The sequence below is a fragment of the Sarcophilus harrisii genome, chromosome 3 (assembly GCF_902635505.1).
Source record: "Sarcophilus harrisii chromosome 3, mSarHar1.11, whole genome shotgun sequence".
Taxonomy (NCBI): domain Eukaryota; kingdom Metazoa; phylum Chordata; class Mammalia; order Dasyuromorphia; family Dasyuridae; genus Sarcophilus; species Sarcophilus harrisii.
The window spans coordinates 78,921,375-79,065,553 of NC_045428.1; positions in this window are offsets into that span (position 1 = coordinate 78,921,375).

A 144,179-nucleotide genomic window follows, 5' to 3' on the forward strand; every position below is an offset into this window, starting at 1 on the left:
TAAAAAACCATACGTGTACCTTAGGAAGCTAAAGCTGCTATCAACAAGCAGTCTTGAACAGTATTCTTTAGCTTGCTAATAAATCTTCTTTCTTTTTCAACTTGACTACTGAAGAGATTTGACACCAGTCAGTGGATCCAGCAGATCTGTAAAAATTTCCCTTATTTCTCTAAGAATCCATGCTGAGAACTTCCTCAACACTATAAAATTGCCAGTTTTATTATTATTGTTATTATTATTCCTACAGTGTGGTCAAAGAGAGTCTGATTTCCCTTCTTTGAAAATAAATTCTCTGAAGGGTCCATTTGGTTCAGATTGACACATTGTATTTCCATTTTGTATTTCCTGAGAAAAGTGGCCTGTGAAGTGGTTCTATATTGTTTATTTGGGCTCTCTTGAGGAGGAGCCAATAATAAGACAAGTTGCTCTTAGATTCAGCCACTAGCAATATCCAAATATCTACTAAAGCTAACCTTCATTCCCTAAAGGTGCTGTTTATTGCAAAGACGTGACAAAAGAGAATTCCTCAAACCAGAAAACTTTATTATTTATATTGTTATCAAATCACAAAACTCAAAATCCACAATGTATACTGAAAAGTCTATGGTGATTAAAGATCAAAGATGATGGGCACTCATACTTAAATATGCAAATATATGGATAAAATCCAGAAAATAATAAGCAATGTTTTCAAGAACAAAGCACAGCAAATTTTAAACCATATCTACTTTGTGACCAAAACTAGGGTATTGTGTCCCTGGAAAGTAAATGGAGTAGAAGGATAAATGCTTTCATTCAAACAATGTGTGTCAACCACAAATTAGCAATATCCACATCTATTTTCTTCAGCTCCACAGATATTCACAGGATCATAGAATCTCAAAGATTGGTAGTAACCCCAAAGGGCATCCAGTCCTACAAGAATCAAATATGAAATTCCTCTATATTCTTATGAGTTATTCCTCCACACGGAGTTAGTGCTTTTCAAAAAGTCTCCTTGATCAAGGTCCTTCACCTAACAAAACTAAACAAAATATAGAAAAATAAACATATCTGTTACGTAACTTACAAACCTATCAATTGTTTTCTATCCCAACGTTTCCACCCTTCATTCTTTCCTCTTCAGAATTCATACTTACCTTTAAAAAAAAATAATAACTACAGCCGCTAGTAAAATTGTCCAATCATGAGTGGTATCTCATAGATAACAAAAAAGAAATTTGCAAGCTTTTCTATTTAATAAAAACCAGCAATTGATAGGTAAAAATGATATTTCACCACCAGAGTGGTTAAAGATAAGAGAGATTAATTATCTGCTTCATATCAGGAAAGTGAGGTTGCTCAAGTCACAATGTGGATGGTCACAACTCTCATTTCTTTGATTCTGATAAGTCACTGTAGCTTGACTTCCTGACATGACACTGAGCAAAAAAAAAATCAATAGTTGTTCGCAGGACATTTTAACTGAAAAAGTCAGATTCTTATTCTAGTTCCCAAAGTAAAAGTTTCAGTAAAATAACTAGTCTGTTTTAAATAATAATGATTGCTAACATTTATACAGCACCTACTATGTGCCAGGCATTATGCTAAGCACTTTACAAATATTATTTGCTTCCCACAAGAACTCTGGGAGGAAGATATAATTATTAACACCATTTTACAGATAAATATGACCCACCTAGTGAGTAAACAATTTCAGATAGGAAAACAGTTCTTCCTCACTCCAGGTTCCAGTCTTCCTACTCACTGTGCCACCTTGCATCCACTTTGCTATCCTCTTAGGAGGATCAATTTCTAGGCTCCCATTAAATATCCAGTCTGAATCCTGACATCCTGCCCTTACACTATTCTATGAAACGCTTTAGCAGATTGTCCTAGTGTCTTCTGGGAAATTCATTGACATGCCTCATCCTGTGACAATGTCACCTGTGATATACAAGATGTAGAACAAAAGCTTTATGAGAAACATCAGTAAACCAAAAAGAGAAAGAGGGAGGCAGAGGAAAGATAGTCTTTGAAGGGAGGAAGAAACAGATCACATATGAACAATATGACTAAAGCATAAAGGCAGCAGGTGTAAATGGACAGAGACCCAATCTTAAAGAGTCAGGAGAACTTGAGATCAAATAGAAAATAGCTACAGAGCCTGGATAAGTCCCTTAAACTCGTGCCTCCAGACAATTCCCTAAGACAGAAGTCATTTAAAAAGCTGCCCATCTGCATAAGTAGAAGAAATTCCTTCACCATAGTTCTATTCCCCCCTCTGCCCTCCTAAAAAAAAAAATCAAAGGACTGATTTTTTTTAATGATTGAAACTACAAAGTGGTTGATACATAGAAAAAGGAACTAATGAAACTTATAGAAAAGTGAAATATCTTAAAGAAAAGGTACAGTATAACTGCTGCCAACGGGACAAAAGCCTCGATATCTATGACATATGACATTTATCTTCCTGATTAATTTCTCTGCAGAATTGCTATTTATTACAGATACCATTTCACATTTATTGGGCACCTTATTTTTAAAATCAATCAAAACACATTTATTCAGTACCTATTAGATGACAGGAATTGTGCTAAACATTGGTGTTACAAAGACAGACATGAAGAAGTCATTGCCTTGTACCTAACATTGTCACAAGGGAGAGACCATGTGAGAGGAGCAGAATTAAACTGGCACATATTTCTCCCATCTGCAGCAAAAGGAGGTTTTCATTAAAAGAAGACAAGATTGGGGCAACTAGATGGTACAGTAGATAGAGCACCAGCCCTGAACTCAAGAGGACCTGAGTTCAAATCTAACCTCAGACACTTAACACTTCCTAGCTGTGTGACCCTGAGCAAGTCACTTAACCCCAATTGCCTCAGGGGGAAAAATGAAGAGAAGGTCCCCCCACACCTGGGATCTCTTTGGTTTCCCTAATTCAGCTTCCTTCCCCACTTCCCATCCCAATTAACATGATTTAGGCCTCAGCTTCTTACAATAGTAGTTTGAAATTCTATGTGGGGTCCCATAATTGAATTGGGGGGGGTCATGAAATTATGATTTATTTTCAGTAAATATTTGATTTGTATATCTATTTAATATAACTATATACCCAGGATCACATATAAATATCTTGGAAGAAAACAAGGTTATAAATGGCAAAAGTTTATAGATAGATTCAACATTACCTCTGGGACCTGTCCAGTTTCTTGGGCTTAAAAAGTCTATGCCTCTCAAACTTATACCCCTTTACAAGTTATGATACTCATGACCTACTGACAAGATGCAAACAAGATAGCCTGGGTTTAGAGAAACTTATTGGTACCACATCCTTAATTTAATTCAAAGTAAATTTGGAGTAAAGAAACTCCCTTGGGTTAAGGGATTTGGGTTAAAAGTTCAATTAATGATGCACAAGCTTACCCTAATATCAAATCTGAACTACATGCCGAGGAATAGAAGAACTGATGATAAGGCTTCACTTTTAGTAGGACTGAGGCCAAATAAAATTTAGAATGATTAGATTATGAACAGAGAATTTTGGGATTCTCAAACACTCTTTTCACAATTACCTTATGAGTTAAGTAAAGCAAGTATAATTAGTCCAATTTTACAGAAGAGAAAATAGGTTTGGGGAAATTTTATCACTTGCTCAAACATAAGCATTGTAAGAAAGGTCCTCAGATGCTAAGTGAAGTAAGTAGAACCAGGAAAACATTGCACACAGCAACAAGATCTGATTTTATTTTGTTCAGCATGACAATTGTGGAAATATGTATAGAAGAATTATTAGGTTACTTGCCATCTAGGGCAGGGTAAGGGAGGGAAAAGATTTGGAACACAAGGTTTTGCAAGGGTGAATGTTGAAAATTATCTATGCATATATTTTGAAAATAAAAAGTTTTAATTAAGAAAAAGAAGGGTCCTCAGAAGCATCAGCAATTTGATTGCACTTACTGAAGTTTTAGTGTCCATTAAATGGGCATTATGATATTTTTGTTTTAAAAATGGATTTTCTGTATAGAACAGATATTGTCTCTTTTTAAATAGCCTTTTATTTACAGGTTATATGTATGGGTAACTTTACAGCATTGACAATTGCCAAACCTCTTGTTCCAATTTTTCCCTTCCTTCCCCCCACCCCCTTCCCCAGATGGCAGGATGACCAGTAGATGTTAAATATATTAAAATATAAATTAGATACACAATAAGTATACATGACCAAACCATTACTTTGCTGTACAAAAAGAATGGGACTCTGAAATGTTGTACAATTAGCCTGTGAAGGAAATCAAAAAATGCAGGTGGGCAAAAATATAGGGATTGGGAATTCAATGTAATGGTTTTTAGTCATCTCCCAGAGTTCTTTCGCTGGGCGTAGATGGTTCAGTTCCTTATTGCTCCATTGGAACTGATTTGGTTCATCTCATTGTTGAGGATCCCAGGTGCATCAGAATTGGTCATCATATAGTATTGTTGTTAAAGTATATAATGATCTCCTGGCCCTGCTCGTTTCACTCAGCATCAAGAACAGATATTGTCTTAAAGAGAACATCCCATTATACATTCCAGATAATGGCAATTTGTCATAGAAGCTGCTTTTTACATATAATAATTTATATCTTCTCATATTAACATTGTCATTGCCCATCACAATTATAACATGAAGTCACAAAGTATCAGCAATCATCTCACCACACTTGCCAGGTTCCATCTTAGTCTAAATCCAAATTGCAAATTTCTTTAATTCCATAGAATGGTTAGACTTTTTGGTTGGTTTGGGGCCTGCTGGATTCCATCTTTTAGGTGCTTGGTCCTCCAAGTGTTCTACAACTCTTGCTACATGATAGATCCATTGATTTTCTACATGATACTTTGCCCCCATGTACATGCCACCCTTGACCTTTTGCATATTTGCTTATACATCATGCAATCTATAAAAAAAGATTCATACAGTCTTTCCCTTCCCTACTACACAAACATATTTCATGGCACATGAGCATTCTGATGTGCTGATCATTATAACACAACAGTATTCAGCCAAAAATTTTATGGGTGCCTCCTCATGAAGCAGCTCAATTGAATGCAGGCAGCTCTGTATTATGATTCATTCTACTGATCTTTGCCAGAGTTAAGTAAGTGAGGTAGGTCTAGGTCAAAAGTTTTTCAGTCATCCTGCCACTTACATATTCACCATGCCTTGCAGGCAGACTTCATCTTACATCCGTTTTATTTTTAAATCAAAATTCACTTTTCAGCCAGAAATACCCTTCTACATTTGATGCACCTTTACTTGGAGTGGGAAACAACACTTGTTAATAAGATATAACAAGAGCAAATGTGAGATATTGACCAATTGTAACTCTGTTCCAAACAAGCCAGCCACACACTGTCTCCCAGGTAGCTGTAAATAATTTTAGGATTCTCACACCTGTCAGATTGGCTAAGATGAGGAAAAATATCATGTTGATTCTGGAGGATGCGAGAAACTGGGACATTGATTCATTGTTGGTGGAGTTGTGACTAATCTCAACCATTTTGGAAGTAGTTTAGAATTTCTTCAAAAGTTATCAAACTTCACCATTTGATCCACAGTGTTACATACTGGGATTATATCCAAAAGATTATAAAGAGGAAAGGGACCTGTATATACAATGAATGTTTGTCGAAGCCCTTTTAGTAGCTAGAAATGTGAAACTGAATGGATGTCCATCAGTTGGAGAATTGACTTGAATAAATTGTGGTATTGAAAATTATGGGAATATTACTGTTCTGAAGAAATGACCAATCAGTGTGTAGTTTCAGAAGGCCTGAGAGACTTACACATGAACGATCTATTGAAATAGCAGGACCAGGAGATCATTATATCTTCAACAACAATACTAGATGATGACTAGTCCTGATGGATCAGATCCATCCTCACCATACAAGATCAACCAAATCATTTCTAATGGAGCAGTAATGAACTGAACTAACTATACCAGAAAAGACTCTAGGAAATTATAAAAACCATTCACATTGAATTCAGTCCCTATATTTATGCACACCTGATCTTTGATTTCCTTCCATAGCTAATTGTAAATAATTCAGAGTCTGATCTTTTGTACAGCAAATAACTGCTTTTGTCATGTATACTTATTGTGTATCTAGCTTATATTTTAATATATTTAAATCTACTAGTCATCTCCATTTAGGGAGGGTAGAGGGTAAGAGGTGAATAGATGAACAAGAGGTTTGAGCAATTGTTAATCGTAAAAAGTTACCCATGTATATATCCTGTAAATTAAAGGCTATTAAATAAAAAAAAAATAATAATAATAATTTTAGGATTCTTACTGCCTTGTCAATACTCTTTGAGCAGTTAGATAGAGTAGTGGATAGAGCACTGAGATAATTTCAGGAAGATCAGAGTGCAAATATATTTTCAGACACATGTTAGCTGTGAGATCCTGGGCAAGTCACTTAATGTCTGGCTGCCTCAGTTTCCTCACAGGATTCTTGTAAGCATCCCAAATGAGATAATATTTGTAAAGGGCCTATGACAGTGCCTGGCACTGAGAAGGCAACAAATTAAAAAGCTTGTTTCCTTCTAGATCACAAGTCTGGAGCCAGAAGGAACCTTAGTAGCTACCTATTCCAAACCTCATCTATAAGATGATGAAACTGAGTTCCAGATATTGTAGGAATATAACTCAAGGTCTTCCAATAGTTAGAATGTTTGCAGAATCGGAATTTGAATTTCTGTCTTTCACTCCAATATCAATAATAGCAACATATATCAAAAATAGTCTTATCTCATAAAATACATTCAATATTCCTTTTATTTTCAGTGAATCACATTCTTTCTTGGATAACAAATGTGATATTCTTTGCATTTCCCCATGTCATTCCCAGAGAAATAATAAAAAGCAAGTCTTTGCTAATAAGCTAACCCAAAAAATATGAAACATGTAACATATAACATATATAAAAAACATATAACAAGTGCATTCATAAGAAATGTAAAATGACATGGGAAACATTTTTTCCCTCTGATTTTTTCTGGAAGAGTTAAAATAGGAAAGTAAGCAAGGCAGTGTGATGTATGGAGCAAAGATTAACTTGGAGTCAAAGGACTCATATTTTAATCTTGATTCTGTTTACCCTGAACAACTCATTGGACCTTATTGTGCCTCAGTTTCTTCATCTATAAAATGAGGACAATAAATTTCATGATCTTATAAGGTCCTTTTCAACTCAAAATCCTTTGATCCATTAAAATGTGTTTGATATTTTGTTTTTTTATATTTTTGCAGATTTATAAGTCACTTAGTTTTTTGACCAAAAAAAAAAAAAAAACTTCTATCTGTAACTTGGTTTGCTCATAAAATTATCAGAAAAAGATCAAGGGAGATAATAGTACCACTGAACATTTGCTACTCAGAATACATCTAAAGCAATTTTGTCCAATTAGGGCACCAGACTTTAAGAGGTACATTAGCAATTTAGATAATGCTCAGAGAAAGACAAACAGGAAGGGTGACAGGTTCAGGAATTATGTCACCTGAAGAATTGTTGAAACATCTAAAGATGATTAGTCTGAGAAATAAGAATCAGCAGAAACAAACTGTCTTCAAATATATGAAAAATTTTCATATAAGAAATAAGTTAGGCTACACTACAAAAGCACAACTGAGAGAAATGCTAAAAATCACAAGGACACATCATAAGAAAACAAGTTTCAATTTTAAAAAATCTAAAGATTAAGTCATCGAATGATAGAAAATCTCTCAAAAACCAGCAAACTTCCCATCACTAGAAGTGTTGGAGCACAGGTCAGATGACCATCTGTTCAGACTGCTATAGGTCTCTAAGGTCCCTTCCAATTCTATGAATGCAAAAGAATTACAATAGATTTTTGTTATTCACATATGTCAAACAAAAAAAATTAATAACTCTTCTTCTGCAAGAAAGAATTTGGGGTCCGGCTTAATGCTAGCATCTTCCCTCAGATATTTTTTTCCAATTTATCTTGTATATTTCATTTATACATAGTCATCTGAATCTTATATGCGATGCCACCCCATAATTTAATAGAAGAATATGATGATAAATCCCATAAGGAGTATGACTTTCTTCATAACCCAACCATTTAGCACAATGCCTGGTACATAACAAGCACTTCATAAATGCAAGTAACCTGACTTACTATCCTCCAAGACATACTTTTTCAGAAAAAAGGGAAGATGAGACCAGTGGCCCAAATGACCAAATGACCATATAAGAAAAAAAAACAGGTTTCATTCTTGGACCAGCAACTAGGGTATCCCATACTGTTATGCTGGGAACCACTTGTTTTTAATCTTATGAAATTCAATAAGTGTGTTCTTTACTTAAGTTCCTGCCTTTGAACCTCTCTGACTTAAAATTCCAGCTCACCTCAATTCTCACTTTCTGGATTTCTATGCCAGTCCTTGGCCCGCATATCAGGATCATTCTTCATTTCTTCATCCCCCACTTACAGAAAAATTACTTTGGAGTAGGGACTATTCCATTATGCTCAGCACCTACCACAATGTCTTTGCTCGCTCATTGTCAACACTAAGTAAACATTTGCCAGTGTTTGAATTGAATATTTTGAATTGAACTGAATTGGATTGGATCCAAGCAATCTGTAACAATATGAGTGAGCTGACAACTTCCACAAAAATGTAGTATCCTCTTCTCCTTTAACAACAAACTCTTTCACTTTCTAACCTTTTGTATTTGTTAATGTAAATATACACTTTCACCCAAAAGATGGTTTTACTGGGCCACTTGGTTAAAGATGCTGCATTTCTTTTACACACTTGATTCAGATTATTTTTGAAGAACTGACTTTAATATCTTCAGGGATTTCCACAATGAAACCAGAAATCCTGTTCACCAAATAACAAGTACCTTAACAGTCTGGGCATTCTGAAATCATCTACTGTTGCTATTTCTTAAAAAGATTCTTTGTATTTTTTGAAGTCTCTCAAAGAACATCACCACCACACACAGAGTTTTACTATGATGTTATAATGTTAATCTTTACTTCGATTCACTTTAACAAGCATTTATGTGGAGATTTTGGGGGGGGAGGGTTGTTCATTTTTTTTTACAATATTCAAAGGCATGCTGGGAATGGAAAATAAAATCATAAATGTTACCTGCCCTAGAGCAATTTACAATCTAATGGCAAGGTTAAGACAGACATACAAATATCATGAAATTAGCAGTAGGGACAAAGGAAATGTCTAGAACAAAATGTAGTGAGAAAGTGATTATTTTCATCTAAGGAAATGAGGCTTCCTGAAGAAGGTAACAGTACTTCAGTGTTAATATCTAAAGGGCCAAAAGAATGAGAATAAAAGAAGAATAATACATTTACAATGACCCATAGTACGCACAATGTAAATATTAGTTATCATCATTATCAAAGTCTTCAGAGGGGTTGAAAAGAATCAAGATTGAAAAAAAAAGACATTGGATTTTGCAACTAAGAGATCACTGGTAACTTTAGAAAGAACCATATGAGTGATATAATACCCTCACATAATTCTGTATAATAAGAGGCAACATTCTTATCTGAGAGCACAGGAGGAGGTTGAGTCATAGGAGGATTATGGAGATATGAAAAGGTTGGAACATCTGCTTGGAGAGTAGGTTAGTGAACCTACAGCAAAGGCATAGCAGGATTGCCTACCAAGGGTGATGGCTAACTTGACAGGTAACAAGAATGTTAATGGACCTAGTCAAAATGGTTGCATATCTTTTTCCATTTCATTCAGCAGCAAGCATAGGCAGGAAGACTACAGATGAGAGCAAGCTAAAGCTAAGGTTTGACAGGTCATAATTAGAAAATTGGAAAAATAACAAAGGAATTAAGGATTACAGAGAGAAGGATTGACTAAAGTTGAATTGGTTCACCAAGGATTTAAGATGGGAAGAGAGTCACTAGTACAGGAGAGAAAGCCTAGGAGAGAAGCAAGAGGTCAAGGGGTTGGAAAACATGATGTAGGCAAATAGTAGGCTAGACAAAGGAAAGCAAAGGCAGAAGTGAAAATTCAATAAATTATAACTTAATTGAGGGGAATTCAGAATTCTTGAATGGAGATGTGGTGTATTTATGGGTGATAAGATTAAAAAGTAAAACAATCTCTGTATGTGGTAGAAGTAGAATGGAGAAATAAGCTATGGAAATTGAGGAACTTAATGTTTAGAGTGTTTCAGAAAGAGTCATTAGTTATATTGAAGTTCCCTAGCATGAAAACAGTTTTTGGGAAGGAAAGAACAATTGCAAGCTATGCACAAAACTTATTGAGAAAAGAAAGGGAGTGATCTGCAGGTTTATAGATAAGAGGTACCAGGATTTGTACTGGGATTTTATTGAGCATGAATCTCAGAGAAAGAGAGATTAGAGAATGATGGAGGAGAGAAGACCTGAAAAGGAAGAAAGGGAGCAAGGAGTATTCAACTTTTCCACCTTGACCAGTAAGCCAAGAGAAATGAATTGAGGATGTAGAGATAATAGAAAGGTGGACAGGGAGTCTATGTCTAAAGGGGGTGCCAGGTTTCATTGAAAGCTAGCAGACAAAAAAGAGAGGGAGAGGGAAATTTTTTTATAAAGGAAAGTTTGTTTCTTATGAAATAGGCATTCCACAGGGCAGTTGATAAGCAACTTAAAGGACATTTTCAAAGATTGTTTGGAAAAAGAAGCAAGTTCATCTTATGAGAAGAGACAAGAGAGTAGGTTTATAAGCACAAGATTCTGAAAGAACACATAGGAGAGCTTCAGAATAATGATGATAATAATAATAATAATAATTGTTGTTGTAATTTAGTGCTAGTCACTGTTCTAATGTTTTACAATTATTACCTCATCTGATCCTCACAATAACTTATGGAGATTATGTGCTATTGTTATCTCTATTTTATTGATGAGGAAATTGAGAGAAAACAAGGTAAAATGACTTACCCAGAGACACATAACTAGTAAATGTCTGAAGTCTGGGTTGAACTCAGGTGGTGTTAAGAAAATTCCCTACACATGAATAAGACTGCATTGGATCAGAAAGTGTGTAGCACGTACCTATCACTAATGACATTATGAAGCCACTTAAGTATCAAATTAAGTAATATTTTATAAAGGGAAAACAACAATACATGTGCAACAAGTAACAGTTACCAAATTATTTGACTCTGTCTTTTGACAGAGGTAATATAGGTATCCCTATATTACCCACATTCAAACAACACTGGCCACTCACAGACCCAAACCCATTGCTGAACAACTCAGATGCTCTTTCACATGGATTCTAAACTGAGCCACTTCACTCCTCTTCAGCTTGATATTCATTCCCTGAATGCAAGCTTCCATCATATTAATGTTGGACTTGGTAGCTATCGAAGGTGAAATCCTCCACCAACTTCTGCCTACCAAGCAGAAGAAACTACAAGCATGTAATACAAAATACATGTAAGGCACGCTCATGTTCTTTTCAGAGAAGGAAAAATAAATTGTTTACAGATTTTTTTGGAGGGGAAGGTTGTTTGTTTGTTTGGTGCAGCACACTGAGGTGAGAAAGCCCTATGAAGCTAGATTATAAGATTTACTTTTAAAAAGTAATATATATGACAAGCTACTTAAAAACTGGGCTTTAGTCAATCCTCCATGAAAATGTCAAGAAGTATGTCCATAAGTACATTTAAAGCTAAGAACCATGTACAGCTTTAATTAGACAGAAGAATTTAATTGCTTGAAATCAACAATGTAGACAAGGAAGTAACTAAATGCAACTAATATTATTTACATCACTTTTCTATGATTAAAGATCACTTGGGGCATGCTGTTAAGCACATCAACTCTTGCCACAATTCTGTCACATTTGTCTAGTAACAGGAAAGTCCTGTACTTAAATATAAAACTTGTCAAAGCATATTTAAAATCTCATTTTGAGTCAACTCAACAAGCATTTGCCTACTTATATGCATAGCTTTTAACCCTTAGAAATATAAAGTCAGAGAAGAAAAGGAAGGGAGGGAGAGAGGGAGGAAGAAGAGTAGAGGAAGGAAGAAAGAAAGGAATGGAAGGAGGGAATTGAGGGAAGGAAGAAGAAAACAAAAGAGGAGAGAAAGAAGAAGGAAGAAGAGAAGGAATAGAGGGAGGAAGGAAGGAAAGATAGAATGAGAGATGGAGGAAAGGAAGGAAAGAAGGAAGAAAGGATAGAGAGAAGGTGAAAAGGAAGGGAAGAAAGGAAAGAAAGAAGGAAAAGAGAGGAAAGGAAGGAAGGAGAGAGGAAATCAATTTAACAAATAAGCATTTGCCTACTTATATATGCGAAAGCATTTTAAGCCTTGGAAATACAAAGACAAAGAAAAAAGGAAGAAGTGGACAGAGGGAAGGAGAGAAGGAAAGAGGGAGGAAAGGAAGAAGAGAAGGAAGGAAGGAGGGAAGAAGAGAGGAGCAAAGGAACAATTACAATTTCTAGTCTCAGGAAGCTTAAAATCAATCTCATGGAGACAATAGGCAAAGAATTAAAAATTGTATACCAGATAAATTGGAGTTAATCTCAAAAGGAAGGTACTAAGTTGAGGAGGATTAAAAAAAGAATTTTTTTTGAATAAGTTGGGATATTAGTTGAAACTTGAAAAAAGTTAGGGCGCCTAGGTGGCAAAGTGACCCAACTGCAGGAAGACCTGAATTTAAATCTGATCTCATACACTTACTAGCTTTGTGATCCTAGAAAAGCCATTTAATCTTTCTGCCTCAGTTTCCTCATCTATAAAATGAGCTTTAGGGAAAAAATAACAACAAACCACTCTAATAATTTTGCCATGAAAACTCCAAATGGGGTCATGAAGAATCAGACACAACTGCAACAAAGGAAGAAGAGCAAAGTCAGAAGGCAAAAATGAGAAAGGAAAAAATTGCCAAATGTGGAGGACAATCAGTAAAAATGCTCAGAGTCAGAAGATAGAATATTTTATTCAAGGAATAGCACTGCAGAGTACTGGAAAGGAAGTTAAAGTATAAGAAGACTGGAAAACAGCAAGGTTTCAAGTTATGAGAAACTTTAAAAGTCAGAGATCCTGTAGCTAATAAAAGTCTTTGGAGTTGATTGTTTTACAGTAAAAACCAAAAATTTTAGGAAATAATATTTTCTTCCTATGTCCTTTCCAAACTCCAGAGAAAACATTCTTGAAAAGTTGGGTAATAAGTCAGTACAAAAATAAAAATGATTCAGAATTAGATACTAAACAAATTTAACTCCAGTTTTGTAGTCATTGACTTCTCATTCACTAGAAATTAGTAGTCTAGCACCAACCCTTTGACAGGGAGAAAGAATTAAAATATCAACATAAGACTGGAGGTTCTTTTGTTCAATTCCAGAAATTAGGGGAATGTTCCAGGGGTCCTTCCTAGTGACTTAGTAAAGCAATTTTAGAATGTTATCACAAGTTTTACTTTTAAGACTATCTTTTTTCCTTAAATTATGGTAGATGAATGTAGAACTAAGAAAACATTGTACATAGCAACAAGATTATCCGATGATCAATTGTGATGGACTTGGCTCTTTTCAACAATAAGATTCTAGTCAATTCCAACATAATTGTGATGGAGAGAGCCATCTGCATCCAGAAAGTAAACCATGGGGACTGAATGTTGATCACAGCACAGTATTTTCACCTTTTTTGCTGTTGTTTGCTTGCACTTTTTTCCTCTCATTTTTTTTCCATTTTGATCTGATTTTTCTTGTGCAGCATGATAAATATGGAAATATGTTTAGAAGAATATATTTAACTTATATTGGATTACCTGCTCTTGGCAGGAGAGAAAGGAAGGGAGAAAAATTAGGAACACAAAATTTTGCAAGGGTGAATGCTAAAAAACTACTTTGAATGTATTTTAAAAATAAAAAGCTATAAAAAAGGTATCTTTTTGACTAAAAATCATTACATTGAATTCCCAATCCCTATATTTATGCACACCTGCATTTTTGATTTCCTTCACAAGCTAATTGTACAATATTTCAGAGTCTGATTCTTTTTGTACAGCAAAATAACGTTTTGGTCATGTATACTTATTGTGTATCTAATTTATATTTTAATATATTTAACATCTACTGGTCATCCTGCCATCTAGGGGAGGGGGTGGGGGGGTAAGAGGTGAAAAATTGGAACAAGAGGTTTGGCAATTGTTAATGCTGTAAAGTTACCCATGCATATATCCTGTAAATAAAAGGCTATTAAATAAAAATAAATAAATAAATATGCCATAATATTAAAAAAAAAATAAAAATAAATAAAAAAGGTATCTTTTACTTGCTGTAGATTCCCATGAAAGTCATCTGAAACCTTCATGAAGTGGAAAGTCATATGGGAGGGCACTTGGAGGCTATGACAGTTTTATCTTCTCCCTGTTCATTCTTGAAATGGCTTGTATGTAAATGTCAATGAAAAATTAAATAAAACTTTTTTGTGATAGAGCCAAATCTAAAGATACAGAATATATTATCAGGATTATTTTCTCCCCTGGAAAGAATAATAGTTATCATTCTTCAACTTGAACTTTACTTTTCCTATTCTTTATTCCTTAACCACTTTCCACTGCCACCACCCTCCAGTTATACTAATGATCTACAGAACCAAGAATATTAGCTATTATCTTTAGACAAGACTTTAAAAGGTCACCTGGGCCAGCCTCCTCACTTTAGCAAAAAGGAAGCTAAATGGATAAATGCCCTGATGGAAATTAAATAACTAGAAACCAGAACTCCTAAATCTCAAATTCAGTGATATTTCTCTTAAACTAGAAATAAAAAATTGCATAATTTTCTTTGAGCTAATTTCAAAGAAAGTCTTAGGCATTAGCTTCAAAGAAATGGCAGAAGTAAACTTTAAATTATTTATTTTTTTAAATCCAATGACGATTTTTTTTGAAGAATAAAAACAAAAATTCAAATCCCTTTAAAAATTATAAATTACCAAAAGTCTCTAGGAAACATAACATAGTATCCACTGATAATAATCCACCTTATAATAGGACAAAACTAATCTTCATCCTATAATTCAGAATTTACACACCTGCAAGAAAATTGAGCTACAATTTGTTGGATTTTTTTGAAGTCAACATAGTAAATTTACATGAAAGCAAACTATACATAACAAAATTACGCGTTGTCACATATCATCTTTCTGTTCTACTTTGAATATAGAAATGTTGTTTTATCTATTAATTGCAACAGGGAGCTAGGAAGTTCAGCAGATAAGAGTGCAAGACCTAGAATCAGGAGGACCACTCCAAGAAAACATGAACTGGGGTTACAAATCAAACATGACTAATCAACTAAACAACATTTATTGGGGGGAGGTAGGAAAAGGAGTTAACTAAGCAACTACTAATGTAAGCATACATAAACATGTATATGGGGAGGAATAGTGAAAATGTGAAATATATCATTAGAAAAACAATTGACTTAAGAAATAATTTAAGAATTATTGAACTATCTGTAAGCCATGATCAAAGAATCTAATAATCATAGGTTGATAAGTTATCCAGGAAAACTGTTTCCATACCTTAGATTCAGAGGGTAAAATGGAAATTGAAAGAAGCTACCTATCACCTCCAGAAAGAGATCCCAAAAGGAAAACTCTCAAGAGATCCCAAAAAGAAAACTCTTAAGGATCATTATAGACAAATTCCAGAGCTCCCATGTAAGAAGCTAAAAAGAAAAAAATTCAAATATTGTGGAACTACAGACAGGATTACATAAGATTTAGAAGCTTCCATATTAAAAACCAGAAATTTTAGAATATGGTATTCCAGAAGGCAAAGGAGCTAGAATTACAACCAAGAATAAACTATTAAGGAAAACAGTTAATTTTTCAGGAGTAAAAATGTCTTTTAATGAAATGCAAGACTTCCAAGGATTCTTGATAAAAAAAATCAGAGATGAATAGAAAGTTTTGACATTCAATCACAAGAATTAAAAAAAGCTTAAAAAGGTAAAACACAAACGATTCATAAGGGATTCAATAAAATCAAACTGTTTACTTTCTTATGTAGAAAGATGATACATATAACTCCTAAGAACTTTAACATTATCAGTGCAGATAGAAGGAGTCTACACAGACAGAGGATATGGGGGTGAATCAATGGTGTTGGGAATGACCTCAAAAGACAAAAAATAAAGAATGAGAAACAGGGAGACATTGCAAAAAGGGAGCAGTAGAATAGAGAAAGGATCTCACATAAAAGATGCAAGTAAGGAAAAGCTTTTACAGTGGAGGAGAAATTAAAGGGTATGGTTTGCAGACAATGCTTGAATCTTACTCTCAATGGAATTGGTTCAAAGAAGAAAGAGCACATAGATACACACTCAGATGGATACAAAAAATATATCTTATCCAATTGGGAAATAAGAGGGGAAGAAGATAAGAGAAAAGGGAAAGATGACAAAAGGGAGGGCGGAGATCGGAAGCAAAACAGACTTTAGAGAAGGAACAGGATTGAAAAAAGACAGAAATATAAACAGAAAAAAAATAGGATGGAAGGAAATACGAAATTAGTAATCATAAGAGTGAATGTGAATGAGACGAGCTGACACATAAAATAGAAACAGGTAGCATAACAGATCAAAAACTAGAATCCAACAATATGTTGTTTATAAGAGACATACTTGAAACAGAAAGCCATATACACAGAGCTAAAATAAAGGGCTGGAACAGAATCTATTATGCTTTAGCTGAAGTTAAAATGGCAGAAGAAGTAATCTTGATCTCAAACAAAAGCAAAAACAGACCTATTTAAAAGAGAGAATCAGGGAAACTGCATTTTACTAAAAGGTACATAGGTAATGAAATGACACTAATTTTTTTTAACAATGAGTTTCTCAATAAAAGCTTCATTTCTGAAATATTTAGGGAACTAAATAAAATTCATATGAATAATAACCATTCCCCAACTAATAGTCAAAAGATATGAAGCAGAGGTTTTCAGAAGGAAAAAATCAAAACTATCTAAGCACATGTAAAAATGTTCTAAATCATGATTAGAGGAAGGCCAATCAAAACTACTCTGAGGCACTACCTCACACCTATAAGAAATGATAAAGGATAGAGGATTTCAGAGGAAATTGGTATATTAATAAACTGATGGTAGAACTATGAAGTGGGTCAACCATTATGGTTAACAATTTGAACTATCAAACTATGCACATCCTTTGACCCAATAATGCCACTATTAGGTGTGAATCCCAAAGAGATCAAAGAAAAGGAAAAAAGACATATATGTACAGAAATATTCATAGCAGCTCTTTTGTAACGGCAAAGAACTAGAAATGGATGGGATGCTTATCCACTGAGTAATCACTAAAGAAGTAGAATTGTGATGGAATAGTATTGTTATAAGATACATCAAAGAATTTCTATATGTTACCCACAAAGCCTAGCTGCAAGAGATAGAAAAAGAAATCTCATTTAAAATGACCATAGACAGTATAAAGTACTTGGGAGTCTACCTGCCAAGACAAAGGCAGGAACCATATAAACATTTTTACCCAATATTGTTAGCTCTAAACAACTGGAAAAATACCAATTGCTCATGTGTAGGCCGAGCTACTATAATAAAAATGGCAATTCTATCTGAATTAATATGCTTATTCAATGCCATACTAATCCAAGCTGCAAAAAATTATAGATATAGAAAAATAATAATAAAATTCATCTGGAAGAACAAAAGATCAAGAATATCATGGGAATTAATGGAAAAAATGAAAAGGAAGGTGGCCTAGTTGTACCAGACCTAAACTATATTATAAAGTAGCAGTCATCAAAAACCATTTAATATTGGCTAAGAAATAGAATAGTAGATTAGTAAAATAGGTTAAAAAAATAGAGTCATGGATCAGTGGAATAGGTTATATTCACAAGACATATATTCAATGACTATAGTAATCCAGTGTTTGATAAACCCAAAGACTCCAGCTTCTGCAATAAGAACTCACTATTTGACAAAAATTGCTGGGAAGATTGGAAAATATTATGGCAAAAATAAGGCATAGATCAATATCTCACACACTATACCAAGATAAGGTAAAAATGTATTCATAATTTAGACATAAAAGGGGATACTATAAGCAAATAAAAGCAAGGGATAGTCTACCTGCTGTTCTTTGAAGAAGTGAGGAATTTATGGGCAAAAAAAAAGAACTAGAAAATATTATGAAATAAAAAATGTATATTTTAATTACATTAAATTAAAAAGGTTTTGCATGAACAAAACCAATGCTACCAAGATTAGAAATGAAGCAGAAAGTTGGAAAACTTTTTACAGCTTGTGCTTCTGATAAAAGTCTCATTTCTAAATATATAGACAACTGAATCAAATTCATAAGAATATAAGTCATTCCCAATTGATAAATGATTAAGGATATAAAGTCACTTTTCAGATAAAGAAATTAAAGTCATTTCTAATTATATGAAAAAATGCTCTAAAACATTTTTAATTAGAGAAATGAAAATTAAGACAATTCTTAGGTACCACTTAATATTTCTCATATTGGCTAAGATGACAGGAAAAGATAATGATCAGTGTTGGAGGGGATGTAGGAAAACTGGGACACTAATGTACTGTTGGTAGAGTTGTGAAAGTATCTAACCATTCTTGAGAGCTATTAGAAACTATGCTCAAAGGGCTAGAAAACTGTGCATACCCTTTGAGCAGTCTCACTACAGAGTCTGTATTCCAAAGAGATCATAAAAAAGGAAAAAGGTCTCATATGTGCAAAACTTTTTTTTAATAGCTTTTTATTTACAAGTTATATGCATGGATAATTTTACAGCACTGGCAATTGCCAAACCTTTTGTTCCAATTTTTCCCCTCCTTCCCCCCATTGCCTCCCCCAAATAGCAGGCTGACCAATACATGTTAAATATGTTAAAGTATAAATTAAATACAATAAAAGTATACATGTCCAAATAGTTATTTTGCTGTACAAAAAGAATCAGACTTTGAAATAGTATACAATTAGCCTGTGAAGGAAATCAAAATTGCAGGCAGACAAAAATAGAGGGATTGGGCATTCTATGTAGCGGTTCATAGTCATCTCCCAGAGTTCTTTCACTGGCTGTAGCTGGTTAAATTCATTATTGCTCTATTGGAACTGATTCGGTTCATCTCATTGCTGATAATGGCCACGTCCATTAGAATTGATCATCATATAGTATTGTTGTTGAAGTACATAATGATCTTCTGGTCCTGCTCATTTCATTCAGCATCAGTTCATGTAAGTCTCTCCAGGCCTTTCTGAAATCATCCTGTTGGTCATTTTTAAAGAACAATAATATTCCATAATATTCATATACCACAATTTATTCAGCCATTCTCCAATTGATGGACATCCACTCAGCTTACAGTTTCTGGCCACTACAAAGAGGGATGCCACAAACATTCTATATGCAAAACTTTTTGTAGTAGCCCTTTTTGAATTGACAAGGAACTGAAAATTGAAAGAATGCCTATCAGTTTGGGAATAAATGAATAATTATTGATATGTGAATGTAATGAAATATTATTGTTCTATAAAAAATGATGAGCAGGCTAATTTCAGAAAAGCCTGGACGTATATGAATTGATGCTGAGTGAAGGAAGCATAATCAAGAGAACACTGCACAAAATAACACAAGATTATGTGATGACCAACTGTGATAGAGTTGGCTCTTCTCAATAATGTGGCAATTCAAATAGACTTGTGATGGAAAATATCCATATCCAGAGAGAGAACTTTGGAGACTGAATGTGGATCGGAGGTTAGTATTTTCACCTCTTTTGGGGTTTCATTTTTTTTTTTGCAGTTTTTCTCCTTTAGATAAGATTTTTCTTGAACAATATAACCAATATGGAAATATGTTTCAAAGAATTGCACATATTCAACCTATATCAAATTATTTGTTATCTTAGGGAGGGGAAGGTAAGGAAAGGAGGGACAAAATTTTGTAATACAAAGTCTTACAAAAATGAATGTTGAAAACCATCTTTAAATATGCTTAGAAAAGTAAAATATTACTGAAAATTTAAAAAACAAAATGAAATGAAATTTCAAAAAAAGAATGCCAAAGGAGATTATGTCAAGAAAACATGAGAGGATCTATATGAACTGATGCAAAGAGATGTGAACAGAACAAGGAGATCATTGTGCATAGTAACAGTAATATTGTAAGGATGATTAACTATGATTGACTTAACTATTTTCAGCAACAAAAAGATCCAGAATATTTCCAAGAGACTCATGATAAAAAATGTAATTCACCTCCAAAGAGAGCAGTGATAATCTCCAAGTGCAAAATGAATTATAATGTTCTCACTTAAAAAAGATAAGAAAAATTGCATTTCATGTCCACCTTAATCATTAAAATGTGAATTCTGGCAAGTCACCATCTCTCTGAGTCCAGTTAGTCCATTTCTAAAATGGGCAACATATCTGCATTACATGTATGTTTTTAGGATCTAATGAGATAACATATTTAAAGTGTTTTTAAAAGTCTAAGAGAATGAAATATTTGAGCTATTATTTTTATTGCCAAAAAATTAGACAAGTATAAAGACATTTAATAATCCTCTAAGTAAGTGAAAAATATAGCCAACAAAAAAGAAATAGACCAAAAGTTATCGTTTAAGAGTGCACTAGAAGATATTTGTTTGGATTACTATGATAAATTATCTGTATTAGATCTTGATGAATTAAAACTCTATTATTTCATGTAGAGAGTATCATGGAATAATGAGCAATAATACCAAACAATGCCTATTTTGGAATATGATCATTGAAGTCATACAGGTGGTATGGCAAATGGTCAATGCCAAATGTTTTAATTGGAGTCAGAGAGATTTCTGATTATAAGAGACTTTTCAGATATCATTCCAAAATTTCAGTATTCCCTCCATTAACAAACTGAGATCGAAATCTATTTATGCCTATTCATCCTGTACAGTATTCATCCCTATCCAATCTATTTTTTTTTTTTATCTTCTACTCTTCACCATTCACTGTTAACATCCCAGTCAGGGGCTGCTTCTTTGCCATCAAATGCTTTTTTTGTATGGGTTAGTTTTAGGATTAAAGTCATTCCAGAAGCCTGAGGGTGCTGGAAAATTGGATGCCAGAGAACTGAGGTGTTATTTTAAAGAAACATTTTAAGCTTTTCAAATTGATAAAAGTTTAACCAGCCTTGAAGATAAACATTTTGCCATGTGCCTGAGGCTTAAATGAAATCAGGAAGTGAGGCTAAAAGAAATTTAAGATACTTTCTGTTTTCACAGTATCTATCCTTTTCAATTGTCACAGAAGTCCATGTTTGGAGGTAATTTCCAAATATATTTGCTCCCCAAAAATACTTAGTAGTCTCTTAATCTGATATATAGAGAAAGAAAAGTTAATACAGATCCAAATTATTTTCAAAGAACATAACTAAAAAAAACTTAAGAGAACTTCTATATAAAGATATTCAGATTTTTTTAAAAAGGGGAAATAGTCTTAGGATTTTCCAGGTGAAAAGCTGTGAATTCAAGAGGGGGTGGAGAATCAAGGAGAGGGAAGTACCAGGGAGCTCAAAGTTGGGAGAATCAAGGAATCAGATTGAATGCATCTGGCAGACCAGGTCCCAGACATGTCTAAACATAAGATAATCAATATCTCAAATGTCGTTTAAAGATACACAGAGGTTTGAGGGACAGACAAAAGAGTTCCATCTTCACAGTTATTCTATACCAACAGGATAGTCTAGGAACTGGTTATATCTGATAACTGCTAGATGAACTTCTTCCTGACAGGGGAAGATAGTTCACATCATACGTATATATAATAAAACAATTTTTCAAAGACTGTTAAATTTTTAAATTCCATTTGAAATATTGTATTAAACACTACAAAATTCTTTAAGAATCAGGGTCCTAACCTAAACTTTCATATTTGTCTTCTGATAATTTCTATTAAGACAAAGAGAAAACTAATGTTTTCTAATATAGGAAGTGTAGGAATATTTTGGTGAAAATGCAAAAAGATTGCATGAGATAACATAATGTGATTTTAGCCTGAAAGAGGGAAATGCATGTATTGCATGAATTCTGTTGGAGTGGTGAAGACTATGGACCTATCTCAGAATATTTTTTAATGCATAAAATAAAACACACAAGATTATAAAGTAAATCAATAATATCAAAATAGTTATAAAATATTTTCAAAAACATATTCATAAAACCTAGTTTAAGAATCCCTTGATTGGGGATTTTTGTCAAAAAAATTTTTTTGACAAAATTTTTTATGCTTTTAGTGATATGAGTCAGTGGACCATTTACTATGTAAATCAACTGTTAGTACAATGCAATCTAAATCTCTATGCATTAGATGAGAATATGAAAAATTGTTGTGGATTTATCAAATTGCTTGCCACTACTAACTTGGTGGTTCTTCTATGAAAAAAAATGGTTCTAACACATAATTAAAACCACATCTAAGAAGCCTAACATTTCAAAAACATTCTGTACTTCTGAGTGATGTCAAAGTATGCTCTATTTGCATTTAGTACTTCCATTCCTCCTAAAATGTTAACCAAATTGGTTATCTATCCATATGATCTCTGCAGATCATCTAGTAGTTCATTGTATATAAAAATGTTGCCACATTTATTGTTCATTTCATTAGAAATTCTTATCTATTTCCATGGGTGCTTAATAAGGATAATATGCCAAATGTGGTAAAGGAACTATTTTCAGTAACAAATGATAAGTTTTAAAAATAGTACCAATTTAGAAGAACATTTATGGTCCTTCCTGAGTTGGCAGTGGAGATACATTCACTACACTAGCTGGGATAAAGCCTTCATAGCTGTGGCTTGTAAGTCTGTCATATGTGCTAGGTGAGAATGACATCATTAAGATGAGTGAAGAACTTCAGTAGGTATATTAACCCTTGAAGACCCCTACTACAGCAATCATATATAATTCCATTTGGAATTCCTATGTTCCAATTAGAACACAGATCAATAACGAATAATTTGTATAATCTCAAAAATGGATAAACCTTCAAACTTGACTAGTCCAAACCCCTCAATTTACAGAAGAGAAAACTAATTTTGGTGAGAACAATATCCTAACCCCATGATTTCATACTAATTAAACTAGTTTCACTATAAAGAGTACTGAAACAACTAGACCTGAATGGCACCAGGGTCTAATGGATCAGGCTGTTAAACTTTACTTCCCAGTTACTTAGGTGAAAAAATAGGGGGGGAAACTCCAGCCTTGCCCTTATGCTTAGCTGATAGACCACAATGGGTAATTCTGAAAAATCAACTGAGATATTTTCAATATCAGGCTCTATTTAAATGTCCTTCTGTTATGGTCAAAGAAATCCCCTGTTGAATGACTCTTGGTGTCTGATTTTGATGAGATTCTGGGTAGGTGGGATACTGATAATTTTTATGCTTATAATTCTCCCTGAGGCAAGCAGGGAAAGGCACAGATGGAACTCAGCTCAGCCTTATAATCCTAACCCTATAGAGATCTTGGAAAACCCCACAAACCCCACCTTACTGTATCCTATCAGAAAAAAAATTATGATGTCAAATCTCCAATGTTAAATCTCCCCTATAAACCACTTCATGCCTTTTTTTTTCTTTTTTTTTGCTGAATTCCTTTTGGGTTAGCCTGCTACAGAGTTCTGCCTCATGGTGTCTTTCTCCTTGTTATAGATAACTAAGTCTTTTAGAGTGCTAAACTTCTGTATGGATTTAGCCTGCCAATTAATGGCATCCTCCCACTCATGGTGTATTCCTTTTCTCCTTATTAATTGTGAGTTCCACTAGGGAACTTGTCTTTTCCATTGTTAATTGTTAAAAACCACTTTCCTTCCCAACTATATGTTCTCCCAATACTATTTTATCTTTACTATTCCTGGTATATATTTTACCTCTTCATTTTGTCAATAACCTCTTTTCAAAAATAAAAGTACCTTTTAGCAAGGAGAAAGCAATTCTTCCCATAAGAATTGCTACCAAATCCCATCATTTGGTGCCAAACCTCATCATTTGGTGGTAGACTTCAACCTCATCAATTCCATTTCAATATCAAATGCGAACTGCCTAGGGGACTACAGAGACATAGATAGGTGAAAAGACTTTCCAACTGATGACTGATGACAGAAATAAAGCAACAAGATTGCAGACTTCATTTATCCAGTCTTCACCACTATTGAAAAGTATAAATTAGTCTAAAGTAGACAGGAACTCCTCTGTGAATCTTCTATAGCCCCTATTATCCTGACACATACACTACAGGTACACAAATATAAATGTTTATTATGATTATAACAATAACTATTATATTTGTGATATGCTCAAAACATTTCATAGTTTTGCAAAAACAACAAGAAATATAAGGGTCAATCAGAAATTGATGGTTCCCTAATCAGTCATCAACAACCAATTCAGAAATGTCTGCCACTTACTTTTATTGCCCTTATTCTTAAAGATGTTAAGTTCAATAGTAGTCATGCAGAAAGGCTGTGGAAGTAACATATTTAGAAATCAGAAGAATGTTAATGTTTCTCTGTTTCTGAATCTCAAGCAAAGGAACTGAAAAACTGCCTCACACTCAAGCATTTGATAACATACATTGGTACTATTTACACAAAGTACAGGAGCAAGCGCACAGTAGGCATTATATGAATGCTTGTTTTTTTTTTCCTTCCTATCTATTCAAGTGTTCATTAAATTGTGTTTAAAGCAGTTATATGTAATAAAACTCCCCACCCCAAAAAAAACATTCCTACCCCAGGACTACCCCAGGATCTCAACATCCAAAGCATTTAGGACTTACCCACTTTTATAATGAAGAGGGTAAAAGAGCTGAATGTTTTTTTCAAGCACATACTCCTTTAACAATAAACAGACTCCAGAGACGTTTTGGATGCTCACAGGAGTAATTAAAATTCCTTTGGTGTCAAGGGCAACACACTTTGGGGACTCAAATGTTCTAGCTGTCTATATTTATCCTTTCCTCCTTCTAGAGGAAGAAACATGTCTGGACAGATTACATCAAATATTCTGTCCAGGAATTCACCTTCTCTCAGGGTAGCTCTATTAGAAAAGTACTATCTAACAGCACCAAAAATAAACTATAAAGTCACTGCATGCTTTGCTCCACAGCTTAAGAATGTCAATATGATATGGACACTAAAATAAATGATTATTCTCAATTATTTTTAAATCAAATATCACGTATCCAGTTAGAAATAAATCAATATTAACAAATTATTATACTGTACTGTGAGGATTTAGGCCTCTGTCTAATAGAAAAGAACATATGGATGTGAAATCATGACAAGCCATAAGGAGAATATCTCATTAGGAAAAAGCTAAAGAAAACCAATTTTAGAGAGAGGTGGAACAGAGAAGAGAAGGAGGAAATTTAGGGAAGAAAAACTAAAAGAAAGAAAACAGGAAAAAGATAAAGGAGCTTTCTAAAAAGCTTTGAGTCACAAATGTTTGATTCACAAGGAAACAGCCACAATCTTACTCCCTAAATATACTCTTCAAACAAGACATTTCATAGCTCTTTTCCCTGACTATCCTCATGACTGGAATGCACTCCCTACTGAGAATTACCTACTAACTTTCCAGGTTTCAGGTGGGCACAATAGATAGAATTGTGGACCTACAGTCAAGATGACTCATCTCTTCCTCAGTTCAAATATAGTTGATGACATTTAACAGCTTTGTGACCCTGGGCAAGTCACTTAATCCTATTTGCCTCAGGTTCTTCATCTGTAAAATAAATTGTAGAAGGAAATAACAAAGGACTCCAGTATCTTTGACTGACACACACACACAAATGAAATAAATGGAGTCAAAAATCAGACATGACTGAAAAACAACTGAACAGCAGCAACAAAATCCCACTTTCTATGGGGAAGCCTTTTCCAAACCCTCTTGATTCTAGTGCCTTGCCTCTACTTATTATTTCCTGCTTATCCTGTATGGAGCTTACATATATAAATATATTTGTTCTCTTGTTAACACCTCTATTTTTTTTTTTGATCGCTAAAACATTCCAAGACATCTTAAGGTTTTCTGGGCTATATTTCTTCCGTAAGGACTGTACTTTCAACCCAAATCACTCTGGCTCCCATGAACTGGCCAACAATAAGTCCAAGGTCGAGCCCAATCCTCAATTGGTCATTGGTTCTCCTGGATCTGGATCTGGTCATTGGACCTAATGGCTCTGGATGAGGAAAAAGTGAGGTTGGTGATTGCATAGCCTTCCCTCACTTAAAACCAATTCGCTTGCATGGCATGTCATCATCTCCTAGATGTCATGGTACTCTTCCAGAAGTAAAGACAAAACAACAACAATAATCTCCCTCATTAGACTGTAAGCTCCTAGAGAACAGGGACTGTCATTTGATTCCTTTTGTATTCACCAGCATGTAGCACAATATCTGGTACATAATAAGCGCTTTATAAAAGTTTAATGGATTTAAAAAGCAGAATCAGAGGCATGGTTTTTAGACATAGCCAATGTGGGTATTTCTTCTATGTTCTTTAGGCTTTATCTCTCTTTTTCAAATTTTTCATATAGAGGTATAGTGTGAAAGATTAAAACATACTTGTAGAAATTATTTTTTTAAACCTTGAGTCAAGCCTCTAAGAAATTAATCCTACTTTGCTAATAAGAGGTACTTCTGAATTTGAAGAATGCCATAAAGAGCCCTAACCATAACAAAACTGTGAAGTAAGCAAAAATGCCTTCTTTTTTTGCATTTTTTATCACTTTCCAAACTAGCCAGATTTTTTGGAAAATGCACATGAAGAATTTTTCTTTCTTCCATAGTATTTCAGCAGAATAATTTCTCTAGGCTGTAAGAGGAAGAAGATTATCTTTAACACTTCCCTATAAATTTCTGACATATCTAACAATAATATATTCTCTAAAATATTCAAAATCTAGTCAGTAAATTTTACTCATTCTAAAGTTTTTTGATGTTTTTTTTAAGGTACAAAGATACCCTGAATTGGAGACTGGTAATGGTAAGAGATTTATAATAGCAATTAAGTCCACTATTCACAATCTCCTTAAGGAATTACAGGGTGATTAAGGAATCATTTAATTGATAGGAAATCATTTTATCAAAAATAAAACAACAAAAACAACTTGGATAAAACTGCAATATAAACAGATTATAAGTAATGCTAATCATTATAGGCTTCTATACTCACTTGTATCTTCTTAAGGATAAATAGTAGTTTAAAAGTAAAAATGAAGCTTTCTTAAAACACATAATGACTTGAACATCAGTAAGAGAAACAAGACTACCTCCTTGTTGTAAACATGCTCAAATGAAGAAGAGGAGAAAATGCTTCCTTTATAAACATTCATGTTTTCTCTCCTCCATCCTTTACCCTGGACTTCCAGGAAAAACAAAAGTATATATATATATATGATTTCCCTGATGACAGAGACTTTCACTTTTGTCTTTGCATGTTACTAACTCATTTCCTTGCACATTGCAGGTTCACATTAAATGTTGATGGCAAATATAGAACCCTAAACATTCCTTTTCCCCTCCCCTCTTTATCCCTCACTGAAATTAGAAGCAGTAGATTTTTAATGGTAACAAAAGACTTTGGGGCAACCTACCTTATTATACTTGATCTAATAAGATTCCCCTTTAAATGTATGCCTTTTTACTAGTGAACAGTTTTATATGCCCGAGAATAAAATGAAAAGTGGTTTACAATCACTTTGATCAGTTATTCTACAGAACAACCCTGTAAAGTAGGTTATAATGTGTCTAAGCTATATTAAAAGTATCTTGGGAGCAAGAACTATGTTAACAGACCACCCAACAAATTACCATTGTTAATATTTATTAGACTAACCTCAAATTCAATTTATTACCTTAATAGTATTGCAACTTTTCAGGCTTTTATGGATGCTGTATTTCAGGTATTAAACTTTTAATACTAAAAGGCAGTATTGAAAGTATCTTTAATTCTATGACGCTATGATCATTAGATTTCAACTCAAAAGACCAGGGTTCAATTCCTGACATTCCCACCTAATAATTGTGTTTTGCTAAATAATTTAACCTGACCTTTGGTGTTTTCTCATCTACAAAATGGACATAGTACAAGATAATAAATATACTTTATAAACCATAAAATAGCCTATAGAGCTATCATTTACAAAGCAAGAAAAAAATAGATGTTGGAAACATTAAATGTTGCTTTACTTCTCTTGAAAAAAATATAGAAATGTGGCTTATGTGAAAAAATATACCTTAAAAATTATGGTATTTTTCATCTTTAAATTAATTAAATGCCATCATAAGATAAATTTGAAACAAACATGACAATTTAAAATATTCATTAAGTTAAATTTTAAATATACCCTTTGATATCTTTAGACATAAGTAGAACTGCAATCCTTTAAAATAAATTTTTAACTAGAATCATATTTTACAAATATTAATTATTTGCCAATCATTAATAATTTCCAAATCTATTGGTAAACAAATCTACTATCTTCATTGTAAGCCAATATAGGCAATATATTGACTAACTTGAATTTCACTTCCTTTTCCCTTTTCTCAGTCTGATTATTTTAACTTAAGATGAACATTGAAATAGACCCCCACTCCCCCCAAAAAAAATAAGAAAGAAAAAAAATGTAGTAAAAACAACATGTCGGGAAATATACTATTAATCATCAGGCATTATTCAACCACAGATCCATCTAACCAAGTGACCAGAACTTCCAAAATCCCTAAAAGTCCAGGTGGTTTTTAAAAGTTAATAAGAAGCTTAAATTATTATTCTTGAGAACCTAATACATTCAATATCAATAAAAATCCTGTCTAAATAGCATTAAACAGACTGAGTCAAAGTAATTATATTATTACTCTCAGCAATAGGAGACAAAGATTTTCTAGAGTAAAAATATTCCCCATAACATATATCTCTCCACATGCACTGAAAGAAAAAAAAAGAACAAGTATACATTATTTCCTAATCCAATAAACATTTATTAAATTTCCACTATGTGTCAGGCACTGTGCTAAGCATTGCAGATATAATTAATAAAAAAGAAAAGCAGACCTTGCCTTCAAAGAACTTACTGTCTAGTGGGGAGAGACAACCCAGGAAGGGAGGAACGATATGGGAGTAAGGCAGGAATGTATCTTATTCCCAGGAGATAAAACCAGAAGAATAGCACATGCAGAATAGAGTGAGCTGAAAGCCCAGTTTTGCCCTCCATAAAGTAAGTCACTAGAAGGGCGCTGGTATTTTGTCCTCAGGCCCTCCAAAATCAGAGGGGACAGGAAAATGAGGGAGGTGATGTCAATCAAAACTTGAGTTAGCACCATGGTGATTCAGAGAAGAAAGTTTTGGAAGTCTTAACTGGTATAAGGTAGCAATAAACACATAGAAACTTCTATGTGAAGATAGAAGAAAGAAGTTTCTATCTTTAAACCTTGTAAATTTTCTGCATGGCGAATATTCAGTACAATATACATATATACACAAATAGAAAGTTTTAGAATTGCTACAGTAAAAAACAACATTATACTTAGAATCAAAAGATATGCTCTTGTGAAGATTACTATTAGTTATCAATGTCATTATTAATATGAGCTAGCATTCATATATCATTGTAAGGTTTGCAAAGCACTTTACAATTATCATATTATTGAATTTTCCCAACTGCTCTGTGAGGAAAGTGCAATTATTATCCCCATTTTACAGATGAAGAATTGAAGTGACTTACTCAGGGTCACACAACTATTAAGTATGTATGAATTCAATTCTTCCCTACTTCAGGCCTAGTGTTCTACCCACAGAGCCACACAATTGCTTTATTACCACTGGTTATGTAAATACAGACAAATTACTTGATCATTCTGAAACTCAGTTTCCTTATCTGTAAACTAAGGGTGATATTGCATTACACTATCCACAGGCTGTCATAAGAAAAGCATTTTAGAAACCTACAATTACTACATAAATATGATTATTAAACACCATCAAATAAAACAAAAAATGTACCTTAATCAAATCCATTGCAACATTTTTAGACCCAATTTGCCATTTATATTTAATAAATATTTGTTAGTCTGTCTATTGTGTGCATAACACTTGCTAGTTACGTAACATATACATCCTTCCCTCGAGGCTATTATTAAATTCATAAGTAAAAGGGTCAAGATCATACTTAATATAGTCTCCCTTTTCCATATAAATCCAAACTATTAAACAACTAACCATCTATCCTATTCTTCAAGATCCCTAGGAATAGATCTTCAGTAAAATCATTCAGGGATTAGTCAAACTATCAGGAATTTCTTTTTTCTTCATTTCATGGAATGCCAATAAGAAAAGCCTAATGGTAACATTTTTCTTTCTCTCTGATTAAATCTGTTGCAGGAAACATTAGATATCTTTTCACTTTGAGAGAACCTATCCCAGCTTGTACTCAGACTCTGAGAACATGAATCTCTCTTTCTAAAATGAATATAATCTTTACCTTAGTTCCCTTTGGGGTACAGCTATAGAAGAATCTATTTAAAATCATTATTCTAGCCAGCATAGCAGAAAGATTACTGAAATCTGAGATTCCGTATTTAAATTCTTCCTTTAACGGTGATGATATTACCTATAGGAACTTGTTAAACTTTAGTCTTCTCATCTGGTAAAATAAGAATGAACTAAATGGTTTCTGAATTTCATGAAAACTCACATTTTCCCAACCTGGAAGATACACAAACTTTCTGGAATATGAAAAGCTTGTCAAGGTAGAAGGAGGAATATTTGATCAATAGTAGTGATGTTACACTTACAAGGGTTCAAAAACAGTAATGTTAGTGAGAGGAAGATTGTGAAGAGAATGTATGGAGGTGTAAGGAGGCAGGAGGCAGGATGGAAAATAAAATGAGCATTGTAGTTCAATTAATAGATTTTTGGATAAATAATTGAAAGAAGAATTACTATTGACCAATGTAATATTCTTCTCTAAAATGTAATGTTGTCTTGTTGGGGTTTTCTTGGGATCTCTGGAGGCATCCTTCCTTTCAGTTCAGTAATCACCACAAGCACAGCCAGGGATTAAAGTCCAAATCCTTTATTATCTTTTTCAAAGTCTTGTCTCTTTTCCTGGGGCTTCGGCTAGCTTTTCTGGAGGCCTTCTGTAGTCTTGGTTGAGAGAGCTTGAGCTCCTGCCTCCTTCTCTGGTCTCTGAATCTCTCAGAATTCCAAGGGTTTGTGCTTCAGCCTCTAACCACAACAAAAATTTCCACCTTTGGAATGGATGGATGTAATGGAATGAATCTGTCTCAGCCTCCAAGAGCTTCTAGTGTGCTTGTCCTTTCTGGCCCTGAGAGCTTCTTGCTTATATCCTCCACACTTGGTATACACCAATCATTATATCACTAGGAAACCATTATTTGATGTAAGATTAAATCAATGCTAAACCAGATTTAACCACTGTCTCTTCAGTTCCACTTAGTACCTTGTTTCAAGTTCTGGCCCCTAACATCTGCTTATAGGATTAAATCAATCATATTGAACCATGCTAAATTAGATAATGATTGTCTCTATCAATTCCACTGACTTAGTACCTTGTAAGAATTCTTTGTTTCAAGTTCAGAGTTCTGGCCCATAACAGACCAAAACCAAATGAATATGGTTTAGCTACTTTTCATATTGGTTTAGGAAAAAAAAAAGCAATAATAGCCCAGTGAAATACTTTAACTTGCAATAAAGAGAAATTCCAAATTGATTTCCAACCAATGTTGTTACAAAATTTGTAGCATACCCTCAGAGAAGTATATCTTATTCTTCCTAAACATGATCCTGAGGCTTTAATTTCAAAATAGAATTCTACATTCTAACAATGTATCTTATTAGCCTATTCTGAATCCTACAGCTCAGTTAAATCCAAAACAAGAAAGAAACTGAAAGTTCAACTTAGCTTGAAAGAGCTTCTCTTTCAAGAACTACAAGGGCAAAGGCACTGGACTCCCAGACAAAGCAACTCCCCCTATCAATACAAGTTGGCCTCTTTTCTGCAAATTATAGTCTTGGAGAATTATCTAATAAAAATAATAACAGCTAACATTTATATATCACTTTAAGGTGTGCAAAATGCTTCCCTCATAACAACTTTAAAAGATAGGTGCTATTATCATCTCCATTTTTACCTATAAAGAAACTAAACCAAATAGAACTTAAGTTACTTGCCCAGAGTCATACAGCCTGCAAGTATAACCAGCAGTATTCAAACTCAACTTTTCTTGACTCCTAAGATCTAAGTTTGATTATCTCCTGAGCCACCTTTTTAAAACAATGAGAAGTTGAGTGACTTGACTATGGTCACACAGTGTCAGAAGGAAGATCTAAACCCAACTATTTATCTCCTATTTCAGGTTGCTTTTCATTTGGAAAAACAACAAGAAGAAGACCAAAAACCCTAAAACTGTTAGTTTCTTGTCAAGATCAAGGTTCTTATCAGTAAAGTCAGGAAACATTTGTTAAGCACTCAGTGCTGTCCAGTAGCACCAATTCTTCATGACCCCATGGATCATTATCACACAAATGCTGATCATGGGGTTTTCTTGGCAAAAATACTGGAATGGTTTGCTATTTCCTTCTCCAGTGGATGAAGGCAAACAGAAGGTAAATGATTTGCTCAGAGACACATAGCTAATAATTGTCTGAGATTACATTTGAACTCGGATCTTCCCGACTCCCAGACCAATGCTGCTTCCACTGAACCAACTAGCTGACTCCTATTAAGTAGTTACTATGTGCTTGCAATGTGCTGACTGTTATACTAAGGGTTCAGGATACAAATAAAAAAAGACAGTCCTATACCTCAAGCTATCATTCTAATTGATGAAGTTAACAACAAAGAAAAAAGAGTAAGCTAAAAGAAGCAGGGAGGGAGAAGGAGAGTGAGGGGAGGGGAGGAATGAAGACAAAATCTGAAGACTCAGAAGTAGAGCCAGGAGAGAAACAAAGGACAGCTGGACAAGGCCCTTCCTCAAAATGGAGATTCCAGAAAGAATTCTCCAATGGGAAAAGGGAGCCACAGGGGCACTGGGATGTTCTAGGGTAAGATGAAAAGAGATTGAGGAAACACATCTATCTTAATGTATTCTGATAAACATTTTAAAATTTTATGATAACAAAAATATGGTAACATGTAAAATAAACTTTATGAAAAATTAATCTATTTTATTACTATTGCATATATGCATACTAAACTCTAGAAATCACTGCTTTACATATCAAATAGAGGGTATGGGGGGGGCTTTTACTTAAAGTTAAATAGTATAAAGGTCAAAAAAAAAATTCTGAAAACTACTATTATAAGCAATTAAAATATTTTCATTTACCCATATTTTTCCTTTTTCTTTTTTTCAATTTTTTTCACTTCTTTAAAACTAAATACAAAATAAGAAAAAAAAATAGAAAAAGACAGAAAAGGAAAATTATAATAATGTTATGTGCTCAGCAGAACAGCAGGAAGAATTCAAAATAAGTAACAATAAATTTCCATTTCAAGAAAGCATATATAATAGTAGATGAAATTATATATTCATAACTGTCCATCTTTTCCCTGTTTCCTTGTATGTTATTGTCTTCTCTATTGTACACTTCTTACATAGTTCTTTTTTCTTTTTTCATCCCCTCCTCACCCAAACAAAATATAGTTAAGCATAAGTATATTTATATACACATACACATATGTATGTGTGTTTATATATATACACAAATATGTTCATACATATATATCTATATACACAGAAATATTCATCTACCTGCATACATATATACCCATATATACATAAGTCATACCTCTGTAGACATAGATCTAAAAAAATATTAATATTTCTAATGTATAAAGTAGATTTCTCTCTTAATTGAATTTTTAAAACTTGACTTTGTCAGAGATCAATAATAACAAGCCTTATTTTTTTTCCTAATGAATTCTACTCCTCATCTTTGTTTTCCTTTTCTTACACTTTCTTTGCTCTTGAAGACCAATGTTTTTGAACCATGTTGTCTATTTTTGATATGATTTGTTTATACTCAATCCAGTTTTCTCTATATCCCTTTAAAAAAGTAAAAACAAAGACTGCAGACAGAAAAAAATTATTTCTAAAGTCTGATATGTCATGTTTGATCATGTATTAACTTGTTTTAGGCAGTTTTTTTTTATTTCTGTTGGTTTGTTTTTAACAAGGTGATAGATTGTTTAGTTTCATGTGCACTTGTCCATCTGGTCCAGCTCTACCTGTCTGTTCTTCATATATCTTAAAATTCTTTTATACTTATGATTAATTTACTAAATAATTATGTTCCCAAAGTGGATTCCTTAAAAAAAATAATCCTACAAGGAGAAATGCTGTTAAAATGCAATTAATATCGGTAAAGAATCTGATAAAGATTAGGAAAGAAGAGGGAAAGAACCAATCCTTACAATTATATGAAGGCCAATCATGAGAAATGGGATAAAGACTTGTTCTACTTGGTCCCAAAATGCAGAATTAGTTAAAAGCAGAGGATGCTAAAAGGTAAATTTAAGATTTGATATTATTATTAGTGCTTTCCTCATGGAAAATGGGCTGCCTGGCTGAGAGGGATTCTCCCTCAATGGAGTTCTTCAAGCAAAGTCTGGAATTCCATTTGTCAAGTATGTTGTAGAGAGGACAATTTTCCATATACAGATTGAATTAGCAGTTCATTGAGGTCTTTTCAAGAGTCCCAATTTTGTAGTTCTATGAAACAAATGATTAACCCTCTAAATTACTAATCAAGATATTCATGTATTTGTTCTGCCAAAAAAAAAAAAAACATATGAGGGGAAAAACAGTTCCCATATAGATCAGTTCCAGTTTAAAAATGTACTATCCTGTGTTTCTTCCTAATGAATGACAGATCAACTTTCTAGATTAGTGTCAACTTTCTGAATTACTTTAAATTACTATTCCCTGTTCTTATCAATAGTTTACAACCCTGTAAAATTCGGCATAACTGTCATATTTAATGTTTATGCTCTGGATTCCATTGTCCAATTTCTTTGTAGCATGAAATAAGGAAAAAGAGAGGAGGAGAAAGGAGAGGGGAGAGGGGAGGGAAGGAGATGAAAAGGGGAAATAATTATCGTCTTTATTAGATATAGTGAATGGTAACAGTGGAAACAAAAGAAAGAGAATATATGATACATTGCAAAAGTAGGATTGGTGGGACTTGGCAACTGGTTAGATATGAGAGAAAACAAAAAGGGAGGAGTCAAGTTTTCCCTCTAAGTAACAAAAAAAAGGCATCATTAACAGAAATAAATCTCAGAAAGAGGAGTAGTTTGTTTTTGAAAGGGAAACAGAAAGGGAAGATAAGTTTGGTTTGAGGCATGCTGAGTTCACTGTGCTTTGTTGTTCATTTGTTCATGTAAGGCTTTTGTGATCCTTTCTAGTCCCTTCTATCCTCCATTTTGTCCTGAAGTGTGCCTAAGCTTATGTTGCTTCCATAACACTACCTATTTATCCATCTTATCCCTGCTTGTCCCTTCTCCTCTTGCTTTTAATCTTTCCCAATATGTCAGTCTTTTCTAAAAAGTCCTATTTTCTTATGACATGGTCAGTTTTTAAGCTTCAGCTTCAGTATTTGTCCTTCCAATAAGTAATATGAATTAAAATTTTAAGTATTGACTGATTTGATCTCCTTGTTGCCCAAGTGATTCTCAAAAGTTTTCTCTAGGACCACATTTCAAAAGTATCAATTCTGTAGTGTTCAGCTTTCCTTATAGTTGAACTCTCACAGCTGTACATTATTATTGGAAAAACCATGGTTGTGACTATATATACCTTGAAAAGCAAGATGATGCATCTTTTTTTTTTAGTATTTGTCACAGCTTTCCTTCTAAGGAACAAGCATCTCTTAATTTCATGGAATAAGTCACCATCTGTAGTGATCTTTGAGACTAAGAATATAAAAACTGATACTGCTTCCATTCTTCCCCTTCTATTTATCCAGTATGCTATCTAGTTGCCTTCATTGTGCTACAGAGGGCTATAAATGAAAATGCCCAACAGATAGCTGAAAATAAATCACTAACAGGAAATCATACCTGCATGTAAAAGTGAATGAAATATTCAAAGGAGAGAATAATCCCTTGAAAATAACTGTTAATAGAAAAATGAGGAAAGTGCCAGAAGAACAAAAAGCAGGATACTTCAGTGTCACAGAAACAAAGTGATGAATTCACCAGTGTTGCAGAAATCAAAGAGATTTGAGGATAGCTAAGAAAAGACCACTGGGTTTGGTGACACTTAAGAGGAATTTCAAGAATAGTGGGGGCAAAAAATGTTTAAACAGCCAGAAAAGAGGCAATAGAAATAAATTCCAAGAAGGTAAAGTTCTCTTCTTTGCAGAGACAGATGACTGACATGAAATATTATGTAAACTCTAAGACTCTAATTATGTGTTGCTTAATATTATTCAACTACTTTCTATCCCTCCTTCTATAAAGGAATGACTTCATGAGAAAGGAAGGGAGAAAAGTATAAATTTAGAAATGAATATGGTAAAAGAAAAAGACTTAAAACACATAAACAACTGGAAGTAGAAAACAAAAAGATGAGGCAATAGCTTGAAAAAGTACAAAGGTTACAATCATGTACACATGCACACATATTAAAATAAAGATTTGACTGATTCATAGGTATAAAGAAAGAAATGTATGAAAAGAGAGAAAAAATGAAGATGTAAAAAAAGTTGAGGAAATTGAGCAAGACTTCTGAGTTAAAAAGGACTGTAATCAAGACCATAGCTAGAAGGCAAAAAAGAAGGGGCATTTATTCTTCATTAAAAAAAAGGAATTCAAGGAAGAACAACTAGGTGAAGGCATACAAATACAAGGAGAGAAGAGAGAAAGTAAAGGGAGATCATATAGGATATCCTTGATGTTCTCACACCAGTGGAATAGGGGAGAAGGGTTGAGAAAATTTAACTTTGATGGTAGGAACTGAAAATTTAAGGAGACTGGAAAAGGTGTAGATTACCTAGTAAGAGAAAAGCAGTAAGTAGCCAACAAGTAACAGTTTGACATCAATGAATAATTGATTCCCTCATACCTCCTCATTAGTATACTAAGGAAACTAATGTTGATCATCTAAGACACTTCTATAGTGTCTTCATTCACACTAGCATAGAAATGATGGTTAACAAAGTATTACCCTTCCAAATATCAAGGACTTGAGACTAAAATTATAACCCTTTGAATGAGAATTCATTCATTAGCCAATATAAAAGATAAGGAGAGAGGAAGAAAGAAGTTCTGAAATTACATGCCACCAATCCCTAATTCCATTTGTAAATAGACTGAGCTCACTTGACCCAATTTTGGTGATAATTTGGATCTGTTTCAAATAATACTAGTTTGCATTTGCTATTATTTTATATACATAAGTTATTTGATAAGGGACTAATAATAATTAATTTTCTATGAGCACACTTGTCATAAAGACAACTATTCCAAAAAAGTAATCATCCAGAAGAAAGGAAGAAAAAATTTCAAAATAAGAGTGGGGATTCTTAACCTAGGGTTGTGAACTTGGATGGGAAAAATAATTACATCTTTATTATAATTAATTTTTATATTCCTTTTTTATTTTATGCATTTAAAAACATTATTCTGAGAAGAGATCCATAACATTCACTGAGCTACAAAGCATGCATGAAATAAAATGATTAAAAACTCCAAAATTGGAGGGCGTTGAAGAAAATAAAAAAATAAAGATGATCTTCTGAAGACATTGTAATAATGTAATCTAAAAAAAATGCCTCTTTTTTAAAATCCTCAAACTCCTAACTCTTAGTTAGTTCTTGTAAGAATTTTTTCTTAAGAATTTTTTTAAATAGCAAAAATAAGGCAATGTCTGAGAATATTTAAAGAGACTGTTTAGAGCCTATGATTTGCAGGAGTAGTCACACAGTTCCACTTTCATAAAGATGATCTATTGGAGGACTGAGTTTAGAAATTGCTTTTAAGAAATGAAAAATGAATAAAGACCTAAATTGTTGCTTTTATCTTGTGTGCCAAACCACAAAGTATTGTGTAGATACTTTCTACACTTAGGAAACTTGTATTAAAGCTTTTCTTCCAAACTGACATGAGCAATTTTAGAAAGGCCTGAGCAGAAACTAAGTATTTAAATTTTTGAGTCTAGACAAAAATAAACATAAAAATAAAATTTCTTCTGTGCATCATAAGAATGCCATTTCCCCAAATCTTTTATAAATAGTAAGAAATTGATTCACAAGGTATCTGAAAGAAAAGATACCAAATATATGGGGGTAGGGAAGAGAATCTCAGATGTTATCAATATCCCCAAAAAAGGCAACCAAGAGAAAAATCAATTAAATCATAAGTTATATGCAAATTCTCCCATTATATAAAATTGTATGAGTGATATATTCCCAAATTGAGGTTCTACTTGATAAGGATGCTCATAAGAAACCAACCAGATTTTTCAACCATATTCAATAAGGAAACATATTTTCACCATTTCACAATAAATGGAAATACAAAGAGAAGAGAAGATTCTACTAAGCATTTTAATATGAAAAAGCATTTGATTTGTAAGAAATCCTGATTCTTTTAAATATGTTTTCCACACGTATCAAAATCATCCATGATTCCTGGGAATATATAATAGAAATAACCTGTTAAGAAGCATTCTGATAATTAACATCAGGTAAGCTATAAAGGGAGAAATATATTTCTGAAATAAATTATCCTTGTGATAGGGAAGATCCAAGGCAAAGTATAAATGATTCTCTATGAATGGTCAAGACCTATTCAGGTCTGCAGATGAGAATGTGTTGACAGCTTCAAGATCTCGAACACTGCTGAATTTCCTGAAAGAAATCTGTTCTCTCTCAAAGGTGGCTAGCCAGGTTATCCACATAGAAAAAACTAAGCAAACAAAAAATGTCTATTGTCCAGATTTCAATGTGCATTTGAAAAGGCACATTATAATTTGCTAATCAGCATGTATATCCAGGTTCACAAAACAGATGGGTAACGTGTTGATCCCAGAGTTAAATTAAAAGAGTAAGTTGGGCTTAATTTAGGAAACTATTAACCTTTTTTACGGATCCCAAGTATTCCATGAAAACAAAGGTCCATCTTTCTAATACTGACATTGTACCAGGGTTGCTACCTAGCATTGAGACAAACTACAGCTTTCTCCAATGAATTCAAAATCAGAATCTTACAAAGGACAAATGGAGAGATTCAGTACAGTGAATAAACTAATATATAAAACCAATATACATCACAAAAGAAGAGGAGTTTTAAAAAGATATTGAAAGAATACCATGACATAAAGAGACAAGGAGATAGTCCCACAGCAAGAACAAGGGATGACAGTCAGGTGGCACCACAATGTCAGGAAAAAGTGAAGGCTTGCTACAAGTTAGATTAACTTCTTGTGGCAAACACATAAGACACAGAAAAATTTCATAGGATGGGCCAGCATGGATGTGCTGCAATCTTCTTTATTAAAAAAAAAAAAGTTCAAAATCATGAAGGCATATGAGTACTGAGAGAGAGAGCTCTCATGAGGAAAGTCTCTGAACCAGTGGTTATTTGCCACTCTTCTGCAATTTAGAATCTTAAGTATTGACAAAGGGCCTTGAGAGCTTAAGGGACTTGCCCAGGGTCCCAGGAGCAGTAGATTTTAGAGGAAAACTTGAATCCTGGTCATTCTGACTCATAGGTGACATTATATCCAATAAGACCCACCATCTCATCTGACTAATTTTTTTTGAGAGCTAATTAAATGTGAGATGATCTACAAAGCACAGAATAATAGTGTTATTTTTTTAATTGTCATTGCAACCATTAGTAATAAATAGAGTGAATTTCTTTTAAGGTCCACATTACAAGGATGAAAGCAGAAAACATAAAGGATTCTCAAAGATCAATAAGAGATAAATTTAACAATGTCAAAAGTTATAGAAGACTAACAAATTAATTCCAGTGTCTAGAATTCTAAAGAATGTTTGGATAGCTTATTCTTAGCTTTAAAATCTATTGCTTTAAAATGTTTGTGGCAGCCATTTTCATAGTGGTAAGAAATTGGAAACTGAGTGGATGCCTATCATTTGGAGAATGGTTGAAGAAGTTATGGTATATGAATGTTATAGAATATTACTGTTCTATAAGAAATGATCAGGAGGATGATTTTTGAGAGGACTGGAGAGACTTATATGAACTGAAGCTAAGTGAAATGAGCAGAACCAGGAGATCATTGTATACAGCAACATCAAAATTATATGACAATTAATTCTGATGAATGTGATTTTCAAACAATGAGATGATTGATCCCAGTTCCAATGATCTTGTGATGAATAGGGCCATCTACACCCAGAGAGAGGACTGTGGGAACTGAATGTGGATCACAACATAGCATTCTCACTCTTTTTGCTATTGTTCACTTGCATTTTATTTTCTTACTCATTTTCTTTCCTTTTTGATCTAATTTTTCTTGTGCAACAAAAGAATTGTATTTTTACATATATTGGATTTACCATCTATTTTAACATGTATAACATGTTGGATTGCTTGCCATCTAGGGAAAGGAGTGGGTGGAAAGTGGAGAAAATTTGAAACACAAGGCTATGCAAGGGTCAGTGCTGAAAAATGATCCATGCATATGTTTTGAAAATAAAAAGCTTTAAAAAAATAATCTATTGTTTTTCCAGTTCAAATTCCTGTGTCAAGAAGTAAGTTTAACTGTTCTTCTTTTTCTTTTTGGTTCCATAACAAAGTGAACATATGTAATGAGGTAAAGTTTGATGCCCTTGATACACACAGATGATTAACCTAGTATCTGTTGGGCTTGTGCTTTGAATTCCATCTCCAGTAGTAGTGATAGATTTGTGCTGATCCATACTTATAATCTTTTACCTGCCCCACCTTCCACTTATACACAACAGCAGGAATTATTCTTATGCTTCAGTGAGGTTAAGGATACTGTCTATAGCCATGAAGTACAGAAAAACTAACTGGTCTTTGTGGGAATTAAACCTTATATCATGCCTTAATTTGCACCTGATTTTAACCAACTGAGCTTACTAGCCTCAAACAAGCTTATTGATATGGGATCAATAAAATAAGTCAAATTTCAATGTACAGTACAGCTGACTTTTACTAACAATTTCTTAGTAGTATAATTTATGAGGAATGTGGAAAACTTATGAAGGATTCATAGAAAAAAATTAATAATCAAAGGCTAAATAAAAGAAGTGATTTTATTTAGCCACAGAAGACAAGGCTGAAAGGTGACTATAAAACAATCTACAACTAAATAAAGTAATTAATATATATATATATATATATATATATATACACATATACATACACATACATACACACACACATATGTAATAATAAAATATATACATGGGAAGGATAGTGGCCAAATGATCTAGATTTCTAAATGGTGAATACTAGGGAAAGTAATGCATGAGGAATTGGTGGTAGACAAAAGAAAGAACTTCTTGATAACAATCTTTTTTCCTCTGAGATTCTTTTTTTAAAAAGAAACATAAAAGAGAGAAAAAGAAGATCAATGTATTGAGCATGTAACTTAAAAAAAAAACTAAAAGAACAAATTTAAAATCCCCAAATAAATACCAAAAAGGAAATCCTGAAAAAAATCAAAGGAGATATTAATAAAATTAAAAGTTAAAAAATACCCTAAACTAATAAAACTAGAAGCTAGTTTTTTTTTGGGGGGGGAAATAAAATAAATCATTGATGAAATTTATTTTAAAAAGAATGAAGAAAATCAAACTACCAGCATCAAAAATTAAAAGGGTGAATGCACCACCAATTAAGATGAAATTAAAGCAATCATCAGGAATTATTTTTCCCAATTATATGCCAGTGAAATTGACAAATGGATGAATATTTATGGAAATGTAAACTGGCCAGATTAACAAAAGAGAAAATAGAATAATTAAATATCTTAATAAAATAAATAACAAGCCATAAATATGTTTCCTATGATAAAATCCACAAAACCAGATGAACTCACAAGTGAATTCTCTCAAACATGTAAAGAACAATTAATCTCAATACTATGTAAACTGTTTGGGAAAAGAAGAAGGTAAACAAGAAGTCCTACCCAAATACTTTTAAAACACAAATAGTTTGGATATCTCAACCAGGGAGAAAAAACAGAGAGAGAAAATTATCAGTCAATTTCTCTAATGAAAACTAATTCAAAAATTTTAAATAAAATACTAACAAAGAGATCACAGCAATATATCACAAAGATTATGCATTATGATCAGTTGGGGTTTACAACAAGAATCCAGAGGTTGTTAATAGGAAAATTATCAGTGTAATTGACCAGATAAATAACAAAAACAACAAATATCTTATTATTACATCAATAGATGCAGAAAAAGCTTTTGACAAAATACAATACCTATTCTTACTAACATTAAACAGCAGAGGAATAAATATCACCTTTCTTAAAATGATAAGTATTATCTATCTAAAACCTAGAACAAGCATTACCTGCAATGGGGATAAAATAGAAGGGGTGAAGCAACAATGTTAATTATTATCATCATTATTCAATATTGTATGCTAGCTATTTATTACATTAAGACAAGAAGAAAATGAAAATAGGCAGTAAGAAAACAAAACTATCATTCTTTACAGACAGTATGATAGTGTACTTAAAGAACCATAGAGAATCAACTGTAAATACTAGTTTAAACAATAACTTTAGCAAAGTTGCAGGACATAGAATAAATCCACACAAATCATCAACATTTCTTTATATTTGTGTTTCTATGTATTTTATTGTTGCTGGTATAGCTACTGGAATATATAAATTGTAACAAACCCAATAGGAAAAGATAGAGAAATGCCTTTTAAAATAACTGCATATAATATAAAATACTTGGAAGTATACTTGCCAAGACAAACCCAGGAACTATATGAACATAATTAGAAAACACTTTCCACATAAAGATCTAAGACAAATATAAAAATATTAATTTATCACGTGGGCTGAGTCAATATAATAAAAATGACAATTCTGCCTAAATTAACTTACTATGTCATTCCAATCAAATTACCAAAGTATTATTTGATAGAGCTTAAAAATTACAATATTTACCTGGAAGAATGAAAGTTCAAGTTTATTAAGGGAATAAAAATGTAAAGGAAGGTCAGATTCAAAACTATATTACAAAATGGCAGTCATCAAAATAATCTGGTATAGGTTAAGAAATACAAAGGTGGAATAGCAGAACAGATTAGAGACACCATACACTATTATAAATAATCATAATAATTGACTGTTTGAAAAACTCAAAGATCCAAGTTTTTGCAGCAAGAACTCACAGTTGTGCAAAAATTGCTGGGAAAACTGATAGTAATTTGGAACAAACTAGGTATAGACCAATATCTCATATCTCATATATCAAAACATGATGAAAATGAGTAAATGATCTAGGTATAAATATTATAAGTAAATTAAAATGGCAGTAAATATATATCTGTCAGATCTTTGGATGATGACCAAACAAGATATATAGAGGATCATGAGAAGAAAAATGAATAATTTTGATTATCTGAAACTTAAAAGGGTTTGAACAAAGAAAATATTAATGCAGCTAAAATTAGAAGGGAAATAATAAACTGGTGGGGAAAGGAGATTTATAAGTTTTTTCTGAAAAAGGCCTCATTTCTCATATACATAGGGAACTGTGTCAAATGTAAAAAAATAAGAGCAATTCTTCATATGACAAATGATTAAAGGATAAGAACAAGAAGTTTTCAGAAGAAAAAAGTTATCAATAATGATATAAAACAACCATTAAATCATTATTAACTAAAGAAATGCACATTAAATCAACTTTGAGGCACATCATACTTGTCATATTGACTAATATGATGAAAAAAGGAACATGATAAATGTTAGAAGATATGGAAAAATAGAGATACTAATGTACTGTGAGTAAAGTTACAAATGTCTAACAAGAACAATTCAGAACTATATTAACATCCTTATATAAAACTATGCATTTCCTTTGGCCCTTTAATACCACTAACTAGACATATTAAGGAGATTAAACAAAAAGAAAAGGACTTGTATGAAAAATATTTATAGTAGTTCTTTTTATGGGACAAAGATTTGGAAATCAAGAGGATGTCCATTACTTGGGGAATGCTGAACAAGTTATGGTATATGATTGTAATAGAATAATATTCTATGCAATAGAATAAGAAATGATGAGCAGGAGGGATTCACCAAAATCTGGGAAGATTTTTAAGTGAGCAGGAGTTCATCACATACAGCAATATCAATATTATAAGGATGATCAACTGGAAAAGAGTTATCTACTTCGATTAATACAATAATTCACGACAATTCCTTAATGAATAATGCTACCCATTTTCAGAAAGAGAGAAGTGATACACTGAATGCAAATTGAACATATTCTCTTCACTTTCTTTATTTACCTTCTATTCATGTGTGTGTTTCTTTTGCAATAGAGCTAAAATGAAAATTCATTTTGCATGACTTCATATGTACAATTGATATTATATTGCTTGCCTTCTCAATGTATGGGATAGAGGCAGCAGGGCAGGAGAGAATTTAGAATTCAAACTTTTAAAATAGAAATGGTAAAAAGAAGGAAAACTTTTAAAATGCGATTGGGAAATATTTAACAAATGAAAAAAGCTATAATCTTTAATGAGTAAATTCTCTGTTTTGGATTGTTTAGGTTTAGATCAATCTATGTACCCCTTTTATATCATTATACTATTTCTAAAGGAAGCTGCCTTTTTAGGCTGAACTTGAAGCAGTATTAACAAATCTTTACTAAGATGGATCAGGAAGGAAAATTGCAAAATTTCCTTTGACTTATCCAATTCTTTTAACCCTAAATATATTAATAGTGTTTAAGTGCCAGAAACTTATTTTTTCAGAAATAGTAAATTGTTCTCTATATTTGAGCCTAGATTCCAATCCAGGAAGAAATCCTTACTTGAAAACCTAATGATTTATGATGTATAATAAATGTGTGTATATAAATATATGTATACACATATATATCATTTAAAGATTATGAAATATGAGAATCTAATGCTAATTATTAATCAAATGTGGAAATTCTAGTGAATTCACAATTAGGGTTTTATATATGTTATAAAAAAATATAGCAACTACCATCTAATGTGTAAGGAAAGTCTAACAATTATAAAAATTACCTTCTATATTTGAACTTGAAAGCAAAATCTGTCAGACAGCAGGCATGATTTCTTTCATCTATCCATGTAGGTTAATTATCTGACACTCATTAAGATGACTCTAGGCTTCTTTACACTTTTTTTTTTTTTACCATATTAACCTCTCTAACTAATCCTTATTAGAAAAATATTAAAGAGTTCATAGCTATTGTAAATTGAATTTGAAATGATGAAACAATTATCAACTAAATGGAGTAGAAAACGAGGTTATCTGCATGAGCACTGATTCAGTACATTAAATATTTTACTTCCATTATTGGGAAATACAGGTCGTAAGGTCTCTATTCACTGACTGTTTAAAGATCAATTCCTGAATAAATCACCGTCATCTTCATCCACTGGGGTGTCATCTTACATAAGATCTTGAAATAATCAGAATTGGTTTCTAATACACAATACTATTATTTTGGATGAAGTAAAGATTCTGCTATTATAGAGCACTAGCATATATTTAAGGGAAGCCCATACAAAATAATCATTTAATTTTATATTTGTGAATCCTTATTTTCCTAAAAACATATTTAAGTAGGGATTTCATAATTTACTTGACATTACCATAGCATGAAAGTATGAATAAAATGATATATTAAAAAGATCTGAAATCTTAATAATGAAACGTTGGTAAAATTATAACAAGATAAACCAGAGAAACATGTCTGTCACACATGTATTTTGGGGGGAGATGTGGTTTAGAAAGTGATGGTAGTATTTTTTTTAACCTGGCTTACAATTATTCTATATCTCATAATGCACTGTTTTTTTAAAACTTTATCACTGACCTAATGAATTTGGGTAAGTGCCTTTACCTCTTTGAGGTTATTTCCTCATTTACCAAATAAGAAAGTAATACTATATGATTTCTACATAATCCTTCAGCTCTAAAATTTTCTAAATTGTCCCTTTCCTAATCACACCTTGCTCTGGATCTTCAACAACTATATATGTGTTTGTATGTATGTCTATGAATATAGGTCCCAAACTTAATATGGTTTTAATCTTTAATTTCTTCAGAAGTACAAATGCTACAATTTGAAAGTTTCATTACTTAACATTTTTAAATAAAAATTTATTTCAACAAAATGGGGCTTCTGGAGGATATTTTATCAGACAAGTAGCTCAATTACAGTGGCTACTCTTGCATGGTCAACTAAGTCACCTGATCTATTATCTTGGTTAGACTTTTTCTTGAGGGAACATTTCAAGACAGTTGTGTGTGCATCAAGACATCATTCTTTGAATGATCTTAAGGCTGAGATTACAAATGCAATGTTTTTAATCACCAAGCAGCAATTAATGAAAGTTTTTACAAAACTCAAGAATTAACTAGATGGACAAGACAGTGAATAACGTTGAAAGCCAGTTTTTTTAAAAAAATCAATATTTTTGCAATTTAAATAAGAAACCTTTCAAATATTGTTTTTCTAAGTTTATAGCATTTATACTTCTTGACTAAGACTTTTGGGACACCCTGGATATATAGTCAGTTAATGAAAGGCTTTTAGAAATGCTGGTTTATATTAAGATATACATATGTATTTTGAGGGAGATATATGTGTGTTTATACATACACATATTCATGTATGTATACATAAATATACACATACATATGTATGCATGTGTTTATGTGTATATTTTACTGAAAAAAAAAAACAAATAATTGGGGAAAAGTAAATGAACTCAGGCCACAGCAGGGGCAGAAATGAAGTATTTGTAAGCAGCAACAAGAAAAAAGAGAATTTAAGGACAAAAAAAATCAGAGGAAGAAAACTTGAAATTAGTGCCCAGCAAAGCATAAGGAATAGGGAAATAAAATTTAAAAGAAGAAAGAAAAGAAAAAGAGCTTCATGGCAGGTTGGAGAGCTAATTACCACTGTAATTCCATGAAACTAAGGCATTCTCCCTTGAGAACCAGACAAAATAATATTTAAGCTGTTTAGTATCCAGGAAAGCTAAAAAGCTAACTAGTTCTACTAAGAATGAAGCTAGGAAATAGAAAGAAAAAAGAAAAAAAGGAAGGAGGGCAGGAAGGAGGGAAAGAAAGAATAAAAGGACATAATATACTTATTAGTAAACAATTTGTGTCCCAGTATTCCTCACATTGTAGAAGTTTCCTGAACTATAAGCATACAATATAAAAATATTGTTGCCATTAATATACTTATAAAGACTCCAGAGTTATTCCTCACAGAGCTTCAAACAGTGGAGAGCTGCTTAAGTAAACTGATATATAGGTGATGACATGCATGATGATGATCATCTAACATGAAAGAACCTGGGTTTGAATGCCATTTCTACCATTTATTATCCATATGACTGCACAATTCACTTACCTCAGTTACCTTATTGATCAGATGATGTTAGAATAAAAGCTTTTTAAGGTCAATCAACAAAATGTATTAAACTTTTACTACACACCAGACACTTTGCTGGGAAAGAAGCAAAAGGGTTCTTGTCCTCTAAGGGATTATATTTTAATAAGGAAAGAGTAATAAGGAAGGAGAACACATTAAGGGTGCTGAAAAGTAGAGAATAGGAGAGAGACCTGGGCAGAGAGATGTATTAGGAAAATCATTTTGGTATCTGAGGTAAAAATAAGTGAGATATTGAGATCAGCTAACTTTTTTTTTATTGAGTTTGAAGCATGCAATGTACTTTACAGTTACTTCATTTGATCCTAACAACTCTAAATGCAATTATTATCTCATTTCAATCTTCTTGAAATTGAAGCTAAGAAGTGATTAAAGAACTTAGAAATTTGGAAACTGGAAGATAGTAGTACCTTTGACAATGTGAGAAGTTGAGAAAAGAAGTGAGATTGAGGGGAAAGAATAACAAGTTCTGTTTTGGACATGTTGATTTCATGATGCCTGTGAAACATACAGCCAAAAGCAACAGACAATGATGCGGAACAAGAGTTCAGCAAAGAGGCTAGGTATGGCTATAAGTAATCATCCACATACCTTCCTATGCAGTAATTACTAAACATCTACTATATAAATAACACTATTTTTCTCTCTCCCTTCCTCCCCCCTCCCCTATCCCCCTTACTTCCTCTTTTCCTCCCATCCTTTCCCTCCCTCCCTTCTCTTTCTTTCTCTCTCTCTCTCTCTCTCTCTCTCTCTCACACACACACACACACACACACACACACACACACACACACCCTTGGTAAAGTAAGATTAACACATTTAGGAATAAAGATTTTGGAGCAAGAAGGTACTTTCAAAGATATAGAATCAAAATTATTTATTTTATAGTTGAAAAAACTGAAACCAAGAGAAAATGACTTGCCTAAAATCACACAGAAATAACAGAGCCAAGCTTCAAATCAAAGCCCTCTGAATCTAAACCCAATGCTCTTTTCAACTTTCCACAAAAAAAATGTAACTGGTGTTCAACTATACAAGTAATCTTACATTCAAAAAGAAAACAATGATTTAAAAATTACATTTATGAACCCCTTTTATCTCATTTGTGTATTATAAAAACTATGAGATAAGAAATACAAACAGTATTCTCATTTTGCAAAAGAGGAAATTGAGTCTCAGATCAATTGATTTATCCAAAGTTACATAATTAAAGAGCCAGCATTTGAACTCAGGTCTACTCTTCAACTCCAAATACAGCATTCTGTCTACCATACCTCACTGAGACTCAAGAGTTTGAGGAAGAAAGGACTCCCAAGAAGAGACAGCTAGAAATACAGAATTCATGGTTTATATTTGAGAATCATCTAGATCAGAGATCATCAAACTTTTTAAATATGAACCAGTTCACTGTCCCTTAGACTGTTGGAGGGCCGGGCTATAGTAAAAACAAAAACGTTGTTTTGTGGGTCTTTAAATAAAGAAATTTCATAGCCCTGGGTGAGGGGGATAAACATCCTCAGCTGCTGCATCTGGCCTGTGGGCCGTAGTTTGAGGACCCGTGATAGATAAAGGAGATAACTGAGTACATCAGAGAGAATGCATTCTCCAAAAGAATAAGCATAGAGAAAATAATAGGGTTTATTTGTCAAGGTCTTAACTTGTTTGGAGAAATTCATAATAAAAGTCCAAATAGTTCCAAGGCTGATAAATATAGCACATAAAACTAAAAACATTTAGAAGACTAAGAATTGCAAAGCATGTCAATTTTTTCTCATTAAGGTGCCCAATAGACACCATGAATAAATTTGTTGCAACTCTATGTTTCAGCATTCCAATTAATTAATTGGAATTAATAAGAAAAAATCTAAGAAGATACTAAATATCCAAGCTGTCTTACCTTGGGAAAATGCTCCTGTAATCTAAATGTTTATTCATTCATCCATCAGGGTAGTAGGCTGCCATAATTTTCACTGATTACTTACTATCATAATCTACTACCAAAAAAAAATTAAGTGAGAAAAGTTGCATTTGAAAAACTTTCAATTTCACTAAGCATAATCGGTTGTCTGATTCCAGTGCACCTATTCAGAGTTTCAGCCCTTTATACATAATCACTTAAAAGTTTCATCTCTAGAATCCTTTTAGATATACAGTATTGATTCTTAAGTTCCTCATATATCTCCATAATTACTGGATGGTATTTTCTTATTACTATAAGGAGTCCCATTTTAACATACAGACACCAATCATTGTTGGTGGAATTGTGAATGGATGTAGCCATTCTGGAGAACAATTTGGAATTATGCTCAAAAAGTTATCAACTGTGCATACCCTTTGATCCAGCAGTGTTACTACTGGGCTTATATCCCAAAGAGATATTAAAGAAGGGAAAGGGACCTATATGTGCCAAAATGTTTGTCCCAACCCTTTTTGTAATGGCTAGAAATTGAAAAATGAATGGATGCCCATCAATTGGAGAATGGTTGGGTAAATTATGGCATATGAATGCTATGGAATATTATTGTTCTGTAAGAAATGACCAGCAATGAATACAGAGAGGCTTGGAGAGAGTTACATGAACTGATGCTAAGTGAAATGAGCAGAACCAGGAGATCATTATACACTTCAACAACAATACTGTATGAGGATGTGTTCTGATGAAAGTGGATATCTTTGACAAAGACAAAATCCAATTCAGTTACAACTGATCAATGATAGAATCAGCTACACCCAGAGAAGGAACACTGGGAAATGAATGTGGACTACTTGCATTTTTGTTTTTCTTCCCAGGTTAGTTTTACCTTCTGAATCCAATGTACAATGTACAGATTTGCACACATATTGTATCTAGGATATACTTCATGTTTAACATGTATAAGACTGCCTGCCATCTAGGATATGGGGTGGAGGGAAGGAAAGGAAAAGTTGGAACAGAAGTGAGTGCAAGGGATAATGCTGTAAAAATTATCCATGCATATGTTCTGTCAATAAAAAGCTGTAATTAAAAAATATATATACAGGCATCAACAACTCAAATTTCCATTAGAAAAATCCTGTCCCAGCCTTTGCTTTCATGAGAAATAAATCATTCTTCTCCATGAGAAGCAAATCATTTTGAATGAACATCAATAAAAAAAAAATAAGTAGTTGTGAAGTAGTCCTGTAGAAAAGTATACTTCCATTGAAGATATTTGACTGCCTGAAGCTGGGAACTCATTATTTTTTTTTTAATTTAACATTCTATTTCCCCCAGTTATGTGTAAAAAACAATTTTTAATATTTCTTTTAATGTTTTTAATCCTAAATTCTCCCCTTCCCCCCTTAAGATAAGCAATTCGATTCAATTTATTTTAATTATTTTATATTAATATATTTTACAATATTAAATATTTTTGTGTTTTATTGTTTTAAAACTTCCAATATAATAGCTATCATTAGAGACCATACCAGAAGATTCCTGTGAGAAGCCAAAATGGGAAACATGTAGAATTAGGTCTATATTTGCTTTTGGTGGAAAGCTACAGTTAACAATGAAGACAGAATTCAACAACCTGGGCTTGAAATTCCAGGAACTTACCTCTGAGAATGAATTTTCTATGTATGAGATTGGTTTCACTGGTTATAATACAGACAGATGTGGCAAATGACACAATAAAAAAAAAATCTTCCTTTTTTTTATTAAAAGTTCCATAGTAATCAATGAATAACTGGCTCTCCCCCTACCTTCCAATACCTACCTTCCTGGTGCCAGAAAAAGTAAGGCATCAAACAAAAGGTACATAAAACTCAAATCTATGAGTACAACCCTTTCACATGAAGTTAACTTCTCTAGAATAGCTCATGTTTGTTTTTTTTTTTAACTGTATTTTGTATGTGTGTATTCTTGAGTGTTATAAAAATTTAGCATCTTTAAATATCATGTAAACCTTGCAAATTTTAGTTTTCAATTCAATTCAATGAATTAACTTATTGTTATATTTTATTATTGTGACATGTATATATGACGTGTGCAGTCATCCAAGATCTATTTCAATATTAGTCGTGTTTTAAAAGAAAACAAAGACAAAATAACAACAGAAATAAAGAAAAACTAAGCATCCAGACTCCAGTTCTTTCTCTAGAGACGGATAACATTTTTTTCATCAAAAGTCCTTCAGAACTCTCTTGGATTACAACATTGATGAAAATAACTTAGTCATTCACAGCTGATCATCATACAATATTGTTACTGTATACAATGTTCTCCTAACTCTGCTGATTTCACTTTGCATCAGTTCATTTAAGTCTTTTCAGGTTTTTCTTAGAGCATCCTGGTTATCACTTTTTATAATATAACAATATTCCATCACAATCATATACAACAACTTGTTCAGTCATTCCCCAGTCAATAAAATGTTCTCAATTTCCAATTCTTTGACACTACTAAAAAAGCTTCTGCAATTATTTTTTGTACATATACATCCTTTTCTCTTTATTTTTAAAGATCTTTTTGAATACAGACTTAGTGTTGGTCAAAGGGTTGGTCAAAAGGTATTAATGGGTTCATAGCTCTTGCAACATAGTTCCAAACTGTTCTAGAGAATACTTGAATCAACATACAACTTCACTGACAATGAATCAGTATATCAATTTTTTCACTATGAGATTTACAACAACCTCATAGTTGTAGAGTGGTAGTTCATAGTAGTCTTAATTTACATGTCTTTACTCAATAGTGATTTATAGCATTTTTCATAACTATAGATAGGTTCCATTACTTCATCTGAAAACTGCTTATTCATATCCCTTGTCATTTATCAACTGGGGAATAAACTGATTAATTTCATAAGAGGTCATTTCATATTAAAAATCTAGCCAGATTAATTTCTCATTAATAATGGCCCACTTGACAATCATATATGTCCTTAAAATTTTATTTAAAACTTAAATAAAAAGTAGAAAAAGGAAAAAAAAACTATTGCCATGTGCAAAGCAGAACATAAGAGAAGATCCAAAATATGAAACAATATATTTCCATTTGAAGAAAGCCTACATAATAAAAACTGTTGTGCTCAAAATTGTCCATCTTACTCATAACTGAAGACCAAATGGCTAATTTGATATAATAAGTTTAAAAGTTTTTGTACAAACAAAAATAATGTAGACAGGATTAGAAGGGAAGCAATAAATTGGGAAAACAGTTTTACATTTAAGGGTTCTGATAAAGGTCCCATTTCTAAAACATAGAGAGAATTGATTCTAATTTATAAGAAATCAAGACATTTTGCAATTGATAAAAGGTCAAAGGATATGAACAGACACTTTTCAGATGAAGAAATTAAAACCATTTGTAATCATATGAAAAGGTGATCTAAATCACTATTATTTAGAGAAATACAAATTAAGACAATCCTGACTTACCACTGCATACCTCTCAGATTGGCTAAGATGACAGGAAAAGATAATGATGAATGTTGGAGAGGATGTGGGAAAACTGGGACACTAATACTTTGTTGGTAGAATTGTGAACAGATCCAGCCATGCTGGAGAGCAATTTGGTACTATGCTCAAAAAATTTATCAAACTGTGCATACCCTTTGATCCAGCAGTATTTCTATTGGACCTATAACCCAAAGAGATATTAAAGGAAGGAAAGAAACCCACATGTGCAAAAATGTTTGTGGCAGCCCTTTTCATTCATAGTGGCAAGAAACTGGAAACTGAGTGAATGCCCATCAACTGGAGAATGTATATTAATGTTATGCAATATTATTGTTCTATAAGAAATGATCAGGAAGATGATTTTAGAGAAGTCTGGAGAGACTTACATGAATTGATGCTAAGTGAAATGAGCAGAACCAGATCACTGTACACAGCAACATCAATATTATAGAACGATCAATTCTGATGAACGTGACTCTTTCCAACAATGAGATGATTGATGCCAGTTTTAATGATCTTGTGATGAAGAGAACCATCTAAGAGAGAGGACTGTAGGAACTGAATGTGGATCACAACATAACATTCTCCCTCTTTTTGTTATTATTAGCTTGCATTTTGTTTTCTTAATCATTTTCTTTCTTTTTTGATCTTATTTTTCTTGTACAGCAAGAAAATTTTATAAATATGTTTACACATATTGGATTTAACATTTTTTAAAAATGTATAACATATATTGGATTGCCTGCCATCTAGGGGAGGGAGAGGGGGAAGGAGGGGAAAATTTGAAACAAAAGGCTATGCAAGGGTCAATGTTCAAAAATTATCCTTGCATATGTTTTGAAAATAAAAAGTATTTTAAAAATTAAAAAATAAAAAATAAAATTGTCCATCTTTGCTTTTTTATAAGTTTTCTTTTATTCTCTACTTTGCATATTTTACTGAATTTTTTTTTACCTTTCCCTTCTCCCACCCTCGTCAAGAAAGCTACAATTAGGCACAGAGTTATGTGTATGTATACATCCATATATGTGTGTACACATGTACATATACATGCGTACACACATATATATACCTATATATTAATGTCTATTAATATACACACATATATAAACCCAGATATCTATAATCATATATGTATATATGTACTTATACACATATGTAAGACTCTGTTTCTCTGGAGAATAACACTGTCCTTCATAAATCCAAGTCTTTCCATAATTTTCTCAATCCATGAATTCATCATTTCCTATACCGCAGCAACATTCCAACCTTATGCTGTCTAATTATTTTAGTATAAAACAATATTGATATGGTTGACATACAATGCAGTTTCCTTATTTTTCTCTTTTGATTAAATCTACTCTTTTATTTTGTCTGAGATCAATAATTACTATCCTTGTTTTTTTCTAATAAATTCTATTTCTGATCATCATTATTATCTTTCTATGCACCTCTTATTTCTTATCTCTGTCGACTCCTCTGTGGTACTTGTACCTGCTACCTTAGCTTGCTATTTCTTAAACTATACTGCCTGGCTCCAAGGTCCCTCCATTATCCTCTCCCTCCACTCTTTTTCTCCATCTTTATTCTATTCACATTGGTCTACATACCTTATCCCATCTCATTAATATGCACACCCTTCTATACCCCCCACTTGCCCTTTTCCCTCACTTTCTTATTTTTTAAAATAAATTTAGAAGACTTTTATGACCTTCTAAATACATATACATTATTTCCTCTTTAATCCATTCCTGATGAGAGTAGAGTTCCAGAAATACCAGCCCTCCTCCCCTAATTCCTCTGTCAGTTCTTCTTCTTGCACTTCATTCTCATAATTACTCTTTTTACCTTTTTCTCCACAGTTTTGCTTTTTGGAATCACATTATACTTAATTCTACTTCAATCTTTCATTTGAATTATCCAAGTACTAATGACAATCTTAGACATATGGTTTACATTACTACATAAAAATATACAGTTTATATTTATTGATTCCATTATAATTAGTCTTTGATATATTTACTTTATATTTCTCTTGCATCTTAAAATGTCAAATTTTCTATGAAGTTCAGATCTTTTGCAGCAAAATCTTCAAAATCTGACATGTTGTTGAATGTCCATTTTTTTTTTTTTATTCAGGATTATGCTTAACTTTGCCGGGTATGATATTTTTGGCCACAATCCCAGTTCTTTTGCTCCTCTATAAATAGTGTTCTAGAACTGGTAGTCCTTTTATGTAGGCACTATCAGGTCTTACATGGTTCCACTATATTTGAATTTGTTTTTGTTGTTGTTGTTTGTGATATTTTCTCCTCGCCCTAGGGTTTTTGGAATTTGGCTATGATGGATTTCCTTGTAGAATCTCTTTCAGGTAGTGATTGGTGAATTTTTTTTTCTTTCTACTTTTCCCTCATGTTCTAATATTTCAGGACAATTTTCTTTTAAATACTTCTTGTATCATTATATCATGTCTTTCAGGTATCCAATTATTCTTATTTTCTTTTCTTGACCTATGCTCCATATTATTGTTTTTCTTACAAGATATCTCATTACGTCTTCTATTTTTTTCATTGTTTGTACTTTGTTTTACATCTTCTTGATCTCCTTTAACTTTTCTGACTTTTCCTTGCCCAATTCCAATTTTGAAAGAGTCATTTTCTTCCTTAAAATTCTAGTTTTCCTTTTCTACTTGGATAACTTTTTTTTTTTCATACTCTTCTTGTTTTTCTTGGATTGCTCTTATCTTTTCCAGCGTTTCCTCCATCTCTCTTACTTGATTTTTAAAGACTTTTTTTTTCTTCTATGATTTTTTTGGGAAAGGGGCAGATGACCATTTATATTACTTTTGGGGTTGGAGAGGCTTTTTTCCTTCAGTATCATCCTCTGAAGATGAATCTCTATCTTCTGTATTCCCACAGTAAAGTTCTATGATTAAAGTGCTGTTGACATTGATTCTGTTGTTGTTGTTTATTTGTTTGCTTTTGGTTTTTTTTTTTTAATTTATAGCAGATTGTTAGTAAAATCAGCTCTAGTCTTGGGGGCTGGGAGTTGAGGGGATGGTGTCTTGAGCCAAAGGTTCTCCTTCAATTCTCCCCTCAGTCCTAAAACAGAAACCAAGTACTTCACTCTTCCTGTGTCCACAGCCAGCATCCATACCCCACAGGGTATGTACTACTGCCCTCACAGGGAATGTAATAGTTCCTTTCTGTTCAGTACTGAATCTGGGCAGCTCAGTTAGACTTAGCAACTCTTATCAGCAGAGGTTTCCTCAAATTCCCCAGTCCCAGAAGCCCATGTCTGGAAGACAAGAAATTCCTGTGCCTGAGACTGACCTTGTCCCACCTAGGTAACCTGAAATTTGAATCTTGCTATTTCATCAGAGTTAGCTTTGAGGTGTTTATATTTCATACTGTCCAAATACCCATTCTGTATTTTTTTTTCAGATCTTCTCAGACTGTCCCAAGAGGACCACTGTTCTGCCCCAACTCCAGTTGGCTTTCACAGTTCCATGTATGCCTTGAGGTACTGTTTTGTCTTATTTGTGTGAGAAATCTGGAGAGCTTGAAATTTTCTGACCTACTTCACCATTTTCCCAAAACCTTCTGAAAATCATATATTTCCCAGTGATGAATATAAACATAAAACAAGAATATTTACTAAAGTTCCCTCAAGTCATTTTTTAAATTTAAATTTAAATTTATCATAAGTATTCAGCACCAATTGGGAAGGGGAGTTCATATCTTTCTACCTCTGATAAGCTTTTTGCAACTAACACCTTTTCTCCCACTCCAACAAAAAAACAACTAAAACTAAAACTAATAACATTCTTCAAGATCAGCATTAAAATCTGGAAATTCTTAAGCATAAAAGGCTGTTGAATTATGCATATCCTTTGATGCATTGATACTAGATATACCCCAAAGAGATCAAATAAAAAAAGAAAAAAATGTCATCTATACAGATAAATTTATACCAGGATTCTTTGTGGTAGCAAAAGAAAATATCAATTGGAAATAAGCAGGTATCCCTTTTTGGAGGGGTAACAAATTATGGTATATGAACAAATTATGGCATATGAAAGGAATGGAATACAACTATGCTGTGATGGAGATAGTTTCAGTGAAAACTTATATGAACTGATGCAGGGTGAAGTAAGCAGAAGCAGGAATGACAATTTATATTAATAATAATTTCATAAAAATGAACAATTCTGAAAATCTTACGACCTGTTATCAATGCAAATGTAATCATGATTCCTGAGATTCAAAGATGAAAAATACTACCCATCTTCTGACAGTGAAGTAAAAGATTAAATATGCAGAATGAGACCCACATTTTTGGACATGTGGAATGTGTTTTACTGAAGTATACATATTACAGGGGTTTTGCTTTTGTTTTTTTTTTTTCTTTTTTTCCAGTAAAAAGGGGAAAAGTGAGAGAGAGAAAAAATGTTTAATTGAAATATTTGTAAAGTGGGGTTTCTCCTGTAACCAAATAAATCTAATCATTATTTCATGATTTGTTTGCTAGTTCCACTGAATTCATATTTTAATTTGGTATACAAAAAAATGGCATTAATAGAAAACACCCAAATGTTTTCCCACTAACAATTGTCCTTTGAAAGTGCCAGAATCTGTGAGCATGATTGTAGGATTTGGGAGTGGGGGAAGGAAGGAAAGACAAAAGGCAGAGCAATGAGAGAGTGAGAGAAAGTGAGAGAGAGAGAGAGAGAGAGAGAGAGAATGGAGAGAAAGGAAGAGGAGAGAGAAACTGGAGATTGGAGAGATAAAAAGGGGGAAGAACAGAAATGAGGAGAGGGGAGAGAAGAAAACAGGAAGTCAAGTGGGAAGAATAAAGCCAAGAAGTGAAGGGAAGAGAGAGGAAAAAAAGAAAAGAGAGAGGAGAAAAGGGGAAGGAGAAAAAGAGAAGTAGGAAGGGGAAGATAATGGGAAAAACAATGTGAATTGCCATGGAAAACCAAAGTTTCCTAAATGAAAGTTCTTCAAAATAGGGTAAGAAATAGACAAAAGTCTAAAATGGCAATAGTATCTGATTTTGAATGAGATAGATAAATTAGAGAACCTGTTTAGAATTAGAAAATCAAGGCAATGGAAGGAAACTAAACTTAGCTGATTTACACATAGTTCTCTGTTTCACTGAAGATTTCAGTTAGGCCCAGTATCATAGATATTAACCAACATTTAAACTCTTGTATAAAAAGTTTTCCTGATAACTAAACTTTGTTCAGAGAAAAGAAAAATAGCAAACAACAAAAAATCATCTCAGATTTCAGCCTTCCATTTTTTAAACTAGCCAATTAATAATACTTTCTATCTCCTTCCTAATGTGCTCCTCTTCCCCCCCCCCCACCATTGCAAGAAACCACACTATCTTGTCTCTATTTATCTGTTTGCTATCTTCAGAACATTCTCTTTATTCATTCAATGGATAGCTATACAACTCAAATCTCACTTCTTTGAGTGATATTTCTTTCTTTTTTTCTTTTTTGCTAAGGAAATTGGAGTTAAGTGATTTGCCCAAGGTCACACAGCTAGGAAGTGTTAAGTGCCTGAGGCCAGATTTGAACTCGGGTCTCCCTGACTTCAGAGTTGGTGCTGCTCTATCCACCGTGCCACCTACCTGCCCCCTTTTCATATTTCTTCCCTTCTCTATTGCCATCAACATATCAACTGTTTTTTAACAAATGAGTTTTGAGTTTTATTGTAGAAGCTGAGATCTAGAATTTCATCAATGAATGAAGAATATCTGCAATTCCTGAATGAAGCACTGTGATAAGTGCTGAGAATATAAATAGAAAAGTAAAGCATTCCTTTCAATATATGTGGAATATTTCAGCAGCTAGTTAGATGGAAAAATTCCAAAGTCCTTGCAATGTAAATGACTCTTTTTGAATGTCATTATTTAATGTTGATATTCAGGCCTTTTGAGTTAAGGTCCTAAGTTGTCCCCATTAGGATCTTAAGAAACCTAGTAGTCAAAAGAAGTTATGGTAGTTAACTTCTCTGACACATACTGCCTCTTCTCTCTCCCTTGGACATTTTACCACTGCTTCTAGGCAAAACAAGGCAAAGCCCATAAAAAAACTTACAAATTTTATCCAGATTAGTTCATCCTGTACTTAGGAGCAACAGGAAGTTCTTTATAAGTGCATGTTATTGTATTGTGCTCCATTCATATATTGCTTTTGAATCTAACCAATTGCTAGACTTCAGGACAATTTTTACATTGGTTATGATGTAGCTTTCATCTGTGTTTACCATAATACAGTAAACAATAGTTCTAATGTTATGCTAAAGTCTACAAGCAAATTCTGGAAAAGGATCTTACTTGATGGTGTGGAGAAGTGGTCACTCTTCCAGTCATGGCTTAAAGTTCAGAGGCCTCCACAGGTTTGTACTTACCTTTCTCAATTTTCCTTCTTTAAAACTTCTCTATATTACTTCAAAAGTCACTCAGCCTTTCCTGGTTAGAGCCTTCTGCCCTAAGGTTATGATCCATTTATTCTGACATGTAATTTACATGTTGTCTCCCCCATTAAGCTGAGAAGTCCTTGAGGGCAGATTGTTTTTGCCCTTCTTTGTATTGTGAGCTCTTACTGCCTGCGATGTAGTAGGTGCTTAAAAATGTTTGCTGACTGATTTATTCTGTTTAGTCCTAAGGGGCAGAATTTAGAATTGATAGGGTGCATATTAGAGACAAAGAGAACACTTGCTACAAGGTAGAACTGTGTAAAAGTGAACTGAGCTACACAATAAGGGAATGACTGCGCTATCTCTGGAGTTTTTTTTTTTTTTTTTTTTTTTTTTTAAGTATAGGTTAAATAACTGACAATGTGGAAACATTATTGTTGAATATCAAATGGACCTCCTTCAGTTCTTATGAATGACCTCTGAAGTTCCATCAGTCAATCTATCCATCATTCAAATTATTTTACTGATGTAGGAAAAAAAAAAACCCTGTAATACATTTCATTTGAAAAAACAGTCAAGAATTTTAAAGGAACTAATAAAAAATGTAAAGGAAGAAAGTTTAGCTGTACTAGATCTTGAACTATAGCTAAGAAACAGAAAAGTAGATCATATTTTATAAATGTAAATAAATTTTGGGGATAAGAATTTAATAGTTGTCTTTTAAAAGTTATTTGGAAAATTGGAAAGCAGTCTGGCAGAAATTGGGCATAAACCAATATATTATACCATTTACAAAGACAAGTTCAAAATGGATACATATCTAGATATAAAAAGACATTACAAGAAAATCTGAAGAAAATGGAATATTAATGTAGGGCTACAAGATGGATAGAGAAACAATTTATTAATAGTCAAGAGAGGTAACAATGTAAAGTATAAAATGGATGTTTTCAAATTCAGTAAATCAAAAAAGTTTTGTACAAATAAAACACGTAACCATGATCAGAAGGAAAGCGGAAAACTGATGAGAAAGCTTTATATAGTTTCTCAAATCTTAAAAGTCTCATATCTCAAAAATAAAAAGAACTGTCAAATCTATAAGAATACAAATCATTCCTCAATTGATAAATAGTATGAACAATCAGTTCAATTTATAGTGATATGGAAAAATTCTCTAAATCATTATTGATCAGATAAATGCAGATTTAAAAATAGCCTTGAGATCATTTTATACTTATCATATTGGCTAAAAATGATTGAAGAGAAAAGCAACAAAAGTTGGAAGAGATGTGGAAAAATTGGGACACTATTTCACTGTTGGTTGAACTGTGAACTGATTCAACTACTGTGAAAAACAATATAGAATTATGCCCCAAAAGTTAGTAAAATATTTATATCCATTAACTCACAAATACCACTACTAGGTTTTTTCCAAAGATGATTAAAAGGAAAGGTAAAGAATCTATATGTACTAAAGTATTTGTAGCAGCTCTCTTGGTGGTATTAAAGAAATGGAACTGCGGGGATCCCCTTCAATTTACCAAACAAGTAATGGTATATGACAATAATGGGATATCATTGCACTATGAGAAATAAGGTCAATGATCTCGAAGAAACATGCATGGCCTTGCATGCAACAAAAAAGAGTGAAAAGAAAAGGATGTTACAATAGCAATATTATTTTAAGAACAACTTTGAGTAACTGTCATTTTGACTATTATAAATACCCATATTAACTACAAAGGATATATGAAGTAAGACATATCTGCATCCAGAGAAAGAACTAATAAAGAGAAGTATGTATAATATGTTTTTACATACACACACACACATACACACACACACACACCCCTATTTGTGTCTAATAGTAGCCATCCCTGGGAGAAGAAGGTAAGGAGAAAAAATAAAGTTACATGACAATTTAATTCTATTTTTAAATGTCATAAATAATAGGTTTGCAATTTCACGTATGAACATCCTTTTTCTAGTCTACTATGGTATTGAAAATGCTTGTTTTATTTAGTTCAGAATAAAGCAAATTAAATAAAAAATAAAAACACTGGAATAACATAAAAAAGAAAAAGAAAAATTATGTAATTAATACCTAGATGAGTTACCTATTAACAAATCTTCTAGAATGCAGCTATGTCTACTACATATCATATAATTCACATACTATTAGTGTCATCATTTTTTCTGGATGATAGCTATTCTCACTGTCTTATACCAATCCAATGTTCAAATGTTTGAGTACATAGCACTTAATCTGATCTTAATTATAATTAGTACAATGCCAAAGTAATCCTGAACTTGTGAAAAGCTACTTTTTAAACTTTACCAACCATTCTCTCTTTATATCACTTACTTCTTTATTCTCTTTCATCAGAGCTTAACTCTTGGGAAATTACCCAACACAGCTCTAGCTCATATAAAATATTGAAATGTATTAAGACTTAGACAGTGAAGTGCCCTACAAAGAGTAGGCTAGAAATAAATGTTTGTTGAAATAAAGTTACAGAGCAAATATTTTTGGAAGAGTGAAGTATAGTCAAACCACTGCATAGGAATTTTAGAGATAGAGAAAAATTCACCAACAGAGTTCAACATTTTTCTCCACTTGATTCTCAGATCCATGGGCAAGAACAATGAATTTGCAGCAATGTCCACATTTCACAGAATTTTTCCAACTAAAATGCCCTCTATTACAAATCTATCGCTGCTCTTCTCTATATTATAAACACTTGAACCACATCTGGAAATGCTCTAATTCCTCCCTCAAAGTCCCTAAAATTTGGCTTCTATAAGTCTTTGATGAAGGTGTTTACATATTCCAATACAGTCAAACTGCATTCAATGTGACACTTGTATAGTCAACTGCTACAAACTGCAAAATTCCTTTAGCTCAAGATTTCGTGTTCACTGGAAAAGCATAAAATAGGGCACTAAATTTTAAATAATAAGACAATGTTATTTAAAATGAGATTTAACTGTGTATTAAACTTTGAATTCTATTTAAATATTTCCACCATTTTAATTATATAATTTTAAGTATTTCACAACATAATTCTATAATAAAAGACATTCTCTGAGGGCTGTCCCATATTCTTTTTTGTGAATACAAAAATAACCCTTTTATGACAAAAATACCGCCAAAAATCCCTCTGCATTGTCAACATGAACAAAGAAGGTTAACAAACTCCTTTATTTACATGTGAGATATAATAGGGAAAGGGGATATATGGGTATATAGGTGTCATTATATGCACATATATTTTAGAGAAGATAGATATATATGTACATATATATTTATATTCCTAATCTACTGGAAATTCATTAAGACTAAGTTACAGGTAAGTTGTAGAATTTTAGTGGCAATAAATGACTTTCATCATATGCTAGAATCAGAATTTACACATGGTGTTTTACCAAATACTCCAACTTCCTAAAAATACAGAGGCCATTTCCCTAAGATACTGAGCCTATGGTCATTATCATACATTTTGCATCACTATGGTTCAAAAATAAAGAGTAGACAAGATGACCTCTCAATGACCTTTCTATCTTCTTGCTTCTAGGCAGCCCTGCACTTCACTATACCCAAATTATTATTGGCTACCTTTGCTAGTTTTTTAGATCACAAAATTTCCAGCATTAGCAAATAAATTACATTAAAATGATGAGCTATGAACACATATAAAATATATTAACCCAATAAGCTATCCAAAGTATATTTTTAAAGTAGAACATTCAAGTTTATTTTCATTTAAAAAATCATACATAATATGTATACAAATACATATATACATGTACATGTCTGTGTAAATTTCATTTTTCTTCATTCCATTTTATTACACAAAGAAACAAAATTAATAAGGCATTTTTAATTTGCTATGCTTCTAAAAATCAATCTCATTTTCATCCAATGAGACTAGCAAATACTCTTTAAGGTAGCAAAAGAATATTCATAGAGATTATAAAGAGATCTCTCGCCTACATATAATTAGAAAACTAAAATGTCAAAGAGGTTTACTGTTGCAACTAAATCAACCCTTTCTAGACCAAGACATGAATGTACAAATTTGTCTATGAACCTTAGCCCTGTTCCCAAAAGCACATTCTTTTACTATACCATTGAGTTGGAGACTATTGTTCTAGTTTTCCCATTGATGAGCCAAACAGTTAATCTGTTTTAACACACAATGCATAAAAGGTTTCATTTCAGTCCAGGAAAGAAAAAGAGACACTTATAATCACCGGGCATTCATATTTGAATGACAGCTAAACATAAAGGAGCATCAGGCATGCAGCCATCTGGAAACAAGCTGGTATTCTTTCATATTATCTATTCTCAAACCTTTAAGACAAAGGGTCAGAGGTTGGCCCAAGACTCCCATTTAGTAAGATGCTCATTTCAAATCCATAACCATTAATAAACATTCTGTCAGCCCTGCAATAAAAGACAATAAGCTATCTTCTTCTTCCATGTTCTGAATTCTAAGAGATGGCTTTATAATAAACATGTATACACAGAGATGGGCCTTTATATACAGACTAAGCCTAAAATTATTTTATTTACCAGAATAAATTATATGTCTTCAGTTATAAGAAGTATTTATTGCTTTAATTTCCAAAGGAAAGGAAGAATAAAATTTAGTGTCTTAACACAAAGTAATAGTGACATTCATGTTTATATCAAAGAAAAGGAGGTAGAGGTAGTGAACCTATATTTGTTATTGTTACATGATGATTTAATTTACTGCAATCATCTTAACCAGAAAAACTAAATGTAACAGAATTGGCTTTTAATCTTCCCTCCATATGCCATATATATCACATTCAAATATTTTCACAAAATAGCTCTTCCCCATAATTTAGCTTTTAAAAAGTGGAGGACCTAATTTCATCCTAAGAACTAAAAGTCATAACAGGCTATTCAGCTTGAATAATTCTATCTCAAGTGGGAATGTGGTTAAGTTTTATACCTAAGTAATTGTGCAGAAGAGTTTTTTTAACAGGGAAGATGCTTTAACAAAGTGAGCTTCTCTACTGAAGAGTCAACATTTCCATGGATACTGTTTCTTTGTTCTGCAGTTCACTACCCTTAGCTGCCACAAGGACCAAAAAGCACAACAGTTACCCAGGACTTCCCTCCTACATATCCCTATTATCTCTTCTCTGATTCAAGGGGTTCTAGATGGGGGAGGGAAGAATGAAGGGGAGGCAAGATTAGGGTCCTTAAATCAATAAATCTACAAATAATAATTAAGTACTTACATTATTCTAGATACTGGGGTCATTAAGCAAAAATAAACTTTATAGTTCTCAAGGTTACATTCTATCTGTGAGACAATGTATTGTATACATTAGTCTATACAAAATAAATAGGATATGAATACAAAGAGCCAGGATATTAACAAGTAGATTCAGAAAAGCTTCCCGTAGGAGATGGTTCTCCAGGTAGAATTTTGAAGGAATGGGAATTCTTAAAGAAGAGAAAGGACTTAAAGACTGACCCAGGATAAAGTTCGCACTATTGAAACTAAGAGATCGTGTTTGAATTTATTGCCTGTCCCTCCCTCAGGCTACCTCAATCTAAGCACAAGGGTCAGTGTCTCAAACAGCCTTTGATTCACATCCCAGATTTTTCGTAATAGGGGCAGAGGTTGGAGGAAGAGAGCAGAAGTCACACACTGGCCATGAACTCTCTTGAAACCTATCTCAGGGAGAAAAACAATTATTTGGAAAACCAAAATGCTAAAAATCCATGTCAATTTAGATATTAAACTGAAAACTGATCAGTATTTAATGATTTTCCCCACATTGTATCTGAAGGTATAATCAGAAAGAGCTCTATGAAGTGCTTCAACTGTGCTTGGCTATCACTTCTTAGCTCCCTCCCTCTGATTTTTCTCCTGTGGAATCTATTTTGCTCTCTCAAGTTTGAAAGTATACTACACTACTATTACTAATGGCTAGCATATAAATATGGACGTTTAGGATTTTCAAAGCACATTGCAAGTAAGTTATTTTCATCTTCACAATAATTCCAGTAGTGTTATTATTATCCTTATCTTTAAAATGAGGGTAATTGAGGCAGAGGTGAAATGACTTGGTCAGCTTAACAACTGTTACAAGAATTTTTTTAATTTTCCTTTTATTATTCAGGCCTCAAGGGCATTACAATTATAGTTTTAGGTAACTCAAAATCTTTCTTAAATCCTGTTCTTCAATCACTCTACTTGTAAATCCTTTAAATGTAGTTCAATCTGTAACCTGACAGTCTCCTTATAGTTTGTTTGATGAAATTTGTTTCCTTAGGGGATGTATCAGATTATAACTCTGCTTAGCTAAATTTAGTCAACTTTTATGACATTGAAGGAAATATGGATTATAGAATTCTCTTTAACTTTTATGGCCTAAAAGGAATATATAAGATTACAATGTGTAAATGAATTATTTCTGTCACTGACATTTTTTTTCCTATAAGACACCTTGTTAAGATCCCAACAATTGGTCATATTTTCTCAGAGCTTTGAGCATAATTAGAAAATATAAAAACCAAGGTCTCCACAATTTCTGCATTGTGGTTAATATATAATCAGCAGCATTTACCACACGAATTCAGAGAGAATATACTTCTTCCATAATGCAGCTAATAAGTTTTTGAGACCCAATTTGAACCCAAATCTTTCTTCCTAATTCCAGGTATATCATTCTATCCATTGTATCATCTTTTAGCTCATCTAGAAATATTAAGAAGTAATCTACTCACTAGTTTGAAAGCCCTTTCTAGATTTTTCCCTTTAAGAGCAATATAAAAAGAAATGTTTAAGAAATGGGTTTGGTAATTTCTAGTCATATGAAAAAATGCTCTAAATCACTATTGATCAGAGAAATGTAAATCAAAACACTCTGAATTACCACTACATACCTCTTAGATTGTCTAAGATGACTGGAAAAGATAATGATGAATATTGGAGGAAATGAAAGAAAATTGGGACACTAATACATTGCTGGTGGAGTTGTGAACTGATCCAACTATTATGAAGAATAATATGCAACTATGTCCAAAGGGCTATCAAACTGTGCATACCCATTGATTCAGCAGTGTCTGTATTGGGTCTGTATCCCAAAGAGATCATCAAAACGGGAAAAGGACCCACATGTACAAAAATGTTCATAGCATCCTTTTTTGTAGTGCCAAGGAACTAGAAACTTGAGTAGATGCCCATCAGTTGGAGAATGGCTGGATAAGTTATGGTATATGTATGTTATTGAATATTACTGTACTATAAGAAATGATCAGCAGAATGATTTCAGAAAGGTCTGGTGGAGAGACTTACATGAACTGATGTTCAGTGAAATGAGTAGAACCAAGAAAACATGGAGCATAGCAACAATAATCAATTCTAATTTTCAACAGCAAGGTGATTCAGGCCAGTTCCAATGATCTTATAATGGAGAGAGCCATCTGCACACAGAGAGAGGATTGGTCCTGAATGTAGAACACAACATAATATTTTCACTTTTTTGTGGTTGTTTGCTTGCATTTTGTTTTCTTTATTACATTTTTCCTTTTGATCCGATTTTTCTTTGCAGAATGGTAAGTGGAGAAATATATATGGAAGAATTGGAGATGTTTAAACATGTACTGGATTAGTTGCCATCCAGGGGAGGGAGTTGGGGGAAGGAAGGGAGAAAAAAATTGGAATACAAGGTTTTGAAAGGGTGAATGTTGAAAACTATGTATGTTTTGAAAAAAAATTATAAAAGAGAATTCACCAAAAAAAAGAAAGAAATGAGTTTGATTATAACCAAACAACTCTTATCTGTTAAGAAGATCCATCTATAGAAAATACTATCTTCTATTATTCAGAAAAGAATACAATACTGACCTCAGAAAAGAGGCCTTTCCTTTTAATCATTTAGGGGAGTGGTTTAGGATAGTACTTAAAAGTATTTTTTCTGAAATGTTAAGCCAAAAAATTATTTTAACATATTATATAGTCTTTTCCTTATTTAAGAAATTTATAATCACTCTGGGGTAAAGAATCATGTCAGAGGGGTAGTGTGGACATCTTTTTCTTTAGGATGGAAATGCTTAGATATTAGAAGAGTGATAAATAAAATAAATATTAGTCCTGGAAGACTTATGACTAAAACAGAATAAAAGTATTGTTTATGGATTTTTCCCTCGACTTAATTATCAGTGGCCAAATCGTATGTTATTTTAGAGACTAGGCATCAAATACAGAGAGGGGATTCTGAACCACAAAAATATGTCTCAGATTGAGCCTAGACCCCTCAGCCTGAGTTAAATCTCCAGAGAAAGGTGGTAGGCACCAAGGCAGGGCTCCAACCCCCTAACAGGGAGCACACATATGTGGGTTTTTTCACTGTCTAAATATTTTATTTTTCCAATTACATGTAAAAACAATTTTAAGCATTTTTTAAATAATTTTTCAGTTCCAAATTCTCTCCTTCCATCGCCTCCCTGATCACTGAGAAAACAAAGCAATTTGATATAAATCATACATACAACATATACATGTTTAAGCCTTAACCTAAAAGTGGTATGATAGTAAGGGAAAAGAGTATATAATCTATTGGCTAGAACTGAGCAGATCATCACCTCAGAGAGACAACAGAAATCAGTAGATGATAACAAAGAGCAAGTCATCTCTGGGGACTCCGAGAGCAAGATGATGATGATAATGATGAACTGACTATTCCCAGCAGAATAGGGTTATGACAAAAAAAAATAAATAAATAAAAGTAGAAAAAGAAAACAGCAAAGTGTCCATAAAATTAAAAGATGCATCCATTGCCTCAAAACAAGTTAACTCCCCATTCCGAAAGTTTAAAAAGAATAGCCAATGCAGGCATTTTATTTTAATTCCATGATCATTCAGAGGTAAAACAAAACAAATAAAAAACTACCTTAAGTGAAAAAAGTCAATAAGATTTTATTTTAAATGGAAGCAATTTCTTCTGTTCTCTTTTCTCTATAACCTCTTCTAGTAAGATTTGTGTTGGTTCATTAACCTTATTTAGGTTCCTGACACTGAAAACAAGACAAGAAGATGTGAGTTTAAAATCAGTGTCTCATTACCTATGTGACTATGGGAAAGGTACTTAACTTCTGCTTGCCTTAATCTCCCAAGAAATAAATAGCAAACCACTCCAGTGTCCTTGCCAAGAAAAACCTATGAAGAGTCAGACACGACTGCATGACTGAACAACAACAAACTGAAAGCAATAAAGAACTTCATTGTTGAATCCCTAACTCAACATGGCATTGCAGACAACACACATACATCTAGTTAGTTGAAAGGAGTGCTGCTTTTAGATTCACAAAAATGCTAAAGACATATTTAATCCACCTCATACCTGGATGAAATGCCCTACTGATTTTATGTCCAGTTTCTCTGCCTAAAGACATCTGTCTCAGCAACTTTTACCTACTACTTTCAGTTCTATCCTCTGGAGCTCATCAGAATAAATCTAATTCTTTTCCATAAGAGGACTCATCTGATGCTTGAAGACAGTTATCACATCCCCCACAAATATTCTCTTCTTCAGGAAAAGTATCTCTAATTTCTTCAAATGATCTAGAATATTGCAAAATTTCCTCAATCATGATTATATTTACTCAAAAAAGATTGGCCTAAGACTCTACTCAGGAAAAACTAAATAGATTCACATATACCTATTACCCAACAAGCAATAGAATGATCAATGCATTTGCACTGGTGAATCAATACCTTTATTAGGGAAAAACATCACAGGTGAACAGTAAATTGAGCCCAGAATCAAATAAGAAGGAAAATGAAGAGGCTACACCTGGGAAATTTTTCAGTGCTAATAAAATTCCTAAGCTGATTCACATTGCAAAGACCAATGTTTTTTTAAAAATGTCCTCCCAAGAATATTCTACACTTGTAAATAACAAAATCTTTGAGAAATTAAATCTGCAGGTGACTCAAAGAACATTGTAGACATATATAGTAGACCCAAGTAAATTGCAGGTTATTTTCAATAATAACACAGGCTCAAAAATGGGATGAGGTAAATCAAGGAGGAATTACACAATGAGAAAAAGAAGAAATCTCTCAATGTTTACATTTGCTTCTGCACTTTTCTCTGTGCATTTTAAAAACACTTTTTAAAATCTCTTCTTTTGCCTATCACCATTCCATTACCTCAATCAAAGGAGGGCAACCAGGCCAATCATTTTTCATTCCTCTAATGACTGCACTTGACTTCCTCTAGCACAGAGACCAAACAAACTTCTATTATTCATTCTCTATTCTTATAAGTTTCATTTTAAGTGTCATCTTCCTCATTAGGATATATCAGCTCCTTGAGCCAAAGAATCTTCCATCTACTTGTACTTGCATTCCCAGGGCTTAGTCAAAAGCCTGGCATACAGAAAGCACTTAATAAAAGTTTGTTAATGACCTAACAACCTCCTCCTCATCACAGTTAAGTTTCTTAGATAATTCTTTTCTTTCTTGCAACTTTTTGATACTGAAATGTTTGTGGATGGTGATTAAATTCACATTGAAAAAAAAGAATTTTTTAAAAGGAAATGATCTGGCTATGTGACATGAGCATGGGATAACAGATGGTTAACAGATTGGAACCATCAACATGAAAAAAGACATAAAAGCTTTCCAGCAGACCGGGTGGCCTATCTGGAAAGAATCTATACAAGAATGACATGGGATAAAACCTGAATGGGTTGCAATATGCACCAATGGATGGAACACCTTCAGAGAAGAGCACACTGAAGCATCATTGAAGCATCACAGAAACATCAGAAAAATGAGGAACACATTTGCAAAATATTAAGTGAGGTTACAGAACACATCAACTGAACATAAGACTTAAAATGTGATGCCTGGGTCTCTTGGAATGTTACAGCTGAAAGAGAACTTATGAGGTCATACAAGAGTTGTATCAACATATTGGGAAGGGCAATATGGAGTCAGTGACAAACAATATTTAAGCGACTTTTATGTGCCAAACACTGTGCTAAGTACTTGGGATAGAAAAAGAAAGATAGTCCCTCCAGTCAAAAAAGTCACAATCTAATGGAGGAAGACAACATAGAAAAAAAAATGTAAAAAGAGGAGGGGAGTATCAGGAAAAGAGGGAAGTACCAGACAGGGGCATGGTAGAGAAGTCAGATAAATGAAAAATGAGGAGGTACATCTGCTGGAAGCCCTCCTTAAATGGAAGTTTTGTAGTTATGGCTTCTCCTTCAAATCAGAAAATCAGATCTGGGCTAAAAATTCTGGCTCTGCCTTACAGTTTGGGACCTTAGGCAAATTAATTTATTTTTCTAACCTTAAATTTCCCCATTCATAAAATGGAAATACTGGTTGTAAGAAAATTTCATCAGTAAATGGTACATCTGTGATTACTCTGTAATCACAAAGTAGTATACAAACACAATGTGTTATTATTTATTACACCTTTGGAATCAGAAACCTAGAACACCTAGCAGGGGTCCTCAAACTCCGGGCCACCGGCCAGATGCTGCAGCTGAGGACATTTATCCCCCTCACACAGGGCTATGAAGTTTCTTCATTTAAAGGCCCACAAAACAAAGTTTTTGTTTTTACTATAGTCCGACCCTCCAATACTCTGAGGGACAGTGAACTGGCTCCCTATTTAAAACGTTTGAGGATCCCTGTCTAGGTCCTTTCATTTTACAGATGAGGAAACTGAGACATTCTATTACTTGTCCATCATCATCATCACATAATTTAGAAAAGAATAGAGTTGGAATTTAAACCCCCATATCCTCAAATTCTGCATCCTTTAAGGTTATTTTCATAATGTCACATTTCGTTCTTCCACCATCATTATCATATCATTGAATTTAATCCTCTCATTTTGCAGATAAGGAAAAATTACTTGACTAAGTCATACCATAGCAAGGGGCCTCCAGAAGCTGGATCTTGGGAGTTTAGCCCAAAGTTTTTATCTTCATATCATATAATAAGAATATTAGCATTTCAAATGGAATAGAATATAAATTGCTGAGAGGGTCAAGGTCAAAGGTATAGTACTAGATGCAAAAGAGGATATTCTCAAATAATATTTCTGATGAGGCCATTACAGCATTACCTACTGACTTCATCTTAAGTCACTGTATGATAGATTCATATGCATTCCAATCTCAAGTATTAGTTATTTTTTTTCCAAGGAGTACATCTATCCAAACAATTTCAAAAATGACATTTCCAAAAGATTTAGTGGGGCCAATTTGGTTTTTGTCAGTGCATAAACCCAGTATGGAGCAACTGTTTAGAATCTAAAACTGCTATTTATTCTTTATCTCAATGAATACTGCCAATTTACTGCTACCTTAAGTATTATTCACTATTATGAGCAAATAAACAATCAAGATGTCTCAATGATCTCTAAGGCCCCTTTCAGATTTAATGATCTATGCTTCTGGCTTTTCCTTCACAGCAAAATAGAAAAATTCATTACATTTGCGTTGAATTAATTTAATTTGACTAATTCACTGCTTTCATTAAATTAAGGATTTTATTTGCTTTTAATGTAAAACTTTAAAGCAAAAATGTAACATTTTTACTCATAAAATCATCCAAACTTCTGATAATGCATGTCTATGTTACAAAAATGTTCCAAAGTGAAACGTTACACTACACTTGTAGCTTCATTGCCTAAGATGAATAAAAGGCCAAAAAGTAATAAGCTTATACAAGAAAAAGATAATATTTTCCCCAAAACACTTATCATAATAAACTTCCAGATTTTGTATGAGACATGATTTTTCTATTTTCTTACTAATTACATTTTTTAAAATTCCCATTCAAGAGGCTCTCAGGGAAACTAATTGGGGAGAAAGCACAAGGTCATGAAGTCAGTAGCCTCTTTGAACTTAGGATCCTGTTTCATTTTTTTTTCCAATTGTATCATGCACAACATCATCTGGAAATATAATTTTGTCTCCTGATCTATCATTGACTTGGAGTATAGTCTTGCTATATGATATTGGGAAAATAGCATCATTCAATTTAAACTACAATAAATCTTAGAGAGCATTTGGTAGAACTCACTCATTTGAAAGAAAAGAAAAGTCACAAATTGGGGGAGAGGGGTTGAAGAGGTTAAAGTAACTTGCAGCAGTCACAAAGTCAGTAACTAATAATAACCACCACCACAACAATAGCTAACATTTATATAATTCTTACTATGTACCAGGCCTTGCAATTATTATCTCAGTTGGTCTCCAATTAGAACAGAGTCTCCTTGAGGGAAGGGAAGACTTGTGGGTATGTATATGTGCATGCATGCATCTTCCTGAGAATTTGGGGGATGCTTGGGTTTTCATTCTAGGGTTGGTTTTATTAGGGGGGATGTTTTTTTCTCTCCCCATAACCTAGCAGATGTGTAAGAACACCAAACAGGTGCTCAATAAGTGTTTCTTCAGCTGAATTATTGAACTGACATAATTGAGATAGGATTCAAACCCAGGACTTGAAATCCAGTGAGCAAACTATCCTAGTATTTTGGGCCATAACTTCTCCCATCTGTGAAGGTATAATGTTATCATAATCCTAAAAACATAACATCAATCATTAATTTTTTAGGTATTTTAGTAATTGTGCCAAACATACAAAATGCTCCAGATATAATCTCTCACAAAAGTATTTCTAAATTCACTCAAGTTCTGCTCAGGAGGTATTGGTAGTATGAAAATGACCTTGACCACAGAGTATCAGCTCTGACTTTTCTAGTTCTCAGGGCAGAAGAGGATGCATCTTTAGCTGAGCAGCACTAAGCCTGACAACTGACAGCATTCTACCACCATAAGATCTGTCATTAAGGCATGATTTTTTTTCAGCAATTCACTAAGACCACCCACTGAGGTACAGAGGGGCTGCAATCTGCATCAGTAGAAGCTGTACTACACTGATGAAGTCATCCATTCTTGAAATATTACCATTAATTTGGATGATACGCTCAAATTATCAAACCTCCAAAATTGGTCCAATGAGCTAATGAGTAATAGATATAACATCCTCTTCCTGTCTAGCACCAAGCTGCCTTGTGGTTTGGTTGGGGGCAGGATGGAAAAGGGGGGAAGTAAATTTATGAAGTCATCAATTCAAACTGCATGCTCTTTTTGATTCTAAGAATCCATTATTAAAAACAGATTAATTTGGGTGGGGAGGGGGGCAAGTAATAAGTTAGAACACATTAGTGGGATCTGCCATTACCAACTAAAGCAGAAGGCTAAATTAGCCACCACTTCCAATGCTGTCACTGGGGCTGACTTGATAGATAGCCCAAGGGCAGCATTTAATCTCACTGTGTTATAAGTAGTTCCCTCCTCCAAATAAGGGTAAGCATTATTATTTAATTATTCTCACAGCAGTTCCAGGGGCTAGGTAATCATTCTAAAATACAAGTAGGTCTTCAGATAAAGACCTTAAAAAGATGTTGTTATTGCATGCATCAAGACAGCAGCATACTTTTTGAAAACACCATTCCTACCAGGTATCCAATACCAGAATTTCCTTTAATTCATGGTGGTGCTAAAGAGGAGTAAGGCTGGTTAAGTAAGGTTGGTTATTGAATTAGTCAGGGTACCATTAGAAGGAAAATCTCATACTGTATTTATTTTAATAAAGCTCCCTTTATGACATCAGAGTCATTAGGGAAGTCTACAGAATGTTATGCTCCATAGGGAAGCTACTGGCAGAACAGCAGGTTTTTCTAGGCTCGGCTCAGCAGGGTGTACAAAGCACTTGGCCTGTCAGGCAGAACAAATAAAATACACTGTACTATAATTCCATTTGAAAAAATGCTTTTAGGCCCCATCTTAAAGCTGACCGCATCTGTCACTTTCTGTTGTATATATAGGAATATCAAGCTTCATATGACATAATTAATAAAGTTATTTTCCTTCTGGGGGAAAAATAGATGTAGCAAGATTTGTTTCTGATAAAATAATTCAAAAGATTTCAGTTAAGTAGTTTGTTAGTTTTTTTTAATTAAAAATATATTCTCTAACAACTATAAGAAGATTGTGATCACTCAAGAATTTTAACTAAATAAAGGGGGGAAAGTACATGTGAACATTCATAAGAATGTGGTTCTAACTGCAAAACAAATACATACTATACACAACAGTTTTTTTTAAAGCAATCAAAATGCATGAAAGATGATATAAAAACAAATCCTCTAGCACATTACACAAGTTCCTAAAGAAAAATCAATCATTCATGACCTTCTACTCACTAAAAAATCTTTATCAAGCTTTTTTTTATGTGAACAACAGACTTTTACTCCCTACTGATGGTAGATGTAATTCACAAAGAAGCCATATTTTGAAGTACATATTTTTGTATGTACATACTGTAAACAGTATACAATTCAAAGTTAATTGTTAATCGCTTTTAATTGCAATTAACAGTACACACATACATACACATGGTATCCCAAAAATCTTGGGGAAGATTTAAACTTTAATCACTTAAATGCTTAAACAGCTTCAACTGCTTAAATCTACACTAATACTTCGGGGACATCTAGTATAGGACCAAGTATTGTCAATCAAATTGTTGACTCTGTGTCCAGAAACATACTTAATTTGCTTTTAAGATTTCTGGACCAGCTTTAATTCTTTCACAGCCAAAATCTTAAAAAATAGAAAAAAGAAAAAGAAAAAAATATCTATATTCGTTCTTCTACTTCCTCATCTCCCTGATCTTAACACCTTACAGTAGAGCTTCCAGTGTCTACAGAAGGTCACTGGGTTCCCTGACTGGTGGTGTACTAAAAAGCCCAAAGATCCCAGGCCTAAGCAGGCCAAATGTGTTTCCTGTACTGCTAAACATGGCAGCTAGTCACTTTACTTCTCTGAAATCCTATTTCTTCATCAGTAAAATGAAGAGTTAAGAATAGCAAATCTATAAGGACTCTTCCAGCTTTAAGTTTCCATTTCTTTGAATCCAAAGACCTTACTCAGAGTTCTCATTCTATCTGTTCTTGCATCAATATTGAATAGTCTCCTCAACTTGGCTTTCCTACCTTTTTCTCTACCTCTTTAATTACTTCTTTTCGGCTTCCTCTCCCCAATTTCTTTTTTTCTTAATTTATTTTAATTTGAAAGAATAGAATAAGGGGGAAAAGAAAAACAGAAAAGGAATACAAAATAAAATAAAGCAAAGCAAAAGAAAGCAGTGTTATGTGCCCAGCAGAACATCAGGAAGGATTGAAAATAATAACAACAAATTACCAGATCAAGAAAGTGTGTGTGTGTGTGTTTGTGTGTGTGTGTATTAGTAGAAAAAATTATATTCATGAATTTCCATTTTTTCTTTACTTCCTTGTAAAATATTCTTTGGTTCTCTGCTGTGCACCTTATTTACTTTTATTTTATTCTTTTTTCCCCATTTCATCCTCACCATCACCCCAAGCAAGCTAGAGCAAAAAAAAAAAAAAAAAAAAAAGTATACATTTGTAGATAATACATATTACACGTCTTTCCTATCCCTGCTAATTCTTTCCTTAAATTCTGCTCCATAAGCTTGCCTTACTATTACTTAACCTCCCCCCACCTATGTATCCCTCCATTTGCTTCACCATTGGTTTATTCCTCCCCCTTCATTTCTTTATAGATTTTGGAGGATGCTATATCCTGCATGATATGTGTGTTGTTGCCTATCAAACTCATTCCTGATGTAAGTAGGTTTTCAGAACTATGAGTCCTCCTGTCTCCTCTAATGCCTCTTTTCTATTTTTCTTTTGCACCTTATTTGTGTAACATGATTATTATTTTTTACCTTAATTCTGCAATCTTTCTTTTGAGCTATCCTATTGTTTATGTGAATCTTAAACACATGATATACATTCCCCATATTAAAAAAAAAACATACAGTTTATCCATGTTGAGTTACTGAAAATTGATCTTTGATATTGGCTCTTATATGTTAAATTTTCTCTTAAGTTCTGGTTTGGTTGACAGAAAATTCTGAAAATCTGCAAGTTCATTAACTCTCCATTTTATCTCATTCAAAACTATAGATAATTTTGCTGGATATATTTTGGGCCACAGGCCTAGTTCTTTTGATTGTCAGTAGATGTGATTCCAGGACCTGTGATCTTTTATTGTAGCTGCTGATAAATCATGTTCCTGCCCCCCCCCCCCCCCCACACACACACACATTTCTACACTCCCAGGTACACAGGTCTTTCTAGGACCACTCTCAGCAACACACCTGGGCCTGTTGTTCCCAATCAGCTGAGGTTCACTCAGTCCTCCCAGACTCAGACCAAGACTTCACAAATAGGCCTGAAGTAAAAGTTTTTATAGTTCCTGCAGAGGGTCCAGTCACACCTAGCTATCCCAAGGTGTCTTATCTAGGTATTCCTTGGAAGCTAGCAGAGAGGTTTTACTTCACAGTAATTAATCCTGGCCTGGAGTGTTTCTTCTAATCTTTTTGGGTTGTAACAGGACTCCTGATCTGCCCCAAATCTTTTTGATTTTTTACCAGTCTGTGTTCACCCTAAGATGCAAATTTGTTCTTTTTGTGGGGGAAATCTGGAGAGCCTGAAATTTATCAACCTCTGCCATCTTCCCAGAATCCTCTCCTACTGGTCCCCAGATTTCTTTTAAGGGAGACACTCGTTAAATGTTCATACCTGGCATTATATTATTTTCTATCTGTCTTGTGTGTATGTATATCTGACACTCTTTCTCTCTCTTTGTCTGTATATGTATGTGTATCTGTCTTAGCTCTCTGTATCTCTTGCTGTGTTTGTGTCTGTGTGTGTGCATGTGTCTCGGGTCAGTGTTGGCCAATCCCTTTCTATCTCAGTCTCTGTCTCTTTCTCTATAAATTTCTATGTCTATCCATTCCTTTTGTCTTTTTTTCTGTGTCTCTGTGTGTGTCTGTCTCTGTCTCTTGCCCCTCCATCTTACTTGCTCTTACTGCTTCAGTTATCAACTCTATGAAGATGATTCCCAAATCTTTATCTCCAGCCATAAATAACATCTAAAGTTCAGTCGCACCACCATTCACCAAATCCTATATTAAAAACCTTTGCATTTTTTAAATCTTCCCTCTCTCTACCTTCCTGCATCCAATCAACTGCTAAGTCCTATTGATACTACCACAAGGATAATTTGTTTCTGCACTCTATTCTCTACTCCCAGTGTCAATACTCATGACTATCAAAGTGTAGTATTTCAATAACTTAAATGAACTCCCACAACTCTTTGCCCTCTTCTTTGCAAATCTTAGATCAGATATAAAGTTTAGCAAGATCAAGCTCTAAAACTTTAATATAGAGACCAATTATATAATATATATGCATAAATATATATTTCAAGCAACTAATATATATTAATATTATAGATGAAGCTATAAAGCTTTGCTCAAAACCTTTCACTGTTTCCCTAACTTTCCCCACCAAACAAAGATCAAACTTCCTTAGCTTGATGTTCAAGGTCCATCAGAATGTGGTCTTCCTGACTCTGGAATCACTGGACCTTTCCAACTTTAATTACTTCCAATGAATCTTCCCTTTCAATATTCCCAGGCTTTCCCATTTCTGCCCTTATAATTCCCATTCCTTTGCCCATCCTTTAGAGCTCAGCTCAAGTCACTTTCACTATTAAATCTTCTCTGATAAATCTACTCCCATTGCATGGGAAAGAAACAATCCTATACACCAACACACACACATACTTATATATACACACATACATAAAGACACACACATATATATCTATATACACACAGAGACATACATACTCCATACAAAAGATGGTTGTACTTCTTTAGGCTCTTCTCATATGTTGCATTATAATTATTGGTACATGTATTGCCTACTAAGTCTATATATGCTCCCATGAGGTCTATCTTATTGAAGATTTGCAATGTGCTTTACATAGATCATCCCATTTTATCCTAACAACTCTATAAAGTAGCTGCTATTATTTTCCTCATTTTATAAATAAGGAGAAAGAGGCTGAGAAAGGTAAGGGACTTTTTGAGGACTATACTAGTAAGTATAAGGAATAGGATTTAAGAACAGTTCTTCCTGATTCCAAGTCCAACACTATCCAATGTACCATCTGTTGAATTACCAGGAATTTCTCACTGGAGTCAAGAAAAATGAAGCTCTCCTACCTATGCCTTTCCACTATCTTTGTCACAGTTCTTCCTAAATTCTGACCCCATTCAACCACTACCTAGCCTTAATCAATGAATGGGTGCAGCTTCAGTCAAACTGAGATCTGTAGAAGATGTTAGCTTAAAAAGGCCAAGATCTCCCATTCCATTCATGGCCATCCCCAACTGTCCTGATCTACATCTGACCATTGGACTAAAATGGCTCTGGAGGGGAAAGTTGTAGAGGGTCACAGATAGTGAGGGAACTCTATGTGAGTATAAGACCCTCTAGCCCAGCAAGAGAACCTGCTGACATGTCTGGTTTGGCTCCCTATCCCCCCTTATCTTCCTGAGAATTCAGAGGGCATGACTACCTGTGTTGTAAATAAAGCAGAATTATAGTAAGTGGCAAGGAAACATCTGCACACAATAGCAAGTTTATTATGTAGTCCTACATGCACAGTATGTAGTTAGTGCATGCTCAGTGTGCTTTAGTTATGTAAGAGTATTAGGATACATAAGGTTGAGGAAATTTTGAAAAAATGAACTCCTATTTTGACCAACTTCGAGAATTCCTCCCCTTCACTCTTCAACCATGATCAGGATTCTGCTGGTACCAAAATCCTCCAGTGAGCAGGTCCAGACAGAAATTGAGGCAAGTGACCTTGCACAGCCCTCCCTCATTTAAATCCAATTTAATGTCATGGGATCACTTCCTTGATGTCATGGTCCTCTTCAAAAACAAAGGACAAACAACCACCTCTGGTATATCAGAGAAGGAAGGCAAGAGGAAGAAGGCAATATCATGTATTTCCAGAAAGACAGATAGCTTCATGGAAGTCCAAGTTATAAAAAGTGGAAATTCTCCAACTGTAAAGAGACTCAATCCAGGCTAATGCTTTGATTCCTCTTTCCTTGGGAATCCCACCACCACCAAGAGCATGTATCATCTCTCCTTTTCTCAGCATTTCTCTCCCTCTCTCTCTCTCTCTCACACACACACACACACACAGAGACAGAGAGAGACAGAGAGACAGACAGAGAGAGAGAGAGAGAGAGAGAGAGAGAGAGAGAGAGAGAGAGAGAGAGAGAGAAAGAGAAAGAGAAAAGGAGGAGGAGGAGGGAGGGAGGCAGGGAGGAAGGAAGGAAGGGAAGGAGAAAGGGAGAGAAGAAGGGAGGAAGAGAGATAGAAGGCCTTTGGCCACCAAATAAGCCCCATTTTTACTATTCATATTTTTCTTGGTCTCAAAAAACCTATGCCACAGTTGAGTTTCTATTGTATGTAGTAAGTTCAAAAGACCTAAGTCCCTTCCTGAAGTATTCCCAAAGTCCACCATAACTGCAAGCACATTAAAAATGGGCACAGTTTAAATGCATTAAGCAAAGAATAATATGTAGTAAGGACTGAGGACTAAAAGACAGGTATCTGTACTGAATTATGAGCAATTTTCTTTTAAATCCTGTAACCCAGTACTCCTATCAGTCTATTCACTCAAGAGACATCTGATTGACTTTGAAGATCTCTTAATATTTCAGTAGTTTTTTGTTATCTCTTTGAGGGGGGGCTTTACTCCATTGGCTTCTATTTCCATCCATACATTTCTTTGCATCCCATGTAGTTCAGATAGATGCAGTGGAGACTTTCCTCTCTGTCTCTTAGCTCTTGTACCAGGGAAGCAAATGAGCCAGCTATCTATTATCCCTCCTTCTTATCACATGGCAAGCCTGCCCCCTTTCCCCATAACCTATCTCTAGGGTGACATCCTCACTTTAACAATTTTTCAAATAGTTTTTTTTTAATGTTCAAAGAACTTTATATGCAGCTAATTCAGTTGTGCCTCAGAGAAACCCTATAAATTTAGATGATACATAGGATCATCCCTCAATTGACAGAATACTATATGTCAGAATGAGTGGCTTACCCACTCTGTCAGGGATTTGAATGACAAGTTTCACTCATAACCCACATAAGGCATTCTATCCCCTCCAGTACCATACAGCTTCTTGCTTTGTCTTGTAGGCCAATACTAGAATGTAATCGGTATTTGTGAAGAAGTAGGATATATATCATAAGGTTTCTCTATTACTTGTTTGGTGAATTGCCGTTTTTATTGCATTAGGAGCGAGATTCAAATCCAGGTCCTCTTGGGTTGTTTTTTTTTTGTGTGTGTGTGTGTGTGTGTGTGTGTATGTGTGTGTGTGTGTGTAATGCAACTAGGATTAAGTGACTTCCCCAGGGTCACACAGTACAAAGTGTCTGAAGCTGGATTTGAACTCAGGTCCTCCTGACTCCATGATCAGTACTCTAACCACTGTGATACCAAGCTGACCCTGGATCAATGTACACTGTAAGAAGAAATCAGAGAGACTGCACACATTTAGGACAGAATAGAAAACAACAACAAAACTCTTCAATTTAGGAGTGAGATTTTAAAAAGAGAGAATGATCTCCTCAGTAAAGTTCACTCAACAATTTCTTACCAGTTGTCTCTAGAAGGCCAAGGACAGACATGCTGGGAACAGCTTCCCTACATATCTATAGCTTCAAGGAGATCTCCTATCTACTACTCACAAGTTAACACTGCCTTTTTCCATCCCATCTCTCTTGAATTCCCTTTCCATTTCTTTCTCCCTCCCACTGAGGTCTATACTTTCTTCCTGGGCTCCGAAGGCTCTTAGCCAATCATTATTTCCCTCTGTGACTAGTAAACATGCAAGGACAAAGAGCTATGCTTTAGAGTAGCACACCTTGCTGGGACTCTGTGGTGTGGTGTGGTGTGGTGTGGTGTGGTGTGGTGTGGTGTGGTGTGGTGTGGTGTGGTGTGGTGTGGTGTGGTGTGTGTGTGTGTGTGTGTGTGTGTTAAATAATCAAATATATGCTACCTAGAAAAGGAAAATTAAGGGATTTTTTGCTTTGTTTGTTTATTTGAGAATGATGGGATTCAAAGTACCAAAATAAAGTAAAGCTTTATTGACTTTAGTATTTAGACCATCTTGCTCAACATACTCCCCCCTCCCTCCTTTCCAATTTGGAAATGAGAACACTGATGTCAGGAGAGGTTAAGAGGCTCACTCAAAGTTATACAAGTAATAAGCACTGTGACTTCTAAGTCTAGGAGCCAACTGCAATCCAATAAGGGACAGTCAGTCCAGGGATTGCAGGGAAGGACTAGCAAAGATAGATAGGGAATTAAAGAGCTAGGGGCTCATGTCCCAAGTGGGTGTCACTGAAATGTGTTTATAAATATTAGGACCTGGGTATCATACATTTGTTCCACTGCCTTTGGCCATGTCATGAATTCCAACATCTGACAGATCAATTGATTAGGCACACCAACCTGCAAAACAGCACTAAAAAGTTACATATACAAAAGGTCATAAGTGATCATCAATTATTGTATAAATTTCATAAAAATTTGAGATCATAGATTACAGTCTTTACTTTTTACAGTCATCAAAGGAAAGAATTTGTCCATTTGTACAGAGAAACCTCTGTACAATAACAGGACCAACACCTGAACCTAGTTTTCTCCCAACTCTTTCTCTAACTCAGTGATTCTCATATCACAGTTTCTTTTTGTTTTTATTTCTCTCATTTCATAAAGGAAAAAATCTACAGAATTCCTTAGCATCTTATTTGTACAACAGTATTTTACCAAGATTCAACAGATTGAATACAAGGCCTAAGGACAAGAAAGTAAAGAACTAAAGGGAAAACAAGAAGAACATAATTTGCCTATCAATGCAATTCAACATTTAAAATCCCTCTTAGAAGATTAGATGGCTTCAGAAAGAATATGTCTAAAGACTGGATCTGGATAGTATAGCCATTCTTCTATCTATCCATCTGCCCCCTTGACTATTGCTCAAAGGACTAATAAGCAGCTATAGCTCCGTGTTCCTGTTTCTGCTCAATGGGGCAGTAATTAAATCAACTGGTCTATTTAAATAGTTCTAATTTTACATATACAAAATCCTTAATATTGCATTTAGTTTGGGAAAATAGATGTTTGCTACATTGACTATTTCTATTTTATTTAAGTTAGATATTCCTGGCCATAAAATGCAAACTCATAAAAATAAGATGCAAATTAGTATTCAGCACCAAGAGAACTAGCACTTTAAAAATAAAGAGTGAATGGCAATGGTTAGTCTGCCAGAGTCTGAAATCCTTCTCACATAAATGTAATCTGTTTCCCACAAAGTATATTTGAAATTTGCAGCACACTCTCAACAAAATACATTTGTTTCCAAATTCACATTTTTTAATTTCTTCTTCCCCTCTGCTGAAAGAATTAATTCCATGTCAGACAAATTGGCATTACCAAATTTGACAAGATCATAGCCTCTCCCATAGTGCCCCCTTCATACTATTAGAGGCTGTGATCCTGTCAAACCTAGTAAATTAAATAGGGTCAGGTGTGAACAGTACTTATAAAGTACACCAACCAAGTACAGCAAAAAGAAAATCAGTAAATGAAAAGAGCACAAATTAACCCACACTTCAAATCTGAAGAGCTGTCCCAAAGCCACCAAAAACGTCCTCTTTACCCCACTTTGTTGAACTCATTTACATTTCTGTAAGAATTTTCCAGGGTCCTGTGAGTAACAAGGAACCTTCCAGAATCAGCAGTCAAGTTCAAAAAGAAGGGAAACACAGGAACCAAAAAAGTCAGGGTGAGAAATCTCATGGATTTTAAAGTAAGACAATGCCCTAAAAACCTAGAATTGGGAAAGAATTCTCTATGTTGCCTGCATCTCCAAGACAGTGTTTCTCAAACTAATTTGGCCACAAAACACTTTGCAGTATCAAATATATTGAAAGAACCTATAAGTTGACTGAGAGTATTTTGATGGAACCCATAAATGCTTTTCTGAGCATCTGCAGAAAATGGAATGCCCCAGGGATAAAGGGAGGGTCAGAACAAAAGATGAAATTAAGTCTTTTTTGTATTGAAAACTTGTTACCTGTAATAAGCATTTTTGGTGAATATATGATTTCATGTTACTTTAGGAAAGAAAAATACAACCTCACTATTAATTGAATTTTCCTCTTACCGGTACTGTGTAGGGCAGTATTGGAAATGCTGACCCAGGAAACCAGGCCTGTCTCAGAGAAAGAACAATAGATTGGGAGAGACAGGGGGTCAAACCAAGAAAGAGGGAGGCATCAAATTGGAAAAGACAGTCCACAGAACTTCAGGAGTAGACTTTTACTTAAGAATAGAAACTGTTCAGGCAGGGTCAGGTCTTTTGATCTGATACATTAGCTAGCCACCAAGCAATTGAGAACCAGAGGAAAACTCATAGACACATTGTAACAAGTGTTACTTTTCTAACTTCCCATTCAAAGAGTTTTCCACTAGTAGTAAAAACAGTAATAATAGCACTTTATGTAGCATTTCATCAGTGGTTATAAATCATTGTTACAAATCACATTTGCTTCTGATCCTTCAACCCAGGGGAAAAAATGGCATCAATGTGCCCTGCCCAATTTAAAGATAAAGGAACAGACTGAGTAAATGGCTAACACAACATTAAAGAAATACTGATTATTAGTATCAATGAAGTAGTTTTTTTATCCTTTACCCAGAAGACTGAAATAGCCCCATTTTTGCCTCTTCACATTAGTGAATACATGCACAGACTCTCTTTATGATTTTTCTCATGCTGTAAATTATAAAAGCTAAACCTCACTCCCCAGTATCAAGAAACATACATATAGTCCAAGCAATATTCAAAATTCAGATGCATGGATGAATTTAGAGATTTAAAAACTTCTATCCTAACACAAAAATATTAACAATAAAATGGATCGACTTTCAACTCAAAATATAACTTATTAAAAGAGAAGTGTTAGTTTTCTTGTCGAACATGTGGGAGAGAAGAGCTCTCTAAATCATGAGCCTCCCTAAAATTGTAGTTTACATTAATGAAGAGAAATGGGTGTCCTCAACTTTTGTATCTCATTCTTAACATATTTTCCCCAGAAGATAGGGAAAAAATCATCTATTACACATTCAGTTTCTTTAACATCACTTAACACACTGTAAATAAAATACTACTAAAATCTACCTAAGATGAGCCATTTTATAAGGAGAAAAATGCTTAAAGTGACTTTCAGTCATGCTTCTTAAAATAGGAGCTCTCTTAAACAGTAGAATCAGGAGGTCTGATACTTTATTGAATATGAATACCAATCCATTAGAGACTAAGAACTTGACTCATACAGCAAAGCACCAGAATTTCTGATAAAGCAAAACGTTATTTTCCAAATGAATGGTGTTAAATCAGTTGTCTGTATGCCAATTAGTTTTACATATACACAAAGAGCCTTCTTTTTGTCATGTCAATAACTACCCTTCTGCAGTCCTCCCGCATATATACACATGAAGAGTATGGCTAACAATGTAACCTATCAGCACTCCTAGAAAACAAATACATTGTTATTTTCAAATATAAAATGTCAGAACTTTTTTTTAATTTTAAAAACTACTTTATTGAGATAAAGCATGCATAACTTCATTTGTGCAATGTTTCTGAGAAGTAATTTCATATTTTGAATTTTATTTGCTGTGTGCCACCTCTCCTCTTGCTTGGCCTTGGGATATTCTGTAAAAAAGGACAGCCATTCAAATTTCAAATCATGTACCTTTGTACAGTATTAATCTTTTTATATCAGTCTCTTGAATTATGTAGGAGCTATTTCACTTTTGTCTTTGTATCTCCAGCAACTGGTCCTTAATAAATGCTTTTTGATTAATATGAGCATGCTTTAAAGTTTTCACATACTTACCTCACACTATAAATCCTATGAAATAAGCAGAATAAGTATTTTCTTATTTTACAGATTGGGATAGAGGATTAGCAAGTGTAAATGACTTTTCCATGAGTTAGATGGCCATTAAAAAGCATAACTGAAATTCAAATTCCAAAATCCAGAAAACACTATTTTTGGATTGTCTTTATTTTTTTAAGAGGTAATGGTAGAGACAAAATCTTAAGCCACCAATCTGATCATATCTAAATTACGGGGTAGATCTGAGGACATTGGTTATTTGTTGTGAGTCTTAAACTCAGGCAAAAGAAGAGACGAATAACATATTTGAACCTGGAAAATCCATCATAAGAATGAGTCCTTATTAAAGTATAATAAACTAGGGAAATATCTTAAAGTGAGAATTACCATTATTACTGATATTTTTTTACAACAAGGGATCCCTGTGGCTTATGAGGGAGCATAAAAATAAACTTGGCCCTCTATAGTGCTGTACTTCTAGGGAACTAGGAAAATCTAATTGTGACAGAAAGAAGGAGGAATTGTCCAAGATCACAAACTGAGAGTAATTAAATGAATATAAAGTGAATTCAAATTAAACATAATCCTTTCCTTCAAGTCACTGAAATCTGAATAAAGTTAGCACAGAGAATCTGAAACAATTCAGGCAGAGAAGACAATGGGGCACATTAGCAAGGCCCTAAATCTTGGATGGGAAAGGGTGGGTGGACACAAGAACAGCACCCCATTCAAAATTGAGTTTCAGCCAGACTCCAAAGGGGAGGTTAAAAACAAATCTTCATTCAATTTTATTAACAATTACCAAACTGGAGATGATCTTGTGAGCTCTTATCTTAATCTTAGTGTCAATGGTATGGGGAACACAAATTTAAATTTTCCCTACTACCCAAAAAAAAAAAAAGTCTCCAGGCAGATAGTTCAAGTGAATAAAATTCATTTTTAAGATCATTTGTGATAATCCAGATTTTCACAGATATTTGAAGCTGAATTGTTTAAATGCCATTTTAAGATTCTTTTAAATATATCAAAGATTTAACACCATTATCAAATTAATGTTTTAACCTCAAATAAAAAATCATTTGCATTAAATTATTAATCTACACTGTAATAAACAAGAGACCAATATGATTTTATGATTTCATTTCTTATCCATACATATAGCAATGAAACAACTGGGTGTCTCAGTGGAGAAAGGACTAGGTTTGAAGACAAGAAGATCTGAGTTCTAGTCAAACCTAAGACACTCATAAATTGTATAATCCTGAGCAAGAGACACTTAACCTTTGTTTACCTTAGTGCACTGGAGAAGAAAATGGCAAATCACTTTCAGGATGTCTTTCAAGAAAATCTATATAGATCACAAAGAGTTGGACATGATTGAACAAGTTTAGCAATTCATATGGATAAAAAATGGAGCTAGGATATGAACCATCAGTATATGGAACTTTCTCATGAATGAAGCTTCTTCACCTACCAATGCAAATCAGGACTTATTCTGCAACTTAAAGCATCAGAGAATTGTCCAGAGCACTGAGAAGTTAAATGACTTGCACACAATCTGTACTTGTCAGAAATAAGGCTTAAACACTGGGTTTCCCAGTGTTTCCAGAAATAGCCATATAGATGTTTAAATGTAACTGCAGATTACTAAATACACAAGAATTATTAGCAGTCAATTAAAAATGAAGAATTCCTGTGAAAATACTAAAAAAAAAAAAAACAAAAAAAACTAATGATTGCAATTGTGAGGAACCAAAAAATTCCACCAAATGAATTATCTTTTCTTATTGGAAAAAATGGAGGCATCCCCATCAGAGAGTGAATGGCTTATAAAGAGAAACATTTATTCATTAATGGATAAGAAAATAATTTTTAAAAGCCTTTCTAAATTGTCTTGCATTCTTTTCATCTGCAAAAATGAATACTTGGATTGTGAGGAAAAGGGATTTAGCTATTACCTAAAGTATTATGTGTTTTGAAAAGATTTTGTACAAAGTTTTTTTACACTAAACAAAAAAAAAAAAATGAAAATGTTAAAAATAAATATATAAATGGAAAGGTGGGATTAGGGGTTACCCATGAATGATAATTAGCCCCTACAACAAAACCTTACCTAATCAGTTTCCCCACATTCTGAAATCTTCTAAACTATTATTGCTCTTTTTAATTTTCATATCAAGAAGACAAAGAGGCCAAAAAACATTGTGTTCCCAAGAAGTAGAGGTCAATCAATAGTTAGGACAGAATTTTATTTGGGCTCAGTAAAATGTATATATTAGATACAAATGCACGGTTTCTCAGACCTGAATTTTTCAGATGTACAAAACTTAACTCTTCAAGTACTATTTTGGGGATGGAAGTCTTTACAAAACACATTACATAGTTCCCTGGTTTCTTAAATGGGATATATTCTGGGACAAACTTTAACCTTTCATTGCAGCTCCACAATCATGATTATAGCACCTTAGGCACCCTATTGAGCAGCTAAGCAGAACAGTGGATAGAGTATCTTAAGGCATCATATGGGCAGGAAGGTATGACAGTAAATAAGAGTAGACACTAGCTGTATGAGCCTGGACAAACTGCTTAACCCTGTTTGCCTCAGTTTCTTCATATGTAAAATGAGCTGGAGAAGGGAATGGCAAACCACTCTAGTATCTTTGCCAAGAAAACCCCAAATGGCATCACAAAAAGTTGTATGCAATTGACTGAATAACAACAAAAGGGGAACCACATGACCATCAGGCAGGCCATTTGGGATTCTTAACATGTTTTGTAACATTGATCCTTCTTTCCCTCCTCCCCCTTCCCTACACCAGTTTGATAAAGGTCATGGACATCTCTTTTAAATGCATAAAACAAAATATATAAATTACAAAGGAAATCAAGTATATTGAGATAGTTATCAAAATATTGTTCTTAAATTCACAGATTCCAGGTTAAGCACCTCTATTTTAACTAAGGAAATGGAAAAAAATACAAATGAAACTACTGGTGAACTTAAAAATTAAGCAAACAAAACATACACTAAACAGAAAAGATATTTCGCATACTTTTAAACCACAGAAATAAAGATGTAACATTCATTATGACTAGGGCCCATCCAAATACAAAAATGAGCAATAAATATTATTGAATTATTCTGTTTGGGTTGCTCTATGATTTCATTAGTATGTGATACTTTCTCCACTGCTCCAGGTTCAATCCCTTCCTGTTGTCTCAATCCTATGTGATTCAGGTTCCTATTTTCCTATAAATTCTCCCAAAAAGAATATATTCAATGCACTGAAGTCTTCTCTTCTATTTCTTTGGTAGCAGACTCTTAATGTAGCAGTTGGGCTGTTTATTTTTCCTCTCAAGCTATCTATCTGACCACATCTCTTCTTTTAATCCTACATATCAATCTTTTGTAAGTTCCCAATATTCATCTAGTTCTCATTTGACAGATAAAGAAACTGAGGACTAGGCGGTAAAAATGATTTGCTCAAGCCCATACAGTCATGTAATGCTGTTCCATAAACAAAATATACCATGTTCCTAAGTATTTTTTGTTTAAGATCTCTGAATGTGCTATGCTATTTCCCAAATACAACTGGGTCCAATCTCTTTTCATTTCAGGCCCTGTTTGCTGCCCCCCAGCTATACCACATGTCCAAGATGTACATGTTGATAAACTGAAATGGTAGCCTGTCATTTCAGGTGAATATCATAATCAAGGAACTATGCTTTTTGAAAATCTTTTTTCGTTTGTTTGTTTGTTTTTACATTGTGGGTGGCCAGATGTATCTATTTCATATTGCTGTAGATTTCTCTAATGATGCTTTTAAGTATTCTGGGGTTCCTTGAAGTTATTTTGAAATGCAAATAGAAACCCTTGGGAGAAGCTTAACATCAACAGAAAGTCCTTTTCTGATTTGGACCTTACACAGGACATTTTTCAACACTTCTCTCATGGCTGAGTTCTATTCTTAACCTCTCTAATGGAGTCAAATGATTTTAATGTAAGAATGTGCTCCAAGAAGCCTCTTCAAGTTTTCATTTTATCCAACCTAGTAATTAAATCAATTAATTAAATATTTATTTAACTACCTAATATGCACAGTATTCACTGAGTCAGGGAAAATAAAAAGAAGGGGAAAAAAAGATACCCTGTCCTCAGGGAACTTATATATTCTACTATGGTAAATAGATAAGCAATTACAAAATAGTCCAAAGTATTTCTAACTCAGAGGGATCAAGAAAGGCTTCTCTCATTTAAGCAGTGTCACCTGAGATATGCTTTAAAATCATTTGGGAGTCTATAAGACAGAAAGGATGAGATTATTAATTCCTGAGAATTGGGAAATGGGAAAGGCTTGCACAGGTAGAAGTTGGACTGTTGTAAATAGCTAGCAAGCCAATTTGACTAGAATGGATAACATGAAGGTGAACAATATGAAATAAGAATCAGTACAAATCTATACTAATTCAGAATCTATTATAATGAGATAGTCTAATATTTATAAAACACCTATTGTGTGCATAACACTATACAAAAGATTATGGAGACATAAAAGAATTTTTCTTTGTCATCAAGAAACTGACAATCTATTAAGGAGAAAATATGTGAACAATGAAGAATGAAGAAAAGTTTTGACCAAATAATCTTTAAAAAAAATATATACATTGTTTGCATAGATGTGCAAACTGCTAACTACAAATCATCCATTAATCATAGTAGACTTAAAAAAGATTTGTTAAAAATGAGTTTTACATACATAGAATGTGTTTGTATTGCACATATATTTATATATTAACATGTATATATATTTATATATAAATGCATAACTATATTTAAGTAGACTACATTATATATACCTTTATATAATTTTACAATGCATATACACTGGATTACACATCTGGAAATTTGTTTTTGTATTTGTATGTATATATATATGTAAGTACATACAGAAATAGATATAAAGACATACAAATATACATGTGCACATATGTATATGTCTGTATGCTCCAATGTAATAAATCATGGAATGAGAGCAATAATTCTTTTTAGATCTTGAAAATATATTAAAGTTGTAAACTAGTCCAACTTACTTTACATATGAGAAAATTGAGGCCCTGAAAGACTAAATTATTTAATCCAACATCACACAGTTTAGTACAAGCAGAGACAGACCTACATCCCAGGCTCTCTAATGGCTAATCAATTACTCTTTCCATTATATATACCACACTGATATTCCATAATTCCAACTGGCTTTCTTTATGCCACTTTAATGTCACCAACAGTTTTAATAGTGAATTTTATACTGGAAATAAAGAGATGTAAATGTGCATGTATGTATACACACACACACACACACACACACACACACAAATACACATACAGAAGGGTGAGGGAGAAGAGAGAGAATGAGAGAAAAGGAGGAGAGAGAGAGGAAGGAAAGATGAGAAATGAGAGAAACTATCAATAGCACTATATTAGCTACACAGAGCTAGGGGTAGAAGTGTCCTCATAGACTTTCATATAAATGGGGATGCCAAAGCCCAGAGCAGTTAAATAATTTGGCCAAGGTCATGTGTAGTAAGACAAATAAGACAACAAGCAAAGACATTGGAAGAATGATTTGAATACAGGGTCCCCTGGCTTTAGAGTCAATGTTCTTTCCACCATACTTCTCATTGCATGTTCCTAATTAATCTCCCTATCTCTGGACTCATTTCTAATCCATTTTTAATACACTTAACAGATTAGGATCATAACAGGGAACCCTACTAAAGACTCAATTAGCTGAACCCTTAGAAGATAAGTGATTTGCTCAGTCACACAGCTAGTAAGGAATACAACCAAGATGGAAATCTAGGTCTTGATTCCACATTCAGGACTCAATCTTAGCACTAACACAAGAATTTTCCTTCCTAAAAAATGATTTTCTTCATGTTATTTTTTACTGAAACTTTATTGCCTGTAGAAGAAAATTCAAATTTCTTTTGCCTAACATTCAAGATCCTTACCACACAAAGGTACCTTATCTTCCACTGTCCCTCCATATGAATCATTTGCGCTAATCTAACTGGTAGATTGATTAAGAAATGAAATTTTAAGTTAACATATTAGATCACGTCCCAAACTCCATTCTTCCCAATAATCTTGTTTCCAAAAAAGAATCTCAGAAACATTCCACTGGAGACATTTCAGTGACAATCCACCTTGATTTTAACCTTAAAGATTAAGTATAGTCCAGACTGTCTTTAAAGCATATGTGCTGCTATCATTCATAGATTTGCCTAAATGAAGCCATTTTGAATCAACTTATATATCTTCTGATTTTTTTACACAGATTGTTAAAGGTAACAAATTTGTGAAGCAGGTTTGGCATCTTTAACTTATATGACTTATATGTCTTTAACTTCTTTGCCTTACCAATATCTCAGATGTTAATGAACAAATAGTGTTCACCTTTCCAATTTTACCCATAATTTTTGGATTTCACTCACACCACTTCTCAAACTTTAGCTTCTTAGAATAAAAAGCCCCAACCACACAGAAAAGGAAAAGCTGTAGATACAAATACATTCTGAAGCAAAGAGAAAAGTTGATGAAACTTATGCCAAACAGTCTCTCGTTCTCATCTGCTGAGAGCTGAGGGATTAAAGGATTGAACAAACTGGGAAAGACTTGGAATAGTCAATATGAGAAGTACAAAAGGAAATCAACAAGCTTCTCCCACACATCTTTACTGCAAAAGCCTAAAAGTCATGGTAAGCCAGAAAAATACTAAACACTGACAACACTGCAGTTGAAATAAAAAGGTCATTTTTTTTTCAGAGATGTCACCCATGAATAACTTAGAACAAAAAAAGTATAAAGTTTAAAATGTAAACCAAACTGAATTTACACAATATGAAATCAACCTTGAACTGGAATTAACTCTAAACCAGAGTCATGAGCATTTTGTTGCATTTTTGTTAAGATATATGAAGGGCTGTTTCAGATCAAATATATTTGTCAAGCTACATTCTTCAGAATCCATAGGTATGTATAAATAAAAAGACTAAGATTGTTTGTTTTGTCTGTTTCTGTCTTTCCCACAAAAAGGAAGTAACCCAGAACCCAATATTAAAAGTTTTCAATACAAATCCATGTTAAGACAAAAAAAAAATGTATCTTCACAGAATGACTAATAAGTCAGGCTTTCAATTTTTCCAAACATTTATAAAGTTACAAGAATTTCTAAGTCAACTTACTCCTGGGCCAAGTTTTGACCTTTATTAAGTCTCAAGATGAAACCCTCATTTCTCCTGCTTAACAAAGATATTAATTGGCATTCTATACTCAAAACTGCCAAATTTATACACAATCTATATTGTACCCTTAGTCCTATAAGGTCAAAGTCAGATGCTTAAAAACAGCAAATTTTAATGGAACTACAACTTTTTTTTAATGAATACAGTACCTCTCAAAAATAAAATGTGTTCTTAGTAAAAGAAAAATCTTTCCTGTTTATACTAAGCATTTCTTAGTTTGGAAAACACTTTCCTCTTCACAACCTTGTGGAATAGGTAAAGAGAAGTATAAATATGCATATTTTTACAGATAAGGAAATCAAGGATCAAAGAATTAAAATAACTTACCCAAATCCTTTGTTTTATACAGCATTAATAAGGAAAATGAATGGGAAAAGTTTGCTTGATTCATGCAATAAAGTTCATATATCTCATGTTTCTTCAAGAGATCCACCCTAGACAAAAACTATTACAAAGTTTTGCTTTTGAAAAGCCAAATTGCTTAATACTAAATCTCAAATACCCAATAACTTAGTCAAGCTCCCAAATCTTAAAGTTAGTGCTAAAGAGTAAATGTATTCTAAGTATCAAGTACTAAAAAGTCCTCTAATTGTGAAGCATCAATATTAAAAAAAAGAATTAGAATACATAATAAAAAGGTACATACTACTTTCAGGAAACTGAAGCATAATCATGCTTATAAAATATAAATTAGGGATGATTATGTATTATCTATTTAGCAGAAATGATTCACAAGAAGTTTCCTTTTCAATTCTCTAAAGCCAGACCTTTTAAAATATGGTTTGAAGCTCTTCTTAAAGCTTTTAAAGACATTTGTTGCAAAAAAAAAAAAAAAATTCTTGGACAAAATCTTTAAAAAAACTTCTTTAAGACAATTATTACAAAAAATGAGGATACATCTCTAATTTAAATTTCTAACACTCAGAACAACAAAAATCTGAAAATGGTCATTTCTACTACAATGAAAAACAACACAACTCTGTTTCTTCTTTTTGTATTACAATATATTATATCTTCATAGCTTCCTTGGCTTCTTCACACTTCAGGACCCATTTTCTGCAAGAAGGCTTTCTCAAGCATACAGCATGAGCTTAATAGATGTTTTTTTTTTATTTCACTCAGAAAGAACTTTAAAGATCTAATCCACAGCTTATCTTACAATTCATGACTTATTTTCTTAACTGTTTTGATAACTGTATTTAAGTGTAATTGATTTATTTTATGATCCTGAATATTTAACTTTATGCATTTAAAAACATTATTCTGATAAGGAAATGTTTCACTATACTACCATAGTAAGAATCCCTGAGCTAGTATAATAGTTGAGAAAACTGAATCCCAGAACACCAAAGTTACAGAATCTTCTGATTTCCAGTCTGGAACTCTTCCCACCCCACTAACCTGCCTCTCTATATTAAGATATCTTTAGTTTCTTAAAGAAGTCAACATACCTATATTTTTGTCCATTAGTGTTTATCTCACAAAATAAGTAATAAAGATCAAAGAAAATCAGTAAGTCTCTTTTTTGGTTAATATACTATTTAAAACTTTAAATTACATGAGTACCAATCCAAATTAGCTTCATTCTAGAAGGGGTAAAAACCTTTAACAATAGCAAAATATGGAAATATAAAGGAAAAATTAAAGTGTTTTATCATGCTTTTATTAGTTAGCTCATAATAGATGACTATTTTTTTTGACAAGCTTTTGGTCATGGTAACTTAACTTATAAAGATTAAGGTTAGGATTACAACTAAAATTTTTAGCTTAAGTCCAAGCATCAAGGCCAAGTCCAATTTCATGATAGACACTATACAAAGTTAAAAATCTGTCACGCAGGTATGAAAAGAAATATACAGATACTTGTGTACTGTTATTTTCTTTCCATTATATGTGACTTTTAGGCAAAATCGATGTATGACTTTATTGTAAAATGAGAAAAAAGAACCAATTCTTGATTTTTTAAATGAACAGAAAAGAGTACTAGCAAAGAAAGTCCAAAAAGAACAAATTCAACAATAACTAAAATGTAGTTTAAAATTTATTTTTGAACTTTCATTTTTAACATGGTCTTGTGAGAAGTCTAAGAAATTTGCTATAATTCAAAGCCACATTGTAAAGATCGGTTAAATTTCATATCCTGCTCTATTCCTTAATCACCCCTCTCTTCCATGCTAGGATGAATCTCAGAATTTGGTGGACTAAGACAAAAAAACCTACCCAGGCTCCCTCAACAAACATCCTGACCCAACATCAGGTTATTCAGTCTTAGATGATTTTCTCTTCCTGGGAGTTCCCAGAGGTTAGAGTAAACAAAGATCCCTTTATGTCAACAAAGTCTTTAATGAATCAGGGCAAAAGACAAAGTCAACAAGAATGTGAAAGTAAGAACTACATTAAATAATGAAAAACTCTCCCACAACTAAATTCCTTTAAAAATAGTTATGGGAGTCACAATCACAGATCCCACCATGAATCCATGACTGCTTAACTAAAACAGGGGACAAAGTGACAATGAGACTAAGATTTTCCCAGTGGGGTCTGTAATTTTTTTTTAATATTGAATATTCTTGTCATCCCAACCCTAGTCAGTCAGTTTTCTGGTCAGAAGAAGGGCCAGAAGGATCAGGCTACAGTTTATGAATGGATCAGCAAAGATCCAACATCACTACTAATAAGCCAAACTAACTCACACGCCCTACTGAGTGATGCTGAGTCATTAATGTTTTATCTTCAGTTACTATTCGTATGTTATTTTTCTAAGCAATTCAAAAAATCTCAAGTATATCCAATCAAATCTAATCAACCTAAAAAAATTGAGTATTCACTATGCATAAAACACTATGATCCGCCCCCCCCCCCCAAAAAAATAATGAAGGTGGAGAGAAAATGTACAAACATGAAAAATTAAACAGAAGAATCAATTACTCTTCTAAGCACTTTTCAGACAACATTATCTTTAAATAAATAGAAGTCTCATTTGTTACATCAATAACTTTTCTAAGATATTGATCTTACTATGAATCCAGAGTTCTATTTTAATCCTATTCTCACTTAGAAAGTTATTATCAACTAGTAAAGCAGATGGATTATTAAATAGATTAAACAGATCCTATAACAAAAGATTTGACAAGTTTCTGAGAAGTGTTAAAAAATGTTTATTTATATACTTGAAGGCAATCTGGTAACTGACCTTTTTCTATATCACTGTGCCCACTAGCTTATAAAAATTATCTTTATGTTACTCCCTAATTCACCTAAAACATTATGCTTTCCTCAACAGATTTTTCTTTCCTTTTCTGTGAGCTTTTTCTCTTCCCATATCTATATCCACCTAACCTAGATATATTTAGTTCATTTTACTGGTCTATAATGCTTCCTACACCTTCCTTTCACTTCTACAATCATTTCACCTGTCTTGCATTGCTTCTAGGACTGCAGTCAAGAAGATCTGAATTCAAATGTAACCTCTGACACTTACTAGCTCTGTGTGACCCCAAGCAAGTCACTTAACCTCTGCCTCAGTTTCTCAATTATAAAATGAAAATAATAATAGCTCCTATCTCACGTTACTGTGTGGATCAGATGAGATATTTCTAACAAGTGTTTAGCAAAGTATCTACTCCATAACTGATGTTATGTAAATGTTTATTTCCTTCCCTGTTCCTCTATCTAGAAAATGGAATATATATTTAATAATAGATACTCCAACCAAGATAGTAATAACCTTAACCATTAAAGTATTGTGCTAACTACTTCAAATGGTTTCATATACCATCCACATGTTATCTAAGCAAAAGAATAAGCTTATAAATCAACAGGCTATCTATGTAATCCATACATTTCTCTTCCCAGGCTTTCCTTTCTCTTTTTATTTTAATGCCTTTGTGGTACCCTTTGTTAAAATGATAGCACAAACTTAACTTACCAATCAACTAATTTGGAAACAAAGATTTGAGTGCATAAATTTTACCCCTAAAGTTTAGTACCCATAATTAAAGATTCTTCTACCTTTGAAGTCTTGCACAGGATCTCTCCATCAATTTATGTTCCCACCTACTTCTGGTCTTATCTCTTGCTGACTGGGACTATTCCCTACATTCCTCAAATACCAGGTTTCTTTGTTTCTCCTCAGCAGGTGGTTGATGCCTCTCTCATACTGCCCAAAAAATCCTGAAGTTTCTTTATGCCTCATTTAGCTTCCAGACTATTTAGAAATCTCAGTTCCTACCCCTAAATCTTTAAACTTGACTGTCTATTAAATTAAGCCCCTGAACTACAGAGATTTACTATGCTTATTCTCCCCATAAATGTCTTTTTTACAGCACTATTTATCCATGGCCTACAAGATCGTACACATAATTTTATTCTGCTTTCATGTGGAAAGTTCAAATCAAATTACAAAAAAAGCCTGAGGTATTACTCAGAAACAAGACTGCTTTTTATATGGTCCATATAACCCAGATAATAAAATAGGAGCCCAAGTAATTGTGTCCATCCTTCATGTAGTTAGCAAATTGCTACATTTTAAGGTAATGCAATTATTTGGCACTCTTCTACTGAGGAAAAAATGGCACCAATATTTAATATTTAATTATCTTTTAATCAATACTTTTTTAAAAAATTAGGATGGCCTACCAATAATTTGCATTTTAATTTTATTTAAGAATTCATTTCAAACATGCACCTTTCCCCAAAAAAATAAAGCAAAGTTGCTATGGATGAAATTAATATGCATTCACAATCTGAAAAGAGTTCAGAATATCGACAGGCTATTACTTTTCAAGAGAAATAAATATGCAACTTTAGAAATCCTATGAGAAAAAAGAGATATTTGAAATTTTTCACTTTTTTAGAGTAAATTAACAAAACTATTTCCCTCCAACTTGCTTTACAAATGTCCTTTTGTTTCTCACACATAACTAATGGGAAACGATTCTTTATAGGTACTCTGGAATTTTTAATCTCAGAAATACCAATTGGTGTAGAGAATTTATTAACTTTTTTTAATGGTTCAGGAACTTTTGGGAAAGGAGTAGATTTTTGATTTGGGGTTTGTGGAGGAGGGAGACGAGAAGTGGAAAACATAGTTACTATTTTTTTAATTGGGATTTTAAAATGTGAAAAAAAAACCAACATTTTATAAGCAGCAGATGACTTTTAAATGTCACAAACTTACTGATATGTAAATATAAACACACAGAAAATGTAATGTCAGGTAATCGTAATAAACTGATCGATGCAATTATAATGTGTACTGTGATATTATAAATTACAGTGAGTCCATAATGCCAATGATGCAAGTGCCTTTTAAAACCAAATTGCAAATCACAAAATATCATCTAATAGAAAAATCAACAACAACAACAACAACAACAAAAAAAAAAAAAACAAGCACGTGTTTTTTTGCGAATCACATGCTCCATTGTTACAGCATATTCTGTCTTGGACAGCACCATACCTGAGCCTATACATGTACAAGACAAATAATTTATAATAGGAATGCAAAAAGGAAAAAAAAAAACCTCACCAAATAGTCCTCTAATAAATTTGCTTGAAGCTCATTACTATTCTTAATTGTAGTCAACTTTCAAAAGTTGATGGCATGTGAATTCAGATATCATTGGTTTAAAAGTTTAAAAAAATCTCAATTCTAACTGTGTGGTAGGAGTAGAAATTTCACCATTAATGTACAATTTGAATAGTGGTGAAAACAGTGTAGAAAGTATACTTTATAAAGACTAACATATCAGGATAAGAGAGGCAATGGAATATGATAAAAATAAGACTGAAACATTTTTTAAAAACAAGGTTGTTCTCATCCTAGCTCAGCTACTAACTAGTTTGATATAGGACCCTAAGCTTCTTCATCTGTGGAATGGGAATAATAATAAGGCATGCCCTTCCCAGCAAAGTTTTTAGGTGTACCCCCAAAAAAAATCAATAAATTAAATAAGTTTGAAAAGGGCCTTTGTGACATAATTCAAATGCCATCACTCTATGAAGCTTTCTTTGAAAGCCTAATTCTTAACTGAGTTTTCAACCATTTTAGGGTCATAGATTCTTCTTTAGCAGTCAGAAGCCTATGAATCTCTTCTCAGAATGATGTTTTTAAAGTCACAAAATGAAAGATTACAAAGAAAACCAATTACACTGAAATGCAGTTATCAAAATACTTTTAAGCAGTTATTTTCACTTAATTGTTGTTTGCTTGCTTTTTTTTTGTTTTTTCCCCTTTTGATTTGATTTTTCTTGTGTGGCATGACAAATATGGAAATGTGCTTAGAAGAATTGCACATGTTTAACCTATATCAGATTGATTGTTGTCTTGGGGAAGAGGGAGAGAGGAAGGGAGGAAGAAAAATTTGGAATACAAGGTTTTGCAATTTTCCTTGTACATATTTGGAAAAATAAAATACTATTGGAAAAAATACTTTTTAAAGAAGTTCCCATGCCCCAGGTGAACCCCAACACAGTTATTTGTGTATGTTTCATGTCTCCAAATAGAATATAAGCTCCATGAGAGGATACTGTATTTTAATTAATCCATTTGACCTAATGGCTAGCAGAGTGCTTCACACATGGTGGGGTGGGGGAAACAAACTATAAGTGGTATTAGACATTACAAATGTGTAATATTCATAAGAGCTAGAGTATTCTTCAAAGTATGACTTTCAAACAGCATGAAATGTATCTTCTGAAGTCTAATATATTTATAAAAGTAGTACTTTGTATATAAGTATATATACTTATAGGAACTTACTTTTAGTGTACAGAAAGTGAAGGTGTGTATGGATATATCTTAGGGATATGTGATAAACTTTATTTCTGTTCTTTAAAATATGAAAAAGTTCTTTCATTTCTATTCCAGATAGGCATGGGTACATTCAAAGAAATAAGAAACCTTATACTCCAAAGACTGAGTCGTCCAGTATTCTAATTCTAGAATCTCTATGGAGGTGAACTCATACAAAAATTTACGCAGCACAACTTTGGTCCCCTTTACTCTGTTCTCATTGTCATCACTCTCACAGAGATCCTCATCAATTTTCAGCTGCTCTTCTTATTTCTTCATTTTCCAATTCATCTTTCCCAAAGATGCCAAAAACAATCTTTCTAAAACACAAGTATGACCATTACCCCCCTACTGAAAAATTGTCAGTGGATTCCCTATTTTCTATAGAATAAAATACAGATTCATGAACCCAGAATGTAAGGGCTTCTATAACCTGGCTCCTGTCTACCTTTTCACCGTTATTTCCACTATATTAGCTAATTCTATGAAATAGAATTCTATGTTATTCTATGAAATAGACAACCACTGAATTCATAAAAACTTTCCTCCAGCCCTGAACTGCACATTTCATTTTCTTAATCTCCCACCCTTTAAAATCTTTTTCTTCCTTCAAAAAAATCTCAGTTCACCTGTTCCTTCCCTGACCTCAACTAAGATTGTTCTAACTTTTCTCAAATTTTCCTTGAGCACTCTTTATCTCTCCTATGCTTACTTTACCTGGGTTATATTAATCTATATGCTGTTCATGTAGCATTTCACCTCTTGAGAGAACTTCTTCTCCTGGAAAGTGAGAACCATTTCTTTTTTAGTCAATTTTTTGTAGCTCCAATTCTAAGCACAGTGCCTAGCACTTGGTACAGTGTTTAATATATGTTGAACAGCACTGAATGTAAGAGCTTGTATTCCGCCTTATCAGATGTATATAGTGGGAAATCTTTGATTTGAAAGAAAAGAACACAGGTTCAAACCCAGCATAGATGGTGGGCAAGTGACTTAAATTTTCTATGCCTCAGTTTACCCATCTGATTTTTTAAAAGGTGGAGGAAAACAAAGGGAGAAGGAGTGAGAGAAAATTAACTCTAAAAGCCTTTGGAAGACTAACTCCTAGGATCACAATCCCTTTGATGATTAACAAATATTTAAATAATTATTTAAAGGTATCCTGAGGAAAAAAACTAAATAAATAAACCCTGAAATATTAAGAAGTTGTTTACTGTTCAATCCTATTTCACTCTTCTGTTTGAAGACTTGTTTCAATCATGTTTGACTATGTAGACACACAATAACATACATAGAGTTTTCTTGGCAAAAGTTATCATTTCTTTCTCCAGAGGATGAGGCAAACAGAAGTTAAGTGACTCTGGTACAAGATTTGCACTCACATCTATCGATTTGCAATTCCCCATGAGTTGCATCAATTTTAAGAGCTTTATTTTATGACAAGTTTTATTTTTCAACTTACCTTTTTGGATTCCAAATACACTTTAACATATCTTAACACAGAATAGAAATAGAATACTAGTTCTAACTTGTCACTGATTTCTGGAACCATTTTTTTAAGTGAATGGGATAGTTTAAGTAAGGACTTCACTTCCTACCAGAGTTTCTCCAACTAACTGAAAACCAGCCTAATTAGAGGTTGAAACACTACTTGCAAAAACATCTATTACCTAGACCAAATAAACTCTTGATACCAGTAATTTCCTTGGGGAAGAAGAGAGAAAAGAAGCCTGAAAAAAGCATTATGGTCAACCCCAGATCTTTTAATCTCACAAAACTCCTACACCACAAAAAGCAAGACTTCTCCATAGAAGTAAAATTAAATAAAGATCACATAATCTGAGCACAGAGGATATGGCCAATAACGTTGCTTTTGTGACCTATGCCCCCGAGAGGCCTGGGAGTTCCCAACATTGGAGCTAAGTTCCAGGGAATTATCTGGCCTCCACCTAGGGCATTAGACAGGTGTCAGGTGTGTATGGGGGTTCCCCATGTAGAGAGGCAGTGTGGGGAGGTAGGAGTGGCATCTTTTCGGCACTCCCTCCCTTACTCCGGTTCCATACACCCCCTGAATAGTACCACCACCACCCCCCATTCAAAGCCTGCTTTTACCTTCTCCTTGGCTTTGAGGTAGCGCTGAAGAGCCTGCTGGGTGAGGTCTCGTACACGGAGCTGCCCCTCTTTGCAGGGAACCACAATCCCCATCCTCCCGAAACAGACGGTCACTTTCATCTCGCCAAGCGGTCACCACCAGTACAGGACACCCCGGCAACCAGTACAACAGTGGAAGGTGGGGAGGGGCGGGCGTGGGTGGGAGGGGAGCGGGGTTGCCCAGACTCCTGGGGCCCTGGTTAAGGCTGGAGGTCAAGGAGATAGGGAATGGGAAGGGGGGCGGCGCTGGAACAGGTGTGTCTGCCCCGTCCCGGGAGACACGCCCACCTGAGGGCGCGTGGTTCCCCCGCCTCCCTCGCGTCCCGTGGGGGGCTCGGGCACGTGGGGCCGGGGAGCCCCGCACCCCTGAGCAGGAGAGGGGACTGAGTATGAGCTGGAAGGGCTTGCGGCGCGCGGGACAGCGACACGGAGGTGCTACCTCTCGGCTCGAGCTGCGCTCAGCTCCGGTGCGCCCGGCTCCGCTCCCCTCCGGCCGGCGCTCAGGTGAAGCGCAGGCCGAGCTTCTCTGGGACGCCTCGCCGCCGCCTCCGCCGGCTCCTCCTCCTCATGTCCCGGCCACGGCTCCCCTCCCGGCGCCCCGCGAAACCGAAACTCCCGGCCGGGCAGCCTGGGTGCCCGGCCCCGAACAGGCCCCCCCTCTTCTCTGGGGCCGTGCTGATGCCCAAGTGGGTCGTGCCCTAGAGTTAGGAGGGGGCCAAAAAACTTTTGTGGCCCAGGTCCCGAAGTCGTCCCTTCTCCTCCTCCTCCTCCACTTCTTCCTCCTCCTTCTCCTCGGCTGCAATCGCTGTGCTCCGTGTACTCCCTGCTCCCCGCAGCCCCGGGGGCCAGGCCTTACCCCGGCTCTTAAAGGGGCCGCGGCGCTTCCCCCAGCTCCTTCGCGGGCCTCGCCACGCTGCACTGGGGCGCGGGCTTGGAGGTACGGGCTGGTAACCTGAACCTGAGAGCTACCTACACACAGAGGGAGGCAGACATGCAGCAGCCCGAGAGACTGGTAACGGGAGCTTTGGCTTACACCCCCGGGAACTGAAACCGGATATCCTAAGCACACTTAAGGGAATGGTAACAAGAGTGCAAAGCTATACCCCCCTCAACACACATACACATCTTTGAAAGGAGGATATGAACAGAAGATGCACAGAATTCAAAGGAAGAGACTGAACAGGTGCTTCTGGCCCTACTCAGAATAAATGTCCCAAAGAGCATCAAGAAACATATCTGTATTGAGAGCTAAGAGAGGGCCTATTAAGAACCCAATCACAGCCCACCACAGCACAAGTAATACTAGCATATAGAATCACAGGATTTTTTTTTTTTTTTTTTTGAGTTAGCAAGGACCTTAGAGGTGATCTAGTCAAGAGTCTTACTCTTTTCTTTTGTTGACATGGACCCCATAGCATAAAAGTCTCTGGATTGCTTTTGAAATAATGTGCTCAATTTCACAAAATAAAATATAGAGGACTAACCAAAAGTTAATGAAAATAAAGTTGTACTTTTTTTCCATCCAAATTCACAAACCTCTCCCCAAATCCATTCATGATTATTTTAATCCTGCTCTAATTTAATTTCTTCTTTTTACAGGTAAGAAAACTGAAGCCCAGAAAAGATAATTTGAAAAGATAATAACATGTTTCCTTGATTTTAGCCAAAAAGGTTTGTTCAAGGATCACACTTCTAGTTAGGACAGAATTAAGATGTGCCATAACTGTTGAATGGGAAGAAACCATGATTTCTTCAATAGAAGGAACTGTTCTCCAGGGAAATTACAGATTGCTATCTATAGGAGTTAGCAGATTAGTACTAGGGAAGTGCCAGTCAGAGAGAGCTTGAGTGATTTGTTCTAAGGTCATGCAGCTAATCTTTATTTGAAGTACAATTTGAACCCAGGTTTTCATTAACATTTAACTTAGGAAACTAATTTTTCAAACCTTTAGAATAATGATTCCCAAAGGGTCTATTCTTCACCAGTTGAAAACAGAATAACGGGAAAATACCCAATCAGCAAAACAACAACAACAAACTTAAAAACAGCAAATAATTCTCTCTAAAATGATTTGCCTACTACTGTCAGGTATACCCATAAACTGTTTGTATTCCAAGAACAGCCTAAGACAGATGCACAGGATATTAGAAAATAGCTCTGAAACCTTTTCAGTTTGGCATTTGAAATTTCACTATTTTGGAGAAGTCATTTTCACCTAACTAGTTTTTGCATCCTTTTTTTGTATTTGTTCACTAAATGTTTATTGAGGACCTGTTATGTGACTAGCATTGTATAAGGTCTAGAAGGGGTACCAAGATTTTCTAAGATAGTTTCATGTCATAGGTTACACAGAATTGGAAACCATCTTAACTTCCAAGTGACTTAGCATCAAATCCAGTTCTTCTAAAAGGTGTGAAAGTAGACTAAGGCCCCCACAAACAACATATATAATCCCTTTTTAGAAATATTAAGAATGCTTTTTTATAATTATGCTAGCCCTTGCACCAATTTGAAAAAGAGCCCTTATTTTTAAATACCAGTTCTGAAACACTGTCCAGAACTAAAATCTTTCTTATTCTTATCAAATTGTTTTTGTCTCACCCCTTTTACTTATGACAATAAGAAGGACTCCTCCACCAAGTGATCAGAGTAATAATCAGAGTAAAAGAAGAAGTTTTGATTACTTCTGTTAATGGAGTTATATCTTGAATTTCTCTTTGAATAGCTGAAAAGGCAAATACTTAAAGCAATGCTTCATGGTTCTGAAAGGGTGATCTGAGGGACACTTTTAGGAGATCCATGGGATCCAAACTATTCTCATAAAACTTCAGATTATTTCCTTTTTTCTTTCTATTTTTTTTTTCTATTCATGCTTTTCTGGGAAAGGAAGAGCTTTATTTACAAAACAGGTTTGACATAATAATATGGAAATGATCAAGAATCCTTGGAATTGTGAGGAATCTGAACATCAGGAACAAGTTAGGTAAAAAGATTAAATCCCCAAAGACTTAAACCACATGAACTAAAAGGTCTTATGAGGGAGTCTTCAATAATTTTAAAGAGTACAAAAGGGTTCTGAAACAAAATAAAAAGTAAAAACTACTGCCTAAAAGTGAGTGATCAAAAAGGAAGATTAATTTTAGGAAAATGATCCCCCAAGAAAGTTAAATGGCTTACTCCACATTGCTTGATTTCAATCAAATTAAACAAAATGGAACAAGACCCCTGGGATGCCAGCCTCTTTTGTGTGTAGTCTCCTACTATCAGATTTTGAGCTCCTTGAGGGCAGGACTGTCTATCTTTTTATTAATTGTATCTTCAGTGTTTAGCATGATACCTAACTCATAGTGGGCACTTTATAAATGTTTATTGGATTGAATTTGATTGACTACCGTTCTGCTTAATGAAATTAAAATGTCAGCTGAATTTTTACTTTGAGTTCTGTAACCATGCTTAATCTTATTGGGAAATATTCTTTGTTCAGGAATATTATGAAGTTTAACTCAAAAACATCTTTTAAAGAAAAATTGTTAGTCACAGAGTGAATCAGCCTGTCTTTGGTCCTGTCTCTTGTTCAAGAGAAATACTTAGATTAGAATAATCTAAGTTAATTTAAATTGTTTCTGGCAGGTTCCTGCCTGAAATGTACAAAATTTTCTTATATATAAGCTCATTGAGGAAAAAGAGACAGAGATGAAAAATTAAAGAGAATATAACTATGCAAACAAGGGAGTATATATGTTAAAAGTAAATTGAGTCAGACTATGAGTCCAGAGAAGGGAAATGTGACCACTATAGTGATCTGAAAAGGCATCATGGAAAATTTGAACTTATCCTTGAACAAAATAATAAGTAAAATTTAAATAGGCAGAGAAGCACTTGGAACTTTAACAAAGGAAAAACCTTTATAATTTTATACTCAATTGCATATAATCAATTATATGTGTGTGTATGTGTGTATACATCCATGCATACCACTACGGTGTTCCAACTTTTATCAATGATTCCCTTCTCTCCTTTACAATCATCTCCTGCTTCATTTCCACAGTCTCTCGAATTCCTAAACTACTCCCCCACAATACATATTCCCAGAGCATCTCAAACCCCAAGATAAATAATGGATAATATCCAAAATTCTCTGTATACCCTCTGAGAAAATTGGATTAGGTTCCTTAGGGAGGTGGTGATATCATTGAGATTAAAGAACAAATTAAGCAACACATTAATGAATTAAGTATTCATGCTAATCACTGAGTGATCTTATGTGACCTGAAATTAGTAATTCTGGAAAGAATTCAGGGTTTGCAGTTTGTGTTTACTAAAAAGCAGCATTTAAATCTTTCTTCAATATCATAGCATACATTAAAACAGTTTATCCTATGTTAACAACCAATTTCAGAGACATAGCTACAACATATAGTCATCTATGCCAGCAATTTTTAAGTTTCATACTTAAATATTTCATAATCCCTGGGATTTCCAGGGCAGAAGACAATAAACCTAACTGGGCTTGATCAAGTAACATGTAGAGGGTGTCTAGGATCCATGTTACTGATTTCCATGTTCCTTGTTCCTTACTAGAAATTGGAATATTTCTTGTGATGGAATATTTTCTTTGCTGTTGGACATAAACTGTGTTTAGCCATTAAAGACACTTTGTGAAGGGAAATATAATACTTAATTGCATCTCTAAAATTACAAATTTCAGATAATCTGCTCATTTCCATTGGCTAATGGAGTTTCTACAATGGGAATATTTCATGCAGTTAAAATCAGAATCTGAAGTAGCATTATTTATGAGAGACAGAATGAAGGTTGTTAGATAGAGAACTGACTTCAGCCTCAGCCTCAAGGATCAAAAAGTCCTATGTTAAAACATATGTTAAAAGCCTGACACAAGTTGGCTTTGTGATTGTAGTCAACTCAACCTTTTAGCAAACCAGGAAACTTAGTAAAGCTCTACATTACAAAACAGTTATTCACCTGCATTGGTAGGGAGATTTCGTCACTGACAATTCTTATACCAATGAAATCACAATTTTAAACACAAACCTCAAAAAATATTAAACTCTTCCACAATTTATAAATGCTATAACTGCAAGTCTCTTTATTGGTTCTTACAGTTAAGAGAGAATTATGTATTAAAACTATATTATCAAAAAAAAAAAAAACACCCTATATTATCAGTGATTTGTCTGGCATTCCTACAATGCCTAACAATATTAAAAGAAGAAAATACAGAGAATATCATATTTCAAATTCTTGGGTTTTTTTTATTATGAAAGGATAATTTAAATTGAAGATTAACACTTCTTAAGACTTATGATATAATAGGGTCCTCCTTTCCTTAATTGCTGTGTGTGTGTGTGTGTGTGTGTGTGTGTGTGTGTGTGTGTATTTTCTACCTCCCCAACCCAATAAATGTAAGTTCCTTCAGGTGCAGGAGTATTTTCTTTTTCTTTTTTTTCAATCCCCAGTAGCTAGAACTGTGCATGGCACACAAAAGGCACTTAATAAACATTTGAAGAATTGATTCATTGAGTTGGACGAAAGGATCATCAGTATCTTAGAAGATCATATAAGTTAGTATTTAGAATCTAGATTGCTGTATACACTCATCAGTCTTAACCCCATTGGGGCATTTGGAGATATCCTGGTCCAAGACAGAAGTGTTTCTCTCCTTATAGACATTAAAATGAATAAGAATTTCACAGATACTATGTGACCCATAATTTTTCTTGGGACCCCATTAAGACAAAATTCCTATATTCACAAAAGAAAATTCAAAGATGAATGCTTCATTTTAGTAAGCATGGAGTAGGCAATTGACAAGAGGATTTGATTTCCTTATTGAAGACTGAAGCTTTTAAGCAATTGCCTAAATTGTCATAAAAATAATTTTCTTAGGAAGGATTCCAGAAGCATAATGACAGTATCTGACTTACTTAATAAGTACTTAATAAATGCTAGTTGACTGATTGACAATTGCCTTATTTATATGCTAATAATAGTTTACATTTATGTAATACTTTAAGATTTGCAAAACACTTTACATATGTTATGTTAGTAAGATCCTCATAACAACCCTTTGAGGTAGGTGTTAATATTATTCCCTTTTTATAGATAAGGAAACCAAGGCTGAGACTGCTTAAGTGACTTGTTCAGAATCAAACAATTATTATCTGAGGTAGGATTTGAATTCAGGTATTCCTGACTTTCTAACCCATTGCTTTTTGCAATGTACCCAGCTACCTAGCTCTTCAAAATACCTGTGCTATTTATTGTGTGCTATTTATAATTATCAATATTATAGACATTGAAATATTTTTAATGAACTAGATTCTTACTATAATACTTTCCTTAGTTTTAAATATGCATAGCAGAACTATAGGTGAAACTAATACCTCCCTCACCACTACCACTTCCTGTCAAGGAGAATTTTCTACTATTTCTGCACCTATATATTCATAAATGGTATTCAAATTACAACTGCCTCATAATGAAGTCCACTCTTTTTTATAATAGCTTTTTATTTTTCAAAATACATGTAAAGATAGTTTTCAACATTCACCCCGCAAAACCTTATATTTCAAATTTTTCTCTCTCCTTCCCCACCTTCCCTCTCCCCCAGACAAGAAGTAACCCAATATAGGTTAAATATATGCAATTCTTTTAAACATGTTTCCACATTTATCGTGCCGCACAAGAAAACTCAGATTAAAAAGGGGAAAAAAAGAAAAAACAAACAAGCTAACAGTAACAACAATAACATGTTGTGATCCACATTCAGTCTCCATAGTCCTTTCTCTGGATGCAGATGGCTCTCTTTATCACAAGTCTATTGGAATTGGCCTGAATCACTTCATTGTTGAAAAGAGCCAAGTAATCACAGTTTATCATCATATAATTTTGTTATTGCTATGAATATTTTCTCTTTGTTCTACTCATTTCACTTAGCATCAGTTCATGTAAGTCTCTCCAGGCCTTTCTGAAATCATCCTTTCTTATATTACAATAATATTCTATTACATTCAAATACCTTAACTTATTCAGCCATTCCCCAACTGATGAACATCCACTCAGTTTCTGTGAACTCCACTCTTTAACAATTACTGTTATACTGCAAGTCCAGTATCTCTTGTCTACTACTCTATATTCTTTATTACGTTTCCCAGCAAGGAGACTAAAATTACTACCCAAAGGCTTCTGGAAAAAAAGAGGATAAAGTTTCTATAGTAAAATTGTTAATTGTTGAAATGGCTCACCAAGAGAAGTTGTAAGAATTCCTTCTCTAGAATTAATGTAGTAGGGTCCTATCTAAAAGTAAGAAAAGGCCTAGAGATCCATATATGTACATATCTAGGCTAATGTATTTGTTGAGACTTAATTCCACATCACCAATTACTTGTAGGATATTTCAAACTGAATGCTTCCAAGACATATCAGATTTTTAATGTTTAAAACTAAACTTATTATCTTTCTTCCCAAATCCCTCCCATTTCCAAATTTCACTATTTCTGGGAACTTCTAGCCTCCCAAATTCATAATCTAGGAATTTCCCTTGACTTCATTCCAAAAATCCAAACAGTTGTTAAATCTTCTTATGTCTATCTTGACAACATATATCTCTTCCTATTCCTTAATCTATTTACACAGAAATCAAATTAGTTCAGTCAATCAGACAACTAGCATTTATTAACCACCCACTATGTCAGGCTTTGTGTTAAACTCTAGAGATACAAAGAAAGGATTTAAAAAACAAAACAAAACAAATACAATCTCTGTTCTCAAGGAGCTTATAGATAAATGAGGGAGCCAATATGCTAACAACTATGTTCAAATAATCTACAAAATAAACTGAAGGGGAGGTAGTCTCAGAGGGAAAATACTAAGATTAAAGAAGACTAGAAAAGGCTTCTTGAATAAGATGGGACTTTAACTGAGATATAAAGGAATCAAGAGAAGCTCAGAAGTGGCAATGAAGAGTAAGAGAGACCCACACATGAGTGACAGCCAGTAAAAATGTTCACATTTAAAGTGTCTTCCACAGGGAGTCCAATGTCACTGGATCTCAGAGTAAGTAGAAAAGAGTAAGGAAATCTACTGGAAAGGTAGGCAGGGGCCAAGTTGTGAAGAGGTTTGAAAGTCAAGAAATTTTATATTTGATCCTGAAAATAGTCAGACCTGCATTCAGAAGATCAATTTCACACCTGAATGAAGAATGGGTTAAATGGGGAGAAATGAGACGGGAAGACTAATCAGCATTAGTTGCAATAGTTTGGGAGTGGTAAGGAGTGCTGAATTTAAAAGAGAGAAACTGGCATATACAAAATATGTTAAAGACCCTGATTATCTCTATCCTAAATTATTCCAGTCAACCTTTTAATTGTTCTGTTTTCCTCAAGCATCTCACTAATCCAATCCATTCTGTGCACTGATGCCAAAATGATTTTCCATAAATGCAAATATGACCAGGTGACTCATCTTCAATGGTTTCCTATTGCCTCTAGGATAAAATTTTAAATTCCTCTCTTTATTTTTAAAGTCCCTCTCAACCTAACCCTAACTTATTTTCCAACCTAATTAAATATCACATATCCCATCTCCCATACTCTGCAACCCAGCCAACTGATCTTTCCATTACTCACACATGATATACTCCATTTCCCATTTTCATTACTTTATATTGGCAATGGATCTATGCCTTCCCCATTCCTACACCCTATTTGCTATTGTCCATCCAGTTTTATCTCAAAATGCTCTCCTGATAAAATGGCTTAAATCTCTTATCAAGATCTCTGCAAATTTGCCATGCCAAATGCCTCTTTATGCTTTTCTCAAAGCAAGTATTCATGATATATAAGCATAAAGTCACAAGGCTGTGCCTTCCTTGTTTTTTCCTCAGAATTATTTTTCCAACATAATTTTAATAGTCCTCCAGTTGTACTACCTTTGCATTAAAGTTACTGAGTATTAAAATATATGTTGATTTATTTTGTCATCCTATTGAGTTTTTCATAGACTTGCTCTACCTTCATCATCTCCAACAGATGTTAAAAGATAAGCAGTAATTATCTCCATGGTGATATCTTAACAAATGCTTATTGTAACAGTGCAAAATAAGATGATCCATGTTCAATGAATTGCATTTATTGTTGCCTTGGTATGCAAAAATCAAACCAACTCTGCCCATATTTTTATTTGTTTCTCCAAAGCAAACCTGTGAATCATCCCTTCATTTTTCTGAAACCATGTTTTGTCTAATGATTTCATTTCTAAAAAGAATGACTAGACTGATATGGTTTAGTTTTTTCAGAATTATGTCCACTCCTTGATCGTTACATTTCATATTTGAAGTACTAACAAGCTATTGTTTATAGCTTGTTATACACAATATAAATATCGTGTGATCACAACTACTTTGCTATTGTTGCAAAAGAAGAGGACCACAAAAGACTGGGGAATCTTGCATTTTGCTTAGTTTCCTTGGCCATCAGAACCAAAAAGTTCAACCCCAAAATGGCCAGTGGATCATTGGTGATAAGGAGGTTAAAGCTATTCCAGTATGATTGAAGTTTCTAGAACTTTCCCTGGGCTGCATAGAGCTTTCAATAGCCTAAAGTTACCATTATGTTAAAATAATAAGAACTAGCATTTATCAAGCACTTTAAGCCTTATATATGCTAACATGTTTGAATATGCACAAAGACCCTATAAACAGAAAGTATTATTGTTCCCATTTTATAGATGAGGAAACTGGGATGAAGATAAAAGTTAAGTGACTTGCCCAGGAAGCCTAGTATTGGAAGCAGGGTTTAAATTCAGGTTTTCCTCATCCTAAATTCCACAGTCTATCCATTATGCCAACTAGCTGCCTAAACTTAGAAGCTAAGATTAAGACATTGTGGAGTAACAGAAAATAGACCATTTGTTTAATAGTTAAGTATATTTTCAGAAGGAAAAGTATGTATACATATTAAATAAATATAAATAAAATAATGTACTCCCTTGTACAATATACCCACAACTCTATAAGTATATATTATATGCATATATATTATGTATGTATATATATGTAAATAGAGATATATAAATATACATATATAAGAGTAGGTGGTAAGGAGTAGATTTTTTTTTAAAAAAAAACATGTTTGCAAGAAAGTACTGATTAGTATATACCACCCTTGTGATTATGAAAAAGTTCAGTTAAGCTTAAAGCATTCACTAACCATCTCTTATTAGATTATCAATAGAGTGGCAAATAAAATTCTTATTACATAGTCATATCGTGAAGTCTCTAAATGGTTCTGCTCTCCTGGTGAGAGGTCTATGGGAGTAAGATTCAGAATGGAGTAGGAAGAGATTGATAATAGAAAATTTCACCTTCATATTAGCTTTTTTCTCTACTTTTTGGTATCGGTCCTAACTGCACCCTGTTAGTAGCCTCTGCTCTGTCCAATGTCTAGAAACACCATAGCTCTTTTTTCCCTTTTCTCTCCATCCTTTTTCCTTTTAATCTACTCTTTTCAATTTCTGCCTCTTTCTTCCTCTAACTTCTCTTTCTTTGAGTGACTTTAGTCATCTATAATTCAACATAGATAGGATTTTTCAGCCCTTACTCTGCCTATTTCTCATTTCTTACAGTATATTTATAATTTGAAACAACTCCCATAGATTTAATGAACATTTTTAAGATAACTTCATTTTTTCCAAATTTATTTTATTTGAAGAAACAAAATAAGAAAAAAGAAAAACAAAAAAAAATCAATACAAAACAAAATGAAATAAAAGAAAATAGAACATCATTAAGTGCCCAGTAGAACATCATTGAAGATTCAAAATATATAACAACAAATACCAATTTAAGAAAGTATATATATATATACTTATATCATTAGAAGAAATTATATTCATGAGTGTTCATCATTACTTTCTTGTAAATTGTTCTTTTGTTCTCTGTGTACATCTTTTTTATTTTATTCTGTTTTCCCCCTTTCACCACCACCCTCACTCCCAAGCAGGCTATAGGTAAAAAAGAATATATTTATATATACATATGTAAATAGATACGTGCACATACATAGAGTCACACATATCTCCCTTTCATCCTCTCCCAAAGCAAGCTACAGTTAAGAAAAGATATATTTATGTATACATATGTAGATATGTACATATATACACATACATACACACATACACCTGTCTTTCCTATCACTGTTGACTCTTTCATTAAATTCTTCTCCATAACTTGGCTTATTATTATTTAACCTCCCCCTCCCAGGGATTCATTCCTCCCTTGTCTTCTTCCTTCACCCTTAGCTTCCTCATCCACCTATCCCTCCCTCATATTTCTTTAAAGATTTTGGAAGTTGCTATAGCCTTCATGGTATATATGTAGTGTTGCCTATTGAACCCACTGCTGATATGATTAGGTTTTCAAAACTATAAGCCCTCCTCCCCCCTCTAATGTCTCTGTTTCTGTTTTTCTTTTGCATATCATTTGTATAACATGATTACTATTTTTATCTTTACTCTGTCAATCTTTCTTTTGAACTCATCCTATTGTTGATATAAACCTTAAACATAAAATATATTTCCCATGTAAAAAAAAAACATAATAATTTTTCCATGTTTTAAACAGTTTGTCCGTATTGAATTCCTTAAAATTATTCTTTGATATTGGCTCTTATATGTTAAATTTTCTGATAAGTTCACCTTTGGTTTATAGAAAGTGCTGAAAATCTGAAAGTTTGTTGAATGGGCATGTTTCTCATTAAAAATTATAGATAATTTTGCTGGATATTATATTTTTGGCCACAGGCCTAATTCCTTTGCTTGTCTGTAGATATGATTCTAATACCTGTGGTCTTTTGATTTTTTTCTTTATTAAAACTTTTTATTTTTCAAAACATATACATGGACAATTCTTCAACATTAATCTTTGTAAAAACCTTGTGTTCCAATTTCCCCACTTGTCCCACCCCCTCCCCTAGATAGCAAGTAATCCAATATATATGTTAAACATGATAGAAATATGTTAAATCCAATATATGCATACATATTTATACAATTATATTGCTGCACAAGAAAAATCAAATCAAACCAGAAAAAATGAGAAAGAAAATAAAATGCAGGCAAACAACAACAAAAAGAGTGAGAATGTTATGTTGTGAACCACACTCAGTTCCCACACTTCTCTCTCTGGGTGTAGATGGCTGTCTTCATTACAAGATAATTGGACTTGTCCTGAATCACCTCATTGTGGAAGAGAGCCATGTTCTTCAGAATTAATCATCATATAATCTTGCTGTTGCCATGTACAATGATTTCTTAGTTCTGCTCATTTCACTTAGCATTAGTTCATATAAGTCTCTCCAGACCTCTCTGAAATCATCCTGCTGGTCATTTTTTACAGAACAATAATATTCCATAACATTCATATACCATAACTTATTCAACCATTCTTCCACTGATGGGCATCCACTCAGTTTCCAGTTTCTTGCCATTAGAAAAAGGGCTGCCATGAACATTTTTTTTTGCATATGTGGGTCCCTTCCCCTCCTTTAAGATCTCTTTGGGTTATAAACCCAGTATATCCACTACTGGATCAAAACATTGATAACTCTTTGGGGATAGTCCCAAAATGCTCTCCAGAATGGTTGGATCCATTCACAATTCCACCAACAATGCATCAATGTCCCAGGTTTCCCACATTCCCTCCAACATTCATCACTATCTTTTCCTGTCATCTTAGCCAATCTGAGAGATGTATAGTGGTATCTCAGAGTTTTCTTAATTTGCATTTCTCTGATCAATAATAATTTAGAGCGCCTTTTCATATGACTAAATATGGTTTCAATTTCTTCATCTGAAGATTGTCTTTTCATATCCTTTGACCATTTATTAATTAGAGAATGGCTTGAATTCTTATGAATTTGAGTCAATTCTCTACATAGTTTAGAAATGAGGCCTTTATCAGAACCCTTGAATTTAAAATGCTTTCCCTTATTCCTTCCCTTCTAATCTTGTCTGGATTAGTTTTGTTTATAGAAAAAAAAATTTAACTTAATATAATCAAAATTATCTATTTGTGATCAATAATGATCTTCAATTCTTCTTTGATCACAAATTCCTTCCTCCTCCACAGATCTGTGAAGTAAACTATCCTATGTTCTTCTAATTTGTTTATAATATCATTCTTTATGTCTAGTTAATGAATCCATTTACACCTTATCTTGTTATACGGTGTTAGGTGTGAGTCAATGCCTAGTTTCTGCCATACTAGTTTCCAATTTTCCCAGCAGTTTTTGTCAAATAGTGAATTCTTATCCCAAAAGCTGGGATCTTTGGGTTTGTCAAACTCTAGATTACTATAGTCATTAACTATTTTGTCCTGTGAACCTAACCTATTCCTTCTATTTCTTAATAAGTACCAAATGGTTTTGATGACCCCTGGAGTCTTTTATTGTAGCTGCTGCTAAGTCTTGAACAATTCTAATTGTAACTCCAGCATATTCAAATTGTTTTTTTTTTCTTGTTTCTTGCAAATTTTCTCTTTGATCTGGGGTTTTTGAAATTTAGCAAAAATATTCTTATGTGTTTTCCACAAAGGATCTCTTTGAAGTGGTAATTGGTGGATTTTTTCCTAGTTCTACTTTCCCCTCATGTTATATCACTCCAGGACAATTTTCTAGCATTATTTCTTGCATTATTGTGTCAAGGTTCACAACTTTCTGGCAGTTCAATTATTTTTTATTAAAGCTTTTTATTTTCAAAACATGTGCATAGATAAGTTTTAGCATTCACTCCTGCAAAACCCTGTGTTACAAATTTTTTCCCTCCTTTTCCCTTATCCTCTCCTCAAGATGGCAAGTAATCTAATATGTTAAACACATGCAATTATTTCCACAATTATCATAGTCAAATTATTCTTATATTTTCTCTTCTTGATCTATTCTCCAGATCTGTTGTTTTTCTTATGAGATGTTTCACATTCTGTTCTATTTTCTCATTCTTTATCTTGTTTTGTTATTTCTTGGTCTCTCGTAGCTTCATTGGCTTCCCCTTGCCTGATTCTAATTTTCAAAGAATTATTTCCATCTTTGAGATTCTGTACCTACTTTTCTGATTGGTTAATTTTTTCATAACCTTGTTTTTCTTGGAGGTTTTAAATTTTTTTCTTTTAGTTTTTTCTCAATGCCTCTCATTTGATTTTTGAATTCTTTTTTGAGTTCTTCTATAAATTCTCTCTGGGCAGGGAACCATTTCACATTACTCTTTGGTGTAGAAGCTTTAAAATAACTTGTTAAAAATTCTAGATTCATGCTTTAGAATATACAACTTAATCTTCCAATCTAAGCTTCTCTTTCCTAAACACAATGACTTTTTTCTACAGGGAAAATTTTACCACACCATTGCCCTAGACTGATAAAACCTTAGTTCTTCCCCCATATAATAAAGATGAAGAGGCATATAGCTAGAAATTGCTAAACTGACTATGAATCCAATCACTCATACCAACAGAATCCCATCAATTTGTTCATTTAAAAATGTAAAAATACATTTAAAAATTTAAAAAATCAATTAAAAAAAACTTACCCTTAGATTAGTACATTCATCAAAAATTCTAGCTGCCTTTTTTTTAACTTAGTATAAAGCTAATATTAACAAAAGTGTGTATAAGCCTTAATTCTCTCTTTCAGAGTCAATCTATATCCATAAAGAACTGATTGTTTGATCATGGTTATTCGTGTGACTTATTCAGAAGTAGACCAAGACTGGTATCCAATGGGGATTGTATCTCATCTTATGAGTTAGATGGTGAGCATACTATCCATAGCTAAATGGTAATTATGAATATCTCTCTGTTACTTCAAATCTGAGATGTAAATGGTGGGTGAATCCTTAACTGATGTTAGTGCTCATAATGCCAATGTTTCTAATACATTTTTTTGTTTTATTACTAGATCAATGCTAGCAGTTCCAAATGCCCTGACAGTAATTTAAGAATAGTTCCTTGTTACAAAAACAATACAAGTAATGATTCATGCCCTAGGTCATAGATTTAAAATTAAAAGGGACCCTAGAGTTATCTAGACCAGCCTTGTAATTTTATAGATTAAGAAAATGAAGCCCATAAAGTTTTAATCAATCAATAAGCATCTATTAAGTATCAGGCACTGTACTAAGCCCCAGTGATTCAAAGAAAGACAAAAATGAAATAAAACCACAAAACTTCCTACAGAAGCTCACATCTAAAGGGAAAGAAAACACACAAATATATTCAGGATAAATTGGGAGTAGTCTCAGAAAATCTTAAGATTAATGAGGATTGAGGAAGGTTTCTTGTAGAAGTTGGGAAACCAGGGAAGTTAGGGAGTGGAGATGAAGATAACGAGCCTTCCAAGAGGTAAAGTATGGCCAGTAAAAATGCTTGGATTTGAGAGACAGATTGCTATATGTTACTGGATTAAAGATTTTGTAGAAGAAATTAGGAGTACCAAAAAATAAGAAGGGGATAGATTATGAAGGACCTTAAAAGCCAAACGAAAGATTTTATATGTGAGATATTTACCCAAGTTTATACATGTAATTAGTGGGAAATCAGGAATCAAGTTGCTTAGTATGGCTAGGGAAACAAACTAGATGCATGCAATAACATGACGAAAATGAAAACTCAATTGATCATTGGTTTTTAGTGCAATCTTTGTGCCCAGTATTGTAGTATGGTATTATAGAGAATACTCAGAAGGACCAAACCTGGTTCCTACCATCAATGCCTTATCTTAAATATGTTTATGGACCCAAAATTAACATAAATAAAAATAAACATAATGATTCCATGTTAAACTCTGATAATAATTGCAAATATAATCCTACAAAGTGACATTACCAATGGAATTCCTAAGCATAGAAGAATTATGGGAAAGTGAATAGAAAGGGTTTATTAGGAAGACTTCATATGGAGAAGTTTTGAGCTGAACCTTAAAGAAAATGATGCATATGTATTATCAAAGAGAAGGAAGATATTCCAGATGGTGCTGAAAGGAAGGAGGGAGATGTTGTAATGGAACAAAGGTAAAAAAGAACAAGGTGTTTGTCAGGAATGCTTGATTAGAATAGATAAGTTATGTCAGGGCATCACAAGAGATGAAGCTGAAGGAAGGCCAATTAATAAAGCATTTTGAGTACTAAATTGAGGAGTTTGGATTTGGTACAAAAGGCAAGAGAGATCCCCATAGGTTCTTGATTATGAGAGTGAAATCATGAAAATGGTATTTGAGGAAGATTATTCCAGCAGCTGCTACATATAAACTGGAGCAAGGAATGACTTGAGTTTTGGATACCAGTTAGAAGGTTGTTGCAATAAGACAGGTATGAGGTGATGAGAGCCAGGCATAGGGTGGTAGTGGTTGGAATGAAAGGAAAGTATAAATCAGATAAATGCATGTAGGGAATATATGAACATGTATACACGAAGAAAAAAATGAACTAGATCACCTCTTAATATCCTTTGCAGCCCTGTGAATATATGATTCTATGATTTTATTGGTTACCATAGCAAAATTTTTTTCTCAAGTGCCTTACATTTTTTAAGACCATTAAAGATTATGTGAATTCAATCCACCATGATTCTGAGATCATATAGCAAACAGAAATAGAGCCTTAAGATGGTTTCAAGTATTAGCTTTAACATCTAGTTTTCTGTTGCCAATGAAAAAAGACATGCAGAAAAAAGTGAAAAATTATATTCCCTCAAATAGACATTAATATCTACATGATTCAGATTAATAATTGTACTTAGATACTAATATAAGATATCTTTAAATATCAAATTTAAAATGTATTATTAAAAAGATCAGGGAACAGTGCTAAACTATTGTTATTTTTAGTATTTTCTATTTAATTTAATTTTATATGTATTATGTATATGTTGAATGTTATAGCTTATATTGTATATTTTGTTATATGCATATTATATTTATTTGTTTTTATTTTATTATTTATATATTTATATTTGTATATTATTGTAACTATCACGAGTTTATTATATATAATATATTATACATGTTATATGTGCTATATTATATAAATATGCTTAATATTTATATATTTAATTTAATTTTATGTATTTAGTTTTTATTCTCTTGTTGGCTTCATGTTAAAGCTTTGAAGAAAGAGGTATGTTTATAATTCTTGCCTTGAAAAACTCAACAACATTTAGCATACATTTAGATGAAGAGGGAATTTTTTTTTACCACATGCACTAATAATGAAGAATTTGTTTAATCACTTTTTTTCTGACTTTTTCCTTATATGTTATATCCTTACATTAAATTCTTCATAACCCTTTACATTGGTCTATGAATGGCTTTTCTTTGCTCAAATTTATATACCCTAAGAATGTCCTATTCATTGATATTTATGAACTTTGCTCTTTTAGAAAGAGGTAAGGACTTGATTCTGCTAACACATGTATGTATGGAAGATGACAATAAGACTCATTAGGTCTGTTATCATTCATTTCATTTTCAAATATTAATATTTTAGTTCTGGAATCAAAAAATACAGGGAAGACCAACTTAACATTTATCTCAAAGTCAATCCAATTTCTAGAGTTGCTTTCTGGTGCTAGTATTTTAGAAATTGTTATAAAAGTATGCCCTAACCTAACTCTAGTCCTTATTTTTATTTTCATGGTTTTAAAGACTTTGTTTTGTTTTGTTTTTCAAGTAAGGAGCCATCATTTTTTATTATACCATGTGACATATGAGTAGATAGTGGGAGCCAAGGATTAGGGAAATTGTAGCGGTTAGATCCATGGTAGAGTGGGCTGAGTGGTGGAATTAGGATAAGGAACATAATTATAGCACCAGAAACAACAGGATTTTACTTTATTTATTGTTGCTGCCAACATAGTGCCAGGAACATATAAAGAATGTTTAGCTTAGGGGAAAATGGATGCTGAAAACAAAGGTGCTTAGAATGCAGCAAGAGCAGCAAACTCAAGGAGATATTGGAAATAAGCAAACTACCAACATTTGCAGGTAACTCCAGTGATGGAATTACAAAGAAAAGGCAAAAATATTACTCACTTTTTAATTGAATGGTTCAAGACTCTGCCCTCCATCCCCCAATGTGAACCCTCTTAATCTACTTTCAAAATTTGTATCATTGGCTTGGTAGAAGGCACATTTAATAAAGTTATAGCTGACAACCAAACTAAGATATATAGCTCATGAACAGGATGACAGAAGTTCTAAAAAGTTCTTGACAGATTAGAACACTGGTATGAAGTTATGTGTCTAATTTAATAGACATAAATTTAAGCTACAGTGGTTAATAGTGTAGTTACATGACTATGGAGTGATGGACTAAGCAATACAGAATTTGTTCTTCTGTCTGACATAAAATGTCTTCATTTGGGATTATTTGGGATTATTATAATATACTATGTCCCGTGTAGATCATTCGGTTTGTTAATAGATGGAGTATGTTGGTAATATCATTAATTTACCTCCCTCATTAAACAAGGATATTGATAAATTAGAGAGTGTCCAGTGGAAGGTAATCAGGATGATGAAGAAGCCTGAGTCAATATTTTGAGGATCAATCAAAGGACCTAGAAATGTTTAGCTGGGAGAAAAGAACATTCAGTGGCAGGAGGGGTGTGTGGGAGACAAACTAGCTGTCTCCTGTATTTGAAAAACTATCATGTGGACAGGAATTAGACTTAATGCTTCTGATCTCAAAGAGCAAAACCAGGAATAATGGGTAGGAGTTGAAGAAAGGCACATGACTCAGTTGGGAAAAACTGTCTAGAAGTAGAATGAATGTCTCAAAAGATAGTGGTTTTCCTTCTTTAAATCAGAGCCTGGGTAAACACTTTTGAATTATGCCCTGAGAGATATTCATTTTGTGTATGGATTGGACAAGATGGCTACCAAAGTTTCTTAGAACTCTCAAATTCTGTGATTCTGTTATATCCAAATTCATTAAATTGATTTCCCATATTTTTGCATTGGTATATAAACATCTGAGACTGTACATTTTATTCATGCTTCCTCTTCTAGTTATTTTCTCTTGTGACTTATTTTTTTCCCTTTAAGTCATACCTGGTTTGTCATCTATTTTAGTGGAAGGTAGTGTCTAAGCACAGAGTCAGTTAAGTTTTCAACATCCATCAGACATGCTGAATTCTATTATTCTTATTTAACAATGTTATTGAAGTATTTTCTTTCCCCTCTTCAAATTTCAATAGTCCTTTCTTTAGATTGGCAAGTTTTAAGCTAAACAAATTCTTCTTATGGAGGATATTAATCCTCCATAATTTAGGGAGAGAGAGTTCTACTAAGGGTACTCAAGGAGGCCTTGACTGTCTTTCTCATAGGAATCAGAGAAGGATTCATAAAAAAGAGGCAGCACTAACACTTTGAAAAGGTACACACCAGGGAGACTGAGTTCCATTAGTCCATGGACACAACAGGGCTTAGACATCCACAACTGAGTTATGTTATGTTGTCATTTTAAGAATATCATGGCAGAGTGTAAAAAGGAATTTCAAAAAGAAGAGAGAATTTCTTCCATAGCATTATGAATCTGAACAATATTGTGGAGCCCTGTTGCCAATTTCTATGCCTTTTGAAGACAATTCAAGACCCAATGAGTCTCTATGGTTCAGGAAAAGCTTGGCTGCTTTCTAATTTCCCCAAAATTAGTATATTTCCATGAGCTTCCATGAATATGTCCATTTCTGTAAAGGCAACCAATAAAAGGTATCTGTGGCTACTTGTTTTTCTTTCCATCCTTTTCCCCCAGGCAACTTGGGTACAGTGGTTATATTTAGTACTGAACTGTTGGTTGAAGACTAATCCCAAGATCAAAAACTTAGAATTGGAAGACATATTTTATAGGTAATCTAGTCCATCCTTCTAATTTTACAGATGAAAAACATGAAGCTAGCAGAGATTGAGTGACTTGTTCAATATTACAGGCAGTAAATGGCACAACCAGGATTTTATTCCAGATCTCACTTTTTTATATGTAGTATGGAGCAACCTTATATCTCCTAATAATCATGTTAGTATAATATGATGATCAATCAATCAACTAATATTTATTAACTCACTAATAAGAGACTATACTTAATGCATTGTAGTAAGTATTACAGCTATAAAGATTGTAAAACAATTCCTATTTGGAAGGAGCTTATATTGGAATAAGGAAGACAACAGATACATATATATGTATATCAGAGTAAATAAGAATAAAGATACATATAAATATAAAATAATTAAATGTAAAATTGTTTGAGAGAGGGAATACTGGCAATTGGAGAATCTGAAAAAACTTCATGTAAAAGGTGGTGCTAGAGTTTTGTCTTGAAGAAAAAGAGGGGTTTTCAAAGGTAGGGGTAAGTTGAAGATGGGAGAAGACACCTGGATAGGAGATGAAGTGTTTTGTGTGAAGAACAGAGAAAAAGGCAATTTGACTGGATCAAAAAGTTTAAATAATGAGGAACAAGTAATGTTTAGTGAGTCTGAGAAGTTGTTTGGGACCAGAATATAACAGACTTATAAACTAAATGGAGAAATTAATATTTTACCCTAAAGGCAGTAAGGAGTCATGAGAGTTGATTAAGTTAATAAGGGAGTGACAGTCAGATATATGTTTGAGAAAAATCATTTTAGTTGTAGCTTGTGGGATAGACTAGAATTGTAAGAAACTTGAGGCTGGGAGATCAATTAGGCTTATTGCAATAATGCAAATGTGATATAATTAAAAATACTGAAGTAAAATGGCAGCTGAGTGGGTTGTGAGAAGGAGGTGGATATAAGATGTTGGGAAAATAGAAAAGAAAAAAATTAGCAATGAGAAGAATGGCAAGATTGGAGGAAAAGAGTAAGGGAAACTGATGATTTGGAGATAATGCTGAGATTATGAACAGTAGACATTGGGGAAATGATACCTTTGATAAAAATAATGAAATTTGGAAAGAAGGAGAATTGGGGAGGGGGCAATTATGAGTTCAGTTTTAGACATATTGAGTTGGTGATATTTCCAGGACATCCACTTTGAAATGCCAAAATAAGCAACTGATTATGTGATACTGAAACATAGAGGAGAAATGGAATAATATAGATCTGATATAGATCTGATAGATCATCTGATAGAGATGATAGTTAAATCCATGAGAGCTAATGAAATTATCAAGAGAGAAAGTTTAAAAAAAGAAGGCCAGTTAGTGAGCATAATATGATTGATCAGATGATAAAAGAAATTGAAAAATACTTGTCAAACAGATAAGAGAAAATTAGGAGAGAGTAGCATTGAGGAAAAACCCAGAGAACAAAAGTCTCCAGGAAGAATACAGCCAACAGTGTTAAATGAAGAAAATAGTGTGAGAAGGATAAAGATCTTGAGGAAAGAAGATAAAATTTGATGATGATAGCTTCACTTAAAGAAAGATTTTTAGAAATACCCTATTCATAAGAGAACAATGCTTTTAAAGCCAACTTTTGCTTATTTGGCTATAAATCCACCCATGGTAGTCTACAAAAGATTAGAAAACCATCTTACTATGAATATTATTCTCTAAAATGGGATCTCTTTGAAAAATAAAAGTGTATGTATACATATACATATACTTACATATAAATTTGTATGTGTGTATGTATGTATGTATAGATATATAATGTACTATGTTTAGTGTTATATTGTGTATGATGGTGTGATAGAATGAATAGAGAACTAGCTTCAATGCCATGAAGACTTGGATTCAAGTTTCTTATGTGGCATGTATTATGTCATTTTATGTAGTCATTTGCCCAAGGCTAAAATAAGTAGACTAAATTAGAAATCTAAGTCTAAGAATTTCAGAGGAAATTTATATGCATTGTTAAAGGGAGTTTTTTATTTGGAATTCCTTGGATCAAAGAATTTCATGGATCTCATTTAAATAAAAAATGGAATGTTATATGCGATTATGTTGAAATTGTTAGATTATATACATGCAATATATTTGTATAAAAATATGGAGTTGTTACATTTATTTCTTTCCAGAGATGTTTCATTTATTTTAAATCATTGCTACTTTTAAAATAATTTTGTACTGGAGTAGGAGGACTTAAGTTTGAATCTTAGTACTGACATCTATCACTCATAAGAAGTTGGGCAAATCAAGTAATCTTTGTGGGATGCAATTTCAATAGTAATTCTACTATCACCAAGTTCAGTTTCCACATTCCATAATGCCAGATAGAAAACCAATGAGGTCTAGCTAAAATTCTGGTTCTAAACTTATGACAACCTTCGATTGAATTGTTCCTGGTTATCTCTGAAGCATGTTACAGATACAGAATTGTATTGCTGAGCTGATCAACCAACTTTATTTTTCTTCTTGAAATGGGAACAATTTCTTCTAAAAAAGCCAATTAGAGTATAAGAATATATTTATAGCATATACTTAAATTTTATAAAAGCCAGATTTGTGTGGGAAGAGAGATTTAGGAATGAGGAACGTAGTCTAATTCTAATCAATATTGTAAAAGTAAATATTATTTTATAACAGCACATAGTATACTTTTTCAGTTGACATCCTTAAAAAGCATTATAGTCAAATATAAATAGATTCATGAAGAAAGTGAATAAATTTATCAGCAAAACATCAACAATCCAGAATGGTTTTATTAAATTTGTCAATATGTTTCCAATATCTCAGGGGAATAAAATGAAAAACAATTGCCCTAAAGGTTATGGTAGGAAGACAATGGTTAAATGAGCCATTAACTTCACTGGAAACCTTTATCCCATTTGTTGCAAAAAGGATTATTCTTATTCTTGTTCTTGTCTTTCCAAAGAAGGGCTAGATGGCCTACAAGATTCCTGTCAAATCTGAGATTTTCTGATACTATGGTGATCAATTCTGAGTTTGAAACCAGTGCCAATTATATCATCTCACCTCAGGCTATTAAGTAAAACTGCCCACTAGATGTATATTTCTTTGTCATCATGAAATCCAAAAAGCCTAACTTCTGGAAACCCTGAATATGGAATTATAATTTCAAGGTTCAGATTTAATAAGAATGTCCTGTTTTGATGAGCTAGAAAGAATACCTCTCATCAACCCATGTCCCTAATTAAAAATCTTTGATAATTCACTATTATTTATCTCATACTAGCATTCAAGTCCCTCCAGAAGTTGACCCCATCTTGATTTTCTAATTCCTCATCCTTATCCAGACTCTACATTTCAGGCAAATTAAGGAGCATATTTTTTCCCCAAGCAAGGTCCATAGTTATGTAATTCTTTATGTTTTTCCATGGTATAATCTCCATCTTCTATTTCTGATTATGGAAATCCTATCCATTCTTGAATGTTCAAATCACAAGTCACTTCCTTATTGATGGTTTCTCTGATATCCCCAATTGGAATGATCTCCCTTTTCTCTTAATTCCCATAGCATGCCAGATTTGAAGTCAGAAACTTAATTTAAGTACCATTAAATTAAATCTCTGACATATATGAGTTGTGTGCTCATGGACAAGTCATTTATAAAAGGAGAAGAGATTAAAGGGAATAAGCATTAATATAGTATCTACTATATGCACTATGTTAAAGTATTTTTAAAATATCTCATTTTGCATATGTATTATTAATATTTGATCATGACATAATTAATATTTGATTATATTATATTTAATTACCTCTTACTCTCGTCATGGTGGAAGGGTTTGCATAGCTCAACAAAACTATGAGCTATGCTATGTAGGGTCACCCAAGATGAACACAGATCCTAATTGAGGGCCCTGATAAAAGGTGATGCACTGGAGAAGGAGAACAGGATGGTTTTTGAAAAGGCAGAGGAACTAGAAATCAACTTACCATATTATGGATTATGGAGATAGCAAGTGACCTACAGAAAAAAAAAAAAAAAAGCTACTTCATTGACCACAGTAAAGCCTTTGACTATGTAAATCAAACAAACTGTGACAAGTCCTCAAAGAGATGGGATTACTAGATTATTTTACTTGTCTCCTGAGAAACTTGTTTGCAGGCCAAGATGCAGCAGTTAGAATTGAACATGGAAAAACTGATTGGTTTAATATTGGAAAAGGAGGATGACACAGCTTTATATTTTTACCTTATTTTTAAAATTTATATGCTGAGAATAACATGGCTCTAAGAAGCTGTAGTATGCATAGCAACTACACCCCAATAAAGTGTCTTGGCATATAGGCTAAAGCAAATAGAGAGAAATCAAATCCTACAGAATGAGCAGATGAGAACAATTTGTTCCAAAGGTAATAAAGGCAGCTGAAGCAGATATTTTAGAGTTCTTAGAGCTAAGGTCAGACATTAAAAACACCAACGTCATATACTGCATCTTAGGCCATCACTAGTCATCCTGACTTTTCTTGACTCATGATCAGGATATATGAGTCAAAATATCACCCCATGATGTCATTGATCCTCTTCAAAAACGAAGGGCCAACAAAACAACATAAATGGAGAGTATACTCCATTTGTAAATGTAAAATGCTGGTTTGGATGAATCAAAAGCTAGAATTAAGGTTGCTAGGAGAAACATGAGCAACCTCATATATGCAAATGATACCACCCTGATGTCAGAAAGTGAAGAAGAATTTTAAAATCTCTTAATGAGGGTGAAAGAGGAGAATGTAAAAGCTGACTTGAAGCTTAGCATAAAAAAACCCTAAAATCTTGATAATTGGTCCCATCATTTCCTGGCAAATAGATAGAGAGAAGAAATGGAATCATGATCATATTTTATATTTTTGGTCTCAAAGATCACTGTAGATGATTACTGCAGCCATGAAATTAAAAGATGCTTGATCCTTGGAAAAAAAGCTATGGTAAATCTAGACATCATACTAAAAAGATTTGTTATAGTCAAAGCATTGTTTTTTCTGGGAGGGATGTATGGATATGTGTTGCATTATAAGGACAGCTGAGCATCACAATGTCAATATTTCCAAGCATGGTGCTGGAGGAATCCTTTTTAAAAATATTTTTTATTTAATATTTTTCCTAGTTACATTCAAAACATTTTTTTTCATTTATTTCTCTCCCTTATTCCCACCCATAATTAAGATACCACATGTGAAATTATATAAAACATTTCCATAAAAGTTAAGTTGTGAAAGAAAATATAGATCTCCCATCTTAAAGAAAATAAAAATCCTCAAGAAAAATTAAATTAGAAATAGAGAGATAGAGAGAGAAATAGAGAATGCTTTGATCTGTATTCAGACTTGATCAGTTCTTTCTTTGGCTATGGATAGGATTTTTCATTGTAAGTCCTTCAGAGTAGTTATGGATGATTGTACTACTGAGAATAACAAGGTAATTTATAGCTGGTCATCTTGGAACATTACTTTTGCTTTGTATACAGTATTTTTCATTTTGGTCATAGAGACTTTGCAGATTTTTTTCTTGAGATCTTCCTGCTCAACATTTCCCAGAGAACAATAATATTCCATCAGAAAAATATGCTTCAATTTTTTTTTACAATCACTATTGCTAATTGTAGTTTCCTCCATTTATTTTCTCTCCTTTCACTCTGTCCTTCCTCAAAGATATTGTGATACTGATCACTCTCTCCTCCAATGTGCCCTCTCTTTTAAAACCCACCTCCCCTTTCCCATTTCTCATTCCCCTCCTGTTTTCCTGCAGGGTAAAATAGATTTTTATACCCCTATTGAGTATGTATGTAATTTCCTATTCAAGCCAGTTCTCATGAGAGTAGAGTTTACTTACTCATCCTCTCCTCCTCCTCCTCTTCCCTTCTACTGTAAAAGTGTTTTCTTGCCTCTTTTTTTATGGCAGATAATTTGTACCATTCCACTTCTTCCTTTCCCTTTCTCCCAGTATATTCCTCTCTCACCCTTTAATTTCAACATTAAAAAAAAAGATATTATTCCTTCACATTCAACTCATACCTGTACCCTCTGTCTATATATATATACTCTTCTAACTGTCATACTATTGAGAACGTTGTAATGAGTTACAAATGTCATCTTCCCATGTAGGAATATACACAGATAAACCTTATTAAGTCCCTTATAATATCACTTTCCTGATTACCTCCTTATGCTTCTCTAGAGTCCTGTATTTTAATTTTTTAATTTTTTGGTTTTGTTTTATCATATCTTGATTTCTCATAAAGTCTTTAGTTTCTATTTGCTCAGTTCTAGTTTTTAAGGAATTAGTTTCCTCAGTGAGCTTTCATATCTCCTTTCCCAATTGGTTATTTTTACTTTTTAAGGCCTTCTTTTCTCATTAGGTTTTTGTATTTCTTTTTGCACCTTCCTCAATTCTTTCCCTAATTTTTCCTCTATCTCTCTTATTTGATTTTGAAAGTCCCTTTTGAGCTCTTCTATGTCCTGAGTCCAATTCTTATTTTTCTTGGAGGCTTTGGATATAGGAGCTTTGACTTCATTATCATCTTTTGAGTGTGTATTTTGATCCTTTTTGTCACCATAATAACTTTCAATGGTTAGATGGTTTCTGTCTATTTCCTAGCCTATTACCAGTTCAATACCTCTTCTATAGTAGGATTTGGTTGAACTTGAGATTCTAAATCAAATACTTATCCAATTTCTATTCAAGATCAGATACAATCCACTACCTACATCCTCCAGGAATCCATTGCCTTAGAACTCTCCAAAAAGCAAACCATCCACGAAGGGTGGGAATATGAGTACCATTTCCCAAGATCTTTTGATTATGTCAACTTGGAAAAAAATTTTTTTCTAAGTTCCTCCAAAATTCTACAAAATTCTTTGTTTTCCCTCTAAGGAATTCTGATTAATTAACATGACTGACTAGCTACCCTAGTAACATGATGGCATCTGTTTGTCACATTCATTTAACCCATCATCCTTTAAAACATCATTTGTTAATATTTTCTTATTTTATTTGTAACTCACTAATTTAATTGTGATTGAGTTTCTTCCTTGGCAGTAAATTGCAACTTCTTAAGAAAAAAAGAACATCAGCTCTCCATAACTCACATTTTGAAATGTCTCTCTACAAGTCATGCCCTCAAATTATTTAAGTCTCATTTGGGGAATGATGTGTCTAGTTGAACCATGCACACACAAACCACTTAACTTCAGGAAAAGTTTTTCTTGGCCCAACTCACTAATCTGTTTCATATTCTGTTCCTTATTTTTAAAAGACAGAATTCATAATCTTTCAGAGCAAATGTTTTATATTTGTAATATCTGTTTCAGAAAAAGTTTCAGGTATCTAATAATTATTTTTAAACTGGATTTTAGTGGTATTTTATGGGTTTCTTCAATTAATCTGATAAACTCTGGAATTTACCATTTCACCATTAGTAGACAATATAAAATATCCCAGAATCATGTCTCTCTTCATGATTTACAAGATATAGATTTCCTCTTAGAAGGTTAACAATTCATTTTTTTTTAATCTATTTCTCCACAAATTACTGTGGTGTACAAGCATGCTGTGGCTATAATTCATAGACGACAGTTGATTTTATGACTGCTTGGTGCATTTTCTAATTCTGTAGGTAATCTTAGCCTGGTTTTGTTTAATAGTATGAATAAGAGATTTTTAGAAGTGCTTAATCTACTGGAAAACAGTCATTTGTCTGCATAGCTTCTCTCATCTCTAAGGTTTTACAAACAGAAAGTTTACAGAATTATTGCTCTGCTTGTGTCTAAATTATTGCTCTTCCTATGTCAGCAGATATTAACTGGATGTTCCCAACTAATTGAATAAATTGGCAGCAAAATATTTGATTCATTTTTTCCTGTCACTATCACAAAGGCAGACAGACTCAGAGCTCTTATCACAGTAATAATCATAGCAGCATTTACATAGCATTGTAAAGTTTGGAAAGTACATTTTAAAAGTTACCCATGCATATATCCTGTAAATAAAAGGCTATTAAATAAAAAAAAAAAAAGGAAAGTACATTTTATATATTATTTCATTAAATCTCCTCAATAATCTGGGGGGGATTGGTACTATGATTATCATGTCCATTTTACAGATGAGGCTCTAGAGGTCAAATGACTTTCATAGGATCATACAACTAGTTAAGTATCAGGGTAATATTCAAACTTTGTTCTTCCTGACTCCAAGTCCAGAACTCTATACAATCAGTCACCTAATTGCCTATCACCAAGAAGGATGTGCTTCTGCCCAAGGAGAGGAGTTAATTAAATGAATGGTCAGTAGAGGGATCTTCTTATCTTAAGGTCTTCTCATAATCTCACTCACAATCCAGAATAAGAAAATGAGAGTCCAGGAGTATGATGGAATACTTGGAATCACAGAGTAGAACTACTCTTTCTCATCTTCTGTAAGCCCTAATCTCATAGCAATTGGGCTCTACCTTGAATGGAACTAAGGATAGCATAATATTTATGTGAAAAAAATTTAAGTGATCCAATTAGGTAGTGAAAGAAATAAGAGATCTGAATAAATATCTGAATTCAAATCCAATTTAAGACACTAACAATGAGATCCTGGACAAGTTAGTTAAATTCTGCCTGCTTTAGTTTCTTTGTCTTTAAAATGTAAATAACAATACTGCACCTCCCAGAATGGTTATGAGAAGAAAATGAGATGACATTGGTAAAGTGCTTTGTAAATTTTAACAGATTATATAAATTTGAGATGTTGGTGGTTCGTCTGCTGCTGCCACCACCCCCACCATCTATTGTTTATCTCCTCCCAAGGAGAAGAAGTTTATAGAAAGGGGAGAGAAGACTACAAAGGACAGAGGGGGACATAAAAGAAGAAAAGAGATGGGGAGGAAATAATTCCTTAAGTTGAAAATGTAAACTATATAATAGAAATACCAAAAGAAAGGATTTGGGTGTTTAGGCTTCCTATTTTTTAGGCCCAGCCCTCACATTAATCAGCTTATAAAACCTGAAAGCTGGACAAGAGAAAATTTCCTTTACTACTAGTTAGATTAAAAAAAAAAACACTCATTGGCATCAAAGCTGGAAGAGACCATTTTGTCCAATTGTCCCCTTGAGACCCAGAGAGCTGAAAAAATTGCTCAAGGTATAACCTTGAGCATACAGTGATAGCAAAGGTTAACCCAAAGGACAGTTTCTCTGACTCCCTTTCCAGTTCTATTTTCATACCACCAATAGTGACAGGAAACTTGATTCAATCAAGACAGAAAGAAAAAAATTAAAGACACATGCAAAAAAAATGAAAACTCTCCTACCCCCCAAAAAAACTCCAAAAACAAAAACAAAACCCTTCCAACCCCCACATTTGAAAATGACTGCTAAGAAACTCTAGTGCTTAGCTAGTTTGATAGGACTTTTCTATTTTTAAATGAGATATTTGACCATCACCTCTGCAACACCAACTTTTGTGATAATGAACAAAACAGTGTTGAAGCAGAGGAGTGGTTGTTTCATCCCCCTGCTTAATGCTCCATCCTATTTAGCTCTTCTAATAGCTTGTATCAGCAGAAAAGTTAGTTTTGCATGAGCCTCCTAGGTGCTATATTAAAAAGTTCTCTGTGTAGGGTAACTCAGCTGGGAGTATACTTCAGAGGCTGATGGCATTATGTAATTATGCTGATGTTTCCTTGTGTTCTCTCTGTTACCTGAATAGTGCATTAATACCCTGCCGAGGTAGTTATGTATAAGAGGATTCTGCTCTGTACAAAAATGGATGATCTATTGCAAACAGTCTCACTGTATTTAGCTAGAGCCTACAGAAGTGAAGCCTGATGAGCCCTGATTGAATACTCACCCACAAAAGCATATCATGGTGATTGAAGATTAGGAAGAAAAGTAAAAAGTTAAAAAAAAAAGTGATATGCATTCTATCTGGGGTGATGTCTGCTACCAGAATTCCAATACTGTATTTAAGTTTTCACGTAGGTGTCAGCAAATGAAAAGTCTAAAATAACATGTAATATGCTCTTGAGGAGAAAATCTGAAGATACACATCTTTTTCCATTTCATATTTTGCAATCTGTCAAAAAATAATCTTTAGTAAGGCCATTGCTCTTTTTCTTGGTTTACATCTCTGTTTTTCAGTCCTTAGTTGGTAGATTACAGCACATGTGTCATGGGCTGAGATTTATAGTGTCAATTGCAAAATTCCCATTAAAATATTATTCCTGTTTTTAATGTAACTGCTCTCATTTCACATACTATTCCTCTTTTATAAGCCAAAATATATAAGTAAACATTTAAAGAGTCTTTAATTTTTTTCACATACATAAAAATATGCTGTCTTTATCTCAAATCAGAATTGATTTTCATTTTACAATATTAAAATTAAAATAGGAGCATTATGTTGCTTAGTTTCTCTTCTGTAACATCTTGAGTTCATCAGAAAACCTATAGATTTTTCCATTCTTTTCTTCCTCCCTTAATTCATTCTTTGCATATTTTCATGAATAGGAAGCCAGATAACATAGTAATACACATTTCTTTTCTACTCTCTAACTCTCTATGGTCTCTGATGTTTCCAACCTGATCCATTCCAACAGGAATCTATTAAGCATCTACATGTACAAAACACTGGAGACAAAACAGAGACATAAAAAAAAATTCTCTCTAAGGAGGAACATGGTGGTAATAGGATATTAGACTTGCAGTCAAGAAGACTTAGATTCAAATAAAATACCAGATCTATGGTGACCATGATAAATGACTTAAAGACTCTGTGAGTCAATATTCAAATATAAAAAATGAAAAGGTTGAATTTGATGATCTTTGAGGTTTTTTCCAGTTTTAAATCCATGGTATAATATGATCTATGATAGAAGCTTAAAATCTAAAAATAAAACATAGATAATATGCAATATGCATATATATTTATACATATGACAAGTTATATATATACATTGTTTATATTATATACATATATGTGGGGGGGGGGCTTTCTGATGATATATTCCTTATGAACTATACTCTTTCCCTAAGTATAGGGTATTGGGAATAATTCCACCTATCTTTAAATTATGTAGAGTATCGCAGCTGCCCATCCTACATTATTGGCTATACCACCTAGATGCCAACCGATGAGACAGGTACCTTGTTCCAATTGACCTTTGCTGAGCTAAAGCTGGGTCGACATCAAGTCTCCAAGAACAGCTTCCATCACTCATTTATTCATTCATTCATTCATGCATTCATGAGTTTTTCATTTCAAATCTCTCCTTTGTGAGCCAAGTTGGAAAATTCTCATTTTCACACATCACCTATTTTGATGGATTCTACTGAGTTATTTTCTATTTTCATGATTGACCAGGAACCATTTATACATTTTTTTCAATCACCATGTACTTTGCAGACATAGGCCTTAGACCTGTGATTGCCTATAAGCTTGATATATTACAGGTGGCTTCTTTGACCAACTCATTCCCCAGTAATCCCAGTTTTCTTTCTATGGGGAATGAAATTGAACATGATGAATCTTCATCATTTCTGAGTCTTTCTTCTGTTATCTATGCATGTTTTCCCTTTAGCCTAGAAATCGACAATCATTGAAAAATGTGTTGTCAAGTTTTGGGCATACTGGAGTGGAAAGGAGAGGATAGAATATAAGTAACAATTGAGTTCTCCTGGGGAAAGGGGAAAATCAACAATAGATCTTGAAACTGGAAGGAAACTGTGGCTGCAGTGATTGACAAACTTGCCATGAGTTGTTCATAACTTCTTTGCAACTTATATGTCAAAAACATCTTTAGGATATTCTTCTGGAAAAATTACATGTTGAAATCTATTTTGCCTATTGGTTCAATGAACATAAGTATGTAAAATGTATTTGATTTGAAACAGGATCCTTTTAAGTCCATGACCCACTTATGGATGTGTAACTGTAAGTCCATTATAACTTTGTTATTTTACTTTTTGCATTAGAGTTAATTTTATCTTCCATACATGTCTAAATGTTATTCATGTTATTCATTCTCTTGTCAAACTGAAAGAGAAAGAAGTTAAACTCTTAAGTTCCTGAAAATATGTAAATGACAATATCTGATGCCAGTTTTGATAACAGTAAATTTATAATGCATTGTAAAGAAATGTATCACAGTTTCAAAATTTACATTTTAGAAGAAAACTTCATATTTATCCAGGTTCTGTTCAACTGGGGTAAGCAGGAATCTTATGCCATGTGATAATGCTTCAAATATTTCAAAGGTCCATAGCTGTGGATAGTTAAGTGGCACAGTGAATGGCCAGTGTGGGGGGCCTGAAGGAAGAGGCAGCCTCGAACTTACTAATTGTGAAATCTTGGGCAAGACATTCATCTTTTGTAATAGGGGGACAGTAATAGCATTTACCTCACATGGTTGTTGCCAGGATCAAATGAGATATTTGTAAAGTACTTAGCACAATGCCTACCACATAATATGTACTTAATAAATGCATTTTTCTTCCTTTAAGCTTTACTTGGTCATTAAATATGTGTTTGAGCACCACACCTTTCTTAAATAAAAAAAGATCCATTATTTTATATATATATATATATATATTTAGTACTTTCCATGTACTGGGACTTGATATAAATAGAGGTAAGGCAGAAGTCTCTACCTTTAAAGAATTTATTGTCTAGTTGGAGAAACAAGTTTTGTTTCATTCATTTCAGTCATGTCTGATTCTTCATGACCCCTTTTTGAATTTTCTTGCAAGGGTACTGGGCTAGTTTGCCACTTCCTTGTCTAGCCCATTTTATAGATAAGGAAATTGAGGTAAACAAGGTTAAGTGACTTTCCAGGGTCTCACAGCTGTAAGTATCTGCAATCAAATTTAAACTCTTCAAGATGAATCTTTCTGATTCCAAACCCAGTGCTTCATCCACAGGACATCTAAACAAAAAAGACAGGATATAAATATTGGCACACAAGGTAGCTGAGTGAGTGTAAGATAGAGGTAAAAGAACTGAGTTTGAAGTTACAAGACTTAAGTTTGATTACTGTTTCAGCTACTCTAGCCAAACCCTTTCATCTTTCTGTGCCTCGACTTCTCCATTTGCAAAAAGAGGGAATTGGACTAACTCATCTCTCTTCTTAAAATTTTGTAATCTTATAAGTGAGATAGAAAATGAGTTACAAAATTCAGAATCTGTCACCAAACATCTCCCCAGCAAGATTTATGAAATCCTTCAGTCAACTTAATTTTAATTTTTCCTTTTGAGAGTAATGTTTAGCAAATTACTCTATGATTACAAAGTATTTAGCTAGTTTCTCAGCAACTGCATGCTTTCTAGCTTCTTCTTTGCTTGTTCAGAATCTTAGAGACAACACTACAAGAGTTCCAAGACTGGTCATTAGTCAGAGATAAAGCCACATGAATTTAATGGAGATGGAGACAATGCTCATATAGATCATGAGTATGCATTAAGATGGAAGGCCTAGCATGCAGTTCTAATGTTAGTAGGACAACAGAAGCTTTATGAATGCAGACAAAGGAAAATCAGTTTATCCAAGACTTGAGTTATTCATACTAATGTCTGAATTTTAAGGAAACTGCTTATTGAATGTTGGGGAAAGTTTCCATGCCTGATAATTTAGAGCTGTTAATCTTCTGCCACATTTGTGTTGGGTCCATTAGACCATTTCAGGTCTTGTCTGCTTTTATTACTTGTTATATTTCTAGTAAAGTTAAAGCTTTTAACATTGCTTGGTTGCCTATGAAGTTGATGAATTCCTTTGCTACTGATGGTGTCTCCTGCTGATCCTCTAATGGATGCCTTAAAATATAATCTGCTGTGTTATTTTCTTTCCTTGGCCCATACACAATTTTATAATAATAGCCATGTAGATATTGTAAACTCCATCACTCAGTTCACACTATTGTCTTGAACTGTGAACTACCAAATATTGTCAGGAATGTTCGATGATCTGTTACTAGAGTAAATGGAGACCTATAAATGAACACAATTGTGTCTGAAAACTAAAATGACTTCCAAGTCTCTTCATCACTCCCAGTGGAGGTGTTTGGCTTCTGCTAAAACTAGTCTTACATGCAAGAAATCAAACACATTTTCACTTCAGTTTACCTAAAACATGTATTTCTATAAGATCATGAAACTTTCAGTTTGGTCTAAATTTTATTTACTTTTTTCTATGCTATAAAGTTGGATATGTATTCATAATATAAATATATTTTGTTAGTAATAATTATATAAAATATAGAACATATATAATATAATAAAAATATAATAATGATAATAGCTAGTATTTATATGGCACTTTATGGGTTGTGAAGCACTTTACATGTTTTTTCCTCTTTTAATTCTCACAACAACCCTTTAAGACAATTGACCATTATCTCTATTTTACAGATGATGAAACTGAAGTAGTCAATAGTTAAGTGATTTGCTTAGGGATATATAGTCGGTAAATGTCTGTAGCTGAATCTGAACTTGGGTTTTCCTGACCCCAAAGCTAGCATTCTGTGCATTACTCCACCCAATTGCCTTTATTTTCTTACCACCTTATAGTGAAATGAAAAATTAATTTTAAATGCTGACATTACAATTCTTCTCAGTCCACTTAGTAGCAGGAACTCCCTTCAGGTATCTTTTACTGAACTTCTTCAGGAAATGAGATAAGTTTGAAGCCTTTGTGACTCACTTTCCTTACATGTAAAGGGGAGATAATAGCAATGGGGTACTATAAGGATTAATCTTTATTCCAAAGAAATTTTGAAGTTGCAGAGTAGAATACCATGACTGATCATTACTATGTCAAATTCATGCACTTTATGTCAGGCTCTATATTAAGAAGACATTATTATTTATTTTCTATATTTTTCAATTAGCATCGTATACATTATTTTAAAATTCTGATGTTAATAAAAATAGTAAAAAAGCAAAACATGCAATATTAGTTACTTTGTACAGTTCAAGATTACAACAGTTATTATGTTTGCTAGCATGAACTGATGACAATAGTATGTAGCTATATAACATTTAGTTTAATGTTCTATCACCTGGTTTGCTATGCTTTTGTGCATCTGTAATGTATATATATATATATATTAACTATTCCAGTTTTATTCTTCCTCTGGTTTGAGAAGTAGAAGGTACAAAACAAATTGGCATCATAACTAGTTTGATTGGTTTCTGTTATCTGATTTTCATTGTAATGGAGTGATTTTGGTTTGAGTTTTTTTGGGGGGTGGTGGGGAGGGAGGTGGAGAAGTAACAGTGTCATAAAACCTAAAACAGACATTGAACAAAAATGTTCTAGTTTTATGCTGTTGTTCTTTTAAATAAAATTTTAAAAGGTTCACAATTCCAAAAATGATTTGTACATGGGGGCAAATGTTTCCATGTGTGGTAACAATTTGTTTTATATCAATTTCTTTTATCATATACACTCATTCTTGAATAGTAATCATGTTCTTCTGATTTCAGTGTTTAGTTCTCCAGAATTTCCCAGCTATTTCGATGTATAAGTCATTTCTTTACAGTTGAACAAAGGTCTTTGCTTACATTGAATCTTTGGATATTACTTATATTTTGAATTTCATAACTTGAAGGATTCTCTCCCCAAACTTAATCATTTGGATATAACCTCTATCATAAGATAAAATGAAAGTTTTGTCCATAATTTTTGAGCAATTTGTCGAGATAAAGGGATTTATATAGAATTGTTCTATTTGTGTTCTATATCAGCAGACTAGTAGCTTAGTGTTCCAAAATGAAATAAATGGTGGGCCAGGGGAAGAAACTCAAAGCTTCTATCAAATGTCTGACAAATATCTGTTTCCAATACTATACCTCTTTTGGCACTCAGTTCCTAAGACTAATTATTGATGTCTCACATTTTAAATTGATGGATTGACAAAGTAGTTATTAAGTACCTACTATATACCAGGCACTGTGCTATGTAGTGGGGATACAAATTAAAAAAAATTGTAGTCCTTTCCCTCATGGAGCTTATATTCTAACAAGATATGACAATACATAAAGGGGGACTGGTGGGGGAAGGATAGAAGGAAAAAGCATAAAAAATGTATTAACATACAGTACTAGATCTGTCAATATCATGTTATCTGTTTTTCTATTTTTTACTTTTTCATGTGTTATATTTTAGTTTTTGTTCATATAATGTTAATAATTTCACAATGGCTAAGTGATGTTATGTTATATATTCAACAAATATTTCTCAAGGATAAATGGAACACACTAAATTATACCATGTTATGGTTTAGGGAGGGCCAGAAAATGAGGTGGTGGCTAAATCCGGGAAAGATAAGACACTCCTTACCTATCAGAGCCCAAAATTGTTCCAGGCCCTAGAGTTGAAAGATCTGATGGAGATAATAATACAAAACTTCAAATTTTACACTGAAGAGCCTAATTTATAAGTATTTTAGTGATAGTGTCTAATATGCCTTTCTGGTAAGCTTTTGAACAGATTGACCATCCTCTATAATTCTACAATGTATTTTCATCTGCATCTCTCAGAATTCTTGCCTTCCTTCAAAATTCAGCTCAGCCATCACCTCTTAAGTAAAGCTATTTCTATTTCACTCCAAACTTTTTTCCTTCCTCAAATTGCTTTTTATTTATTTACCCTGCAAAACTATTGTATCACCCTTGAGGAAAGGGAGTATTTTCCAATGCATTATTGGATCTCTAGAACCTAGGACAGTGCCTTGAATATAATGAGCTTAATAAATATAGGTTAAATTGAACTGAACTGAATCAGGGCCTTCCAGCCATTTGATGAAGACAATAAAATAAATTTCCTCTAGGTCTTTTGAAGGCTGGTGGTTTTTTGTCTATTGAGAAACAAGAAAGTTTTGGAATAAATGTGTTTCAATCCCAGAAATGTGGAAACAAGTGACCTTTTATGATATAGTTCTCCTCATTCACTCCATACTTTTAACATATAGATGGGGGCAATGGAAAGACATGCCTTTCCTTTCTCAGTTGTAATATTGATTTCCAGAAGGAAAAGTCACCAATACAACTTAGGTTTTGTGACTGTTCAGTTAGAGGCTTCATCTCCTTTGCCCTATCTTCAGATAATTTTAATACCTTTTTATCCGAGAGTTCAGTGGTCATATTCATCTCAGTTTCTAATTATAAAATAATAGAATTTCAGAGCTGGAAGGTGCCTTTGAGATCATCCAGTTCAACTCATTCACTTTACAGATGAGAAAAATGAGAATTGAAGAGGCTTCCCCAAGATTATATAGCTAATATCAATAGTGGCAAGGCTAGAACTCCTCATCAAGTGCTCTTCCAGAATTCAATGCTGTCTATACTATGTATGTAAAATTTTTAAATACCGTTTTCATTTTTACTAGTCTATAGTCCCAGAAATTAAATAAAATAAACGTGCCTCCTTAACTCCATTGATGCTCCATTTAATTTATATTCGGCTCTTCCTGCCCAAAATTTATTAGCTGAAAGACATATACAAGCTTCTTTGAAAGCCTGGAAGCATTGTTGTTTTCTTCTAAGTTTCAGTAAAGATTAGAATTTCATCACTAGAGTTAAGAGCTTTGGGAACATGTTGAATTACTTTTCTGATTATATCTTCAAAATTTTTCAACAGCTGAGTTTATTTTAAACATTAATCTTCTGGGCTGTCTCAAGAAAATATCGAAATAAAATGTTTTTCAAATAACAAGATCTTGTAACGGGTTCTCAGGGTCACCTTTGTTTAAATCTGGCTGAGAAAAGACAGATGAACCACTGAGCAATTGAACTCTATCTGTTACAATTGACCAGATAATATATGTGTCTCCTGCTTTGTATCCCTTGATCTGAGTGATTCATACCAATGCAAATTCTGACCTACCTGTATTATTCAGCTGAAAAAGGAAAAGTATGAAAGATATATTAGCATATAGTGGTAGATCATTCAGTGTCTGGGTTTTATCTCTGTTTTTCTATTATTTTAAGTAGCATTCCTTACTTTTTTCAGGTTTCATATTTTTTTTTTCATGCAATGCTAATAATTTCCCAATAGCTAAGTCAGGCAATTCAAGAATCATTTATTAAGTGTTAAATGGTATGTGCTGAATTACACTGTGCTATCCCAGAGGCAGAAGACCAACTCTATTAAATTACAAATGAGTATACAAGTTTCAAAGACCCCAGAAGTACATAAAGTATTCTATTTTTTAACCTGGGGAATATAAGGTTGACTCGATAGCTATAAGTTGCATAAACAGTGTAAATCACATATATAAGCTATGGGATATGTTTGTGGAATGGATACATACAATAGAAAAAATACAATAGATATATATATTGGCTGGGAATGGGGCAAGAGGACTCAGTAATGTAAACTGAATCTGTGTAATCTGACCTAGCCAAACCTATTTAATAAACTACAATGTGATGGGTTTTTATCAGCTTTACAAATGTCCTTTGTCCTGAGAAACAGGGTTAAAAATAATTCCTGTTTATGGCTTATAAGTCAATAAACATTTATTAAATGCCTACTGTGTGCCAGATACAATTTTAAGCACTGGAAATATAAAATGAAGCAAAAGACAGTTTACATCCTTGGGGAGCTCACAATCTAATCCATGAGAGGTAAGAACCTGGTTCTTTTAGCACGAAGAGAAGAGAAGAACATAATGAGGAGAAAGGGAGAGTGTTCCAGGCATAGATGTGAAAATATAAATGCAGTCTCAAATCAATTCAGTTCATTTCAACAAATACTTGTTGAATACCTACTCCTTGTGAAGCAACATTTGTGGTTAACTATTGGCTCAAAATCAGCTGAAATACTAATTGTATGACCTTGGAATCATTAAGTTAGATTAAGTCAGAACCCTGTATGAAAATCACAATTTCCTTAATCATAATATGGGAATAATGAAAGTTTCCCTTCATCATTGGACTTTTGTAGCAAAAAGTGATTCTCAAGCCTTCAGGAATTTTTGAGATATGAGATATTATAATAATTATTATTTGTATTGTTTAATCTTTCTAAGAGATTTCATACTCATAGACCTGGAAAGGACCTTAGAGTGCATCTAATCTGCATGTAAACATCATTGCATTAAATCTTCCTTGTCTCTTGAGAATTATGATTTTGCATAACTCCAGCATTCTATTAGTCTAGTTATCTGTGGCACTTCATTAAATAAGTAATCTGATAGTTCTTCTTCATGATTCCCTATTTACTAATTCAAATAAATTTAATTCAATAAGCATTTAAATGCCTACTATGTACTAAGCATCAGGGTGATGAATATTAAAAACAAAATAATCCTATGGGGAGAAGGGAAGGGAATGGTTCAAATCATTAAAACTCAGAGAAATGCAGATTAAAGAAACTCAGAGTTTCTACCTCATACTCATCAGTTTAACAAAGTGTAAAAAAAAAAAAAGAAAAAAAAAGAAATGACCAATGCCGGAGGAGATGAGGGAAAAATGAGCAAAATAATATATTGTTGATACAACAGCGAATTAAAAACAATTCAAGAAAACAATTTGAAACTCTGTTCTAAAAATAACCAAATAGTACACGTGCTTTGACCCATCCATATTCCCAAAGAGATAAAGAAAAAAAAAAAAGGTGGGGGGGAGATACACACAACATGTCCTTTAGATAGACATACATATACAAACATACACATATTATGTCTTTATATAATAGGCCTTTTTGTAGTGGCAAAGAACTGGAGAGCAAGAGAATATCTATCAATTAGTGAAGAGATAAACAATCATATATGACTATATATGATATACATATATATTAATGTGTCGTAAGAATAACCAAAAAAAAAGTTTTAGAGAAAACTGGAAAGATTTGTACAAACTGAGGAGAAACAAAATAAACAAAACCAGGAGAAAAAGGTATAGAATTACACAGCATATTAAAGAAAACTTTGAAAGACTTAAAAACTGCCAATGCAGTGACCAATTGTAGTTCCAGATTATCACTGAAGAAGCATATTACCCAACTGATAAAAAGATCATTGATTCCAGATGCATTAAGATTATATATATATATATATATATATATATATATAGACTACCTAATATGAGAGTTAAGTTTTTTGATTGTATATTTGTTACTAGAGTTTAGTTTTTGTTTTCCTTTAATTGCAGAAGAAGTAGAAAGAAATTGTTTTTATTTAGTTAAAAATATGATAAGAGAAATTATTTTCCTTCAGTCAGGATTTTGAAAAATAGAGATAAGGATGAAGTAAATTCCAGGCAAGTGATGAGAATATTGCATGTTGGATTTTAGGGTGTGTAAAATGGAGAGAAAAATGAAAAAATGAAGATTATAATTAGAGAGGAACATTTCAAAATTTAAAGTTTAAAAAGTAGAATAATTTTGAATGATTGTGAATTTGGCCATGTATGTAGTTATGGTAGAATGGAAGTTTAGGGTATGGGAGTTGAGAATGTTAATGAAATTAATAGCCAAATCTTTCTCAAGTGGTATCAACATGAACAATAAAGTTCTCAAATGTTTGCTGTAGAGTTCGGCAGAAAAGAAAGTCAAAAATCAAATGAACACTGAAATTAAAAAAAAAAAAAAAAGAAAAAAGAAAAGAAAATGACCTGAAGGATAGTAGAGAGCAACAATGATGTGAACTGAGTGATACTAATTGATGAACTTTATAGGAAGAGAGGTGACTGGAATCAAATAGAGGGATTAACAATGTCAGTAGTGCACAAAGAGGCATTTGTTTTTCTTATGAAATGGTAAGTATGATAAAGGTAGATAGATGATCAAAGAAAGGGATAGAAGAATTGGAAAGAAAACCATTGATCTTTCTTTTTTCTTCTCAGCAGTGCTTTATTTTCCAATTACATGTAAAGATAGTTTTCAACATTCACTTTTATAGGATTTTGAGTTCCAATTTTTTTTCTCCCTCCCTCATTGCCCCCTTCCCCAAGACAGCAAACAATCTGATGTAGATTATACATATACAATCATTTTAAATGCATTTCCAACTTGTCATTTGTTTTAAAAAATCAGGACAAATGGGGAAAAAACACAAGAAAGAAAAAGCAGACAAAAATCAAGTAAAAATAGCATGCTTTGATCTGCATTCAGTCTCCATTGTCTTCCCCCTAGATGTGGATAGCATTTTTCATCCCTTTAATCTTTTGGTTAATATTTTTATTTTTACTCAGTTACATATAAAACAATGTTTTACTTTTGTTTTTAAAACTTTGAGTTCCATTTTCTTCCCCTACCCCATTGAGAAGGCACATGTGAGGTTATATAATACATTTCCATAAAAGTCATATTGCAAAAGAATACTTATATTTCGCCCTCTTCAAAAAAATCCTCAAGAAAAATAAAGTTTAAAAATCGTGGTTCAATCTATATTCAGACTTAATCAGTTGTTTCTTTGAGTATAAATGGCATTTTTTCATCATAAGTCCTTCAAGCAGTCTTGGATCATTGTGTTGCTGAAAATAGCAAAATAATCTCACAGCATTGCTATTACTTTGTACATAGTAAATTGGATTTTTCTTGAGTTCATGGAGGATTTCCCAGGCTTTTCTGAGAGCATCCTACTTATCATTTCTCATAGAAAAATAATATTTCATCACAATCACAAACCACAATTTACTTAGACATTCCCTAGTTGATGACCATTCCCTCAATTTCCAGTTCTTTACTGTGAAAAAATAGCTGCTATAAACACTTTTTGTACACAAGTTCTTTTCATTTTTAAAAATGTCTTTTGGGTTTCATGCCTAGTAGTAGTAGTATTGTTAGATCAAAAAATATGGATTATTTTATAGCCCTTTGGGCATATGGCTCTTAAAATTTGACTCAATTCTCTATTCATTTTAGAAGTGAGATCTTCATCAGAGAAACTTGAAAAAGACCATTAAGCTTTTTTAAAGGAATTATTTACTTATTTTTATTAATAGCTGTTTTATTTTCAAAATATATGCAAAAATAGTTTTCAACATTCACCTTGAAAAATCTTGTGTTCCGAATTTTTCTCCCTCTTCCCCCCCCCATCTCTTTCTCTAGATAGCAAGTAATCTAATATAGATAAAACATGTGCAATTCTGAAGAATAAAAATCTTAAGAAATAAATAACTGGCATAGATACATTCTTCTGTCTTACCATCATAATCTTTGATCACAGCTGCTACTGGGTTCAGGAATCCAAATGATAATTGTGACTGGAAAGATTATGTGGTGAAGGATATCACAAAGCCTGAACAGAACACTGACAAATTATTTCATCCTGATATCAGCAAGGAGTCATAATATGGTTGTTGACAAGGATGCTAATAGTAGCTTATTTCTTTTCAGTGGCCTTTGCCAAAGCCTTTGTGGGTCAGTGGTTGTCCATTTTCAAAAAGGATTAAAATGTCATACCTATGTTAGAG